The sequence below is a fragment of the Aptenodytes patagonicus genome, chromosome 5 (assembly GCF_965638725.1).
Source record: "Aptenodytes patagonicus chromosome 5, bAptPat1.pri.cur, whole genome shotgun sequence".
Classification (NCBI taxonomy): domain Eukaryota; kingdom Metazoa; phylum Chordata; class Aves; order Sphenisciformes; family Spheniscidae; genus Aptenodytes; species Aptenodytes patagonicus.
The window spans coordinates 28,359,501-28,495,000 of NC_134953.1; the positions used below are offsets into that span (position 1 = coordinate 28,359,501).

At 40.1% G+C, this 135,500-nt stretch overlaps 7 protein-coding genes and 1 long non-coding RNA gene across 9 annotated transcripts; 5 read left to right on the forward strand and 3 right to left on the reverse strand.

The window, feature by feature from the left end:
* Nucleotides 1-16,979: 16,979 nt before the first annotated feature.
* LOC143160289 (scavenger receptor cysteine-rich domain-containing protein DMBT1-like) lies at nt 16,980-35,247 on the forward strand (the record flags this gene model as incomplete). The annotated part of the gene is made up of 14 exons (XM_076338016.1): nt 16,980-17,107; nt 18,175-18,348; nt 20,327-20,431; nt 20,990-21,114; nt 21,590-21,619; nt 23,505-23,582; nt 24,091-24,180; nt 25,354-25,449; nt 26,450-26,560; nt 30,388-30,725; nt 32,267-32,576; nt 34,181-34,213; nt 34,703-34,735; nt 35,219-35,247. Coding segments are annotated over exons 1-14 (1,680 nt in total), but the record flags the coding sequence as incomplete, so codon positions are not given.
* Nucleotides 35,248-44,374: 9,127 nt separating this feature from the next.
* CUZD1 (CUB and zona pellucida like domains 1) lies at nt 44,375-54,178 on the forward strand. The gene is made up of 9 exons (XM_076339183.1): nt 44,375-44,456; nt 46,384-46,519; nt 46,687-46,901; nt 48,024-48,174; nt 49,582-49,805; nt 50,663-50,835; nt 51,505-51,890; nt 52,230-52,498; nt 54,003-54,178. Exons 1-9 carry the CDS (start codon nt 44,375-44,377, stop codon nt 54,176-54,178), a joined length of 1,812 nt encoding a protein of 603 aa, XP_076195298.1.
* A 1,274-nt stretch (nt 54,179-55,452) lies between these two features.
* C5H10orf88 (chromosome 5 C10orf88 homolog) lies at nt 55,453-60,884 on the reverse strand. The gene is made up of 6 exons (XM_076339184.1): nt 60,683-60,884; nt 60,312-60,515; nt 59,240-59,312; nt 58,441-58,647; nt 57,199-57,668; nt 55,453-56,086 (listed from the first exon to the last, which is right to left on the reverse strand). Exons 1-6 carry the CDS (start codon nt 60,838-60,840, stop codon nt 55,858-55,860), a joined length of 1,341 nt encoding a protein of 446 aa, XP_076195299.1. The 5' UTR covers nt 60,841-60,884; the 3' UTR covers nt 55,453-55,857.
* A 1,705-nt stretch (nt 60,885-62,589) lies between these two features.
* LOC143160881 (disintegrin and metalloproteinase domain-containing protein 9-like) lies at nt 62,590-81,520 on the forward strand. The gene is made up of 22 exons (XM_076339186.1): nt 62,590-62,659; nt 66,160-66,257; nt 67,436-67,512; nt 68,159-68,237; nt 69,198-69,274; nt 70,806-71,025; nt 71,529-71,594; nt 71,676-71,747; nt 72,389-72,561; nt 73,060-73,144; nt 74,191-74,312; nt 75,204-75,375; nt 76,307-76,396; nt 76,927-77,122; nt 77,247-77,352; nt 77,543-77,717; nt 78,134-78,214; nt 78,821-78,926; nt 79,786-79,918; nt 80,355-80,418; nt 80,897-80,949; nt 81,321-81,520. Exons 1-22 carry the CDS (start codon nt 62,590-62,592, stop codon nt 81,397-81,399), a joined length of 2,394 nt encoding a protein of 797 aa, XP_076195301.1. The 3' UTR covers nt 81,400-81,520.
* Nucleotides 72,872-82,856, reverse strand: LOC143160882 (uncharacterized). The gene is made up of 3 exons (XR_012995450.1): nt 82,803-82,856; nt 77,512-77,701; nt 72,872-73,142 (listed from the first exon to the last, which is right to left on the reverse strand). It is a non-coding gene; the product is annotated as an uncharacterized LOC143160882 (long non-coding RNA).
* Nucleotides 82,857-82,912: 56 nt separating this feature from the next.
* Nucleotides 82,913-85,880, forward strand: PSTK (phosphoseryl-tRNA kinase). The gene is made up of 6 exons (XM_076339185.1): nt 82,913-83,203; nt 83,461-83,752; nt 84,172-84,370; nt 84,823-84,898; nt 85,405-85,498; nt 85,675-85,880. Exons 1-6 carry the CDS (start codon nt 82,913-82,915, stop codon nt 85,878-85,880), a joined length of 1,158 nt encoding a protein of 385 aa, XP_076195300.1.
* Nucleotides 85,881-86,964: 1,084 nt separating this feature from the next.
* On the reverse strand, nt 86,965-100,805 carry IKZF5 (IKAROS family zinc finger 5). Of its 2 annotated transcripts, none has more exons than XM_076339188.1 (6): nt 100,756-100,805; nt 98,989-99,054; nt 98,022-98,116; nt 97,548-97,711; nt 97,072-97,254; nt 86,965-92,226 (listed from the first exon to the last, which is right to left on the reverse strand). In XM_076339188.1, exons 4-6 carry the CDS (start codon nt 97,678-97,680, stop codon nt 91,283-91,285), a joined length of 1,260 nt encoding a protein of 419 aa, XP_076195303.1. In that variant the 5' UTR covers nt 97,681-97,711; nt 98,022-98,116; nt 98,989-99,054; nt 100,756-100,805; the 3' UTR covers nt 86,965-91,282. The 2 variants fall into 2 exon arrangements, with proteins under 2 accessions (XP_076195303.1, XP_076195304.1); XM_076339189.1 differs by lacking the exon at nt 100,756-100,805 and adding an exon at nt 100,122-100,439.
* A 130-nt stretch (nt 100,806-100,935) lies between these two features.
* ACADSB (acyl-CoA dehydrogenase short/branched chain) lies at nt 100,936-120,810 on the forward strand. Its single transcript, XM_076339190.1, has 11 exons — nt 100,936-100,993; nt 105,802-105,961; nt 106,909-107,009; nt 107,814-108,020; nt 108,525-108,695; nt 111,109-111,234; nt 111,637-111,729; nt 114,316-114,405; nt 115,900-116,037; nt 116,735-116,834; nt 117,512-120,810. Exons 1-11 carry the CDS (start codon nt 100,955-100,957, stop codon nt 117,580-117,582), a joined length of 1,296 nt encoding a protein of 431 aa, XP_076195305.1. The 5' UTR covers nt 100,936-100,954; the 3' UTR covers nt 117,583-120,810.
* Nucleotides 120,811-135,500: the final 14,690 nt, after the last annotated feature.

The following is a 135,500-nucleotide window of genomic DNA, read 5'->3' on the forward strand; positions in this document are numbered from 1 at the left end:
GTTTGCAACATCATGCTAAAACCCCTTGCAAGTGTCAACCTATGCAGCGTGAGTTGTGTTGGGAGAGGATAATGACTGAATTACACCACATATATCCAGACCATGTAGCTGCATATGTTCATAACTCCGACAAAATTGCACATCCCTGAACAACTCCCCTGAAGTGGCACTTGAGAAGGTTTCTTCATGGAAAGAGAATGGATCCATAGCAATTTGGTTTCAAATACATACACGTTTTTTGGTAAAAAGATTGTACAAACTCTGTGGGTTCCTGCCATTATGCTGTTCCCAGTGTTATCATGCAACCTATTTGGCCAGCGCTGGGGTTAAAGCAAAGCTCAGAAACAAAGTTCTTGTTTGCTTGTTTGTATGCTGAATTTCCTGTGCTTTGGTGTCCTATTTATCTTTCTATTCTAATTTTGGAGTATGAAGCAGATAATTCAACTCTGTAATCCTCCTTCCCAGGAACATACTATAAATATATTTATAATTGGGTATAAATAAACATTGTTTTGTTTCTGGATCCCATAGCTCGCAGCTAGACTCTTTTTCCAGTTGTTAATAACAAATCCACATGTTTCGTAGATTGAGGCTGAAAAAATAGCTAATTTGGGTTTGCAGGGTATAGGTAAGAAACACAATTTTTCTTGTTTTTATTACTTTCTCCCCATGCCTTGCCATAGAACCCCACAGATATTCATTGACATCAAGCGGAACTAAGCAGCGAAACATAACCTTCTGCTCACAGTTCTGACTTAGGTGTCTTTTAATGCCTGAGACTGAATGCTTCCACCAAATTCCAATTAAATAACTAAATGAATATACTCTGGAGATCACTTTCACTTGACTGATAATTTCATTTTTTTTAATAACTCCATCAGACTCACCAACCATGGGCAAGCTTTTTTAACAGGATTGCTCTAGGATCTACCTTGAACGGGAAATCAGGCAGACAGCCACTGCAGCTGGGTTGCTGAATTGTCCACCACGCTTAATAAACTCAGGGGAAACAGCAAAGGCATTTCTTGAGACTGACCCACCACTGCCCTTTGTTTGTGACAAGTTCAAGATAAAAAGAATTGCAGTCCTTTGCTGTCCATCATCCCTGAATCCAAGCACAATTTTTCACACAATTTCTGTTAAATGCCTTATGTTACAAGAAGAGATTTTCCTTTTTTTTTTTTTCTTCTTTATTTTGGTAGTTTGCTTTTATTTTCATGGTGGGGGGGTATTTAATTTTTATTTGTTTTGGCAGTTTATATCTAGCTGGGAAAAACTAAGGAGATATTAAAACTCTCACAGCAGCTTGTGTATTTTAGGACATTTTCTATCTCAGGCTCAAGAACTATGACACAAAAAACATATTTTAACGAAATCATGCCTAGATGAGGAAACTCGTCAGTGACCCAGGTGGGTCACTGGGAGTGAGATTGTTTTCATTTCCTAGAATAACACTTGGATCACCTCTTTTGCCCTGAATCACCTGGTACCCATCCAAGAAGATTTTTCCTTCTTCTTGCTGAAATAAGTGAATTAGTCACAGGCAGTAATGTAGAAATTAATTGGACTGCTGCTGTTCTAAAAAGCCTGTCAAGTTTGAACAACTGTCATCATCTTTTTTTTTTTTTGGGGGGGGGGTCAGTTTTCAGAAACTATAGTTTCAGAGAGATGGCCTCTCTCTTCCCTCCTTTTTCTGTATGAAGACTATGAGGGCTGTATTTTGTCCCCAGACATAGTAATGCAAACCTGTTGAGTCTAAGGAAGTTTTCTGTGTGTGTGTGAGTGTCTAAATAGAATAGATAAAATGTGGGGTTTGAACAGTTGCAGTCAGATGACTGTTGTCTAATAGCCTTGGAGGCTGAAATCCATCTACTAGGTTGGGGACGAAAGTCCAGTAGAAACCCATCTACTGGTGATGGGGACGAAGTGTGTTATGTTTTTATATGACTTTTTCCTTTCTTGCTTCTTTTTCCTCCCCTCTCATCCCTGCTCCTACCATGCAGATAACTTCCCAGTGCACGTCAAGATCTTGTTACTCCTTGCCTTATCTCCCTCATCCCTTCTGCTTATTGTTTAATTTAGGCACTGAATAAAATTAGGCACTCAGTACAAAGACTGAATTTTCTTCTGTGCCTGACCAGTTGCTAGCACAAAAGGACCCTGACTTGAGGGCTCCTCATTTGCTGAAGTTATCTGGTTATAAAAGGTTTATACACAGGTTCAGCTGGGGATGTTGAGGTGTTTCTGAAGCATTTGGCATTAGTTACCACCATCTTCCATTGCTAAGCCTGGATTCAAGCACAGCTTTTTTGCATGAGGTATGATGAAAATTGAGTTATGTTGATGTGAAGGCTCTGTTGTCCCATGCAAAGAGGTGGCAGGGCTCATGACTTAATATTAATGTAGTGAAGCCAGGCCTTCTTTCCAAAATGCAGGATCCTTCCGTCCCTAGTTGCAGGCTCAGAAAGCCAACTGTGAAGCTCCAGTTACAGGAGGGTGGCCAAAACCTGTTGCTTCAGTTTCTTTTCGAGATCCTGGGCAGCTTGGGCAGCGTGCATTTGAAAGCTGCACACTGTGCATGTAAAGTAAACACTTGATCTGAACCTTGCCAGTGCGAAACAGTCCTTCTTTGTTTCATAAAAGTTCACTGTATTTCTCTAAGGAATGCATTGTTGAGGAAGACGAGTGGACTACTCTCTGCCAACACTGCAAGGATTAATCCAGGCATCAAATGAGATGCTTCCCAAAGGCTGTGAAGTACGACAGCTGGGATGACACTTACAGATCAAGCCAAAAATTAACTGTTTGAAACACAGACTAGAATTTGTACAGTCTTGAGGGGTTTCTGGCATTGCATTTTGAAAAAAAGCATTTTGTTTCCTAGCAGATAAGGCAGTCCATTGCCCCGGTAATGCTTACAGCTGCAGGTGCTCTGGTGCCCAGGGCCTGGCTGTGTGAGCCATGGGAGCATACGGCTAAGACCTCAGCTGGCTCGTGGTACCTCTGCCCTGACAGGTTCCCCAGACAGGGCTTTCCTTGCTGGGGCTTGCTCTGTCTGGGCTCCTGGACAGCACAAGTGGGCCAGGACAGGAGGTGCTGCAAATTCTTGCAACCCTCTCAGGCCACAGAGCCACCCTGATGGACCCCAGGCAGAGCCACCACTGCCGGACATGGGCTAGGGGGGCCTGGTCTGCGAGGGGGCGGGGGAGCACAACCACCCCCAGCTCCACTTCAGGACAGTGAAGAAACTGAGAGGTGGAAAAAGTCTGCCATCATTTTTTGCTTGACATCACTAATTTTCTCCCTGGCTGCATGCAGCTGGTTCCTCTTGGGCCAATGGCTGCCATTGGATATGCCAAGGGGAGGGTTTAACCACTGGTCCCATAGAAGAGAAGGCCTGCAAACAATAAGTAAGGTAACTGAAAAATCAAGGTATTATAAACAAACCCTTGCCAAAAAAATTAAGAGAATGTTTTTAAAAGTTAAAATTATCTCCTTTGTATGACATTACTAACTAAAAAAAAAAAAAAGGCTGGTCAAACTGCAGAGCACACCCCTTTAAATCCACATGCTTATAAATTCTGAAATGTTTTATCAGTGTTCTAGGGAACCCAGTTAACATGAGGCCCATGCTGACCGCTGTTTGGATGCTACTGCTGCACAGAGGATGTCTGCAGGGGTCAGGTACTGTGCATTATGCTATTCAGTGCTATCTCCCTCTCTCTTGTGCTTTCCTCTAAAATAAATATTAGCAAATTTTGTAACCTGTATCAAAGCCCACTCAAACCAGTAGCCGTCATGGGTGTTTAGCGGGTTTGAGGACTGAAGATGCCACTAAATATTTTAATTCTTTCTTTTAATGTAATGTAGAAAACACATATATTGTATTGTATTTTAATGCATTGTAGGAAAAAATACATAATGATAAGTAATTAATTTTCTTTAGTGCACTGGAGGGGCTTAGACAAAAATATAATGACACACTGAAAGGGGATCCCAGCAAGCAGGTAAGAGCATATGGTAAAAGCATGATGAGCTGCATATGTGTAGCAGGTTAGTGATAGCCTAGAGGTTAGACACAGCCTAGGTCTGAACTACTGCTTTGGAAACACCAGTGTCAGCAGATCTGTTCCTTATAGCGAGGTTTGTCTGTGAGAGTTTCTGTGACAGTTTCTGTGAGCTTTGGGAATAATATTAATTAATGCAGGTAATAATCTGGAAGTAGTTCAGAGCCAAGGGGTAACACAGTGGTCTTCACTGTGCAGATCTTCAGCTGGAAGCCGCGCAGCATATGTGCCTCCAGTGCAAAAGTAATGCCTAAGGGGCCACATGCATTCAATCTTTACCTCAGTAAGTGAAACACTGGAGGCAGTGACCTTCTGCTGTGCTATTCTGGGCACCGGCTTCCTTGTTTAGTCCATTGCTGGCCAGATAAAACACAGTATGACGTGCTGGAGTCCCCATTAGATGATGATGGCATTGTGTCAGTGTAACTCTAACTTTATGCAACTGCCATAAGGACACTCAGATGCCTCACCCTTGGAAGACACTTTAAAATCAGGCCCCAAACCACAGGAACTCAAGTCTGGTGAGCAGCGCAGGTTAGAGCACACTTTCCCTGCTGATGGGCTCCTTAGAAAGCTGTTGTAAAGCTTTTCCACCGATAGCCTGAGACTGCGGGAGTCATTGAAAACACATCAGTCACTCTAATAGTTGATCTAATTTCCTTTTGTCTTCCAAAGAATCATCCCTGAGGCCAGTGAATGGGCAGAACAAATGTTCTGCACCTCTGGGAGAAGCTCGTTTTGGTGATGGCACAGGAGAAATCCTCCTGGATGAAGTGCAGTGCCGAAGGGGTGAAGCTCTCCTCTGGCAGTACTCCCATAACATGTGGTTTGCCAATCACTGTTTTCGTCAGGAAGATGCCGGTGTCATCTGTGCGGATAATTTCTGATTTATTGACATCAGCGATCAATAGCATGCTGTACACATCTGCTGGACTGAGATTCTGGTGCTCAGTGAAAGGGAACTAAACTACCAAAATCATTGCCGAGCTCTTCAGGACATCCCCAAACTATTCTCCTGCATTTCAGCAAATCTTCTTAAGAGAGAACTATAACCCACATGTTAGCCTCCACAGTCAAAATCTTTAAATAGTAAACTCTAAGGACCAGGACAGTTACATTTCCCTTTTTTTGGTAGAGTATAATGCCATTCAGAGGCTTACCCATCTTCCCATTCCCATTGCTTCCTAACTAAAGAATGAATTCAACTGATTGTTAAAAAGAATCACAGAGAAACTAACTAGCTATTTCCTTATGTGATGTTGAAAAACATCCTTCATGAGACATATTACTAATTTGCAAAATACAGGCTACTATGCATTTAAAAACATAAATAACCTTATAAAGACAAAATTTCAATGTACTGAGAGTTGGTTTGTGGGGGGTTTTCTAGCAGTGTGAGTAAATAGATAATTTCTGTTCATTTTGTTTAGTGCAAGTTGTTAAAAATGTGAACTTTCTCATTCTTTCCTTTCTTTTTTTCGCAGCTTCTTTGATGTCTGAAGTTCCCTGTATTTTTCATCTCCTATATATCTTTATTGATTTTACTTATGAAATAAATTTTCCCTAATATAGTCATTTAGTACCAACATACAGTTTATGAAGAGGAATATTTGTAAATCCTTTTGTCACGATGAGATAATACACCAGTGTAGCCCAGGTATTAAACAGATGACCAGCTTTTCTATTCTGTTACTGTTTAACAGAGAATAAAGTCAAGAACTTCCCCAAATTACATCCATCTAAATGTTAAGTCTGGATAAATTAGGCTTGACTTTGTACATACAGAGTTACATTGAAGTTTGCATGTAACGTTTATTCAGAGCAGTACTGCTGTAGATCCTGTGCTGCAGAGCTTGGATTATTCAGGAATATCACTGTCTTCAGGTAGAGTAGGTATGTGCTTTAGGAGCATGGCTTTGCCCCAGGGACTCTGAAAAGAAGGAACATCTAAGCAGGCTGAAAACACTTGTTCATACCTACCTAATGAAATGAGAATGGCATAGAGGTCTATCTTATAACCTGCTTTGTACCACCTTAATTCCTCCTTCACAAAAAATATCCTTGACAGTAAATGTCAGCTAAGATTATGAAGTGCAGCAGTACAAGCGGAGAGCCAGCTGGGTAGATGACAGCATTGCAGGAAAGGATCTGGGGTTCCTAGTGGACAAGTTGACCGTGAGCCAACAATGTGCCCTTTGAGTGTTGCCAGCGGGTCAAAAGAGGTGATCGTTCCCCTCTACTCAGCTCTGGTGAGACAGATCTGTAGCACCATGTCCAGTACAAGAGTGTGGCTTCCCCATACAAGAGAGGCAAGGGCATCCTGGAGCAAGTCCAGCAAAGGGTCATCAAGACGTTCAGGGAGCTGGAGTACAAGATGTACAAGGAGATGCTGATGGACTTGGGCTTGGTCAGTCTTAAGAGTGTGAACGGGAGATTTTATTGCCATCTACAGTCACCCACTGGGAGGGTGCAGAGAAGATGGAGCCAGTGTCTTCTCAGAGGTGCCCAGCAATAGGACAAGAGGCAACAGGCACAAGTCAGAACTTGGGAAATTCCACCTCAATATAAAGAAAAATAATATTTTTACCATGAGGTGGTCAAACACCAGAACAGAGACCCAGAGAAGCTATGGGATCTCCGTCCTTGGAGGTATTCAATGCTTTCATAGACATGACCCAGAACAACCTGCTCTGGACCTGCTTCAAGCAGGGGCTGGACCAGAGACCTCTGGAGGTCCCTTCCAACCTGCATAAGTTTCTGATTTTGTCTTTCCATGAAGTGCCCAGGTTTGGGGAAATTCTCTTTTTTTCTTTCAAAGAAATGTCAGTGAGGTTGGTGAACGGGTGGAACCAATGTGAAGGACATGTTGAAATATTTTACAATATGGGTCCTGGGGGACCATTTGTGATGATTTCTGGGATATAAGTGATGCAGAAGTTGCCTGTAACCAGCAGGTTTGTGGACATGCTGTATCATCTTCAGATGTCACCTTTACTCACAGCCCAAGAAATATTGTCAAGGATGATGTGCAATGCAGAGGGAATGAGAACCACCTGTGGGAAGTTCTTACAGGGGGTGGTATAGAGAGAATTGTGATGGCCACCATGATGCCAGTGTCATTTGCTTGTGTACACGCTAATATCTGCTTTATCAAGAAGAGCCACAGTTAATTTTTAATTTTGTCAAATTGAAAAGTGCTCCCATGAACTAGAAAAACCTTTTCTCAACAACATTATGGCTCTTGTGCCAGTAATAAGGCTCTATCCTACGCAGAGAATTTCCCTCTTTTTTTTAATCAATATTTGTCATTGCAAACTTCCATCCAGCTAAGATTCAAAAACTTTTAGAGCATTTTAATCAGTGTCACTCCAATACTTTTATACTACCATCACATTATTTTAATAATCTGTAATCTGTATTAACCAATTCTATTTGCCTATTACCAAGACGAGGGAGGAGCACCAAAAAGCAATCCCGAGGCACGTTCTGCCCTTACAGAACCAACAAGCTTTCACACAGGAGACTTTTCATGAGCTTAAGCTCCTAATCCCACATGCCTCACCTTGACAAAGCTCCTATTGAATGCCTGCAGACTATTTATTTGTGTGAGATAATCAGGATAAAACAAATCCAAATGTTTAGAGTCATGACTCTTTTGCAGTCCAGGGGCAGGGAGCAACAAGAAGGAAGCAGGGCTTTGTCAGATCCCTCTGAAGAAGGGCATGCCATGCTCAGACTTCTGGCAGTTCTAGTTCCTTACCCAAATTTAACCCTGGCAACTTTTTGTTAATATCTGTCAGATGGTAAAAAAAATTACAAAATTTTATCCCATTCTCCATTGCTTTTCAAGTTGCTAGCAATGAAAGTCAGCTCATAATCTCATGTCTCAACATTTTTGTCATCTTCAGAACACATGTATTACAAAGAGCTTAATTAACCAGTTGTTGAACACTGTCTGAAAGAAAAACAGGTTTTGCAAAGAAGGGTGAAATATTATCATGGAATCATACAATAAATCTTGAGTTGGAAGGGACCCATAAGGATCATCGAGTCCAACGCCCTGATTCTTGCAGGACTACCTAAAACTAAACCATATGACTAAGAGTGTCGTCCAGATGCTCCTTGGACTCTGACAGGCTTGGTGCCATGACCACTTCCCTGGGCAGCCTCTTCCAGTGACCGACCACCCTTTCAGTGAAGAACCTGTTCTAAAAATACAGTTAATTTTACAAAAACTGTGATTGCTACAATGTGTATTTTGTCTATTTCCTCCTCTCACAGCTTCTATGGAAACTGAAATACCTGGCAATTTCAACTTCATATTTATTCAACCATTTCTATCTTGAAATAATTTTCCTTAGCATAAGCAACTTCTTGTTTAAATTATTACCAATTTACATCTTATTTAGTTTCTTCAGTAGTTTATGCATGAGAAAGACTTCTTAAAATATAGTATATTTTGACAACAATGAAAGCAGTAATACTGATTTGCATAGTTTTCATGATGTTAACCATGGATTTTTAATATTTAAGGACAATTAATAATTGAAACTGAAATGTATATCTGGTTTGCCAGAGTACTGAAAGGATGGGACTTTTTGTGTGTGAAAAACTTCTTCACTGGACCAGGTTGCTAAAAGTCCAAAGTCTTAAAAAAGAAAAGGTGTTGCATAAACCAGTATTTTCCATTTTATCTGTTGGGTAGAGTTAACCTCACACACACACAAAAAAACCTAAGAGATTTTTCCACTTTCTAATGAAACTCAAAGGCCTTTAAGTGATATTAAAATGCAAGGAGAAAAGAGAATTTAGTTATAAGAAAGTCATGGTCACATTGTGATGCTTTGGCTTGATTAACCTCATCTCTTGGTCACCCTTGTCTTGATGAGTAAAACCTTGATTCTGCCTCTACTAATTTTAATACTTCATTGTTAATGTATCAATAGATAAATACCCACTAGCATTTATCTAACATAGGGCATTTCTTTCATTACTATTAATTTCATTACCAGTATTAGGCTGGGAATGGAAACCTGACTTAGGTAACTGTGAACATCTGCCTGGCCCAAGCAGGGGATCTTTGGTTCAAACAGTGACCCAGGAAACACCAAGTGATTGCAAATTGTCCCACAATGACACTAAATCTGCTGGCACTAATCAAATTGCTTTCTCCACCTCCCCTGCAGAGGAAAGACCAGGAGAGAATCCAATAGCCAGCATGACATACTGAATCAGCTCCAGAAATACTCCAGAATTTTAACTTAGCAGTTTTGGCAGCCTACAGAGTCTTATCTCCTTCTCTCTTCTCTTTCACAGAAGTGTCCATGAGGCTGATAAATGGTAGAAACAGATGTGAAGTTTGCAACAAAGTCTATTACAAAGGAAGCTGGGAGACAGTCTGTGATGACTTCTGGGACATAAACGATGTGCAGGTCATGTGCAGACAGCTGGGATGTGGAAAAGCTCTCTGCACTGGGAAATGCACATTTCATTCCAGGATCAAGGAACATTTTCCTGGATGATGTGCAGTGCAATGGAAATGAATCCTGCCTGTGGGAATGCTCTCATATAGGATGGTCAACACATAACTGTGGGCACAGAGAAGATGCCAGTGTGCTTTGCTCAGGTACATTTGGCATGATTGTATTTATGTAAAATGGTGAATTGTGTAAATTGCAAATCTAATTATCAGCCTGAGACAAGGCTTATAGCAATAAAGCCAGCAGAGCTGTCAGGGTGCGACACAAGAGAAGCACAGTGAAGGCAGAAGTGAATTGAGAGCCCGATTGCCTCTCTCTGTTCTCCTCCACATGTTGCAGAGGTGGTTACTGGGAGCAAGAGCTGGTGTTGCATGCTCAGGAAAGTCTGGGATGCTCAGAATGTGCTACTGGTGGTGAGTCAGTGGGAGTGTAGAAAGGAGATGCGTTATGTTTTGTGCAAGATACTGGAGGAGGAAGTGGCTTGGTAAACACTTCACACTTTGGGTTTCGCAGGGGTATTACTCCCATAAGAATTCTAAGGTAATCAGATACCACCAGCTATTGCACAGGTATCCAGATTTGTGTGTGTTCAAACTGAACCCTTCCCATGCCTCTCCAGAACATCATTTTTAACTGGGTTTTTTAGGTTTTGGTTTGTTTGGGTTTTTTTAACTTAGAAGCCATTCCTAAAGAATAAACTCTTGCTCTGGCTTTTCAACACAAGCTAAAATCTTTGTCTTGATTAAGGTAGTAAAGACAGGTTATAAAAAAGTAATTTAGTTTTAGAACAAATTAGACAATATAAGAGAGAGGCTCCTCACCACTTACAGAGAGCAGACTGAGGTACAAGGTTCTCACCAGTTGCCACCAGGTACCACAGAGGTCTGTTGTAGTGTTTGTTCTGCTGCTGGCAACTAATTAATTAATTTCTTCTGAAATACAACTGAAGCTGCTAAGATAACAATTTTCATGTTGTTCATATTTTCATTTTTCTAATCCACAGCTTCTAGAGGAGACAGGACATCTAGTGAGTCTTATCATTTCTTTAATTGATCATTCTAGGAATTGGGTATTTACTGGTAAATACATTCTGCTTTTGTTTGATGCAAAGCGAAAAAGATAACATTTATTCAAAGAGGATGGAAAAGTGCCATGCTGTAGTTCATCAAATGATGTAGATGATTATGGAGGACTCAAATGTTGGGAAACCACCTTGAAAAAGAGTGTAAGGTATGCAATTCAGAACTTATCACTGAATGAAAATCAGATTCCATTAGCCTATCCCACTGCTTAGCAAATCACATTGCAAGTAGATGAAAATCTTGGACACACTTTCAGAAATTCATCCCAGAAGAGCAAAGGGTCCCTCACATGTGCCTGCTTAGACTCTCTAGAAGTCGTTCTCAGGGAACACAGCCTTCCTTAAAGTGTCGTGCTACTCCAGACATTCACTGAACCTGCACAGAGTAAATGGCCACTTCCGTTCTTACAAAAATCCGGCCTCTGTATCTTATTGTTTAATTATGGTGCAAGTACAGCATAGCATCAGAGGGATATCTGCCTGCTCCAAGGACCATGTCAGGCTGCATGAATGGCCCTTTTCTACAGAATAGCTTTTTCTCAAGTCTTGTCCTTTTTGCAATGCAGACCTGGACCTGGCACAAGTGTAAGGTTAGAGTCAGGGCAGCGTGTAATTTACTTCTGCTCTGCCTTTGCTAGAAATATCTCTGTGGCTGGAGAATGGCAGAAATCAATGTGAGGGACATATTGAACTTTTTTACAAAGGACACTGGGGAACAGTCTGCCATGATTTCTGGGATATTAGTGATGCTCAAGTCATCTGCAGACCGCTTGGGTGTGGGCAGCCCACCTCAGCACAAGGAGCTGCCCAGTTTGGGGAAGGTTCTGGAGTTATTTTCCTGGATGATGTGCAGTGCTGAGGGTATGAAGCTTATGTGTGGCAATGCTCCCACAATGGATAGTCAAGACATAACTGTGGCCACAACAAAGATGCCAATGCTGTCTGTTCAGGTACTTGCTGCTTTATTTTTTTCATTTCAAGAATTTCCCATAAGATGCATTTCAAAGTATAGCCGAAAAATCATTAGGAGTTGAGCCCGTGATGCAAAATAATTTCTTGCTACACTTCTGTGGACTATTTGAGACCTAACAAATATGAATCTCATACCTATTTGCCAGCTCAACTCATCACTTTTCTCTTTGGTTTTTCTTACAGGGGCTGCAGAATAAAGAGAGGGGATGAAGATGTACATTATCTTTAAGCCTGGTAAATTGCTGAGGCATTTAAAGAAATCTCAGCAGGCACTTTCACGTTACAGATCCCCAGTCTCCATGAAAACTGGATTTCTTAGTGAGGAATGACAAGGAAAGCCTCTTTCCAATGAATTTTTTCTGTTGCAAACTCAAAGTCTCAGTGATTTCATCTGCTAATTACCTGAGATTAACAAGTTACCTGAGTATTTTGTGACTAATGTTCTTGACCTTTGGTTCAAGTAGCAGAATACAAACTGTTTCTATTCTCTTTGCTCTATTGAGTCCACTAGGATTGATGTACCCAGTAAGAAAACTGGGAGACAAACTTTGTTAACTTGATTGACACAGGATTCCACAATCTGGAATCAGAAAAGGGAAGCCAAGTGTCCTCCATTACATCCCTAACACTCTCCTCTCTTGGAGAGCACAGCTCCTCGGAGAAGTAGTGTTTGTGTTATTCTCCCATCACCCCATGCCTTTTTACCTTAGCTAAGAGTGCTGTTTGTTCATGTCAAAACACTCTTTAGAAAATAACATATTTATATAATCCATCTAACAATAAGTCTTTCCTGCAGTAATCTCACTTTTTATGCATTCTGTTGGTGCATAATTGTGCTTTAATTCTCTCCTCATGCTTGGAAACAATCAGGTATTCAAATAAACTGAAAATAAGCCTGATTACAAGCAGATTGATCCAGCAGAAACATTTTCATGACTAGAGATTCAGCACAATTCACGCTAATACACGGAGGTAGGGTAGTCAGAAATGTTTTCCATACATACCTAAGGCACATGTATTGACTGATGTGGCTATAAGATATCATAAATAAGTAATAAATGCTTCCATTGTGTAACATTGCTTACTACTCATCCTCCTTTTTTTCATACCAAGTCTCTGACTGCATTAGTTGCCAAAAATGTCACAGTTAAATAGGAAATCTGCTTTTTCACATAGTTCCTGTGGAGAGCACACTCATGCCTTGTCAACCTCTCACACCCATCGCCACCACCCAGTGCTGTTCCCTGGGGCAGACAGGCGCATGGGGCAGGAGAAGGTGCCACTCCAAGATGTTCCACTGAAGAACTCCTTGCTGGTCACTTAATAGCTCCCATACCTAGCGTACGTGTGTTTGCACAGCCTTGCATGTGCAACCTGCACTGTGGAAAATACCAGTGTACAGACAAAAAAGATCTACACATCTCTTTATGTGCACTCTTTTCCTCTTACATCTTACATCATTAAGACCACTGAGGACTCATGCAGGGAAGAAAGTTTTCCTAATTAATTGATGTAGTTAGACTGATTGTTCCTCATTGTTTATTTTCTCTACTAATTAATCTTCCCTTTTTTGTTAATTACTCTTTTCATCATCTTTCATTAGTAACTAATAAAACAAATCTAGGTCAGCATTAGTTCTATTTATCATTATTATTTCCAGTAAATATGTATCAAAATTTGATGCAGCTTTGCACCTACATCTAGTATATTCAGCTACCTTATGAATGAAGACCCAGAGCATTGCTATATTAATTTCCTGAGGAAAATCAAAGTGCTAGACCCATTCTCTTTGCTCTCTCGGAGGTGCCACTGAGGCTGATGGACAGCAGGAACCATGCAAGGGCCCTGCTGAAGTCTTCTACTAGAGCTCTAATATTGCGTAAAAAATCCTTGAGTTTTATGCAGGCACAACTCCCACTGTTTTCTCCAAGGAAGCATTTTTTAATTTCCCTAATCAATTTTTTTCCTTAATTGAACACTACTCATGAGAAGGAGTATCAGAAAGAGTCAATTAATCAAAATCAGTGGAAACATTGGCGCAGGGTACTCCTCCCTCCTCTTCTGTGATTTGAGCTTTGATGACTTTAATTTGGGAGTTGTTTGGCCATTTATGTGCTGGGTTTTGTATTGTCTCTGTGCATTTTTTAATCAGTAATGTATTGATTATTCTTATGTAGAGATGTTTCTGAATCAAAATCCTGAGAAATCGTTACGGTCTCCCCAAACTCTCAGGAGATAAAGCTCTAAATAGAAATGTAGCTTTCATAAATGGATTTTATTTCTTGAAGGAATCAGACTTTGACAGAGTTAGCATTTGGTTAGACTGTGCACTTCAATCCCTGTTTCTTATTGCATTGATTTTACTATCAAAATCTACTTAAAAGAAATTTAAAGGCAGTATTAGTCACACCTCACTCCCTGGCACCCCCAATGCACTAGAAGGCCGCTTCCATTTTTGTAATAACAAATGTTTAAAGGGTGCTGGAGACAGTCACCGGCACTGGTGGTACTCTGTGTGACCCTTACCCATGGTACCTGCTGAGATGGAAGGGATTTGCTAGAAGCTGAGAAAACCTCTTTATTAAGACTATACCATTGTCCACATGAACGTGAAAAGCAGGAAGAGCTGCAAGAATGCAGCACACGCCAAGATAAGCAACCTGTGTTGACACAAAGCCTTAGCTGGGTAACAGGATGAAATGACCTGTCCTACTGTGTGCAGAGCCAAGATCACCGATACCCATTTACATTGGCATAGCCTTCATCTCTGACAAAGATTTTCCCTCGCAGGATTCACAGGGGTGTTCTGGGGCTTCCAGAGGCTGGACGGTAACAATTCCAAGGCAATTCTCCTCTGGGACCCGGAAGCCGGACCCAGCACTGAACATTCAGTTTTGTCCACAGACGATGGCTTCATATGTAAGGTTTCTACTTTGCTTTATCAATAAATTCACCGTAAATGCAGGGAACTTGTTTGAAGGTTATGTTATCGGGGATGTGATTTACTTCACCTGGGGTTTGCCCTTTTTTCTATACATTCTTCAGTGTGCAAAAATACCTTTCACTTCAGAGCTTATCAGGATTGAATTTAGTGGAATGGCTGGCAGAGAGAAAACATGAAAAAAGAATACATTGAAAGAATATGCATTTTAATTATAATTGAGAATATGTCTGGTCAGGTAAGCAACAAGTATTAGGGCACTACACAGCTTCATATAGATGGCATGGGTAACAGCAGCAGTGAATATACAACATCATGGGCCTTAATAGGAGCAAGCAACCAGGTACATACCCAGGGTCTCCAAACCTCAACAGAATATTGCATTTCCAAATGCAAATCATACCACAAAGCTGTACAACAGCTATTCATCATCCTTTGCTGCACACACATTGCACCCAGCTCCCTGCTAACCTCAGGTGTGCAGAGATATGTGTGTACACAGGACAAGGACTGCTGTTATCAGATAATTCTGCTGCCCCTGAGGCAGCAGGGATTGGGACTGGGAAAAGTAGAAAAAAGGTAGTCTTTGGCTCCTCTGCTTACTCACTTTTCCTTGTGCGTCTTTTCTACCTTGCCGCTCTTTGGCAACATATTATTTCATTCCCATGTTTGTCTCCAGGTGTTTTTCAAAGTAGAAAAAATAAGGAAACTTCATTTACATGTACATTTTGAAGGCCTCGAAGTTCCTTTGAAGTTGGTCCTTCTCCGCTTTTAGAAACAAAAGGTAAAACTGATGAAACAAAGCATGACATTTCTTCTGAAATCGATGTTTTGGCTTGTCCTTATTATATTTAACTAAATCATTTTTCATTACACTTCAAAAGACGCGATTTTTTAAAGAGCTACGCAGGTCCTTACCAAAGGTGTTTCATGACCTGAGAGAAATATTTCCCTTGTCTCCCCAGGTCAGCCCTGAAGGGGCAGATGAGTTCACTTGTGTGGGGATCCAGGTTTTGGCATGCTGGTCCCTCAGCCCCACTAGCTGAGAACTGCCAGGGCTGTTTCTGTATGGCACTGCAAACCCCTCCACTATGGCAGGGCACTAGACATGGCCATTACCAGACTGTTGGGAACGTGACGGGTTCAGCAAAAAAACGGATTTGTTGCATAAGAAGTCTTCTCAAAAGTGCAGCAAGTATATTTAAAGAAATAACAAATACATTACTATAGCACAGAAAAAAGTGCACCATTTTGTGAGTTCACACACATCAGTGATTTCTTTTTTTCAGGGAAGAAGAAATACAAACAAGTATTTGTACAAGAAATACACATATAGGAGAAAGGCAGTCAGCCCTAGTTTATTCCTTCAAAGATACTTCAGTGAAATTCTTTACAAATATTAGATATGAGAGCTACAAGATGTCATGGTTTATAACCTCTTTAAGTGATAACGAGAGAAGAGCTGCAAGGGAAGATGAAATAGATGGATGCCTGAGGTGGGCCAGAGTTTCTCCTGATCTCCATTTGGGCAGAGACACATCCTCCGACCTTGGCAGGAGACAGGTGAGGAATGGAAACAACTGTCCTGCTGTTTGTAGCTGTCTCTTTTGCATATGTTTATTTTCACCTCTGCTTACTTTTAAAGGTAAATACCTAAAGTGGAGGCCTCTTTATGGGCCCTACAAAAGCACTGTGTTGTTAGACCACCTTATCCAGAAACATGCTCACTCCCTAAGGACAGTGCCTCGCTGCCCTCCAGTGGCAGGAGCCTCCAGAACAGCTTTGCATTTTCCCATCGCTTTTAGTCCCTTAAACTATGTTAGACCCAGATCCTTATGGAAATTATAACACTAATTTTCCATGAAAATTAGGTGTTTAAATGCCTTTGGTGAGCTTACTTTTGTTTGGAAATGCTGGAGAACTTGCCTGGTCAGAGCTGCAGAGCAAGATGACTTCATGGAGAACTTGCCCCTTAGCAGAAGGTGTCCGGTGGAGAGTATGTCACATACACAAACACACGTATCTCTGTCTGTGTGTGCACACACGTATCCCATACTTTATGTATGCTATTTCCTCAATATTCAGATGCTAGATTTCACAATACAAAATACACACTGAAATTCATATGTAGTTAGAAAAAGGAGTTCCAGGGAGGGGTAGTTTTGCCAGTGCAACAAAACTTCACTCCATGAAGAAAGATTAACACCCAACCTCCAGCATAAAACTATTTCACTACAGACAAACGTTGTTTGTTTTCTATGAGGGAATTTTGGTAGATTTCTTTAAGAAGATGTTCTGGGAAACAGCTTTGCTATTCCAAGACCATAAAGGTCAGCCCTACTGTCATCACTGCTGGTTCCTGCCACACGGGATTAGTCTGCTTGCTTAGCTTGGACTGAAGTCTTACCACCTCCTTTCTAATGGCACCTTCAATGTCCATGACGGAAGCTGCAATGTTTAATGTGGAGGCCGGTCATTCTTTGTCGCCTATCACTAGAGATCAGCTGTACAAACGTTCTGCCCCTGCTAGCATTTGCACCTACCACCATTACTTCTTAGATATGGTGTAAAATAGCCTAAGGTGAGATCCAGCCTCACTAGGCAAGAGCTGGGTAGTGGAGTTCACAGCCCTCCTCATGTTCGCTCGGACTAATGTGTTCTTTGGGACCTGTTTTATAAAAGAGACTGAGGGATGCTCAAAAAGCAAATCTTGACGCTTCTTCATATTCAAGATATTTGCATTCAGCCATGTTCCCCATATTTTCCTATCCCTACATCGAGGCTCCAAATAGAGGTGCATTGAAATGCTACTGATTAAGAGCTTAGTTTATAAATAGATTAGATGCCTACAACTCAGTAATGTGAATTATGTCCCCACTTTCCATAACATCCATGCTTCTGCTGCATGGGATTTCTTGGACAAGTAGCTTTACTGCTGAGCACACTGTTTGGCTGAGTCACCAGACCAACACATTAGCTATTTCTACAGGACTCTACACTTCCTAGAGAGAACATTATTGAAAGTCCAGCAACAGCCAAAGAAATACTTCCATTATAAGATGGATATGAAGTGCACTGAAATGGCACGTGCATATCAGACTTCTGTGCCTTCTACATGACATTGTTCAGATCCAAATCTTTACATTTAGAGCACTTAGATCTGGTCATGCCCCTCTGTTTTTACACAGATTCCTTGACTTCCACAGTTTTAGCTTAATTTAGCACCCTCTGGCCCTATCTTGCTCCATTTTCTTGGTTGCTGTAGTTTAGCCCTACTTATTTACCCCCAAAAACAGTTCTTCTTACCCAACCATGCATTGTCCGTATCTCTTACAGCCATTTTATTGCTCTGTAGGCTGCAAATGAGAGAGAGAGAGAACTGCAGATCTGAAACATGCTGGAGGGATTTAGTCCCAGGTTAAAGAGGAGTCAGAGAAATATGAAAAAAGCATAGAAACTGCTTCTTACAGGAGTAATCTGTAGCAGACAGAGAGAATTTGTTTGAGACTTTTCTGACATTTTTATGATGCTAATCTTCTTCTGGCAAAATTCTCACACCAATTTAATCCAGTTTAGTATGGTTGTAAGTTGGAAACCGACTTAACTGGTAGTATAAAAATCCTTATCAAACAGCCTAATTTCCAAAAGTAAATCACTGCTTCCTGGAACAACCACATCATCAACACACGGCCAAAAAGATGCCTGGGGAGTGTTTGGGAAGATCTCAGTAGCCAGTCCGGAACAGCGCTGTGATCTGGATCTACTTATCCGGATATCTGGATGTACCCTGCGAAATGAAAATACTCAGTAAATCACTTCTTTGGCATTGATCTGGAAGTTCAGGAAGAAAGATCAAATTGCACAGCAAATACCTTTGGTGTAGACCAGAACTCATTTAGTATAAATTCTGAAATTGCATTGGCTTAGAACAGACAACCACAATGAAAATGGACCTTCAAGTGAGTCTCACTTGGTTGCTCCTGTTAAGTGCTACTCTTCTACCTGAACCAGGTACTGTGTCTAAAATTTTTTCACTCTTGCAGGGAAATGTTACAGACAGAATTAATTACTGATACAGACTGGCTTGCTGGGAAGTGGTGGCAAAGACTCTCCTAGAATATTGCTGACAAACTTTGTACCATAAAATTGATGGTTTAATTTGTCTTCTAATTCAAAGATTCAGATCAAATCCATAGGTTATATTTCAAAATATAACCTATGAAGGTTGTAGGCTGAAGAAGGCTGAAGAATATTTTCTTTGTTTCTCTTCTGTGAGGGGAATAGTTTGGGGAAGTTGTTCTCTCAATGTTCTTCTTCTCATATTCTAGTTTTGAATATAAATTCTTCTATACTGTACATTTAAAAACTTAGAGAAAGAGAGAAGAAATACAGGGCAGCCTGCAAGACCTAGGTGAAAATATACTTTACTGCGTGCCATGTTCCTTCAAACTTCAAATAACAATAACCTCAAACCTTCCTTATAATCCTGCTAGTTTGAATGAGAGACTTTGATCTTTAATTATCAGTGTGGGCACCATGAATAAAGTTTTGTCAATCCCTTACAAAAAGAGATAATTTCATGGAGTGTAGATTAAGAGGTTGGCTATTTTGTATTTTTTATAAGACAAGAGCAAAGGCAGCCCAGAGGAACATTCAGCATCAAAGAGGACTAAGCTGCATTTCAAGAAGGTGGTCAAATCCCAGCACTTCAGCAACTCTTATTGAATAGGTTCTTATTCAATAGGTTCACTTTTGTCTTTGATATGACTTGATGTAGATTGGATTAACTTTGACTGGAAAAATCACTTAGGATCCTGTCTTGCAAACCCAAGACTTTAGTATCACTAAAGTAAAAGTCTGTGAAAGTGAGTGTCTGAAGATCGAATGCCAATTTGAAAAAAAGGAAAAAAAATGCCCAAATGAAATTTCTCCTGATTTTAATGATTGAATCAGGCACAGCTCTTCAGCACATGCTAATTCTGAAAAAGCAAGGATATTATTTTAAAAAGCTGCCATTTGAAAACATTGCTTTCACCCCTGGCAGCCTAAATCCTTTTCCTTTCAGTGACTATAAGTAGATTTTCAAAAGTATTTGTGTGACTAAAACTACAGATTATCAAAACCACACGATCAGACCACAGGTTTGTATCCTGTTTTGGAAGACCATTTCATCCCCTGGTATCTGAACTATGATGCCATAGTCTGGTTTAATCAAACATACATTTTTAAATACCTTAAGCAGTATATAGTATATTCATCACTGCAGAGTTAGACAAAGTTGGGCTTCCCATGCAGACCTGAGCAGGCATTTGCAAAGATTTAAGCTAACATGCTGGGCTGTCAGCCGAAACAACTGTCACGGTCTGCACAGACAAATGGTCCACAGCCTCCCCTGCTATTGTGGTAATCACATATGGCAAAGGTAAGTAACACTTTCAACCACCCCAGTGAAATTTGGCAAAGCTCAGCTCCCAGAAGCCTATGTCTTCACTGGATGTGAAGGATGTACACGAGGATTTCTGGGGTCAGATCCATTTGCTCTTTGTGCTGCCATGAAATAAGGTCCTCTACGGTCATCTTCCACTGAACTATGAGGAAATGAGCGTGTCCATCCAGACACAGGGAGGAACCACAGGATTGCTTTGAAAACACATCACATACCAACACTTAGTGTATCTAGCTCTGTATCAACACATATTGGGTACCATCTCACAGCAAAACATAAAATATACCTAGAATTGTGATACGTTACATCAATGCTAATATGTTTTCTTATCTGCCACAGCAAGTGGTATATGGTGGAACTCATCAGGAGGCTCAGCAACTGGAGGTCAAAACTCACTATGGAAGAAATTTTCAAAATGGATAAAAGGCATATTTGTACCCAAAGGTAAGAGGGTGAGACATGTTCCTGAATGTGAACATACCGGGCACACCTGTAGAGTTACATGAGCCAGCTCTGGGTGAGCTGGTTATCTCACCAGCACAGCCAACGACAACCTACCGTGATAGATCAGGTCCTGTACACGGCACAGCCATATAAACAGGGCTGAATTAACCGCACTGATTTGGGCTCCGCTGTTCAGCTCCCTGCTCTGTACTGCTTTGCGCACTGCAAGCGTTCCCCCGTAAGGCCTGGGTACTGGGGACACAGAAACACTGGGCAGCCCATCCCTGCACAGATGGGGATGCAAGCTTAGATATCCTGGGAATAAACAAATTGAGATGTTTACCTGTCAACTTTTGCTTTAGTTCCAGAAGTTCCACAACTGCGACTGGTATCTGGAGGGGACCGATGCTCCGGGAGGGTTGAAGTTTACCATGAAGGCAAATGGGGGACAGTCTGTGATGATCACTTCAGTATGAACAGTGGCAGTGTTGTATGCAGACAGCTTGGTTGTGGTCAAGTTGTTTCTGTCTTGGGATGGTCTTACTTTGGCCCTGGCAGAGAAGACATCCACCTGGATGATGTGCAGTGTAGAGGAACTGAATCTTACCTTTGGGACTGTCAGCATGCTGGCTGGAGCACGCATAACTGTGGACACCATGAGGATGTCAGTGTCATCTGTTCAGGTAAAAAAAAAAATTATGCGCTCTTAAAAATCTCTTCGGATTTTCCTGTTGACCATAAATGCAAGAAACATCAGAGTAGAGCTTGGAAATCAGACTAGAGCTGAACTATGTGCATGTGGAGGCTTCTTGTATTTAGGCTGGTCTGCGTGATCAAGGAACAAAAGGATGTCCTAGACAAAACACCAAGATTGGTAGCAGCAAGCACTGAGTATGAAAATGGTGAAAAGAAGGTAGTTCAGGACTACTTTAGTCAACATCTGTTTACAGGCCATTCCCAAGAAAGGCAACCAGTTGAGAGGAGGCAGAAGCCCATCCAGATGTAAACCAGGCATGTCTGAATTGAAAATAGAAATTAATACTCTTGTCATAAACATAACTGAGATCAAAGATTGCATAGCTAGAAGCAGCCTATTGTGAAGCAATATAAATAACTGCACAATAAAAGTAAATTTTTGCTTTTTTTCCATGTTCACAGGTGTGGCACGCTCCACGGTTGCACCGACAGGTAAGGCAGGGCTTTTGAGACATAAGTCCATTAGCTCTTCACAGTCTCCCCAAATGGTCAGAGACTAATTTTTAACTCAAAAATCGTGTGATTACAGCTCCTTGGCAGACAGTATTCTAGAAAGGTACTTGCTCTGAATTACTAGTTATTGCTCCAAATTACTGTTTATTCATCCACTGTAACATTATTTCTGTTCTTTGGATTGCTCATAGGAACTGAATTTGCCGCTCATCTGCTATTAATTAGAAAAACAGCTCTAAGTTTCTGACTTCTGTTTTTTTTACTGTTCCTGAAATAATCGTAACACCCTGGAAACCTTAAAGTATGGACGTTACTCACATTTCCTGGGGTTTTTACGTGTTGAGTTAATTACTAATGCTCTTCATAATACACAGCCACAGAGGAGTGGGCGCTAAAATGCAGGTTTTGATCATATGTAGCCCAGAATTGAAAGGGTGGTTCCCAAAATCATTTCTTCTCAAGGCTTGAACCCGCAAAAACACATTGTAGTAGTCCTGAACTGTTGCTGCATACTCTGCGCATCTATTTCTGCACTGATGGCACCACTGGCAATTATCTCTGAAGTTCATTTAGAACTGCCATTAATTGACAGAAATGTCACTCACACTACCAGAAGTTAAGGTCTGGTGCATTAACCCAGTGCTGCACAAAACCTGATGTTTAAATTATTTCACCAGTTCTCATGACCATTCTTACAGTTCTTAACAATTTATTTCCTCTAACTTCCAGCATCCTCAAAGAAGCACCAAACTTCCATTTCTGCATCAACATTTTCCACAGACAGCACTGTTGTGACATCTACCACAGAACCCCTGACTTCTGCTGGCAAAGGCAAGGGAAAAAACAAACTGCAAATGTCATGTGCGGAAATTTTGGGTAACATATGCAATTTGTTTAGAACAGGCAGGAGGAACACTGGGAATTCAGTAAAAATATTTAATAACTCTGCATGTAATTAGCCTTGGAAGAGCCAATGGCCAACACCATCTTCATTTTCATAGGAAAATGTGGTTGGAGGGAAAATGGGCATGTGATAAAGTCTACCTGCATATACAGTCATCAAGACTGCATGTATGTATGGTGAGATCTTTACAACTGGTTCATCTGAGGCACTCTTACCTGGGTATTTTCTTCACTTTCTATTATTTTAATAATCTTGCTTAATTTTTCCTGGTTCTTAAGTTAATGCAAAGGTATAATGGAAATAAGGTGTGTTTATACCCTGCTGAGAGGTGCACCAGTTGCATCAGTCTCCCAAGTTCACTTATAATTACTAGCGGGAAGATGTTCTTCTAAGCCACATTACCAAAAGTTAAAGTCCAAGGAGCTGACTTTCTTTTCCATGAAGCCTGAAGTATTAATGATTTCACAGATACTTGAAATGTCTTTTCTTTTACATGGTGGTGTTCCTGTTTAATAACATATTTCTCCATCCCCTGGCCACCTCCACAGATTCCTCCTCTGCACCCAGCTCAAGCCCAGCAGGGACTGAGACACCGTCTGCTCCAGAGACCTTGACAACCCTCAGGGAAGGTGAGGCACACTTGTGTGCTGAAAGTCACTTCCAAAGCACAAGACAAATCTTATTCTTTGTTTCCCCTAGCAATGGCCACTTTGCATCTTTCCAAATGACTATTGCATCTCTAGTAGTAAAAGAATGCAGTCAGAAATATCTACTATCTTTATTATTACATATTAAATGAAGGTGAAAGTCTTTTTTTCAGCAAAAATAAAGGGCTATGCCTTGACTCACTGTCCTGCAAAGCCCAAATCTACTTACTTTCATCAAGATTTCAGTTCACATGTTCACTCCCAATTGCTGCCAATCTCTCTTCTTCTTTCCTCAACTTTCTCTTGGCCTCAGTTACATATTCTGTGTACACTATTGTCACAGAAGAAAATGCCACATCAGCTCCCGAAATCCCAACCACAGTTTATAAAGGTAAGAACAGCCATTTTGCAAGTGCTATTTAAAACAAATATTCTGTCAACTTGGGTTTTTAAGATGGATTAAGATGTGACCATGTAAATCTGTAAAATATTCAGAGCAGACAACTACAAATGAAACATCTCTGTGAAGGAACAACCCCCTTACAATATCTTCACTTCAAAAATATCGGGCTGTCAGGACATATCAGGAATATATGCATTTAATGATTAATACCTCTGAGCTTCTACCTATAAATACTACACTTACAATTTTGTAAAGCAAAAGTGTCCAGAGCGTTGTGATTCTGTGTGTCCAAGACTCATAAAAACTCCAGAAACATTAAGGAGCACAGCCAGGCATTTGTGCTCATCTCCCTCGGTTGGACCTCTGCCTCTCCAGTTATTTAGCAGACTGATAACATAGTTTTTTATTCAGAGACTGAAAGCAAGTCACAAGCTCCTCAAATCACACTTGTGCTTTTAATTGCTACTTGCAACCATTTAATTTCTTATCCTCATAGCCTCCTTTGGTAGCAGAGGTGCCTCCCTTGCTTCCACTGCCATCACAGAGGAAAGCAGGACATCAGAAATCCTGACTATGCTGCAGACAGGTAAAGGGCATTTGCACAACATGCAGCATGTTAGAAAAACGTGGTTATAAGTTTTGGTTAGGAGGGGACATCAGTGGAGATGCCAAGAAACATTGCAAAATCACCATCTCTCAGTGCAGCTAATGCTTGTCTATGAAATTCATCTGCTTGGTTACCAACCTGCTGGCCTTCTGGCAGCATGGGCAGGCTATCACTAACGCTACTACCACTACTCCAATCAGGAGCTGCAAATGCTATATGCAATGCCTGCTTCAAGGGAAGCTGAATGGTGCGGAATTTGAACCACAGAATCTGAAGGAAATCATTATTTTTTGTTTTATTTTTATTTCTTTAAGAAGCATGACTCAGGAAAAAGCCACCCAGTCTGTGTTTCTCACCATTTGTAAACATTACCTATCTGGATTCTAAACAATTTATAAGCCTCCAGGCTTAGGCTTTCTTATCAAGCCAGTCCAGGATGAACAGCAGGTCCTATACTCCCTCTCGAGGATTTCTCAGCTCAGATTCAGCCCCTCCCAACCTGTGGCCCAGGATGTTGTGGGCTCAGCCCAGAGAGCTGGGGATGAGAGCTGGCTCTCCCTCCAGCCTCCCTCCCCTCTTTGACGCAGCTCCCACCTGCTAATGGTGATGCTCCATAGGACGAGGAAATCCGGCAGAGAATTGCAGGAAAAACAGATGCTGTATTTCAGTATCAGTCCTGATGGCCTCTCCCTCCTTTCTCCAATGACTACTATACCTCTGGGAGAAAGACTTCCAGTCAGATAAGCCAGGAATAGCTGTAATAAACATTTCCCTCTATACAGCCAGAATAGCCTTTGTTATTTCACTTTTTGAACTTCTTAATAAAGCTGACAAAGCATGCCCTGTTGCAGTGTTGGGAAACTATATACCAATAAATGTTACTGCCAAATTACAACACTCATTTCTATTTTTGCTCCTCACACTCCTTTTGCTTTTCTCACTTTGGGTGAGAGAAGTCTGAAACTTTTTTGATGCTTGTAATGCAAAGCATTAAGATGAAGATGTATTTCTGAGCCATCAGTGGATGTGGACAGACTCCCTTTTCCACAAAGCCTGAAGGCAATTAAATTCATCAAGAGCTCATTTCAGTCATTCAGGCTTACCTGAATGCTCTCTCCCTCTCATTTCTGTGGTTCTTCCTTCTTCTCGCAGCCTCTGAAAATACTGCAGAATCATCCATTTCACCCACCCCACTTACAGGAGATGGTGGTACCTCAGCTCCAGAAATCCCTTCCACAGCTGTTGAAGGTAAGAACAGACACTATGCCATAAAATCTAATAACAATAGTGTTTAAGTTTGTTTAAAATAGATTACATTGGTAGGATTACAATAACTGTATAAAGTTTAAGATTGGTCAACTGCTAATTAATCATCTCAGTGAAGAAAGAATCCAGCTTCTAAAACCTTCATTTCTGAAATATTGGGCTGTCAAAGTTTGGGAGGTATGTAATTATGAACAATTTGGGGCTTTAAGCTGCTTGTACTTTTTGCATAATTTAGGCATCAACAAAAGTGCCCAAATATCAGCGCTTTTTTCTGGGCAAAAGTGGATACTTTACAGTGGAGACCATCAACGATTAAATCAGATTGTGACACTTCCACCTTAAAGATTCAATAATCTTTGACAGTTCTTTCCCAATCCTAAAGATGGAGATGCCACCACCTGACACAGTGCAGAAGCTGGTTCTCTATACTTTCCCACTCATCCCTGTTGGACTCTCTCACCAAGGAGATTGATGTTTCTCTCCAATAATGTATTTCCTCAACTCTTTCACAGTCCCTTCAACACTCCTGTGTTCCTCCTTTGCATCCACTTCAATAAATGAAGAGACTGAGGCAGTATCTACACCAGGAATCCTAAGCACAGCTTACAAAGTCAAAGTTATAGTTGCAAAATCAATTTTGAGTCTAAATGAGCTAAGGGAAAGCCATACTGTATGGAAAATGTGTGCAATGAAGTTTTAGTAAAGAAGGCTAAGAACACATTGCTTCATTCTCCAGTAGCTAAGAAGCTTAAAAATCCAAATTTTAAATATTTATTTTTCATGGTATTATGCGGTGATAGAGACTCAGGTAGAAGTACAAGGGATAAGTCCATGTTTGTTCTCTGAAACAAAGCTTCCTGTATTTTCACACTTTTCTAGCAAAATGACAATTCCAGATCATTTTAACCAAAAATTTAATTCTGGTTCATATTCATGTTTGGTCATTATTGTTCATTGTTCCTATTGGTTTTTTTCCTCAAAGCTTCAACAGATTATTATGCCACAGAAACAGATGATTTGATCACATCTGCCCCAGTCACAGACAGTACTGAGCCATTAACAACTCGAGCATCACTATCTTTGCTGAACGAAGGTAGGAAACAGTCAGATACAACCTGTGTGCCTTGCATTGTTTAGGAGCAAAAATGTCACCGTCCTGCATCATCACACAAGGCTCCATTTGGGGCTCAGAAAGTCCCTGAGCTGCAGGTGGTGGCTAGGAGACGAACCTGAGCATACCTTCTATGCTTGTTCTGTTCATATACTCCTCCTCAGCACCTCTTAGTGGTCCCCACTGGGGAGGAGAAATTAACTTATACAGAGCTTTGGTCCAGCCCTTCTTCAGTGCTGATCGTGTTGCAGTGTGTGTGCATATGTCCCACCTTTTCTCCATTCTCTTTGCTGGGGCAACTCTTATTCTGGCATCTATTTTGCAGGACACTTTGCAAGTTTTTAATGAATGAGCTGTTTTAATGAATCTATGAAATAATTTCTTAGGTATTAAAAAATCTTAAAACCAGAATTTCACCAGACAGGGCCATTTTGCATCAGCCATCAGCTGATCTGGGACCTTCCTATCCACTACATGCTGTCCTACGTCCTCTTCTAATGAAGCAGAAATTGATAGCACCAGTAGGCTTTAAATTCCTATGCAAATCTCCACCAGGGGTGATGACTATGTGTACTTTGCCTCTGAACTTGACAGATATTTTCAAGACACACAAACAAATGCGTTGGACACTATCTTCAAAGTTCTTTTATTGATGAACATTTTCTGTAGTGCCTACAGGTGCTTTTTTAGCTCTCTGTAGACTCCAGGGAGCAGAGGAATTGGTGGCCATCCTCTTTAGAGCCCTCTTCAGAATAGTGAAAGATACTTCCCACATAAACTAAATTCAGCTTTTTAAACCTTTCCTCTGAGCTCATGATTTTCAAGCCTATTATATTCTTGTTTCATTCATCCGAACTCTCCCCATTATCTCTCTCTCTCTTAAACGTGCAATCACTGACTGAGCAGTTGAGGACTCTAGTGCCAAGGAGAATAAGTAGCTTCCGTGTATCACTCTGTGAGGAAGACTGAGACTGGACTGGCTCACTGTAGCATTAACATTACCACCTCCCAGTTTTTCCATGGTCCTTCTGTGCCAGCTGAAAGGATGATTTTGCCTTTGTGCATTGGTTTTCTCTTTCCAATGAGCAGCCCAGCCCACTTGTCTTTACTGAATTTCAGCTTGCTGATTTTTGACATTTATTCAGTTTATGAAGGTCATTTTGAATTCTCATCGTGTCCTCCAGAGAGCGCACAGAACTTGCCTTTCCTTCTGCCACTCTATCTGTACTGTTCCTGTTTCAGTGGCAAGGGCTGAGGATCTCATTACAGTAGGGTGGCCGTGGCTGGCTGTTTAACACCCATACCATCTGTTAGTCCAAGATGCTGCATAACATGATAAACAATTACCAAGGCAACTGATAACTCCTTTCTTTACAACCTAACACTGCTTGCCTTCTACAGCCTTATCTATGCTGTCAGAAGTTCAGAGCTGTGACTCAACGCCAGTGGTAGCAGCACTAGAAAGTGTAATACAGACTTGCTTACTGCTCCACCCATTAACCTAATTTCGAACAATATTTTCATGTTCAAGATCTAGGATCTATCCACCCTAATTTCTACAAATGTTGTCTTAGAAATGAACAGACAAATCTTCAGTACAATGAAGAAGAAATTTCAGTCAGTGTTTTTCTACCTTTTTCCTGCCAGTCATTTCACTTTCAAAAGGATAGAAATGAAAACATTCCTACTTTGAAGAATATTTTACAGAGCTTTGATCAGATTTTGTTTCTTGCCTTATTTATTCAGACTGCCCTCTATTCCAGCGGAATGAAAGAAGTTTGCACACACCAGTGAAACTGAGAAATGAATGTGGTCACTCAAGACTTACTTTTATTTGCTTGGCTTTCAGAAGTTGAACATGAATTTCTTAAATGAGTGATCTGTTGACTATTATGCAGGCTTAAGGAACCTGATACATGGTGTATATATGGTTTCCTAAGAATTACTATGGAACTATGTGCTTGCAATTATTAAGTGCTTTGCCTATGTCTACTCAACCAAGTATTTGAGCAAACAATTTCATCTTATTTATGCATACTGTGTGTAACAGGGATGCTGTTCAGTGGTTAAAGGGAAAAAAAGGCTCCTCTATAGCTCTAACTAATAATCTCATTACTTTCATTTGTATATACTGCAGGTAAACTGTTGTTTGTGTTAAAGTCTCAGGAAAACCAAGTGCTCACTGATTCCTTTGATGATATTCTACACTTAACTAAGCACAAAGCATTGACTTTGAAGAGATACAGATATCGATTGCTTTCTTTTATTGATTTGCTGAAAGTAAAAAGTTGCCTTTCAGCTGTCTGTAGACACCCCCACAAGAATACATTAAAGATTCTTGGGACTGTTACTTAGTTCTTTATTTTCTGAAAACGTGCCCCCAAAAATTTTAGATTGATGTTCATATTTCAGATTAATGAAATACTTCATTTACTTAGAAACTTTAATAGGAAAGATGTCTCCTTCCCAATAAAGCCATTTTTAATATCAGCTGAATCACAACAAATTTATTTCTGCCTGTGATATAAGTCAAGATCTGGATCTGGTTATAGAATTTTTAATCTGCCTCTTTCTCACTATTCCCACCTGGATTTAGATAGCTAATGTAGTCCGGTTCTTAAACTTTTTATTTAACACCTTTCACCACCGCTGGTGAATACTCAATGCCTGGATCAACGGGTTAATTATCTTTTGTCTCGATTATCTTTTTTTCTCCTTGAAATCATATTTGGTAGTCTTGCAGAAGTTTAGACCTAGATCTTGGGAAGTGAGCCAAGCACATTGCTGCTGGCATTTCTTTACAGCCAACTTACTTTTGCAGAAGTAAATGATAAGCATGGTACTCAGATGGAAGGAGCTTTGATCATGGTCAGCGAAAAGGAATTAAGGAGAAAGAGAGTCCTAGGAAACATGGCCCTCATTCTGAATGGATGTGCATTAGTTGGTTACAAATGGCTGCCAGGTGACAGCAAAATGTCCCAAAATGAAAACCTCGTAATTACTGACCCACCAAGGAGTAAGACAGGTGTGTATACTTGGTACAGTTTATGATAGCTACAAACTAGGAGGAACTCAATTACGTTGTCGGCGGTGTCTCTGATTTCTTTCTCTGAAAGAAAAATACACTCCAGGCCCATAAAACTAATTTAGAACTTCAGATCTCTAAAATACTTTCCCTTTGAAAGTGAGATAAATGTGTGGAGTATTCCGTAAGTACCCAGCTCTCAGAAATGAGCCTGGTCTGTAGAAATAGCTCTGCTACTATTCTGGGGAAATGATGCTGTGCCAACCATCTGTTATGCCAGAGGGTTAGCAAGGATGGGAAAAGAAGCTGAACCAGGCATTATTTAAAGGAAGAAAAAAAAACCCAAAACCATATCCCTTAGATTGCAAGGTATCCCAGGAAAAGATTGTCTCTGAGTATTTGTGTTTGTCCTTTAGACAGCACTACAGTATGGATGAGAATGATGGTAAAGAAAAGGTAGACAACCTTCCCTTTGTAGCACAAAGTGGGGAGAGGTGGCAGCTAGCTGCGTGGGTGAGGAACATTTTCCCCAGAGATCAGCACATTGTAGAAGAGGATTATGTCCATGCCCATTGGGTATTGCATGTAGAAAGACGGGTTCAAGCATTTACAATATCTATCCTACAACAGCACTGAAATTCAGGGGAGGATCCTTTGTCAGAGCAGACTACGGTGCAGGCTACCTGCTCCTGTCTTCACTGGGGTGGTACTTGGCCTGAAGACAGGCTGTGCCACTGCCTCAGATAAACACCACTGATGCACGACGCAGGCTCTTTCTCCACAGCAGATACCTCCGCTCTGTCCCTGCGACTGGCAGACGGTGACGGCAGGTGCTCGGGCCGTGTTGAACTCTATCACAACGGCAGCTGGGGAACGGTCTGCGACGACGCCTGGGAGCTGGCGGACGCCACGGTGGTGTGCAGGAGGCTGGGGTGTGGAGAAGCCCTGCTAGCTGTGTCTGAAGCCCAGTTCGGTCCAGGCTCTGGGAACATCCTCCTCGACGACGTGCAGTGCAGAGGGGATGAAGACAACCTGTGGCAGTGCTCCCACAGAGGGATCGCTGTCCATAACTGCCGACATAAAGAGGATGCCAGCGTCATTTGTGCAGGTACGCTAGCACATATCTCATAAACTATCGCTTCGTGAGCAATGCAAGCTTGCCTGCAGCTAAGATTTTGATGCACAACTTGTTTCCATTAGTGGAATTATTTCAGGCATGAAACCAAGACCTCTGAGAATTGCTGTGCTTTACCACATTTTTTCTTTTTGTTAACTCAGGCAGTTTATTCACACAGGTTTCTATTTTCATTTTTTATTTTAATTCTCAAATCCTTTGGCTACCTGGAATATCATTGTCAATCTTATCTGGTGCCATTTCCTACTCTATTACCTGACTGCTTTATGCATTACTATTTGAATCATAATTTTACATCATCACTGTTATATTTCAGTCCTCCTAGTCCTGATTTCCCATAAATTATGAACTATGACTAGGAAATCAAATTTCCTTTTCTTGTATTTAGTAGGAAAATATTTTTAGTAACTTCCTTTAGGATTTTTCCAAATCAATTGCCAGTTTTCCAGCAATTCTGTATTCTGACTGGAAACGTGTGTGCAGTTGGAGAGCCCGTGTCACTGCAGCTCCTGTGCAGCCGGTGCCATGGCAAGTGGTGGTCCATGGACAAAGCTCATCCACGTGGTGGGCACTCTACGAGCCTGAAATGACTGAGGTGAAATGTAACTGGCTGAAAGGGGTTGTGGATGAGATCTGGCACAAAGAATGCTGGTTTACAGCTTATCCTGGGGATACCTTTCCCTGGGGAAAAATCAAAGCAAATTTTTAACAGAGTTAGGTTTTTTAGCAAAGACCTCAAGTGGAGTTAAACACGTGACCCCAGCAGACATGTGTCTCTTTGGTGAGTATGTCCCACACCTAAAACTATTAAAGGTTACACCTGCAAGGTAACTGCAACCGTTAACACCTGACATTTTAAAAAAGGGTTTGCAGCCTTCTCCCTTTTGGTGATGAAGCTTCCAGAGATGAATGGGTTGCTCTATATCACTATTGCTTTCTTTTTTTTCCACATAGTAACTGAAGAATGTTATTAAGCATCCTCTGTAGTAAAACTAGAAATTCAGTTTTCTGTTTCCTTTCCTAGAGCCAGTTACTCCCCTGGTCACAACGGAGCCCATTCCAGCTGGTGAGTTCTCCCTAGATGGGTCTTGCAAAGTTTCACAGCTGATCTATTTTATATAGTAACTTAAGGACTGGTAGGAAGGCAAAAAAATTATATGTAAAAATTTCAAAGCAAGTAAATGTGAGTTTCTGAGATACTTGAGGCTTACCTAAGAGTTTTGCTGCTAAAGAATACTGGTATCAATTGGAATGGTTATGTTAGCTACGGACATATACATAGGAGCCTGAAAGAGAAAAAAAATCTTTATATTTACTCCCACATGTATATAGCACACTATGAGAGTAAGGATTTATGATAGCTGATGAACTGACACAATGTGGCTTGTAAAAGTAAGATTAATTTCCTGTTTTTGCCACTTTCTGTGCAACGCAACAAAGTTGGCTTTTGCTATTTGATAAATGCACCTGGAAAGCCCATTTCTGAGGCTGCTGAGTGCCCATGCATTTCCCCCTGCTTTTCCAAGACATGTCCCTGAGACTGGTGAACGGAGGGGATGCGTGCTCAGGACGCCTCGAAGTCTTTCACAACGGAAGCTGGGCAACTGTCTGCGATGATGGCTGGGACATGAAGGACGCCACGGTTGTGTGCAGGCAGCTGGGCTGTGGAGATGCTGTCTCAGCCAAAATTGATGCCTTTTTTGGGGAAGGCACAGGAGATATTCTCCTGGACAACGTGGCATGCAGAGGGGACGAGTCCTCCCTGGAGCAGTGTTCTCACAGGGGGCTGGGCACGCACGACTGCTACCACAAGGAAGACGCTGGTGTTATCTGTGAAGGTACTCACCTTTTCCATTTTATTTAATGTGAATTAAGTTTCCTAAGCCGTGTGTTCAAGCCGGTATGTGTGAAAGGAGCCTGGCGCAAGGCTGGAGCCACTATGGGAACAGGGACGCTTGGCAGTGGCTATGCAGGGAGACGGGAGGCCGATGAGAGCCAAGAAGGATGGCCAGGGGCACCCAGCCCCTGTGGGCTACATTCATCCTGGGGCTATCTTATCCTTCCAACAAGGGATTCCTCTACCTGGGTCTGGGGAAAGCAGAGAGGGAATAGCGGGGCTATAGGCATTTACTTCCACAGAGGACCACCAGTAGGTTTTGGCAGACCAACCTGGAATCTGCTTTTGGGACTGTCCTGGTTTCGGCTGGGATAGAGTTCATTTTCTTCCCAGTAGCTGGTAGACTATTTGCCTAAGAGCCTCAAAGTACTTGTGTCAGACTTGCAGTCTTATAAACCTATTTTTTTCTCTTTATGAACTTGTACTCATTTTCAAAGATCTGCATCATATTTACGTGAAGTTTATTGAGGAAAATGAAGAAAATTCCTGCCAGCTGAGGATGCAGAAGGAAATTGTTTTGATGGTAGTTCTGGCACTAGATGAATGTGATGTGTCTGATCCTAGACATCAGTGTAGGCTGGCAGGCCACTGCATCTTTGTGGACTCAGCTGTTTCTGTCCAAGAGAAAGTGAAAACCTATAGGGAAGTGATACTGATGCTGTGCTGTCATATTGTATTATAATGATATAATGAATAACAATAGCTGTGAGACTTACTTAGTCCTGAAAAAGTGAATAAGGCTTCTACTACCCCTCTGAAGAGGCCCATATTTTCACTTTGATTTTATTTTTGTTATTTCTTCTCCTCTCCCCTTTTTCTGGTACCATGCACTGATGGTTAGTTGATGGTTACTGACAAATTATAACAATGAATATTTGAGAAACAATTGCAATGAATCTTTGATGTGGTGTACATAAGCTGCAAGCCCCAGAAGAAGCATTTAAGGAGAAATCGTGTTCAGACTATCAGCCTGCATTCCTAATTCACTCAGTCCTGCTCAATCCACCATAGTCCGCACACTGCAAACCATTTCTCCTCCGATGTATCAAGAGGCTGTATTGCAGCACGAGCCATACTTGCTTAAACATTTTAGTAATTTACAGAACAAAATGTTTGTTTCCTAACTAACCTTCCCAAGCTGCACGTAATTTATTTAATTTAAAAAGGAGTTCTGGACAGCTCGTCTTCCAGGCTCTGGCAGATCTTACAGTGGTGGAGCTACTTCACTGCAAACAGCAATTCATACTGGATTCAGCCTGGGTGAGAAGGCAGGACAGAAATTATACCTGTCCCCAGCAGGTTTGCTTCTCTGCCCCACTGTCGACAGGTGTACTCATTGCATGGGGTGGCAGTGAAAATGGCATGGCAGAAACACCAATGGCTAGGCAGAAACACCTGCAGCCTTCTCCAAGGCTTCAGAAAGCATCACCTCAAGTCACGGTTTTGGGGAGAGCCCTGACACTGCTGCTGCTTGTCTCGCCTTATAACTGAAAGCATTGATCTGGCTTTCCTTCTTTTGACGGTTTTTATTTTCTCTCCTGACAGTCCCTCTGGAGCTTACCACACTGGAAGCAACAGGTATGGAGTACTTCAGCGTTCGTTTATTTATCTCAGGTTTAGTCAAATACAACTTATCCCGCAGCAGAGTGCTGATTCCCCTGGACTTCAGCAGCACTGAGCTGAAATTCATGCTCTCTCGGAGGTGAGAGCGCCCTTACCTCATCATTAGCCCCAAAGAATTCAAGGCACTCAGGTGAACACGAACTCCCAGTGGGATCTGTGGACAGAGGTGTCCTGCCACACTGAACTCTTCTGCCTCTGTGGAGATACACACAACCATACACATGGTTTCCATCCACCATCAAGGGCAGTGGAATTACCACAAGCTGGTTTACACAAATGCCAAATTACGGGGTAAACTGCTGTAATGTAGCTGGATTGGGGATCTTGTTATACCAGGCCTAATTACACCTAAATGATAACATTGCTTCGCTTTGTCAATCTATGCTTTGCTTGCTCAGTATTGGAAAAATTACTGAAGCCTGGTTTTTATTTTCTCTTTGACAGTCCCAACTGAGTCCACGACAGCTGAAACACCAGGTATTTATTTCTGGTCACTTACTGAACCGTGCTGAGCAGAGGTACTGTCAGACCATGAAGGACAGCAGGATCCCTGGCTCACACAGCACTCCCAGACTGAGTCGAGGAATTAACTGTCAGGCACTCACATTTTCAGTCTCAGTTCAGGATATAGTGGACTACCTGCCTTCCTGGCAAGGCAAAGCTGGCTGCCAGAGCCATGCCCTGTCCAGATGCATTATTTGTTTCCCTACCCAAGCTCAGGGTCTCGCTGTAGGGTTTTCCGGAGGTGACACACACCATCGTGCTGGCTGTGTCACCGCAGGGTGGTGCACGCTACGTTCAGCCACACAGCCTAGCGCTTCCCGGTTACTCACGTGGCTTCATGTGATATTACAAGCGGCCAAGGCTGCTGCTATGGGTCTTGGGGCAAAAATATAAATATAAAATTTAAATATATTTAAAATGCAGGCAATATTTAATTTCATCTTTTCTTTCTCACAGTAACAGTCTCTCCTACTCCTGAACCAGCAGACGTTACCACGTGTAAGTAATACAGTGTTACTCTGGTTTACATGCTTAGTTGCCTGCCCAAGTTGCTATCATGTATTGACTGGCTCCCTGTCTCCACTGTGTGTATAATCTCATGGATCTAACCATTAGCTTCAGGGATAATCCCAGTCACCTCTCCCTTGGCTTCCATACACAACAAAGGAGGGAACCGGGCTTGGTATCAGTACAGGAGAAATACCTGCACTGGTGAAAGCACTAGGGAAGGGGCAGCCCCTGGGGCAGACACACTACACCAATATAAATTCAGATTTGCACTCGATCATCCCACTCCAAGAAAGCCAGCCTTCCTGCACTTCCCAAAGCTACATCCCCATTGCTGCACAAACTGGGCTGTGCTTCCCACGGGAACGGGCAGGTTCAACGCCCGCTGAGGCAGCAGCATGGACCTCGCCACCATCGGTGCAGCGCATGGCGCTGCTATCGGCACCGCTCATTATAAACCATGGCTTTATCTCATTATCCCCCGGCATCCAAACTGTTGTTTAGCAAATGTCCCCCAGGTTTCCAGGGCCCTTCACACGGCAGGTCAGAAGCCTGTTGGAGGCCATGGCAGAGGCAGCCTGCATGGGGATGTGTTTTCCCATGTGAGGCTGCTCACACTCCGGGCAGACTTGGGGGCAGACTGGGCAGCGGCAGCACGTTCCAGGTGCTGTGGCTGCTCGCCACTCGAATGAGACCTGCAGGTCTCCTGTGGTTCGGGTACCTCACGCCTATCCAGTGCTGGGACAGCGGCTAACCTGCAGGTTTTTTTTTCTCTCCTGTCTCGGATCAGCCCCTGCAGAAAACACGACACCTGAAGCAGCAGGTATGTACGACTTTAGCTTTAGTAGAATTGGTCTAATGCTTGATCCTGGGAATAAACTACTGATTCCCTCCCCATTAACAGTCCTTACTTTGCTCACACAGTAATGGAACAGTTGCTGAAGTGTGGCTTTTACTTTCTCTTTGACAGTTCCGACTGAGCCCACAACGGCTGAAAAAACAGGTATTTATTTTTGGTCATTTATTGAACTGTGGTGAGCAGTTTGCTATATTTCATGTGAGTCATCAATGTATTTAAAGCATGGACAATGTTTAATTTAATATTTTCCCTTCTCACAGTAACAAACTCATCCGCTCTATCAGTCTCTCCAACTCCTGAAGCAGCAGCCATTACCACTGGTAAATAATGCAGCATTACTCTGGTTTAACTCCTTAGTTACCTATCAAAGTTGAGATCTGATTTTGTGTTGGCATGGCTCCCTGCCTCCACTGTGTGCATAATCTCATGGATCTAGCAATTAACTTCAGGGATAATTCCTTTGGCTTCCATGCAAATCAAGGGATGGAAAATGCTCTTGGTATCAATATGGAAGAAATACCTGCACTGACGAAAGCACTAGGAAAAGGGCAGCTGCTGGGGCAGACACACTACATCAATACAAATTCAGATTTGCTCTAGATCATCTCACTCCTAGAACATCAGCCTCCCTGAACTTCCCAAAGTTGCATCCCCGCTGGAATTTGAGTCTGTGGAAATCTTTCTGACATATTCAGTGGTATCTGGTTTGAACCTTGGATAAAGTTTTCTACAATGGGATTTCTCTTTTGAAAAATTTGAATTGCAAGTTCTGCTCATTAACTGAAAATATTCTGCCTCAGATGCTTAGATAGCAGATGAAGGTTTTCTTTTAAAGTCTGGCCCTATCAGCTACACGTTGGTAAAGGGCACTCAGCTGCATCAATAAAGCATACATACTTGTGTTGACAACATACAGGAAGCTGAACTTCAGATTGAAAGCATGCATTTGAGCATGGGACTACCTGCCTACACAAAGGAATAAACAGAATTAAATCTTGTTCCCGTTAATGCTAGTAATATGTCATCTTTAGTATTCAAGCCCGTACATTTTTCTTGATACGAGCCCTTTGCCCATGACAACTCTTTTCCTCAGAACTGTTGCTAACACTTCCTAGTCTTAATGCATTCAGCTGATTACAATGTATATTAATTGATTACATAAAAGCACACATTTTCCTCAGTCAGTCTCTCTTTTTTTTCCCCTCCATGAAAAGCCCATCCAAAAACAGACCCAGCACGTATAAGCCCAGGTAAGGTATTCTCATTCTTTCCTCTTTTTAATGACTTCTCCCAAGTGCAGTATACGTTGGGTAGGAGATGTGAGCTGGGAAAGCCTGGCGGTTCTATGGCAGAGGGTATCTGAGTGCAGAAGAAAGGGGGAAGCTGGAAAGGCCAAGAGCAGGCAGAGAGCTTGGGGATGCCACAGCTTACCCAGGGACCGCACACTGCTGATACAGTGGCTGGCAGCCAAACCATCCTCAGTGGTAAGCATTAAGGGGATGAGCTGGCCTATGTCTGCACCGTTTATGGAAAAAACACATTTAAAACATCAGCCTGTAGCCTGCCAGTCTGCTGGCCAGTCAGTGCCTGTGTGCTCTGGAGGGCTCGCAGGCAGAGAAACAGCTTGTCATCGCAGCAAGCTCACCCTCTTCCCACGAGAGAACGGACAGACAGTGCTAACTTGTGTAACCTCGGGGCTGGTTGTAGGAGGGAGTAACAAGCTTTTAATGGTACACCATCAAAGAAAGAGAAATTCATTTCCTCTCCACTCAGCTGCTATTTCCAGGTATGGCAGCAAGGCCCACATTTGCATTTGCAAAGCATACTAGTATTTAATACATGCTGCATTTTACTCTATGCTTACATATGTTTTATTAACATCAAATTTCTTCTTCTCCAGCAAACCTTACTTATCTGCCTAAATACATGCAGCTGATGTTACTAAGATTCTTAACTGGCCTGTGCCGACTGAGGAGGCCTGGGATGCAAAGTATAAATTTACAAGGGTAAATATTCATGCGCACGAGGTGTCCCAGCCAAACTGGGGCACGCCCAACATGATTTTACACTGGGTTCTTACACCCTTCAAACGTTCAGGTACAACACAATTTGACTAATCGCTCACACCCACGCTACCGATTACTAATCATAGTAAAACTTTGCAAAACAACTCTATTTCTGCAGCATTCTTGCTGCCTGTCTATTGATCCAGATGTCCCTGGAGTCAGTCTTGCTGGAGTTACCGATCTATGACACCAGATGATGCTGGTAGGGTTTCAAAGACGTGTCAGAGGGGCTGGGATGCTGGTGTTAGCTTGGCTGTCCAGGGGAATCCTTCATGGACAGCTCTAAGCTTCCACAAAGCAAAGTCCTTCATTCCAGGGTCAGACTGTCCTTTAATCGGTTTTAATTAAGCATGAACAATACCGGAGCCTCCAGTAAAATTCCACTACCTCATTACATTACAGTTTATAATGTGAACTAATATATATTAACAAAGTTAATACACTTTCATCCTCTAAAGACTGATTGATTTAGAGTTAGGGAAGGGAATTTTCATAACAGTGACCACCAGGAGACCCTACACCAATGCCAGAGGCTACTGTGCAGGGAACAGATACCTGAGCAACCCCTGAAACAGGCCTGGGATTGACTCCCACGCCATGTTTCACGTGCCATACAAAGGCTGTGGCAGAAGGCGGCTGGTAGGAACGTATGGGTTTGAAATTATCACATGCCAAGACATTATCAAAATTATTTATGAAAAAAAAATCAAAAATATTTTTAAAGCTTCTTAGCGAATGATGCCACTCCACGGCTTTGTGAATGCCAAGACTCGGGAAGTTGACATGGAACATCCATAGCATAGACGAAAGTTATACTAACACCACAACAAAATTATGTTTCTAAAAGTTCATTATTCTAAATTATACAATATTATCAACCTTCCCCATTTCACACGCTTCCCCGCCCTGCTTCCTTTTCATAACCCTCCCTCGTTAGGTCAATTTGTGCACAGCTAAATGTGCCCGAAACAAAGAGACTCTGCAAGTGGGTTATGTAGAGCTGCGATGTATAAAGTGATGGTGTATTCACTCCGACATACAATGGAGAGCAGGATTTAATGAGCTGGGCGTTAGCGTGCTCACCACACCAAGGAGACTCCCAACGAGCCTTTGCTGGCCAGGCGACAGTCAGGTGGGGAAAGGTCAATCTTCCTCCATGGCTCCTTGAAACAGACCCTCCACTGTGCTCAGCTGCCATTCTCCATGGGTTTTTTCCCTTTAAGACTTTCTACCTCTCCATGTTGGTGTTTTCCCTCTTGAGTCCTTGAGCTACTAACTGAACCCAAATCAACAGTAATTGATTCATCAGTAATTTCACCTCTCTTATCTCACAAGGCTCTGCAGACTTTCTCACAACTCAGCAATGTCCTCAGCTGGGACCTGTAGTTGGGCCACCTCCGGTGGCCTGGGATCCTCCCAGCACGGACAGCTGAGTCCCGTTACCCCTTAGCTAGCCTGACTTTCTAGTGACATTCAGGAAAAGGTTTCATCCGTACTTTGCAGCTCTCAACTCACAGCCCGTCAAGCCATGACCTATTCCAACACAGTGGAAGGATCCATTTCTGGCAACTTCTACAGCAGAAATACGCATTCTCTTGCCAAACCACGACTGCAAAACACGCAGGAACACTGATGCCCAAACAATACCCAGTGTTATAGAACCTCCATACCAGGAAACTCCATCTAGATGATTTATTGTCAAGTTTGCCTTTTATGATCCACCATCTTTTTTCAAATTCGGTGAGGGCTTCACCATACTGTGTTCAGCCAAACCACGATTTGTTTGTTCATGCTACCCTCTACAGCACAGAGCCAAATCTGATGCTATTTACAGACACGTGTGGTCTCTCCAAATCCTCGTGACTTTACGACTGTGGCATCTGATTTAGTCAGAAGAGGGTAAGGAAAATATCTCAACAACCATTTCAAAATAATTCCTCACGTGATTGACTTCATATGGTCAACAAAAAAATACATACACCAAAGATACACAGTCCTGAAATACATTTGAGTTACCTGCTTGCAAGAAGCAGCAGGATTTTAAATGAACTAGCTATTAGGACAAAAACACACAGTTTTGTTAGTTGGCTTTTTATGTTTAATTCACCATAATATTCTGCTAGGGAAGAATAATTGGTATAAATTCTCAGAAGGTATTTCACAAATTATATAAAAAGTTTAGGGAAGGATGAAGCATCTGATTAAAGGGGTTTTGGTTGATTTGGGATATGGAATTGTTTCTTCATAGCTCTTCAGAAATTCTAAGGTTGAAATAAAAAATAACTTTGGAAAGATAACAGGCCTACACAGTAACTCTTTCTCACATATTTAAAATTCCATCAGGTGCTTTACTTTTATACATTCACATACATGTGTGATATTTACATATGTTGTGTTACATATTATACCAACATACATACTTAAATTCCATATAGTTGCATGTGTTCAGTTCTGTGCTGTGAATTGTGATAACATCACAGTTAGAAATTCCTGAAGGAAAATTTCTTGTAACCAATGAAAGAAATGAGCTTAGTGACCATGTCACAATTTTTGTATGACAATTATATGTGGTTTTTTTCCTTTTTCTTTTCCCAGGTGTGTAAGGGACCCAACCTGTAGGAACTACTATTCACCAGGCAAGAGGATTGTCCAGTTCAAGTTCAGAGGTCTCACATACCCAAGAGTTTGCCTACAGTGCAAAATATTAGCATGCAACAGATACAATTATCCTTCCCAACGCTACCAGGGCTATATGATGAGAGGCAAAAGAAGCACAAGTGATGATGTCATTATTATCATCCGCAAATAGTCCCAATAATGCTTCTTCTAACCATAACATTATGTTGATCACTCATATACATGATCAGTGTGTTGCACATCTGCTACTATTTTCTAAAAATACATTGTACTAGGGGGTGTAAATCTAAAGGTATTTTAATCTTAACTGTATTTCTGTTCCTTAATTTCAAACCTTTTGGATCTGTATTCCAGATTTGTAAAAGCTTAAACTTCAGTAAATACTCTCAGTGACAAAGAGTAATTGGATCAGCTGGCTGATTTTTCTCATCAAGACTTTGTTTCCCTCTCGCAGTTCTTCCAGTTCTCTCCATTGTACCAAATAGCTCAAATACCAAATAGCATTTAAGGAAGATTAACCCGCCTTACAGATGCACATGTCACAGTGCTGCTTTCTGAGCTCAAGAAGAGACATAAATCAAAGGATAATCATCCCTTGTAACCAATAATGTCTGAGCAATTATAGGAACTCAAAAATATTTGGAAAAAATATTGTACGTGTACTGAGATATAATCCTGCAATACCTATAAACTATTATAATCTTTCCATATGTTAGTTTTTATTACCAGAGATTAAAACTATAAAAAATTTTACATCTAAATTTACTTCATTAAAGCATTTGCTTCATCCTTTTTCTTAAAATGTCTGTTCAAATTATATCACTGTTAGCCAAGAAAGTGTTTCTGCACTTTAATGTTAAATTGTCCTATTTGGAATGACTTAGTGAAAAAAATAGAAATTAATAATTTTCAGTTCATAATAGAGAAAAATACCTTGTCGACTGCAGAATTGTACAGGAGTACAGCAGTCATCTCAGGGAAAGAGATGGATTAAATTTTGATAATCTGGTGAACTTGGCCTGAGTGTGAAAAGCATCTTTAAGGCCAATACTCTGTTTCCACATGGCGAGTATGTGCAGATTACTCAAACTCATAACAAGATGCTCTGTTTTGAATAAGGATGCCTAGCATCTAGAGTCTGTGCCACACAAGACAAAAAATCCACTTTTTTCAGCAACTTTTCCTTTTATGCTTCATCCCTTCAAAAAAGGCATTAGAGTCATTCTGAAACTCAGCTTCTCCATGAATAACTTAGCCAGCTCTCAAATGCCAAAATCACGCAGATCTGCTGTGAAGGCTCCAGATCAAATCGCTTATCTGGTGGTTAAGCCTTGGCATGGGCTGAGCAGGCTCACAGCCAAAGTCCCCATCCTGCAGGACCGTAATGGCCGTCCTGAACCAGAGTATTTCCTGATCATACTTAGTTCAGACAAAACTCCATCACACTCGTAACCCTGCTGCTCTGCTTCTCACAGGTAATGATTTAAAGTGCTTGAAATCACATTTTCCCTGCTATTGCACTCAGCTGCAGGCAGTGAGAGAAAGTGCCTGTAAATAAGTGTCACAACAGCTGAATCCTTGCTCCTTTGTACTAAAATGCACACTAATTTGTCCTGAGGATCTGCTATTTTAAAACACCTTTCCTACAGTCATTCTCATCCTAAAAGGACTTTCACGAAGACTTGTTGGACGTTTTCTTTTGAGGTAGGAGAGGGAATTCAAAGCGGGCCATTAATATTTCGGCATCACCCAATATCTGAACACATCACACTATCTGAGCATGGGCTTAACACACAAGATCTGAAAACAGTTTGAACACTCAGATTTGTAGCGCGAGTATGTGGAGCAGCAACACAGCTGCTCAGAGACTCGTCTGTGCAGGTGTAGCTGCCAGCCAGCACTGGCTCAGCCCTTCAGAAACACTGGGCCACTACTTAGGGGTCCAGTCCCTTAATATCAACTCCAGCGCAAGAAAATTTCCTAACCGTTTATATACAAGTAATTCCAAACAGTTTGACTACCAACCTGTAACTACCAGAGTAAATTACCAGGCTATCATAGCCACAGGCATTTTTTTCTTGGTTCTGATGGACACAGCATTGATTGGCAGGGCTCCACACACCAGTTCACACATTAAATGCATGCAAAATGAATGTTAGCATTTTAAAATTCCTTGCAAGTATGTGTGTGGGTTTAAAAAATGAAAAGGCTATACAGAGTAAATGCAAATTTAGCATTTCCAGAAGTAAAAGGAATTCAAATGCCATGCAACATCTTTATACGTGTATTCAATGCCTCCGTGTTTAAAGGCAGTATAAGTACATTGTCATGATGAAGAGAGGGTTGCATTCCAAGTCCTTAAAGTGAGTTAAAAATCAGAGAGAATTGTTTTAAAGGAGGCATAGGTCTGAGATTGGAAATACAGGATCATTACAGATGCATCATATTTCAGTTTGTTTATAAAAGAAAAAAAACAGGTTTGTACAAAAAAAATTGGTTTTATGCAAGAAAAGTACCTGGATGTATTTCAAGAAGGTCTGTGTTGCAATTTGACTTTTCTAGTAACCTTGAAAGAACACCTGTTTGCACAGCTGTGGGATACCGGCTCTCTGTATTGGAAAGAATCACACAGCCAGGCTCCTGCATGAACCCTGGCTGTTCGCACACCACGCAGGTACCGCACCTAACCAAGGTCAGGGTAATAGCACATCTGTGGCACTGGCACTATCACAACCTCTAGAAGCTTTAAAGATTGGGTATCTGCTGCTGCAGTAGGAAATACCCTGGATTTCAAGAGCTTTGGTCCTTATGCAAAGACAGACAAAGTCACATAAACATATTGGAACAGATACTCATTAGACTCATGCTAGAAGGAATTGAGGCTTTTGGGACTGTGCTTGTCTCCTTACCTCGGGAAGGAAAGGCTGATTATTTTTGTAGTTTCTACTGTGGGACTAAGAAAGTTTTATCTGCGAAGTGGTTGCAGTGCAAACCTTCTTTTAAATCTGTGACTAACATGAATCTGGCCTTGTTCATCCATGAATGTTTCAGCAAGAGGAAATTATTACTCATGACAACTCTATTATGATAGTCGCACTTTACAACCTGAGGAATCCTCAGCAAGGACAGGGAATGATTTGCCCAGTGTAACCTAAAGGGACAGGTGCCAAAATGAAGGCAGGAAAACCAAGCTCCTGCTGACCAGTGCTAAGAGCAAACTGTTGAATGTATCTCCCAAGGAAGTCTGTCAGTCCCTTCCAGAATATTCCTGCTCATGTCAACACACCCAAACAGACGCTCAACGAAATCAACTGAAAAACGTGCTCTGAACCCATGAGAGCTGACAAAAGCACAGTTAAACTTACTCCATGCGGTACATGTTAAAAAAATGGGCACACCTGTTACTTTCTCATTTATATCTGTTAAAAAGAAATAGTAACTGAGAGATTAAGCCCTCCCTCCATGATACCATGTAATACAAGATTATGAAACAGCAGGAGATATAAAAGTTAGAAAAGCCTAACCTCCCCAGCTGCCATCAAAATGCAGGTGCTCAGACAGTTCCTCCTCCTGCCTCTCATAGCAGCTCTAGCTTTTGCTGAAGACAAGTCAATAGAATCCACAGGTATGGAAAACTAGTCTTTTTTTCATTTGTGAAATTTTAGTAATTTTTGCACAATAGGTATTTTACAGGCAACTGAAGGGAAGAATGTTAAATATATCTTTAAAAGTGCATTTCATTTTAATGTACTGCTGCACAATAGCAACACCCGAGTGTGCCAGCAAGTGTTAAAAATGGTAAATAACAAAAAAAAAATGCAATGTATGACTCCCTATAGCAAATTTTTAACTTAAGAACTTGATTCTGAAGATATTTTACACTGGAATGGAAATTTGCATTTAAAAATTAATACTGCATTGGAGTAACAGGAATAAAGTGACTTAATTGGGAAACGGTTGCTTTTTAAGAGAGATTTGCTCATTTGTCCTTTTTTCAATCAGAAGCAATAGACAGTCATTTGTGCTCAAATCAGCAATTTACCTGATTAATGGTGGGTAGCTACCGTAGGATAATGAAGGATTGCTGCAGAGCTGCTCTAGTGGTGCCTGGCTACAGGAACAGCCCAGAGGGATGCAGAGGGAGGGTAGGGCAAAGCTGACCCTGTAATGCTCTTACGATTGGGAAGTTTCATATGTGACAAGAAAGGTCTCTCCTAAACCTTTCTTTTCCCTCTGGAGTTCATCAGAAAGCCTGACCTTTTTATCTGGGACTGCATACACTATATAGGAAATTCTTCCTGCTGTTTTAGACCATTATTTTTAGATTAATACTAAAGTAGTAAGAAGATCTTATGCTCAGACTGGATTGTAAACTTTTTCTAAAGTTTCCTATACAATAGCCATTACCGCAACTACTTCATAACTTATTAACGTTCATTAAGTGATGTTAGTGATGTCACCATGGTTGGTTTGTGTTTTTTCAAAAGAGAGCTGAGTCAAAGTCCAGCTAGCCCCGCATCCTAAACCCTAAAACTGTGTACTGTTACTAACAGTAAACAGAGGATGCTCAGGCAAGAATACTTCCCCAGAATACTCTCCCAGTCACCAACAAACGTGGTTCAGGATTTCTGAAACAGAGAGGAAGTGCTACCTTTGTGTTTAATAGTTACCAAAGGCTTTTTGTTTCATGGACTTGACCTGTTTTATGTTTTACTTTTACCATCCACATCACCCTGCAGCAAAGATCCACGTGCAAAGAGCCAGTTCCTTTTGTTTGTTTCAAAACCACAACTTACGGGTTTCCTTCCAGGCCACCGAGTTACTGTATTGGAATATCTCATATTAACCCTCTTCATGAATTTACAGACCTCTAGCACCTCCTTTCCCCCCTAGTTATCTTTTCTGACCTGAAATGCTTCAGTCTATTTACTTATTCCTTGTCTGGAAGCTATTCTAAACTTTTGATCATCGTTGCCATTCTCTGAAGCTTTTCCTGTTTAGCTTTTTTTTTTTTCTCCCTTTTAGAGATGGAGGATCAGAATTGTACGCAGCAGTAAATATACAGTAATCCCACACATAGTCCTTTAGAAGCTCAAATCTGAAAAGCCTTTTTGATGCCCTGACTGTAGGTTCCCAAATGCTTTTACGTCAAGGGCTGAACCTCAGAACTGGATTCAATGATCTTGAACTCAGTGTAGGGGGAAGACAGGAGGCTTGAGGTGCTTGCGGTGACTAACCTTGCAGAAGGGAGCGGCTGAGGCATCCTATATCACTTCGCAGTTCCAGTTTTGCCATTGGCCTCACCTAACTCCCCTTTTCTCTGCTACTAGGAAAACGAGGATAAATGGTATTTTCTAATACTCTCTTACTATTTGACTCTTTCATAAACTGCAGTAATATTAATCAAAATAAAAAAGTACAACATTTTGCCTGTCTGTTCCATGATGGACTGTCCCAGAGTTTTTGCATACTGGAGGATGAAACATTATTGCAAGAGAAAATTTGAGAGATATCCTTGAAAGCTGGTTTTTGTTCTTGCTGTTCTTCAGTAGGCGTACCTCGTTGTGGCGCTTCACTTCATGAGCTCAACAAAGCATTAAGGATTGAACTAAATGCAAATGCAAACTGTGTCTGGCAAATTCAGAGGAATGCAAATCAAACAATTAGGCTCATTTTCTCCTATTTTAAGTAAGTATTGCCTCCAGATGCTTTTGTACTGTTTCATTCCCTTAGAATATAGCACAGAAAAATATTGCCTCCGAATATTTCTCTGTACTGAATCTGTGTTGTGGACTCCAAAGAGCCTGTATATCTATCAGTGAGCTTAGGTAGTTCTCACTGTGTTTTTTCAATAGATTTGCTCCTTCTTCAAGCTGTAAAACAGAAAGTATTACAATATATGATGGTCCCTCAACTAATTCGCCTGTTCTTGGACAAGTATGTAATGACACTGATGCAGTTCCAGTACTTCAATCATCATCAGACAGTTTAACTTTTCTCATAACAACAAACTCCGTGGCTTTCACACGAAACTTCTTTGTCTTCTACTACTTCTTTTCACCAGAAACAAGTAAGTCAGAACTTAATGCAGCCATTAAATACCATTTGAATTGCACCATTAAAAGAAACTTTCCCATTAAGGGAAAGTTTAGGACAGCAATTAGAAACTATTAACAGAATCTTTAATTAGTCTCACTCAGTTCTTCTGCCCTTAGAGAATGGTGTGGGGGAAAATCAGTGGAAGGAAGGAGGCAGCAAAACAATAGTGCACTTGCTGGAAAGCCTAAAAAGTGCAATTTTACTCAGAAAAACGATTGCAAAGGAGGCATTATGGGACTCTACTTTTACTTACAGGCTTCTACTGAATTTGCTGAGTCTGCAAATATTATAGCATTTACCCTGAAAGAGAACATGACCATCTAGTCCTGCCGAGTACAGGTCACTGAAGTCAGTAAGGGTTTTTATTCAACAAGCTCCTTACTTTTTTTTTTTTTTTTGGTTAAAATGTAAGAATAGCTTGGACAAAATCAGTCTTGGCTTGTGACTAGTCCCTTTGCTTCTGCTGATCAGAGTGGCATGGTATTAAGCTCTTAAAAGCTTCAATTTTACAGAGTAGTTACCACATCCTAGTTATGCTGCTCCAGTGTTTAACTTTGCTGCTGAAAAATTGTGCCCTATTTCTACTCTACATTTGTCTTTCTGAGGTTTCCACTGACAATTTTATTTTGCCCTTGTCTATCAAGTAAAATATCTCTTAAACTTGAAGATTCCACACTTCCATATAGATCATGACCAAGGCCTCATAGATTTCTCTAATGTATAGTCTCTCGGGGCTTCTTTTGGCTGGCATAGCATCTTCATTACCAGTTTTTCAAGACGGCACCTAATTTACCTGAAATGTAGATATAACTAAATTGCTCACAGTATCAAAGCTAACTCATCTACAGCCATCTCAGATGCCATTACACTGTACCTTGCAGATATACCATAGTGACAATAAGCTTCATTTTGTAACATCCACCTGACCTGAAATTCTCTATAGAAGTTCTATCTTTAGTACCTTTAATAATTTCCAAAAGAATGAAATCCTAAAGAAACAATCCTGCGTTACATAACTTTAGATCTTTAATTTATTTTTTATGGCTCATTATAGATACTATTATGTTCCCAATATATCTACTTTTCTTTTCAGAAGTTGAAAATTGTGGGGGACAATTAACTGGTCCCAATGGGACATTTACCAGCCCCAACTACCCAAAACCTTACCCTGAATTTACATACTGCGTCTGGCACATACAAACAGCAAAAAACTCGAAGATAAACTTACAGTACCAGGATTTTTTGTGAGTAAATGCCCTAATGCTCTATTACTCTTTTTTCATTCAGTTTAAAGGCATTACTTCAAACACAGGAAGCAGAAGTGCTTTCAAACTTTTAGAACATCTATACACTTTTAAAACAAATGTGTTTTGCTGACTCCTGTAATAAATTCCAATGCATTCCACATCACTGCACATTACCCTATAGCTACTGCAGTGCCAGTCAGTGAAACGCAGAAAGCATTTCAGGTGACTAGCCATGAGGTGTAGGTCCATTTTAAGCTAACCTGAATGATCTGAATTTAAATCCATCAGTATAAATAAAGTTTTCGCTACATAATGAACTTACTTAAAACCATCATGTACAGTGCAACTGCAATTTAGAACTGAGGGCCAAAAGAAGAATAAAGCAAATATTGCCCAAAGTACACCTTCCTCAGTATTGCTGGCCATTGGACAAAGAAGATAGCGTAGCACTGGCTTAAATACATCCAAGTATAAACGCTAATGGATGCATCGGCATAAGGAAACCACACTGGCTGGCATGGACTTTCCTGACTCATACTGCTCTTTATCAGGTTGGCCTCCCATATGTAGTGGGCTGGTAGCCTTTTTGGCTTTCCCTACATCAGTTGACACTGTGCACGGAGGAAAGTCTCAAGGCCAAGGGAATTCAAAGAGCAGTATCTTCAAGAACATTTCTTGAGATACTCAGACTGCAGAATGCTGTATAAGAATTCAGTATGGAATGTATAGGATTCTACAGTAAATCGTTACCTTGATCACTGTCCTCTGAGACGAGCTCTGCACAGTGTGGTGTATGTTCTCACCAGTGAGAACCAGTGCTGGCCAGAGTCCATCTGCTGATTCAGGAACAGAGATGTTGCTCTGGAGGTATCCACCCACCACAGTACAGCTTTTCATCAAGGGTGGCAAGCACCCAGATAAGCTCTCATGCAGATTGATAAAAAGTGCAAGAGCCTTCCTCTGGTGACACAAAAGAGGTTTCAGAGACCCGCATAAGTCAGCCCTACACTTTAAAAGCTCTTTATTTTAAGATACAGGATTATTTTTTTTTATATATATATATATTAAAAAAATATGTATTTGAAGGTGTAGTTATTTTTAGTAAATAAGTAGCAATCAGTATGTACAGTATCAGAGCTATAAAAACAGCTGATCCAGCTTCTGTTGAGAGCTATAGCAAAGCATTTGTTATTTCAATGGGAGCAGAATCATGCTCTTATTAAGCATTTCTTGCCTTTTGTTTGGTTTTAATAATGTCTATTTACGTGTTCTTTTATTCTCCATTCTTTTATTTCAGTCGACTGGAATTCATCAGATGCTTTGCTCATACTGGATAGAGGATCCAGTGCAGATAACGTTCTCTATACTCAGATTTCCCTGTAATTATTTTTTCTCTGTCTACAGCCTGGAACTAGACCAAAACTGCCAATTTGACTTCACAGCAGTCTATGATGGCCCCACCACTAACACTGGCTTAATAGGAAAAGTATGTGGTCGTGCTCAGCCCACGTTTGAATCTTCTTCAAATGTTATGACAGTGGTGTTGTCTACAGACTATGCCAACTCCTACAGAGGATTTTCTGCTCAGTATACCAGTGTTCCGCTGCCAGGTCCTGTGGAGCCCAACAGTAAGTACACTTGCTAGATGAATAAGATGCCATTTCTTATTCTTACATATGATTCTTCCCTTCCCTTATAAATATCGAAAAGAACTGATGGTTAATACTGAGGAGTTAAGCCTTTTTATTGGTAGTCATTAACCCTCCTTACATACAAAAATCCCACATTAGTCTCACCTATAGAGCCTGTTATTACCTGACCCATCTGCGAAAGAAAGCCTGTTTTTTCACTTTTTGGTCCTTTTTCTGGCCAGCACCACTGAACATCTGGATTTTTCCTTCTTTGGACAAAGCAGGCATTGTTACCATCCTAGAGATGTAAAGATAAAACTTTTTTTGACTGGTTAGTTTAAATGTTTTTGTTCCCTGAGATACCAGTGCAGACCATTTTCCTGAGTCAGTCAAACAGGGTTTAGGTGTGTTGCAATTTCCTTTCCCCCAGAGCTGGACCATTTTCCTTATTGGTTCCACACATTTGCATGCCCATCTTCTCATTAACTGAGGAAAAGGAGCCTCTACAGCCTCAATGTCTGACATAAATCAATTTCCTCACCCACTATTCTACACTAGCAGTTCGATTCTTTTTCCCTTTTATAAACGCTGCAATTCATTCTGTGTTACTGGGTTTAAAATTAAACTTTCAGCATGAGTTTTACATGGTATTGCTTATCTAACATTTAAGTCGAGCATGAAATTTTGTTCTGGCTTCTGCATGACCTCAAATGCACATGAGCCGTTTCAGACTGACAAATCAAGAACCATGCAACAGGTTCAAGGATCTAGACCAACCAAGAAGTGACCGCAGCAGTTTGTGCTAACGTTTCTTGTTCTGTGTTTTTTTTTTTTAATTTCTCATTCAATGGCAGCATTCCTTACATGCTCTTCAGATAGCATGAAAATTGTTCTCAGCAAGTCGTATCTGGCCTCCCTTGGTTATAATGAAACTCACCTACAGCTGAATGAACCATCTTGCCATCCAGTTGTAACAGACTCAGTGATCTTTTCCTTCCCATTAGCCAGCTGTGGAACAACTAAAAAGGTAAAGGGGGGGAAAATTTATGTGAAGCTAACAATAGCTTATGAATGACAAGAGCTTGTAAAAGCAGCTTATGAATAGCATGTGAACAAGCTAACAGCAGATTTACTTTCACTTAGCTCATCTAATTGCATGTTTCCAGTCTTGAAGCAGAAAGAACATTTTTCCTCTTTCAGAACCTGATGATCAATGAGCCTTTCAAAGGAAGTCCAGGAGAATCCACACAAATTAACCCCAAATGTTTCATTCTCTCTCCAACCCAGGTTTATCAGAAGTAGCACGTTAGGTATGTAACTTAAACATTCTCTGCAAGCGATACAGCTAGCACTTATCCTGGAGTCACAAGGAAAAGGGAAAAACCCTACAATGTGAAGATTCCCAAGAGCTAGTTCATAGCATTATGTTGATAAGGGTGACTGAAGCATAGCTTTGGTACTTTCCACGCTCCATGTGGTATTCCTTAACCTTTTTGCTGCATGGGTTGGTTCAGTGTTTTGAAAAAACAGGAGGAGCGTTGATAATGGTTTTTTGGTTGCAACCTATTCCACATTTCAAAGGTATCTTGAGCCTCTGATAAGCATAGCTCGGCAGCTTTGTAACTTTAGTACCATTGTTTTCAACCGCACTGCTCATTTAATCACAACTGAGCCCTTCACATGATTCTTTTTACAGGACGAAGGTCAGAGCATCACTTACACCAACATCATCTCTCTCTCTGCAACTGGCGGCATTATCACTCGTCAAAAGAGCATACAGATTATTGCAAAATGCAAAATGGAAAACAATTCAACCGTAGAAGCCATTTACATAACGAAAAATAATATAATCCAAAACACAACCAGTGTGGGAAGATACAATGTTAGCATATCATTCTATGATTCAGATTCATTCTCCAAGCCTGTACTTCAGTCCCCATATTACGTAGACTTGAACCAAACTCTTTTTGCTCAAGTCAGTCTTCATTCCAGCGACCCAAATCTTTTGGTCTTTGTTGATACCTGTATAGCATCTCCACAACCTGATTTTGGATCGCTAACATACGACTTAATCAGAAGTGGGTAAGACCCTAAATTATTTTATGAGTGTCTCCTAATATGTGAGGAAATATAACCTAAATGTCAACCATAGTTCTTTTATTTTTGTCTCTCTTCCATTTATCTTCTTTAGTAGACGGTGGTATGGAAGCGTAAGTTTCACAGAAATTTAAAGGCATTACATGAACAGAGCTAGGAAAAACAAGCAATACACTGCACTGGGAAGAGGAAAAAAAAGCACATCATTGTACACCCACGTGTAAAAATAATGCCCTAGTTAAACACTGTGGTTAGTTAACAGTAGTTAGCAAGAATGATTATTTTATATGGACTACTTTAACAGATCTGTAAATTCTGTTGCAGCTGCAATAAAGATGACACTGTGGTAACCTACCCACCACTTGAACACTATGGAAGATTCAAATTTAATGCCTTCAGGTTCCTGCAAAGCTTTCCATCGGTTTATCTCCAGTGTGATATTTTAATTTGTGACAGCAACAACGCAAACTCTCGCTGTACCGAAGGCTGTATCTCCAGGCAAAAAAGAGCTATTTCTTCATACATGTGGAAAACTAATACCGTAGTAGGTCCCATCCGCCTGAAAAGAGATCTCAGGTCTGCTGATCACTCAGGTAAGAGGAATACATAAATTAAGCACCTGATTAAGCTCCTCCTTGGTGTAAATCCATTACCTTTGTTCCACTAACGAAATAAGTGAATTACACTAGTTCAGAACTAACATGGCATCAGAGCAACAGGTTCAACAGAAGTTTGTGTTTTGTGAGATCACAGATATATTTTTCAAACGGACAGACTGATGGCCTTTTGTATTAAGGTGTGTTCTTTGAAGTAGAAAAAGGAGCACTCACTCCTAGTTACAGAAGTAGTGTATGCAGGATCTGACTATGTATTTAGAAAAAGTTATGAAAGGCAAGAGATTTCAGATTTTCAAATGTGACATTTTTTGATGAAGCATACCAGGGCTCGTTTCTCAAAGCCACAGACTACTTAAAAAGCACATTGTAAATCATAGTCAAGCTTTGTTATAACCTGTGTATCTTCTAACAGTCCACTCAGTTTCACTCAGTTTTATTTGTTGGTACTACAGAAAAGCTATGCCAGATGATAAACATAGATGACTTACTCCATGCTAGGTTAAATCCTCACACTGTATGTATTGCCTATTAGAACAAAAATATGAAAAGGACAGCCACTGGAGCAGAAATCAAAAGCACCATTCTTTTAACTTAGAGCTGCAAAGCTGTTTTTAAGACAACTAAGCTTTAGTGCCCCAATCTGACACACTCTTTAGCACAATTTGCAGTCTGCTCTCCAGTGGTCTAGATGAGTACTGAGCACTAACGTAGAACAGACTGCAAAATACGGAAAAGCAATTTTAAAGGGCTTGTATTGTAACGCCCACTATACCCATTGTTCTAACTTTTATTGAGCACAAAGCTTCACCTGAGAAAAGCACATTGTGCCACATGCTTCCAGGTGTCAGATCTAAGTAGTATTTAGCATTAATCATGCTCTTAATAGTGATAAACATTTTCTTCCTTTTTTAAATAATTGTTAACCTCTGAACTCTAGCAGCATTTTAAACATGTTCCCATTTATTTCAATAGTGAAAGATTTTTGCATCCATATGCTAGAAACTGGACACATCTGTAATGTGAAAAGGATTCAAGTGCAAATAGATCACACTCAAAGTATTATAAAACATAGATTAATTCTCATAGTATCTTTCACGATTTACAGAAAAAGAGTTTTACCAAGGACCAGCTAGTAAACTATTAGAAGGGACAGGGTTAGAACGACGAGTTTCTTTTTTGCCCAGCTTTGCTTCAGCGATACGTCTCCTATCTATCTGGTTCTAAAGGTAATGACAGCACTGCTTGGCAGAAACTTGGCCGCAGCAATACCAAAGAATTCATTAACATTGCGATGCTCTTCTGCACAATTGTTTTTATCACAAATTTTTACAACTCTTCGGCACTATAGATTCAGAATTTGCAATCGGTATGGGTCAACTCCTCAGAACCAAAATATCTGAAAAAATGCTTATTTAATTTTAACTGAAATGATGTGGTATTCAAAACTTTAAACATCCCACTTTCTTTTTTCTCTATACAGAATCCCTTGCTAAAGCAGATGCTGAAGAAACCCCAAGCCTGCAACAACACAGCTTCTACACTCTTTCGTTTCTGGTTTTGATTTCAAATATTATCATTGTGGTAGCTGTGATACTAAAATATCACATCAAATGCCAAGCAGGATATGGCTACCAAAAAATCCAGAGCTCACATTAACTACTTCAGGATATTTTGAATTTGTGTCAACCTATTCAGATTTGTCACCCAAAGAGGGGAGAGGGAAAACACCCAAACCAGCCAGAAATCAATAAACTAAACAGCCTTGGAATACAACAATGCTTGGAAACATATTTCAACTTTTTCTGTAATTAAAAAAAATCTCTCAACCTAGCACTGTATCTTAAATCACTGAGTTGAAAAACAATATAAGTGTCTACCTCAGGGTTTTTCTTAGAAAGCATTAAAAAAACCCTAACTTTACAGGTGTAAAGTGACTTGTAAAGTACAAGATAGTTTAGGTCCTTTTTTCCTCTTCTTAAAAAAAAAAAATCTCTTTTTATCTTTTCAAATCATTTTGAAACTGCACCTGGCATGAGTTAAGCTGAGGGACAACTGCAAGATGTCTGTTCAAAGCAAATTACCTTCTCTTCAAAATCTACTCCTGTGGGTTGCTACCATCAAGATCTGACAGTCTTCAAAAGACATCAGTTTTCCTGGAGAAGAAGAAAATACTAGGTAGACTAAATAAAGATCCTGGATTGTACTTGCCTATGCTGCTTGTTCAGTCAACGCTTGCTTCCCCATCAATAGCTTTTGCTCAACGCATTTTAAGACACCGAATACAACCAATGTCTGCGCATCATCTTAGGAGTTTACCATTAAGTCCCTATACAGTCCAAGTTAAAAGGTACACCCCAGAATTCAAAGAGCAATAAACAGAATGAAGTATGAAGCTTGACCTTCCACAAAAGAGGGACTTCGAGTCACATTTCTACCTCCCCAAATGACAGCAGAACTGATCCCAACAGGTTAAAGTAAATATGATGCAATAAGGCTACTTCTCTGGCCTAAGGTCGGTGAAATGCAGCAGATCCTACCCCAGCACTTTCTACCTGGCAACGAGGTTCCCCTTGAGAAGAACCACGAATGAAGTACTTACATTTCTTAGGATAATGAAACATGGCTAAATACAAGTCTGCTAAGTATACATTCATTTCAGTTGTTCCTGTATGGCTCAATTAATTTAGGAGGGGAAAGTATAATGACAGTCTTGTTTTAGATATCACTTAAGGAGCCTAGATTCCTCACTTAGGTGCCTGTACAACCAAAGAACGCAGGCTGGGGTTCAAGTTAGCCTGTCTCTCTAAACCTGACTGCTTAAACAGTTTAAGTTAAGCAATGCCAGTACTATCCTTCCTCTTACAGATGGAGTAATAAACATCTTCAACAGGAGTGCCATTAAAATAAACCAAAAGCACAAAGAAACCACATTCTGTTCTACTGGTAACACGTGACATCAAAAAAAATTAAGACAACAAAGAAGTGAGCTGATTACATGTAGGTAAAAAGATAAGCTGTAACTCAGTTTATTTAGAGTATTTCTCCGTTGTTCAAACTGAAACTGGGAAACTGTTTCATATGGCTTTTAGCAATGCTCTTTAAATAAATAAGCCACAAAGGGCATCCTAAATATAAGAATTTTGTAAAAAACACACATTCTTAAGATCTTTCATAAAACCAGTAACTGTCTACAACAGTGGATAGAATTACAGTAACAAAATGTAAGTCAGCAACACTGAGGTTCTTTACAGTTACAACTCCATAAATAATACTAAGCTTTGCAAAGTATAATTGCCCTTGAAGTACTTACATTGAAGTCCTTTATCTATGCACATCTATCTCTCTCCATTAGAGAACCCCTCGTTAGAATCATAGCGCGCTTGTGAAATTTTGTTTGGCTTTGAGTTCTGAACCAAGTCCATTAAGAGAACCATTTTATTATCTATGTGTGTCTGAAGAGCCTGAATTTGGTGATCAATATAGTCCATTAGTTTTTTCTCCATCAGATCCATTTTTTTTGAAATCATCTTTTCCAAATAGGAGCAAATAGGCTGTTGTTCTACTCTGTGGAAAGAGCAAATATAATAATAAGTATAACCTATTTCTTAGTGACAGGGACATGACAAAGATCTGGGCACTTGAACTTCTTTTAAATGTAAAATCTCATTTATTAGACAATAAACTTTGGATGGTATTAGGTTTTTAGCACGAGTCAAATACCTTGCCTGCCTGCCACATTTTAAATCTCATGCTAGGGTATATAGTCATCTTCCTTCAACCTTATTTTTTCAAAGGCTCAATTATGCATTGAACAGCTCGGTTACGTATAACAAAATCCACACAACACAACAGCATACACAGAGGTCAAAATCTGTCAGTATAGCAGGCTTTATTCATAGAATCATTAAGGTTGGAAAAGACCTCTAAAGATCATCGAGTCCAACCGTCAACCCAACACCACCATGCCCACTAAACCACTATTCTTCTCAGCTAAAGTGTTTCAAGAGTTATACAAACGATGCAATTCTTTATTTTTGCATCTGCGTTCTTTAAAAATACTGCACCTTCCCAGGAGCTGGAGATATTCAGGCTCTATTAGAACTCTGACTCCTACACTACATTCCTACATCTCACCATTTCCACTGTTGTTCCTTTGGTATCAGACTAGGTGCACTACTACTACTACTGTGAAGTTTGCACTGTAAATGCCAACAAATGAGGAGGGACAGGAAAGATAGGTGGGATGAGATACACTAAGCACAGCAGAAAGACCATGGCACATAGTGTGAAAAAATTAAGAGATAAGAATTTAGGAGGCAGAAGTAGTCAAAATGAAAACGTAGTAACAGATGAGAAAAACAAACTAGATGTGTATGAAATTGCAGGACCACACTTTCTTTTGAAATCATAAAAGGTGAAACGGAGGCAAAAGACACAATTTAGTAACAACAAATGATGTTGTGATTTCTTCTGAAAAAATCCGATATTCAAGCTGCTCATCTGAAAAATGAGTTGTAATCATGTTCATCGCCATGCAGCCTTCAAAACCACATATTTTAAGACTCACTATTGCTGTTAATGACAATAAAATGCTTACATTATGTATTTCATTTTTTAAACTTGTCAATAAATACAGTCAAATTACTAGTTTAATAAGAGTACCAAACTTAACTTACCCAACGCACTGAATGCCTTCCTCTTTAGTCACTGCATTTTTACCAAAATGCCTATTGCCATCCTTTAGCCGAAGATGATTTACCTGACTACATAAGTTTTGAAGAAAAGGAAGAAGCACCTGCGGATTAGCTACATTTGGGGTTTCGCTCACTTGTTCCTGCATATGCAAAGATCCTATGACTTTAAAATCATTTCTGAGGTCAACTGTATTTTGCTGGGTAGTAAGTCTTTCAGAATCAGGAGAATTCCCTTTTTCAGGTACCTGTGTGTTCAGATCACAACTTAAAAATAAGTCTTCATACACTGTTTCACTCATTAAATGATTTTTAACAGGCAAAGGTTCACTGGCTGATTGATCTAGTGATGTCTGAATAGCTGCACTGCACAATCCATCTATTGCATGGTCACCTCCAAAGTCCGAATTTTTCCCAAAGATCCAATTAAGTTTGTCTCCAAGAGGTAAACTGTTCTGATGGAAAGAAAAACAATATGATTAATATTTAAGTATTAAAATATACTCAAAATTATACAATAATAACAATAGATACTTTATAACTCAGCATTCTACTAGTGTGATGTAAAGATTTTAAAAGTAGTTCTGAATTATACTCTTAGGGAAAAGCACAGGAAGAGATCTCTCCTGTACATATCTGTTAATTATATTGTCAGTCTCTAAGTAACAAAACAGTTTTACTGACTTAATTTTTACCATGCTATGTCCCCAAGACTGAACATTATTCACATCAGGTGGATTCAGGATTCTGCTGAAATAGCCTACTTTGCAGGATTAGGATCTATATCAAATAAATGCTCTGTAAGAGCACATTCCCTTTAGTTGAAGCTGACATGCTTTTAGTAACAATAAAGGAAACAAACCAGCCCATCTACCTACACCCCAAACATTACAGGGAACATGCCCACCATCCTTGACAAGCAGTGACAACAGAAACTAACAGAAGGAGAGGAGGGTTGCAGTGAAGTTCAAAATGATGATGATACAGAGTTCTTAACTCTGGACTTGGTGCATGCACAGCGATTCCTTGAGTACACAATCTTGATTCATTGCACTCCTTATTTAAGCGTAGCAATAGCTAAACCAGGATTAAAATGGCAGAAAGTTTGGGTTAAAAAAAAATCAAAAATCTTTTTCACCAAATCAGTTTAGAACACGCTTAACTCTTACAGAAGGTAAGGTCACAGAGCAGTACTATTTATGTTTATGGAAAAGCACAATGACTTACTTTCTGCTGACATCGGACCATGTCCATGAGTTGCTGAGCACCTGGAGACAACTTAGATCCCATAGATTCCATTATAGTTTGCACTCTGTCTAGATCTATGCTTGAGCCTAGTGAAGGAAAATCAGTTGCTAGTTTTGCAGACACTGTTTTCACTTGTACAATTATTTTACTGATGAGTACTCTTTGTTTCTCACCAATGGAGAGCAGCTATTGCAAGAAGGAAAAAAAAATTTAGGTTAGGAAAAATAATAGTTTCATGCTTTCTTTGAATGCATGGGACAATGCATTATTCTTTGAGTCTTGGGAATAACAATGCTGAACTCTTTTCCAGGGAAATTAAGTCGATTTCTCCTTGCTATTACTCTTCGGAAAATTCTGACTGGAACAGAGGTGCCTGCATGACTCAAAGATAAATCAGGCCTTGATCTTCTAAGCGCTTAAGAGCAGCAGCCATACAGATTTTCATAAGGTTATTTAACCGCATCAGAGTTAACAGTTCTAATTACATAGCAACTGTTGATTATCGGCAGTTTATCTGGTTTATGAAGTGGGTTTTTTTTTTTCCTTTGAAGAGGTTATCTTCCTCATATAAATATTAAGTCTTCATAAAAAGAAAACGGTGATACAAATTTAAAAGAACTCTGCTATCAAGACAAAGTACCATGTAACAGGTTTTTAAGTGATTATATGAAGTGATGAAGTGTATAAAAACAATAATTTGACTAAAAGCAATGCAATTTAGTCAATTAAGTGATTAAAAAGACAAAGAAAAATAAAACAATTCTGTTCAACTCCCTACCTTAATTCTACAGGAGGCTGCAGGGCATTCAAACTTAAGGTACTTTTTGTATAAAGTAACCTTTTCAGTTTTGCTAGAAAAATAAAATAAACGAGCTGTGACATCACTATATAAAGTACTTTTTTCTTTAGTAGAAATACACTATATCGGTAAATATTTAGATAAGAAACAAGACTGACTGGAACATATTTCTAACGTGGTATAGCAGTTTTAATGCTTATATTCAACTAGTATTGAATCTTATCAGATACATATGTAAAAAAGGATTTGTATGTGTACGTACATTATCTACTAGAGAAGCTTTTGAGGTTCAGTACGTTATTCACACATCTTCCCTGAGGCTCTGAGTCGAATGTTTTTATTTAGCTAATTAAGCAGATATGCCATGTAATGACTTAAAAACAAAAGAGAAGACATTGCTTTAATTCCCCTGGCAAAGCACGGAAGGAAGTTTTGAAGGGGAAAACAAATCCTTTTTTAATTTTCTCTCCTGTTCTTAAAGGGTGAGATGACTGCGTATCAAAGAGACAAGAGATCTGCTGAAGAGACGAGCAGATCTGTTGTCCAGAAAGATTAAACAATACAGAAAAGTTGTACCTGTCCTAACTCCTTCTGTAGTCTTACACAACAGAACTTCAGAGTAGCACTTTATAACTCACCGAATTAAACATTTCACTAATTACAAAAGAACAAAAAGGTAACTAGCAGAACTGCAGCCTTCTATCTTTATCAAAGAGGCAGCATTTGTACAAGCCACCAGTAACTGTGAGGATTACACCAGGGTTATCCCCTGCGACTGCAGTGCCTATGCCCATTCACCAGTTTTGCACAGACCTTCAAGAAAGACCAAACTGGGTGGCTTTCGTGGTGCAGACATCAGGTCTTTACCAGTAGGAGCACCTTACAGATACACAGAGAACGACGTCGCCAGTAAGAGAGGGACCAGACGGCGTTAGGGACCCAGGAGCAACACCCCCCCCCCTCCCCCGACACCCGCCGCGGGACGACGTCCGCCTCCCGCTCCAGGCAACCCCCGTGCCCGCGAGAGCCGCGGCCAGAGGCCGCCACTCACCCTGGGGGCCGGGCAGCGCCCAGGCTCTCGCCCCGGCCGGTCCCGCAGTACTCCTCGCCGACGTACACCTCCATGTTCCTGGCCTCGCTGAGGATGCCGACGGAGACCATCTCCCCAGCGCCGGCAGGCCGGCACTCCAGGTGCAGCACGCAGGGCACCTCGTTCCCGCCGCCCGCCCGCCTCTCCAGGACGACGGCCTCAGCGCTGCGGAGGAAAGTGCCACGGCCCCGTTGCCCCGCCAGGCCCACTCCCGCCCAGGCCCAGCCCAGCACCCCCTCATGCCGCCCGCTTGGCCGCAGCCGCCTGAGGAGAGCCAGCGGGGCGGCGCGGCCCCCAGGGGCGGCGAAGAGTCCCTTCCGCCCCGCCCTCACCTGGCCTCGCCGCCGCCCGCGTCCCGCCGCAGGCAGAGTGCCCGGGCCAGGCCGTCCGGCGGCGCGCAGGGCCAGGAGCACCCCGCCGCCACACAGCACGGCTCCCGCGGGCCGCCGGACGGGTCGGCCGCCTCCTCCGCCGCGCAGCCGCTCGCCATCGCAACGCCGCAGGCGGAACCGAGCGGCGACAGCGGCTGAGACGGCACCACGGGCAGCCGCCAGGCGGAAGGCGCCTTCGCAGGGCGGCGGGGCGGGAGCTCTGCGCATGCGCGGTTGGTGCGGTGCGCCGTGGTGTGGCTGGAACCCGTCCTGAGGGAGCGCGCGCACCCCGGGCCCGCGGCGCGAACGGGTCGGAACGCTCTGGGGCCGCAAACGGGTGTTCCCCCCCTGCCCGGAGCCTGCCTTCCAGGAGCAGCGGGCTCTGCCCCACGTCGGCCCTCAGGGGTGGCGGCGGGTGCGGGCTGAGGAGATCCCCTCGCCCACCCCGCGACCCGCCTCCCGCCCTCCCACGGGGAGCGAAGGCTGGCACGGAGGGGAGCGGCCAGCCGTGGGCGGTCTCGTCGCTGCGCGCCACGCGTTTGAAATAACACCCGCAGTGTGGGCAAATGCCAGCATTAGTCCTTTTTCTAATAAAATAAAGCGCTCTCGGAGAGATGGAAAAGACTTAAAAGCATGTCAGTGCTACAGAACTTGATAAAATAGCAAAATTTGGAGCAACGGAATTCTCTCTTCCGAGTTGCCTGCTAATAGTGTACCACATAAGAGAGAGACTATAAATAAAAGATGGGGTTCATTTACTTTTCAGTAGGATCCCAGCTTCTAGAGTCAGGGAAAGCTGCTCCTGAGGCTGCGGTACAGACGTAAACCCAGGGACCGCGGATATCGAGTTCTTCCGCTTGGTGCTCGGCTGAGGAACGCTCATTGGCTCTGTGAAAATAGGAAGATGGACTTGAACAGGCTTTGTACAAGCTAATATTACAAACACAGTTGGCATCTCTGCTTTTTTTCACTTAAGCCATTGTTTTATGTGATTTACTAGCAATAGAAATAATGGATTTGCTCTGTTTTAATTAATGAATTGATTAAAATTAATTTGTGTAAATGTTTTAGCATAAAAACTGTTGTATCAGTCTCCTTTTTGAGTTTCTAAATGTGCTTGATGCTTCTGAAATGCACTGCAAATTCATCCAGTTTTAGAAATGTTTATTTTCTGCCTTTGGTGACAATGTGGTTGCATGATGCCTCGGGAGATTATTCTGATCCTGGAAGAGCGATGAGCTGCACAAAATTACAGACTTTTGGTGAGGAGAATTATCTTTAACACGGAAGGGACTTGGTAAAATCCCTGTTTGGGGGATTTCCATGTGTTTGGGGGATTCCCATGTGTTCATATGCATTGTATTTTTGATATTTTTAAAGTAAAGATGAAAAAATGGAAAACAAAGAACAAGCTGAAATTTCGAAGAGTAGATTGTTTTATACTAAGAGTTTTTTACTGAGCTGACAATAGCCAGTATAAACATCCTAAACATTGTATCCGTTGGTAGCAATAATAATTAGAAACATAAAATGTTTCTAATCTCATATGATGTCACTGTGGTATCAAAGTCCTTTAGAACAGACCAGTTTGATCCTGGTGTGGGTTGGTGCTCTTTCTCCAATCAGCATTTAAGAATGCGCTGCTTTTTATTTGCATTAAGCTGTCTAACCAGTTTTTTTGCAAGCCTAATGGATTAAATTTTATTTCCCGTTTCCTTAGCAGGGGTGAACTATCGGAGTGCTTTTTCTGTTGTTTACCTTCGGAGCAGACGGTTCTCATTCTTCTAGTTCTCCTGCGTAGAGCAGCTAACAGCCAGGTACACAGTGTCTGCTCGGATACTGTAGTAGTTTCTCCGGGAAATCTAGTCATGTTAAAACACAGCCTATTTTTGTTCACTTTTGGACTAACTTTAACTGGAAAACCTTTTTGGATAAAAGGTAAGCTTTCAGTTTTTGTTACGTATTCAGAAAGTTTCTCCAAGTCTTCTTGTACTCTCCGGTCCTGGTTGTAATGATGCACACCTTTCAAATCAAGTCACGGCTCTGCTCAGGTATTAGGCTATTAGCTGACCTGCTAATTGAGAAAATCTTGTTCAAGAAGAAAAATGTCTGGAAAAGATTACAGGTTGAAGCTTTTTATAGTTGAGCTCTTTGTGGTTTTTTTCTCCTGGATGTAGTAGGTATGTAAATACATCATCCTCTGTACAGGACACTGTTTGTGACAACTGCAGTTACTGTTGCTCTCATCAATAGTAAAGACTTTGCCTGTCGGAAAAGGACCTGGGGGTGTTGGTCGACAGCCGGCTGAACATGAGCCAGCAGTGTGCCCAGGCGGCCAAGAAGGCCAATGGCATCCTGACCTGTATCAGAAATAGTGTGGCCAGCAGGAGTAGGGAAGTGATCGTGCCCCTGTACTCGGCACCGGTGAGGCCACACCTCGAATACTGTGTTCAGTTTTGGGCCCCTCACTGCAAGAAGGACGTCGAGGTGCTGGAGTGTGTCCAGAGAAGGGCAACGAGGCTGGTGAGGGGTCTGGAGAACAAGTCTGATGAGGAGCGGCTGAGGGAACTGGGGTTGTTTAGCCTGGAGAAGAGGAGGCTGAGGGGAGACCTCATCGCTCTCTACAACTACCTGAAAGGAGGTTGTAGCGAGGTGGGTGTCGGTCTCTTCTCCCAAGTAACAAGCGATAGGACAAGAGGAAATGGCCTCAAGTTGCGCCAGGGGAGGTTTAGATTGGACGTGAGGAAAAACTTCTTTACTGAAAGAGTGGTTAAACATTGGAAGAGGCTGCCCAGGGAAGTGGTTGAGTCCCCATCCCTGGAAGTATTTAAAAGACGAGTAGATGAGGCGCTTAGGGACATGGTTTAGTGGGCCTGGTGGTGTTGGGTTGACGGTTGGACTCGATGATCTTAGAGGTCTTTTCCAACCTTAATGATTCTATGATTCTATGACTGTAGAAAGAGATTTCTTCTTCAGTAACGTGAGGGAAATGCCTACAGTTTTGTTTTAGTTCCTCATTAACTCATTTCCATTTATGATTTGGCTTCAGATTTTAGGTTTAAATGTAACACCTGAAATATTTATTAGAAATTTATATTTTTATGATGTGCATTAAAGATGGTTTCCTGCTTTCAGGTGTCAAAATTTAAATTGTTAGAACCACATTTCCACTGTTAGTTCAACATACTCTTAACTCATGAAACAGAATGTATTTTGTGATTTAGATAATAAAATTATTGAAGATTAAGAGCAAAGTCAGAAGTAAATATTGAGTGCCAATATTCTTTGCAGACCTGTTTGCTAACAGCAACTTCCACATTTTGATTGCAACGCCAGTCTTTAATGTTAAACATATGCTACCTGCACCTAGCTTTTAAAAATCCTGATGTTATCGAATAGGTAGAGATCATCATTACACTGAAGAATCCTCCTCCTTGCTTTGAATGGGTGATTCTGTGGCTTCTTTCCAATTATGAATTCCTTTCACAGAAACATGGGAGGCTGAGGGTGACTTTGTGCTACTATAAATGAGAAGAAATCTCTTTGTTTCCTTATGAAAGAACAATTTAAGAAGGAAGAAAACACTTTCATTGTTAAAACCCATGTTATTGTTGATTCTGTAACCTGTTTAAAAGCAATGGTTGTGTCTCTGTTGATCAAAGTCAACACTCAAACCAGATCAATGAGCAGACAAGAAAAAGGAAGATGAATTCAAGTTCACACAATTTTAAAAAAAGTCACTGGAGATTGTTTTCATCTTTATAAAACCGTTTACCTGAAACCAGATACTCAGCAGACTTCTTATCTTTAGCTTCCTGCATTAGCATGATGTTCTGGAGATAATTCTGATATAATGTAAAAGGCTACACACCTTTTGCAAAGGTTTGACTGTCGCTGGAACTAACAAAATGCAGCGTTAGGCAATGGCAGGAGGCAGCGTGGTGAGCCAAGATTATACACGCAGCAGGTGGCAGAATTATATCCAGAGGACAACTATAAGTATTCCTCATTCAGGGCAATGGGGAAAGGAGTAGGAGTAAAGGGATTTAAACGGAAGGAGAGGGCTGAAGGGGGGTTGATTTAATCAAGGAAAGGACAGAAGGAAGTAGAGACACGAGCAAGAAGGAGAAGACGAGCAAGTGCAGGACCTAACAGTAGCTAGAAGGCAAGACCATAGCAAATGGCTCTGTAACCAGTAAAAAACTGGTTACAGTTAAAAAACTGGTAACCAGTAAAAAACTGGTTACAGACTATTTAGGGACTGAATTTATTCTTCTGGAGATACAATATTCTCCAATTCTCTGTCTAGCAAGTTCTGAAACATCCTGGCAAAGTCAGATCCACCATTCAAAATAATTGTACTATACGTCCATCAGCCACTCCTAGAGAGCCCTGCTGTAGATTTACAGATCAGCACAGTCCTCCTGGCACTGATGAGGTGGTTTCACAAAGCTTGAAGGAACTTAATTCTATTTGAGAAGTTTGCATCTCTTGCACAGTTGATTTTAACTGGCCAGCTACTTCGAAAATTACTGTGAGGGGATAGATGGGTGGACACAGAAGGTAGCTGCGTAAATTTTCTGTGGTACATCAGGTTAAAAGTGTAGGTCATGGAAGAAAAAATGTTTCAAAAATGGTAGACACAGATACAAAGTTAATAATCCAGAATATGTGAGAATTAAGATTGTGTTTAAATCATTTGATAGATTTTCTTTGTGTGCTCCAGAAGGCCCCAGCTTTAAACTGAGGTTACTTTTTTTAGATCAGTTTGACCATTCCTAAACTATTTCTTCAAAGTATGCAGTGAATACAGGAAGGGATTTTTTTTTTTTCTTGTTCTTGGGATTCTCTGTTATGTTACTGTCATATTCATTGAGAGATTTACTTTTTTTCAAACAATAATTAATTTGGTTTGATATCGTCTATATGAAGGAATGAGAAAAATTTGAGCTATTATCCCAGTTTATAATGTAAGTAACTAAGACCAAGAGTTAAAGCCAAGACTGCCAGACAGTTTTGGACACCCTATTTCAGAAAACTTTTGCTCGAGTTTGCAGTTTTCAGCACTTTACATCAGTTGTGTTTGGGGTGGTGTAGTCATTAATGTTGAATACAGTCAAAACAGTATTTCTGCAGAGAATGAGGCCACATATATTTAGTTTAAACACTCAGAAATGAAGGGTAACTTGACCATGAATTAAAATGTTGATTTCTGCGACTTTCCCAGCATAACCCAAGAACTCTGTCAGAGACAGAACAGACCAAACTGAGCGTGGGCAGTCAGGTCCTGTACTGGTGAAATTACTTTCTCCATTTATGGCCTGATCAGAATGATTTTTCAGCAATCACCACTGTGCAGATGCCAACATGACGTCCTACCCTTTCTGATTCTTCAGAAATTTCAAACTATTTTCAGAAATTTCAAACTTTATTTTTAGGTGCATCTTCTGAACAGACATCCAGACTTTCTACATTAGAAGTAATTATTCCTCGAAGTCTGACAGACAGAGAGAAACATCACCCATTCTTTCATGAGGTTTGTTATTCTATCTGATTTTTTCTTCTGATGTTGCTGTTTTTCACAATATTGGCCTAATTACACACACACACACGATGTATAGTATATACAGATTATTTTTGTGAAGAAATCTGCACTATCTCTTCAGATTCTTAAGTGTTTTCAACTAGTTTAGAGTAAATTTGTTCCCACAAAGGTCTGTGGCTACACTCTAAGTTAACGCCTTTCAAACTTCTAGTCTCTGTTAACAGACAGAGTGGGAAGGAACAGGAAGACTATTTCCATTTCCTCTGAGCCAGATTAGATGTTGAACTCGAACTTGAACTAACGTCCATGCTGTATATGTTCTTCTGCTCATTGTATCTGGTCTTTGGATAACCAGAGGATTTCAACCATGTAGCACCTAAAGAGCTGATGCCTACTTTGTAGAAATGGTCCCACAGAGTCGCACAGGTTAAATGAACAAGTTAAAAGAGAAAGATCTGAGCCTTAATTCTTCAGTTCTGAGGTAGCTTACCTTTGTTCCAGATATCGAGTTCCATTACTGAAGTAACTGTTAATGAAATAGCATTAGTCATCTTTGTGCAAAACGATTAAGGAAGGAAGAATCCGTGAGTCGTTCATCCGGCTGCTGATGATTTATATAAGGAGTGTCACGAAACATCATGTGGTAGTTGGGCAAAGAGTGCATACACGGGCTGTGCCCTTCTTGGGGATCCGAGTCTGGCCACCTTCATCCAAGCTGTATCTACCTCCTCTCCACTAGCGTCTGAGGACCATCTGTTCCTGAGCCTATAGAACTATAGTGTGGTAGTCTAGGTTTAGCTTTACTAACACTTCTTTTTTGTTCTTTTAATACCACAAATTTTACATTTCCATTTTTCTGTAGACTTTATATCTTCTACATTCCCTCTACAAATTTCTAATGGCAGACATATTTAATTTCTTCTGTAGGTTGTGTGTTTTTTCATTCTGTCTTCTTAGCTTAGTAGAATTTAAACTTCCTATAGGAAAGAATGTAGAGTGTGCTGCTGAGACTTTGAAAGGCATGAGGGTTAGGAATGTGTGTTTTGTAAATGTGGTAAATACTTAAGACATATATAGTAGCTGAACTTCTCTTGTCAAAGAAAACATGGAACTGACACAACCAAGTAGAAAATCACCTAATTAAGTGATATATTTTGTTCTGTTTTCAGGAGCATTCAGATGACAATCTTTCTTACTCAATTAAAACCAGAAATGGAACATACCTCCTAAAACTGAAGAAAAATAAGTATGTGATAGTGTTCTAAGAAATCATTCCATCTTGGGATTTAGTTGCATATAGTATTCAGACTATCAAAATACAGACAAGTATTTTTATACTGAAAAAATTCAGAAGAAACCATTTAAATGGCAGATTGTAGTCATTACAAAATTACTGTTAAATAGTGTCTCTGTTATGGTACTAGCTTGCAAATAGAAGGGAATAATATTTTTTCTAGTTGTGCAGAAATTTATTTCGATTATTTATTAGCACCACACGATAGTAGATTTCAGAAAATCCTTACGGAAAATTAGAATTCAGCTCAACGTTAGCTCTTTAGTAGCGGGTAGGGGAGGGTTGTTAGCTGTGTTGTATTTGAAGAGATTTGTCTATTACTGTTGTTCCTCATTCCTGAGCCTGTAATAGTCCAGGCCCTGATATAACATAGTCTGCTCAGGTCCTACTCTATGGATATTTTAGCTAAAATATTTCAAAATAACTTATTTTCCAAATAATGCAGCTCATTTTGGAGACATTTTGTTTCATATCTGTGGATTTTAATAATAATTTAGGATGAGTGTGCTGCTAACAGAATGTAGTACTTACTAGGATTCTTCACTTATTTCTTGCTTTCTAGACTGTTAAAAGAGCAGTAGTTTATTTTTGTTTCCAGAAAGCTTGTTAGCGAAGATTTTATGCTATATACATATGCAGAAAATGGGAAACTGGAGGCAACACAATCAAAAACCAAGGTATCGTACATAATAAATTTCCCCTTTTGTTTAAGAGTTTCCTCAAACCAGGGAAGCCAAGCTTTATGAATTGAAGCCATACTAACAATTTGATATAACTGAGGATGACAACAAGGATGTGTATGTATCCAAATGTATTTTCAAAGCAAAAGTGAATGCACAACCATTCTTCAAATCTCTATAATAGAACAGTGAAAATTGTATACATTTTTGGCAGTGGAGGGGAAAATGCTAGTGATGCACATAAAGTATCTACAGCAGAAAAATATATTTGCTGGGAAAGAGGCTTTTGTGAGTTTTCACATTTGTAGCATTGCTCTTTAACAGTTACCACTGATACAAAACATAAGGTTCTATGTCTTATGAGTGAGTGGGCTGTTTATGGTGATACAGCATCACTGTTTTCCAAGGTGCGAAAGGAGATGCCAGGAGATTATGCCAAGAGTGAATCTGAGCTGCCTGATTAGGTCGCCTTTGGATAGTATGCAATTAAAGGTACAATGGCAGCATCAAAGCTCTGTAGTTTCTAGGTCCTGTATCAAATAAGCCTTATAGATACTTTTGCATTTAATTTCAACTTTCAACTGCATGTGAGCTCGGTGAGACTTAAGTGGGTGCTTTGTGCGTGGGAGATCTTCTCAGATCAGCCTTTGAGAGCAGTCTGTTTAAGAACAGGATGAGCAATGTAGATTAAAAGATTTTGCTAAAAGATGGTGATGGGTTAAACTAAAAAGCTGGTTGTTTTCTAGAACCAAGGGACCAAATGCTATTGTCAGTCCTCATGTCAAGTAATATTTTACTCCAAGAAGGTTGGGATTACTTTTAGAATAGGGAACTCTGTAAATTTGTGACAACCAGCCTTAATGTCATGCAAATAAAAAGGTTGGTTAGAAAATAAGTTTGCATTTGAAGGCAACAACCTTATTTTGTCATTAATTATGTGGTTTTGTTGCATTTCAGACACACTGTTATTATCATGGCACTGTTGAAGGAATTGCTGACTCAATGCTTGCTCTTAGCACATGCGATGGCCTTAGGTATTACCTCTTACTTTTTACTTCAGGATAATTCATTGTGCAGTACCAAAGTTAAACAGTAAAAAACCAGTTGCTATTCATCATACAGCTGGGGAGAAAACACCATCCTATCTTGCAATTTTTTTTATATTTTGCCTTTTGATGAAGCTGAAACTCTTTACAGGTTTTATATCTTCCCTCAACTACCACTTTTTTCCCCTTTTCCAAAATTCCTTCACAGAAAAAAATAACATGAGAGAGAGCATAATCCAAATATAGGCAGAACACAGGCATGAACTGAGTCCTCTATTACTTGATGCGAATGTCTTGACCAGAGGTACCTCTCTAGAAGAAACGCTGATGAAGCTTTTGCTAAACTTAACGCACTCCTGCGAACAATTCTGTTCACAATTTTTTGTGTTTCAAATACAAGAAAATTGCATTTATTTGAGAAACATAAAGGGTCCAGATTAATGTATAAAAGATGGTGGTGTTCTCCCCGCAGAATCAGTCCATGTGAGTTGGCAAAATGAGATGGCATGCACAGCAAATTGTGCAGATATTCAGAATGTGCTTAGAGGGTGTCCATATTCCCCTGCCTTCACTGAGCTTGGCTTTTCAGCTGGACTTTGGATATACTTGTCGGTTGTAGTAGCCTTGTTCAGTTTGATGTTTTTTCACAAGCAGTAAGAGGCAAATGGGATAAAGTTCACCCACATTTTTCATGTATAGTATCACAGTGAGGTGCCACTCACAATAAATAATGACATTTCCTGGCATTCCTTTAAATGAAGAACAAAATGGTCAAAATACTGGTATTCCAGGTAACGCTGGATCTCACTAAGCAGAACAGATACTTCATTTCGGCTGTTCTGCAAACTTACACAGACTCAAATCCTTTGGTTACCTTGTACTTATGTTTTTGAGGATCTTCTTTCGCAACATATTAACTACAGAATTCTTGTTCTAAATATAGTTTTGAGATCCTGGAGAACAAGATAATAGCTTCTGAAAGATTCTGGTACAGCAAATAGGCATGTACCAGGTGTTTCTGAACCATGGACAAATGCAAAATCTTTATACTTAGCTGCACTCAGCAGTGCAATACTGCTATTGCCCTCATAAACACCCTGGTGATTCCTTTTAGCCTATCTTTCTGTCTTAGAAGATATCTTTTTCTAAAGTGCTAGATTACTTTAGCTGCATGAGGCTAGGAGTGAGGCTAGAGATAAGGACTAAAGGAAACCCTTTGCATCAGCTCTGTACCCACAATCCAGACTCATTTAGTAACAACTTGGCTTTCCCACTAACTGATTCAAGGAGCCCAAACGTGTACAATTGAGTATTTTAAATACGTTCTGTTTTGTCTTTTGAGATCCTGTTGGGCATTTGAACCTACCCCCTACATTAAGATAATTTAAGATAATAATTTATTTCAACATAGTGCTATGAACAGTTCTAGTTTTTAAGTATCTGTCTGTCATTCACTCACCTAGTCATAGCCATGAGGGAAAAATTGTGGAATAATTTTTCATTCTTTTATGGTTATTAGAGGAATTCTCTACATTGGTGGCAAATGGTATGGAATGGAGCCGCTCAACACATCCAGCACATTTGAACACGTGTTTTACCAGTTAGAAGATATGCAGGATATCCCCTTCCAATGTAGTGTGCTGAACGGCAGCCTTCACCACGAGAAGATGTTTGTGAAGCAGTCTGTGAAATATGCGTTTTTATCAAACAGTACCTCTAGCAGGGAAAAGCTTTTGAGGGTAAATACCTTTCTGTTTCTCTCTTGAGTCCAAGCCTTCTCCACAGTCTGTTCCAGCAGCCAAGGGTCTCCAGAGCTCTTGCTTTGGCATGGTATCATTGCAGGTGGGTTTGGCCTGGCAAGCCACTTCCTTGTTGCCTTCATTTTCACAGACCCCAAACTGGTGAGAGTACTGCTAAGGAAATCCTGAAACGGAAGAACAGCACAATGGGAATTTAACATAGCTTGAAGCATTCTTTTAGCAGAACAGCAGAGCTCTGCCCAAGACAGTTGTGGTTATGATGTGAAAGGCATGAAGCTGCCATTCAGCTCATGCATCCCAGTGTCTGAGCAGAAGTGAATTACTGACATACAGATATTTATATGGAAATCTAAGGCAAATTGATAGGCCACATTAAAAAATTGCTTTATAAATCCATGAAATTAAAATAATGAGAAAGATAAGTAAAAAAAACTTAAACTCATTAGTCATTATGTTAACTTATTGTGCTTTCTAATTTGCAGAAGAAGCGAGCTGTCCTGCCACAGAAAAGCTATGTGGAATTATTTGTGGTTGTGGATAACAACAGGGTAATGATTTCATCCAATGCTACATACATCTTATTAAACCATTAAAATTTTTCTCTGATAATCTCATACGGTATTTTACAGTTTTTGCTGAAGAAATCTGATCCTGCTGCGGTGCAGAAGGAAACAGTTGAGCTGATTAATTACGTTGATGGGGTAGGTCAGATAAGTTGCTGAAATTCAGTAGTTTCTACTTTATCATAGTTTTCAAAAGAACAGCTAATGCAGTAAATCTGAACAATTATGTTCTGAAACTGTATTTGGAAGTTATATAGCAACTTGTAACACATTTAAGGCACCTCATGAATCTATGCACAAGTCTTACAGAGGTGTAGACAGAGGGAGAGATGCAAGATGTTTTTAAACCACTTCTCTGTGCTCCCAGACTTTGGCTGCTCCAGGAACGTAAGGTCTCCAGTGGGTTTTACATTTCCAGGAAGAGTATTTCTCATGTATGTAGTTCTTTTTTATTCAGCAAACTGTCAGTGCTGTGAACAATTCCATAAGCTCTCTGATCATCTGTTCCCAATTTCTCCTCAAGACAATTAGCTAAGGAAATGAATGAACACGGTCTTTCCAACTTCTCCAACTGAAAGATATGTTTAGGTACCTTCGTGAAGTAGATTGCCTTCAGTCATATATTCTTTCCTCACATCAAACTGTTAATTATTCAAAGAAACTAAAGTTATGTCTCAGTCATTATGTTCAGCTTAATGTTTACAGTAGTAGCGACGTAACCTTTCATAATTCAGTTGAAACAGACTGATGGACAGCAATTATCATTCTATTTTTTTCAGATGTATAGAGCATTAAACATCCAGATTGTTTTGGTTGGATTAGAGATCTGGACAGATACAAACCACATATCTGTAATGGATGGTTCAGCTGGAGATGTACTGAGTAGATTCGTTTCTTGGAGACAGAAAGATCTTCTTAAACGATCACGAAATGATGTTAGCCATCTCATAATGTAAGTGTTCATTCAGTGGAAAAACTAGCCATGCTGCCAGTGTTGTTAATGTATATGATTCTGGGTTTGTGTATGAATGAAAATATAACTAGAGTAAAATTCACTCAACTTTCAAACTGTTTTAACCTGGAAAAATGTCAAGAAAGTGTAATGAATTCTTTATAGATAATCAACTCCAGGTGGCTCTGCTTGAGCAGGGGGGTTGGACCAGATGACCTCCAGAGGTCCTTTCCAACCTCAACCATTCTGTGATTCTGTGAACTCTGAAGCACCGACACAGCAAATTTAGGTGATTGGTCATTATTTTCAAGCTCTGTTATTCAGATGTTCATTATTTACTACAGTGAAACCCTGATATGATGATAAATTTCTTCTTGACTTCAAGAAGACCAAATCTTGACTTGCAGTATTTGTTTCAGACTCATCAGTGTCTTTTAGTAGAAATCGTGAACTTTCAGCCCCTCTTTCAACAACATCTTCAAACTGCTTTTGTTGCAGAGGGAGAAGCTCTTATGGTGGATCCATTGGAATGGCTTTTGTGGGTACTGTCTGCTCGCAAGTCCAGGGAGGGTCAATCAGCACTGTAAGTACATAATGTTGTGGTTAATGGAAGAAACTAGCACAGGAGCTGCTAAACTATCATAGATGTGCTGCTAGTGAGACCGAGAGGTACCTGAACAGTTGAAGGCTTTCCCCTGCGCATTTACATAACCCAGAGCTGTAGATGCTGCTATTGCCAGACATTGCTTCCACAGAGGTACCTTCCAGAACATCCTAATAAATAATGTGCACTTTGCTGACCTATTTGGTCAAGTCACTCAGGTCTTAGAGTGGTACGGTTTCTTTCATGGGGTTTCTGATGTAAAAACTTGTGCATATTTTTATACTTATATTAAAAAAAAAAAAAAAAAAGCTTTTTCCAATTTCTCTCTTAGTCATGTTCCAGTCCATCTGGCTGATTTAGTCCTGAAATAAATTTTTTATCTCCTTTTTGTAATTCAGCTAGCTCAGGTTGTATAAGAAAAGCCCATTCTTGTACCATTAATGTTCATAACCATGGTGGTTTTGGGATGGGAATGCAGCTACAAAATAATGTGTATTTTTGATTCTTTACATGGATAGACAGTGAACATAGTGCACTCTATTCTCAGATGTCTGGAATTCTCCACAATGGGGCTGTAAATGGGCAAGAATTTTAAATTTGGCAAAACTAGCCGGAAACTAGTTTTTTCTCCTTCACCCTTGGGGCAGCACCAGTATCTCCAGAGGTTCCTGTCCTTACAATATGGATGCCACAACATCATGGACAATCTTAGAGGGAGATTCTGTTCTTTAACAGTCTTTGTCTTTTTGTCATTGAAGACTCCATCAAAATCGGTGTCATGACTGATTAACTGTGTTATTATTCAGAATATGATCCTAATGGAAGGAATAGAAAGAGTGGCAGAATCTGGCCCTACTGAAAAAACAGTGACAAATTGTCTGTTCTTGGTGCTTTCGCTTTGCAATACAATTTAGTATTCTGTCTTCATAGCCTCTGAGAGTTTTGTGGCTTGAATAAATCAGTAGGTAGAAACACAGTATTTTCTTTAGTTTCATAATTTTTTTAACACTGATTCTCTTTATTAGCTGAACCATAACAATGTGTTACATCATGCTACAGTAGTTGCACATGAATTGGGGCATAATCTCGGAATGAAACATGATGATAAAAGGTGTCCTGCATCCTATATTATGCACAGCATAGATAAGTAAGATTTCCAGTTATTTTATTTTAATACTTGTTATTTATCTGCAGTGACTGTGCCTTATAAGCTGTGAAAGTCCCATGAATCTTGAAGAATTTTTGTGAATGGGGAGTTGTTTGAAAAGTTTAATCACAAAAGTGAATTCACTGACTTAGGTCTTGACATCATTTTAATTTATTTGAAATGTTATCGGTTTTCCTATCCAGTCATTCTTAATTTGTAGCATTCCTAAAAACCTATTGGGATTTTCTTCATTTTTTTTTTTTTTAATGATAGTGTGTGTTGCTGGTTTTTTTACCCTGCTGAGAATGCTTTAAATATATTCACTGGGTTTGTGCAAACATGCATCCTTCGCACAGATTTTCTTAACGGTTAATTTAAACAAAACCTCTCGGCCTATGTTTCTTTCACTTCATTTGTTCTTTGGCTTCCCCTTAAGAGAAAAAGATCATATTATTTTATCTATCCACATTTGTATTAATAAAACAGGGTAATTGAACACTGGACAAAACTACTATAAGAAGATGCATTCCTGAGTTCTTAGGGACTCCAAGTTAAGGTGAATGTCTTTCTGGAAAGTATTTTTTAATCAAGCATTTTTAGACTCAGTACAGATAAGGAATTTCTAAGGCCTGTTTTATGTAGGACACCAGAATGGATAATCTGATGGCCTCTTTGGCTTCTGAAAGTACTTGCGTTTATGTTATACATAGCATTTTTAACTTCTAGTACTGTACTCTGATGCAAAATAAAGTAAAAATGAAGTATCTCATGATCTCCTAATGTTATGAAACACAATATTTATTATAGATTGACAATATTTTAAGGGCTTGAGTTGTATTTTTTCCTGTAAGCAAAATATTTATAATAAAAAAACAATATTATGCTTTCCAGTGGATCCCGGAATTTCAGCACCTGCAGTGCTGATGATTTTGAGAACCTTATTCTAAATGGAGGAGGAAACTGCCTTAGAAATCCTCCCAAAACAAGTAATATTTACAAAGAACCTGTCTGTGGTAATAATGTGGTCGATAACAATGAAGAATGTGACTGTGGGAAACCGCAGGTAATGAATGAAATTCAACTGGATACTTGTTGTATATTATATTATATTGTATTTGTTGTATAATACTGGCCTTTTGGTATACCTGATTTGCATTAATATCTGAGGAGTTTTCCTTGTAAATTTACATTTTTGCAAGCAATATGAAGATAAATTTTAGAAAAAGCCTAAAATCATACTTTGACTTTGGTATGAGCTCAGTTAAGGGCTACAGGACTTCACAGAACTTTGAGCCAATGCCCAAGAAGTGCATTTCAGTGCAGAGTATGTGGAAACGCCATTGGTTTTTGTGCTGGTTTTAGCAACATGGATATTTCTGTTACATAATAGAGACTACTCATCTATAGAGCACTTACAGGTTTCCTAACTGTAACCCTTAAGCTTAGCCCACAACAAAATTACTTTTGTTGGTCATATTTGCATTGTCAAAATGTCCCCCAAAGAATGGGATATATTGACTCGTTCTTTAGAAAATAAAAGCATCTCAAAAAGACACCAATAAATCAAATGGCTGCCAGCAAACCCTGGTTCCATTGTATAGGCCTTCTTCTAAGTCATGGAAAGATACCAACATTTCTCTACATCAAACTGCTAGTGTAGTGGAAAAATAAGATGGGGGAAGGGGTGATAAGAAATGTTATTTAAAAGCCAAAGTGTTCTGCTTCTTTTAGTGTCCATTTAAAGTGTAAACCTATCCTATACCCCTGTGCCACAACACATCAAAACAGATGTTTTTCTGATGACTTCTGGTAAAAAATACAGCCAAACTGTATGCTGGTTTCTGTTAGAGCAGAAGGCTGTCAACCTCAGAACATGCAAGAGAGACGGTGTATTTAAAGTTTGGTTTGTCTGTGCACTTGGTTTGATGATATACTTTCCTACCTATATAGCGAGGTAAAAACATTGTGTCCCCTTGTCCATGGTTGTTCTTCAGGAATGTACTAACCCTTGCTGTGATGCTGCAACCTGCAAACTCACACCTGGATCGCAATGCGCTCAAGGACTGTGCTGCAAAAATTGCAAGGTAGGCTATGTTTTATTAAGCTGAACTGATACTATTTACTAGTATTTTTTAATGTTTGAAAAGAGGTATCATAGTACTCTTGACATATTTTCACATCATCAAACTTCATTCACGGGTAGAGAGCGTGTAAGCAGAGAATTTGTGTCTAACAACTCTTGGCCAGTAGCTTAGAAATGGTATGTCATCACTATGTCATCCCTCGTAGGAGGCAGGAGCAATCAGGGAACTCAGTAGTAATCTCCATTACGCAACACCAAGCTTCTCCAAAGTCTATGATAGTTGGCCGCTTTTTAATTTGTACTTGTGTATGCATTTGTACAATCTGCCCAAGTCCTCTGCAGGCTCAGCTCATAAACTTTATAGCTACACCGTATGAAACTGAGGGAAGTTTTGGATATTCGTTAGATATTGATCTGAAAAACTATTTCGTCTTCCTTAAAATCACAAAAGGTTCCCAGTTGTCATTGTTTCATGTTAGAGCTTCCGCTGTTGCAAAATAAAAGTAGGGTGGCATTCCTCTCTGGTTCTAGTTTAAAGTGGCAGGAGCAGAGTGCAGATCGAAAATGGATTTCTGTGATCTACCTGAATACTGCAATGGAAGCAATGCCTACTGTCCAGATGACGTTTATATCATGGATGGTTACCCATGCGACAACATGAAGGCATATTGCTACTATGGAGTATGCCAGAGTTTTGATTCACAATGTGAATCTATATATGGAAAAGGTATGTTTATAATTTAATGTAAAAGGCTTGTAGTCTCCTAATAGACATTTCTGATTTTTCTTTTTCTTTCTCGTATTTTTGAGACAGTGTAGTGGCTTACTAATATTCACTATTTTTTGTACAGGAGCACGAAAAGCACCTAATATGTGCTTTGAAAAAGCAAATATTAAAGGAGATAGGTTTGGAAACTGTGGAATGAGAGGTGGAGTGTACAAGAAATGTCCTGTTCAGTAAGTAACCAGCAAATAAAAGCTAACCCTAAAATCTTCAATGTAAAAAATATATTCTGTTACAAACTCTTAGAGCATGAGATTTAAAAGAATATTGAAATGCAAGCTAAAAGTTTGACTGGATGGTGTATTTGCACTGATACTATTTTTTTTGTTCACCTTGTCTCTGAATGTCATTCATTCAATACAGGCATAGTCTGTGCGGCAAGCTCCAGTGCACATCTGTTAGTCTTCAAAATCTTCCTGCTTGGAGTGTTGTCAATAACGCATCTGGAGTTTTATGCTGGTCTTCTGACTTTGACTTAGGATCAGATGTCCCTGATCCTGCTCAAGTTCATGATGGAACAGCCTGTGGAGAAAAGAAGGTAAGATGAATCACAGCGGCATTACAGAATATATTCCACCAACTGGAAAGTTTTTAACTTTCAAAAGCATTACATAGCTCTCCTATTTGTATGACATAATGTAATAAAAAATCTGCTTTTTGAGATATACACATACAAACAATTAATCAGCTCTTCAAAAACTGGGATGCTACAGATCAGTGTACTGCATTATCAGTTATTCAAATTACTCCATCAAGATGCATCCACAGACTTAAGAAAAACTGAGACAAATACAGCTATAAAATTATGAAGTACTGAATGTTCTATCAGCCCTTTTTCTTGACATTTAAGTAAAAGCTGTAGAGTTGTAAACGTATACATTTATGTAGTATATTTATAAAAGGAAAGGATTTTTTTAAGTTTTGTGTTGGAAAGACGCTAATTACTTTTTCCAGGCCTGTGTAAATTTTGAATGTGTTGATGCAAGTCATCTGGGCTACAGCTGTGATGTAAAGCAGAAGTGTAACGATAATGGGGTGAGTAGATGATGTTTTCATGCCCTGTTTCTAGAAGACAGAGATAGCTGCAAAATCCCTGCATAAAAGCAATAACCAGCCAGATGGCTTTGTTTTTTTTCTGATCTGTATTAAAAGTTAAGCCCACTTTTTAATCTGTAATTCATGTTGCCAGTATACTGTAAACCTCTTAGCACTAACGTTGAAAGACATTTTTTCTGAATTTCCCTAGGGAATTTTCTAATGTTACTGAGCTGTTGAATTGTAAAAGGAAAATATTCCTTTGAGGAGGACAGTCTAGTGATTCCTGATTTATATATGTCTCCATGAAAAATCAAAATGGAGTCCAAAGGTTGTAAAACTGAGTTCTTTGGACTGTAATCCATTGCAGGCAAATAACAAAACAAAGATTAACTTCTGTAGAGGATTAACTTCTGGTATCAGTATCACTCAGTGTTTTGGGATGTTGTGGAGGGGGAGAGCTTATTCCCAAGCAATACTATGGAATGTTTCTTGTTGCCACGTGCAATTCTTAATGTGTAACTCCAAATATATACTGGAGGTTTAAAGTGGCCGCTTCCAGAAAGGCATTGTTCGCTTGATTAATCCCTGTTGTATTGACTGTAGGTGTGTAACAACAACAGGAACTGCCACTGCAATTCTGGATGGGCGCCTCCGTTCTGTAACCAGTCAGGCTACGGCGGCAGTGTTGACAGTGGTCCAGCTCACATAGGTAGGATAGTGAAACTGGCCTTCATTCTGCCCCCAGTGTCTGATAAAATAATCTAGTAATAACAGGTTTTTTTCAGTCTCTTTTCAACTGTTTTTTTTCTACCGCATGGGACATTTAATCATGGACTGACTTGAAGAACAAACATTATCTGATGTGTAGGTTTGCAGATATCAAGGAAGTTGGTCCAAGGGAGAATTTGACCTCTGTTTTGTCTGAGATAAAAAGCAATACATTAGTTGCTTAGAAATACTGTTACACTTTTTAAATAGTTAGATATTTACTTAGGTATTTAAAACAGAGTTCTGATAAAATGGATGTAATAGAGGAAGACTATAGCTTGAGAATGAAACCGGCAGCCTTTATATATGGAAGGGGTCTCAGAAATGAGAGGGGCTAAGGAGGTGCATGCAGCAGTTGACTCGTGTAAGAGCCATGAAATTCTGCAAAGGGAAAATGGAGTAGATTTTGCTGTCCTTCACACTGAGAGACCATGCAAATGTTTTGTATTTAGTAATAGCTTAGGAAGACAAAGAAGACGTGCCGATCAGTTGTGGGTAAGCAAATACAAAATTAATTTGTCTGCGTTAGAATTCTTGAAAAAAGCTATGGGAAAGGAAAAAGTTTGTATATCATACAAGATGGGGTGGGTAAGGCAGAAAGAACTTGTGATAACATAAGGCCAAATCCTACTTTTCTGATCATAGTGGTTTATAAATTTCAGTGGTGTTACTAGTTTTAATGTATAATAATTTGAGGATTGTAGTTTTTACAACAGAAAGGTGGTTTTAGCAGAAAAAATGCTTTAATATGAGGTTGAATGAGATTACTATCTTACATGATTTCAATTCTTTTTCTCTAGATACATCACTTCGGGACGGTCTGCTTATTTTTTTCTTCCTTGTGTTGCCAATAGTAATCGTTACTGTATTAGCAGTAATTAAGCGTGATGCAATAAAAAGAAAGTTTTGCAGGAAAAGTAGAAGACAACACAGGTATTTCACTTACTACAAATACGTATTTCAACACTTGAGAGCATGCTCCAGACTAATTTAGCAAGCCAGTTAGACGCTTTATCTATACAAAGAATTCCATACCTCCTAAAAGACAAGACTTCCCTGCTATTAGTAGTAGCAGGTAGTTTAATAGCCAGTACCCTGCTATTGGGTAGTTTAATCCAGATAGTCCAATTGTCAGTTCTCAAGCATTTTTTCCCAAAATGCATTGCACTTTCCGAATTGTTATTGAGAATTGTATTGCATGGACACAGGGGCATAGCATACTGAAATTATTTGCCAAGGCCAGAGAGGGGTGGAGTCAGGAACAGAATCAAGATCTCTGAGCTGTAGCCTTGTGCCTTGAAAAACACCGCATCCCTGAAGGTAGTTAAACCAAATGGGGATTTGCCTGATGACATGGTTTTTATTTCAGGGATAACAATGTGCAGCAACCAAAGCAAAATAACAGACCAAGTACTAACACAAGAAATGATCAGGTAAGATAGATGCATACTTCTATTATTTTGTGTTGAGTAATCCAAACTATACAGTGCCTTTTCTCTGGCATAGTTACTGGTGACTTTGTGGCTTTTTGATACATTGAAACCATCTGAATTTCCAAGTATTTAAAATAACTTATAATGTGTTAGATGGCATTTCTGTTTGCATAAGTATGAGCTTTATTGCCTACCCTGTCAAAACAGGCTGTGAGTAGTATGGGATGAAACAGGCTGCTACTTAGCAGAGCAGCCAAAGATTGAACTCTGAATTCTGCGGCCAAATACCACAGAAGGTGCTTAGCCCGTCTGTGGATCTAGTTCTGGTAAAACAAAATAAAAATTATGAAAAATGTTGCAAGAGAATATGAAGGAAATGAAAATTAGTTCTAAAATACCACTAGGTTAATACTGAATAATTAGCCACATCGAAATCTGTTTTTTTTTCTAACTTGATTTTCTGTGACATCTTTTCCAGCCTGCCACATCAAGTCCTGATTTTTTTACCATATCACATTTCCCTGGTCCAAGGTTTGTAGTATTTAAAACCTCCTTTACTTCATGTTTGCTACGTTTACATTGCTGTATCATTGCAAGTGAAGTTCCTAATGTCTCATGTCCTGCTTAGGAGGATTTTTCATGCAGCATCATGCTGCATTTTATCATAAATTAATTTTATCATAAAATAAACGCTTGAAGGAGAAATGCTGTTTTACTGCTTGTATGGAAAACAGCATAATGGGACATGTACATGCTACTAGGGAGAGGGAGGGGCAGACAGAGTTAAATATATGTGTAAATGCTAGCAACTGTTTCATTTTTAAACAGTGAAGAACCAGTTTAGAAATACCAGTTGTCTCAAGTCATGAAATACTTTACAAAATGTGTTTTCCACACTTCAGGCAGCCAGTACAAACCCAGTTTCCTCCAGTTCCTTCAGGACCTCAACAACCTGCAGTCCCACCGAGACCAGCTGTCTGAAAACCTTCTTGCGAACACTCAACCAATTCTGACAAGTAACTGGTCTGAAAAAAATTAAAGATTGCAGTTCTCCACTCCTCTCCTTGTGCAGCCAAAACGCCTTCTGAAAGCACGTACCTCTGGAAAAGACTTGATGCTAAGAGGCACTGAACACAGATTTTGTAGCATCCATTATTTTGCTAATTGCTGCTGGCTGTATTTGTGCCTCTTGTACCTCACCTCTTGGGTTTTTTTAAATCAAAAGCCTGAAGTTCAGCTCTTGTTAGATTAGATCTAGAACAGCATCAGAGAACAGGACTCTTCTGAAGTGTAGCCTTACTTGCAGGCCAAAGAGAAGCGAGTTCAGTTATTTACACACATAACTTATTCACCTCTACTCATACGCTGCTGCGAAAATGAGAACGGGTTGATCTCTTGGGAAGCCCGGAGTCTGTCTACCTCCTGGACCGTCCTCTCAGCAGTATGCTGCCAGGGACCGCCGTGGCGCCTGCTGAACGCAGCCCTACCCCGCACGGCAGGCTTGCAGACAGTTCCTATGCCTTGCTCTAAGCCTTGTCTTCGGTGTAACCGTATCAAAGCTGGAATGCAGATCCCACCTCTCGTTACCTACCAGCTGCGTTACTTTCCAGTTTTAATGTTTACAGCTTGAGGTTTTTGCTAGAAACTGATTCCACTACAAAAGCAACAGATAACTTCCGTCATTCTAAATGCGACAATTAGAAAACGGTACCGACTTAAAAGAAAGTGTATGAAGTTACGTAGTTTGTCAAAATGGCAACTAATGGAAAAGAAGCTGCTACGGTGAGAAAAGCTCACAGGCAAGAACAAAGCTGCGGCTACTGGTCAAGCTGTACTTTGGAGAGTAAATCACACACTGGCCACGTTCATGTGCAAACTTTGGGAATATGAGCTAGCAAAAAGAGTGGCTAAATTATGCAATCACCCCGCCAAGAAAATATTTCTAATCCCTTAGATGGTCATTTCACTGAAGAGCTGGATGAAAGAACCCAAAATGTACTGCAGGCAAAAATCTGCACAGGCAAGGAGTGTCTTCCAAAGAAGTGTCATCGTCCTTAATTCCTCAGAATCTTAAATTATTAAATATTATTAAAATTATTAGAAGTTAATATTTAATACTAGTATTTAGTAAATTACTAAAATTATTAAAAATTATTAAATAATATTAAATATTCCTATCCTTTAGACCGTATTAACAAGCATAATATTACATTGATATAATTTAAAACAAGCCATCGGGGTCAGCACACTTAGTAGTATCTTGATTTTATGATCCTAACAAAAACCACCGCTGGGCACACCCGGGATCACTCAGCCGTCTGACGCTCCTGGGTTCACTGAAATGTATTACTGAATTTATTATCAAAATAAAATTGAGTAAAAACCGGCTGTTTCACGCGCTCCGACAGACTGGTCCCTGCGGCTCCCGGCGCCCACGCCTCGAAAGCTCCGCGCCCCGCCCGCCAGGGGGCCCGCCGCGGCGAGGGCCCCGCGCATGCGCGCAGCAGCGGCCGACCGCGGGCGGGCCGCCCCAACGGCGGCTGGGCTTCTGGCGGCGCTGGCGGCGGCGGAGCAGCAGGCCGGCGCCGGGCGCGCCCGGGTGGGGCTGTGCGTGCTGTGCGGGCTGCCGGCGGCCGGCAAGTCCACCCTGGCCCGCGCCCTGCGCCGCCGCCTGCCGCAGCACCCGGACTGGGCCTGCGCCCTCCTCGCCTACGACGAGCTCATCCCGCCGGAGGCCTTCCGCCCGCGCGAGCCGGAGGCGGGGCCGGCGGCGCCGTCCCCATTGGTCAGTGCGACTCCCCTCCTTCCCGCTGCGCGCTCTCTGCTCTCATTGGCCGGCCGAGGCGCGTGGCTCAGCAGCGCCACCGGCCCCGCGGCGCGTCCCTCACGCGGGGCCTCCCCGCCCCGCTGCCGCTGCCGGTGCCGCTGCCGGTGCCGCTGCCGGTGCCCCCGCGGCGGGGCCGGGCCGAGCGGCGGTGCGGGAGCTGGGGCGGGGCGACGTGGGTGCGCGGGCCTTCACCCCTCCGCTGCCTTCCTCCCCAGCTGCCCCGCTGGAAGCGGAGCCGGCGCGAGCTGCTGCAGTGCCTGGAGCGCTTCCTGCGGGCGCTGGTCACCGGGGGCCCGCTGTCAGCGCCCGCCACCGCCACCCAGCCGGCCTGGGAGCGCTTCCTGGCCTGCTGCCGCGGGCAGGGGCTGCTCTCCTCAGCGGAAAGTCACGCCGGCGCTGGCCCGTACTGGACACACGCAGCCGCCTCTAGGCCGCTCTACCTCATCTTGGATGACAATTTTTATTATCAGAGCATGAGATATGAGGTGTACCAGCTGGCTCGCAAATGTAATTACTCTTTGTTCCTATGCATAAGAACGTTTTCAGCTTTGTAGGAATTTCAGTTTTCTTTAACTGCCTTTCTTTTAAGTACTCTTGCAGAACGTTTGTTATTCTTAATTGCTAGATTACTGCAGTATAGTGAGCATCAGCTTAACTTTATTACTGTATTCTTAGAAATAGCTGGGTCACTTAAAGCCTTTCTTATGTATGTTGATCTCAGAAGATAGTACTTGAGCAGCCTTGAAGGTAAAATGGTTTGTATTCTTTTTTTAGGTTTGTATTCTTCTCAGGCTCAGAACTAGCGTAGAAGTTACTCATTCATGTAAAGTCTTTCTCGTGCGTGTTGCTCTCAGCAATTTTTACTTGAAGGTAAAATTGAAGGTACTTTTACTTAAAGGTAAAATTGTCTGTTTATGTTCTTTTAGATTCCTTGAGCTTCTGCCAGTTATTTTTAGAGTGTCCACTTGAATGCTGCTTGCAGAGAAATCGTTTAAGAAGTCATCCGTTACCTGACCAGACAATATATTTAATGGCAAGAAAAATAGAAATGCCAGATCTCAAGAAAAACGCTTGGGAACAGAACAGCCTCGTTCTGAAAAGTTTTGATTGCACTTCAGAGGATAAGTATGCTACTGGATTGATGCTAGGGTTTTCACTAAGTGCTGTTTTCATAAACAGGCGGGTAGAAGCTTTTTACTGTGTCTAAACAGAATGTAAAAAATATTCTATGTGGTGATTTTTGGAAGCCAGTCAGTTACACACAATACATGCCAATGTTGGGAACTGACAGCCATCATTCTTTGCAGAGTTAACATCAAACCTAACTGCACTTCTAAACTGTTGTTGAAAATTTATGTGAATCGTCTGAAACATGGACTGGAAATAATTTGCTGTAGTTTCAGTTGTAATTGTTTTTCATCTAACTTGCTGTAGAAAGATTATTTCATTGATTGCCTCATAAATTTAACTGAAAACTTGCTTTTTTTTGTGTGGTGAGGTGTCATTACAAAATGAAAGAAAAATCTTCAGTGAAACTGTTTGATTAATGTGTTTGACTCTTTTATTTGTTTTCTTAGCGAGCAGATAATTAGTTTGCTGGCCACTGCTTTGGAAAATCCAGTGAAGCAAAATGAGGAAAACACTGAGCAAAAGGTAGCACTGCTTGTCTTCACGGTCACGGCTCTTTCAGATGATGGTGAATGAGGGAGTTAGTTATTCCTGAACTGGATTCAGAACACCTGTGATGACAGAAATTGAGAAATAGCTAGTGCATTTCTTGATTGCAAAAGCATACACAGAGAAGTTAATCCTATTTGAAATGGGTACTTCTGTCACCTTACTAAGTTAAACCACTGAACTACCTTTAAGAATGCTGTCCTATGTTCTACAGTAGTAAAAAGAATGCCTTTTGGAGCTCTAGCATCACACCGTGGAAAATAACATTCACTTCCTAATGTCACGCGTGTCTGTCTCTGGCAGGCACCCAGGTATACATACCTGCCTCCGCATTCAAAGGAGCAGGTGCGCACTGTGCCAGTCATAGAGTTGCTGCTAACGTGTTACTTCTTTGCAAAGAGTACTTCAAAAGTTGATGACAGTCTAAATCAAATTTAATGTGTTTGCATGTATTCTTCCTTTCTGTTGGTCACCCTGGATAGGAAGCAGATCGAGCAACCTGTGCAGCTAGTACCGTCCATCAGGCTGATCAGACATGCAGACGCATCATCTCTCAGACAATGAAGGATGCAAAAGGTACGCGTAGCATATTCTAGGTGCTAGCCTGCAACGTAAGACTAAACCAGTTATACTCCCTCAGGGTAAATTGTTAAGGAATGCCAACCCTGCAGGCGTAACTGAGGCAATCTCCGAAGTCTGTAAATTTTGTCTTTAAACATGAAATTAAAAGTTCAGCTTTAATTTTCTTCTAGATAAAAATGTGCTCCCAGGTGAGATGAAGAGCCTGTCAGAAGAACTCAACAAACTCAAAGCAGAGTTTTTGGAAGACTTGCGGCAAGGAAATAATTTGAAAAACCAAATTTGCATACAAAGTCAGTATTTTGACCCTGCTACAAGTGTAATTTCTTCATTCCAACATAAGGCAACTAATGTAGTTAATAAATATATTTTAAAATAATGACATAGAGAATGCTGGTGTTTTTTAAGAGTCCAGAGTATTTAAAATGCAATACTGTTTCAGCAGCACTGCTGAAAACATCCAAGAGAGACAGCTTCCTTCTCTGGAGACTTGTGCCATTTCTACCTCCTGTCCCCATGTTATGGGACAGAAATATGGTCTACTGCACTGTATTTGACTTTGAAGATCAAGCCAACAACAAACCATCCTTAGATTTTAAATTTCACAGAACCGTAGGAAAAGTTAGCCTAGGAGGAACACCTGGAAGTCATCTAGTCCTGTTTGCTGCTTACAGCAGAATTAACGTCAAGCTGGATCAGCTTTCTCGGAGCCTCCTCCAGCTGAGGTTTTGAAGAGCACCTTGGATGGTGACATGCTCTGCTCGGAGCATTTCCCAAGAATACGTGCCTGGGAAGGTATAAAAACAAGATGCGAGATGGAGTTTAGCACTAAGCATGAAGTGGGTTGACAATGAACTACAGTATCCAAAGTCAGAATGTCAGCACCTAAGTTTAATCCAAGTCCTGCTTCGGTTTCTTAAGTCCCTTTTTTAGATCAGGCTCTTGGCTTCTCTGCTCGTTTCCCTGAGAGAAACTTTGCAAAGAACAAGAAATTTGAGATGTCGTTAAATTAAGGCTCTTGAGAGTTGCATGCACGTATGCACACATGTAGGATTAACTCCAGTGTCCAAAGGAACTTAACATTTGGTGCTGCTTTCAAAGTTGCTAACAACATACACGAAGTTCCATGTGCAGTGACAACCACCCTACCATGATAAAGACTCTGATTTCAGACATACAAGCACTCATGATAAGGAAATAGGAGTATGAGGAAACAAAGAATTTGGAAGATAACCAAATGTGCAAGATTAACAGTGGAAAGAAGTAAGAGAGTGTCCTGGTTCAGCACTAAAATTAAGCATTTTCAACTTAAGCAGACTGAAACATAAATACATTGTTCCTTGCTTACCCAAAAGGTAAGCTGACCTTCCATACCATATCTAGACCATAGCTAGTCATGAGCAGTTCACCAGTTCAAAGCTGTCAAAGCATATGTAATTAAGAAGAATTAACATGAGACTTAATTAGAAAGTGTTATTTTATTCATATCTTACAAAAGCAAAGCGTCACAACATGAACTACACTAGATATAGTCGAGTTATTTCAGAATTAACCTTGTAATCTGAAAACATTCACTACACAATAAAATTTATTTCACAACTCTAACAGGTTTCATTTTTGCATACAAAATATGCTCTTTACACTGAAATACATATTATTAACAAAGCAGGTACTTAGAAGCACATACACAAAGATTGCTCAATGAAAAACGTTTCAGCAGGGAATAGATTTCCTGCAGCAGAACATCCATTTGCTGTAGATTTCCAAAGAAGCTTAAAATTAATAGAAAACTTGCCAGTGAAGACTTCTAAATTACATTCCCTTCGTCAAAAAGAAACAAAAAGCAAACAACCAAACCCCCCAAACGTTCTGGAACAAAACAAAGAGCAACAGATCATTTTGCTAGGAAACACTGTTGGAACGTGTCTTCCAGTACTGATTTTTATGTTAAAATGCCAGTCAACATTTCATGTCAAAATCCTCTTCATCTAAACACTGTATCTGTGAAAAAAACAACTATTTTTCCCCATTAGCTGCTTCACAGTTGGTTTAAGTATTGAGATAATCTACCAAGATCTTCAGTCTAGTATTTGCATGTTCATTGGAATATTCAGTCTCAAAATAATAAGTCTGTATTAAGAGTACTATAAATAGTGCATGTTGAAAATGTCAACAAATCTATAAAATAATCTATTACAATAAAAACAAAAAACCCACAAAGTTAATGTTTTGCAATTACAGAACTTAACAGAGTCAAGCTACGGAAAAATTTCAGCGCATTCCCAAACTTCCCTGTTAATACAAGTTAAAATGCTAATCACCACCTTATAATATAAGGATTTGGTTTTCAAAAAAAAAAAAAAAGTCAGTGCAGTGTAGCACATGGAGAACTCAATATGAAAACTCCTAACCGAGGACTCGATCCCACAATTCCTGACAAGTATCCCTCACTGACTCTGAGAAAGGCCTGCTTGTGCAAGGGAATCGTCAGGATCATACTCTAAAACAATTTTCCAGTACTAACTCTGGTCTTTAAATTATAGTAAATAGTATGTACAAAATTATGAAAAACTAATACGAAAATACACCTTCCAAACCTACTCAATAGACAGAAGGAAACAGATACAGTCAGGGTACCGTTTGGCACAACTGAACACACAGTATTATGTTAAAGAATTAAGAATCCTAGTCCAGAGGGTGACCCTCTGTGAAGGCCTAGGACGTCAGCATGGACCCACCCCACAGATCCCGTTGCAGAATCAAGGGGTGAACACCAAAGCCTGCTGTCACCTAAGAATCCCCCCTGCAAACAGAAGCTTGCACAAGGAAAGAAGGAAAAGTGTTTTTATCATTGTTCAACGGTTCATAGATGTTCAAGCTAATTTCCTTAGGTACTTCGAAACAGAAACAATGATATTAAGTCAGCAGTATTAAAATACTTCTGAACAACAATTTGCAAAGTTTGGGGTTAGATTTTTTTTCATACCGAGTTCTATTATTAAGAACATACGTTCCCCTGCACAGAGGATCCCCTCCTAAATGAGGGCCCCTTTTCAGCAAGATCATGCAGGCTTCTTCTTGCTACCAGCTACCTCTATTAGTGACCTAAATATTCTCCTATCTAAAATTTCATTCGGGGACATCATGGTTCAGAAGTAATTTTTCTACATCGCCAAATCATGAGCCTACACAAACAGAAAAGTCTATAATGTTTACAGGCACTGCCAATGAAAGTCCTAATGGATCAGAAACCACGTAAATGGAATGGAAGGATGAAATCTCAAACATCTGTGCACATTGGAGTTCATCTCCCAAGAGGGAGAAAGGCTGGAGCCACAAACCAAGGAGAACTTGGCTGTTGTGATCTGCATCATTCAGTATTGGAATGTGCTCCTTGGAGCACCACTATTTCAGAAGTTTCCTTGGAGTTGCAAGAGCCTAGGAACTTACATCAGCTATCAAAAGGCAAGGAAAACGACCTCTGTAAGTTACTAATTGTAATGGTCTTTAACAGTAACGTTTGTAGTTCTAATACCGTATTTTAGCCGCATTTAGATTTTAGAACATGTCAATATGTGATCAAAAGAGAGCTATAATTTCTACGTTATTCTTTGACTGGAAGCGTCATGTTACAAGACCTGTACAGGAACAGTAACTTCCAACTGGATTCTAGTTCATTCAACTTTTAGTCCTTAAAATAAAGGACTCTGTATGTTTATGCATAGGGAGTTGCTGTTTTGCTTACAAAAAAGAGATATTTTGGAATTACAAAGAGTGTCATTATGAAAAATGAAAATTACATTCTGTTTTACAAACCCACCGAAATGGATTTTGAACCAGGCCTGAAACCAAAAACATTTTTAGGAATGATAGTGTGTTATCATTCATCTTCATTACATTGGAAATACTTCAATGTCGTATTTTTGACCTCATTACTACAAGACTATGTGCAGCCAGTTCCTTCAACTGGTTACTTAGGCACGGAAAATTCAACAGTAGGTAAGTTAGGTAGTGTGAAACATATTTGGTTCCCGGATTGCTAATTCATTAAAGTCAAAATTACTTCTTAAGCTACAGTTCTCAGAAGGCTGGTTTCTCCTGCGTTGATCTTACACTGCAGTCATTGTAAGTTTTTCCATTGGCTTCAGGAAGCTTTAGCTCCCGTAACAACATAAATTTGAATAAGCCAAACATTTGCTATTCAGATTCCAACCTCTGACTTGCAGAACATTAAAAGCAGGAAGATTTTATTAACAAAACATATTTGCTGCCATATTTTGCTGATAATAAAAGGGGAATATATAAGGGAAGCTTTAATTTGTCTCAAGTAAGACAAACTAAGGTAAAAGTGCATGTCTAAATATGGGAAAAGTAACAGTTCTTCGCTTTTTTGAAACAGTACAAATTCCTGTGTAGCACATTAAGAGCTTTTATCAATTTTGCTAGGATGTTTTATTTAGGTTTATATTAAAGTGCCTGTCTGTTAGCCTAGGTGCTTCTAAAGTAAGATGTACAATATAAAAAAAATAAACATGTGCAATGGACTTCATGTACATCTTTAGTTACCATTTGCCACCTACAATATTAACCACAATGACTTCAAATGTTGTCAGCCAGTATTCCTTTGCCTACTACATGAACAGTTCAGAAAACCCAGAAGCCCTTCCCCCTATTTCTAGCACACCAAAAGGACAACAAATCTGGGGGAGAGGACAAGACAAACTGACTTCCAAGTTAGCTGAAGTTTACAATAAACTAGATTACACAACTTTCAAACATACAGGCAACCTATCAGTTGTAGCTTGGCCCAAGATAAAACTGAACAAATGATTTTTAATTTGTAAACCTCTTGTTTGTTTCTATTAGAACTTCTATCAGCAAGACAGAAGTCTAATTGTGCAAATTTTAAATATCTGTACAAATTAGTTTAAGGCAGTTAAAAATCTCACGGAATATATATTAGTTCTACAAGCTCCTTATTATGACTGTTTAAAAATTACCTCCTTTTAAAAAGGATGACATGTAAAATTTGGTAAGTGTAGTTTAAAATAAGGTGTCAGGTTTCATTTTTCCTTTGTATAACTAGTGAATGACAAGCTTTTAACTCTCCTTTTTTCTACCAGAGTTTCATTCACAATAACCTGTTATCTTCTAGTTTTGTGACGAGTTTTAAAAATAATAGTTAAATTAGTGTTTGAGCCCGAGCATGAAGAGTTTAGACTATACTAAGCAAAAACTTATTATTAACCTTCATCAGAGTAAAGCAAGTTTTACATCAAATTGAATTTGTACATGAAAGTTGCTTCTGTTTGTTTTCCCAGTTTCGAGTAGCTACATCTTTAAGGGTATGTCTGTCTCCAAAGTAACCGTATGTATCATTGCATTAACCTTTCGTATTTTATGGTTAATATATTTTGTCTTGCCTAGTAAATAGTATGATAATTGCATCCTATGTTTCAGGACACACGCTCTGCTTCTACATTTGTAGACTGTTTATTGGGATTAAGTGCAAGCAACTTAAATTTAGCAACCAAAACATGTAAACGCATTCCAATTCTTATAGCACTCGCTCAGCTTTTTTGAAAGGCTACATATAAAATATCAACCACATCTTATACAAAATTTCCCTGGCAAGTTTTACGACAACAAAGAAATAAATTTGCCTCCTTTGTCGAATTGATTAACGTGAAGATTCCTTACGGGAATGTGCAAGCTTTCCTTCAGCAAGTATGAAAAATATACTGTAATATGTTAAAAAACTAAATGAAAGCATGTTCTCAGTCAATGTTGACTATGTTGGCCTCTTGCAAAATGGCAAGCAAAGTCATACTTATTTTTACACTTACACCCACATATGTTGCACTGAAAAGGATTTTCAAATCCATGACATCCCATGTGAATAGTATAAAGGATATTGTCTGCAAAGTACATGTCACAGTGTTGGCAGTGATGCAGAAGCTGAGGGTCCTGAACCGGAAGGGTTGGAGCTGGAGTACTTGGTTGACTGTTGCTTATGCTGGGAGTACTGGTGTGGGCACTGCGATCGCTGCTGGGACCTGCTACGGGACTATAGTTCCTTTGATTGTGTGTAGGCCGAGGATCTGGGCTGGTTGGAGATGAACTCTGAGGAATATTTGCTGACACAGCCGAAACTACTGCAGGTGCAGCAGGCTGCTGTATCATGAAAGGCTTTTCATCTTGACAGGAAACAACGTCAGGAGAGGCTGGATTTTGGTTTTCGGGTGGCAAGCTAGATAACTGTCCAGCTAACGTAGAGAGCTGGTTTAAAGGATTATCTACCATGAGGTCTTGTGGATCTCTTGGCAACCCACTGCTCTGGGTTGTTTTTGTCATGGTCTCATACGCTTCAGTCTGGATATTTGGGATTTCATGAGTGAAATCATTAAGGTAGTCTGGTTTCTGAACCACCATGGAAGGTGGACTCAAATTAATTAATGCTCTTCTGCTGTACCCCAAATTGCTGGTCTTCTTCTGCAAAACCCCCCACATTTTCTTGCTGCTTAGGGAAGACCTTGTACCCTTGATAGGCACCATTTTATGTTTGCGCCTGCGGTGGTGAGATAAGTTGCTTCTGTCACTGCAGCGAAAGGAACACAATTCACATTTGTATGGTTTTTCACCAGTATGCGATCGCATGTGAGCTTCCAGATGACGTTCGTAAGCTGATGCAAAGGGACACAAATGGCATCTGTGCGGCTTCTCACCTGGAAAATTAAAATAGATTACACTATAGCATCTCAGAGTGCTTGAAAAAGGCTTTCCATGGAACAGACAGTAGCTAACTCGGAGCTGCTAATCAAACGGTTCAGCTTCAGAGTCACTGCTAGTCTTGAGTTTAGCTGGGTATTTGGTGGAAGAGTGGAGTGAATTTAGACATCTCTGCCTCACCCAAGTGACAGTAAGCGTTAAGAAAAAAAATGTGACCACAATTAGCGTTAACAGATAACCTGACTAGGAATTGCAGCAACGATGCCAAGGACTGAATGCAATGATGTTTGTGTGGTGCTCGTAACTGGATCCAAACTCTACCCCACCTATAAAAGCACATAAAAGTTGGCTACAGGAATGTCTGTACCACCAAAATGTAATCATTCTTAATGATAACTGTGTTTAAACATTGAGGGAGGGTATCCTTTCGATATCTTCCAAACATTCCTACTTTTAAACATCCTGGAACTATTGTCTAAATAACCCATGTACATGTGCATCCAACTCAAGAACTGAATTTTGAAAAAGGATCCTGTGGCTAGAGTTATTAAAGAAAACAAAAGCTAGCTAATCCCTGGACAGCTGTGTGCTCTCTCAGACATGACAGTACCAGATACTCTCCTTTCTGATAGGTAGAACTTTGCTCTTCTATTAAATGATATTTAGAGATATTCACATTAACAATTTTAAAAGTACTTAGAAAACTTTCAAACATAATTACGGGCCAACACATTTGTAACATAGTACTTTGGGACTTTTGATTTTCCTTTCAAAGACTGATCTTTTAGGAGTTTTTAGATCCAGGTCTGCAATGTTAGAAATGCCTAAAGGATTTGATGCATGTTCAGGTCCTGAAATGAAACATCATCTTATTTTCCTATCTAGAAAGCCAGGTCAATTTCTAAATGACTGTTGTGCAACTGGTTCTCTTGCCACACAGCACAACAAACTCCAAAAAAACGTGAGCGAGCTCCTTCTCTTCAGCCTTTATGGTTTTTTTTGAAGCATTTTCTACTATTTTAAATACAGGGCAATACATCTGTTTTGTGGCTTTCAAAATCCATCTAGAACAACTGTAAAAGCCAGAGATCTGAATGCAGCAAGGGCCACTATTACACTGCAAGCACTGTACAGGCCCCGTAAGATAGCATGTGACTGACACAGAAAGCCCCTCCCATGTTGAGCATCCCACAGTTTGGAATCACAACTGGGATACTGAATAGAAGATTTTTTTTTTCCTACATCACTGGCTCTTCAAGAGGAAAGAAAGCAATTTTTCTGCTACCTCTAAGTACTTTATTTGCACCAAATGAAACCATGATTTCTCCATAAGCACATATATGTATTCATATATATATATATATGTGTAAAGATCTGGAGATTTGGTACAAACACAGCGATGTAAGAAGACTGACAAACTCCCTGCATTCACAAAGAATTGACAATCTGAATGGTCTTATTTCATTCTAAACTGGTTAGACAGAGATAAAGATTTGCATCCCATGTTGCACGCCCTTAATACAACACAGCTGGTGAACTACTAATTATACTGCTGTCAGACTCAGCATGAAGTTAATTCTGCAGTAAGTTGCACTTAATAATGGTTGCGTGATCATGCCTGGGTCATAATTACTTTGGCAGATACATTGCTGCACTTACATGTTATCCAGGATGCATTATCTGTTTACTCACATTGCTCTGAGGCTACTAGTCACTATCACTTCCCTATTTTAACGCTGATTCAGTCACTCTGAGCCTTCATAGTCCATGCAATCCATCTCTTGGCCCTTTGCCACACTTCCCCACCATGCCTCTGAGCAAAACTACACTCAGGTCTTGGATCTCCTTGCCCTCAAGTGAAAAAAAACAAGAAAACCAAACCAAACTAAAAAAACCCTTCTTTGTTCTGCAGTCCCCTGTCTCTGTACAAAGAAACAAGACGGGGCTTTCTGAAGAGCCATTAAGGTAATGGCAAAATGGTGTTGCCATCAGGACACCATGCAGTGCTGTATTAAAATTAAGGATATGAAATGTATTGTGAAAAGGCAAAGGGGAAACTGAGAGTTAGTATATAATATAATATAATATATATATATAATATATAATCTGGCAGCCTGAGATTCTTGTCTATATTATAAAACTGAACAGATTGGTATAGGGAAATGAACTGTTACCATTGCACGGTTACTGGTATTTCATTAGGCATCAGACATGTTTGAACCAGTAACCTGGCTATAAAGCATTCACTGTGTGAAGGTGTGTCCAAATTGCTGAAGTTCTTTGATACACAGTAGGCTGACATCTCCTGTATCCCTCTCGCACTGCTAGCTAGCTTTCTGAAACGGAAATAATTCAGACTGCACAATTTTGCAGTAGAGTGATGTATGCCTTCGGTTTGGCTACCTTTTCCTAGCACCTTTGTGAAAGTTTCTTTGATCAAATGAGTCATACATATACCCTCTGATAATGGGAATACCTGCAGCAGCACTGAGACAATAGCCATCCCACATGTAAAGCTCCGTTCTTCTGGTATAATGCTAACAATATCATATACTACAACCATAAGAAACAACTCAAAATGTTAGTCAAGGCACAAACCCGAAGTATTATGCTTTGCCCTAAAACCCAAATTTGTGTAGCTCATGGAATGTTTGCTTCTGAATAACGACCACAGCGTCAGAGATTTTTGAGGACATTTCCCAGCATCCCAATTTTTGGTTGGAATCTTTCTTGCTTTTGTATATATTATGCTACAACCATGCCGAAATGCTCATAATCTGCAGCTGGTATTGTTCTGCTACCTCTAGTCACTTAGTGATCTCTACTCCCTAAAGTAGCAGCAGAGTAAGAAAGCATTCTGAAAACACAAAAGAACTGTTAACCTAAGATCTGAGAGCATACAAAAGGTAGACAACCTCCTAGAGTAAGAGAAGAAATGCTGACACTATACCAATACCCACATATTGATACTTAAAGAAGGAAGATTTGATTTTTTGCTCTCTAGTATGTCTAAAATTTATGACATTTATATTAAGTAACAACACATTATTTCAGTCATTCTGTTTGAGGAACTCCATGCACACCAAAGCCATCAAAAACATCTCAAGAATCAGCAAACACACAATACCAACATCTTCTAGTAGCAATTTATGTTTCCCGTCACAGTTCTAGCAATCCATCTGCTCATGTTGACAACTGGCCAGTAGTAACCGTGGACTTGGGGATGCAAGTTTTTAGATAGCAATAGCTATATACTACTGAAAAGACATGAAATTTTAAAGTTGATGTTACTTCTACATCTTTAAGTACCATTTAAAAGTCATCCTAAAGTGCTACAGTGAACCGCGTAAGTCTGCAGTACAGTTTCTCCCACTACATGACCCTCATTTCACAAGCTCAGAAATAGAAGTGCACAGCGTAAAGCTGTTAAAAGAAAAACATCTCTCGTTGTCCACATACCATATAAGGCAAAGGGTAGGTGAAGCTGTAACTGCTTTATGAAAAACTAGACAAATAAAATGCTCCATGCACACTGCTGCTTTACGGATCTGCAGCCAGCCATAGCATTAACGCTGTGTCAAATGCAGGCAACACAAGCCACAGGATTTTATCCACTATTGGAACTACACAAAATTTCCACTGGGAATCTGAAAACAGCAACAGCTACACACAGAGGTAGCTCACGGTAGCACAAGAGAAGAACTTACAAGATATTCAGAGTCTGAACCTCAGAACTCTGATTCCTAGTTGGTTGCCATTTTCTATCCCATTACACCTTGTCGAAACAAGCCAACACTGCAGGGCCAGTGCAAGGAGCACCGACTTTCCCAAAATACATCCTGGGAGTTACCGTGTAGAAGCAATAGCTCACAGCAAAGTGAGAATCTGACTAACAATAACTACCTAAAGAAAGCTACAATTACATCCAAGTTACAACAATGCGTTTCCTTCAAAGTGAGTCCCAGAACGCCACCTACCCAAGATGACTGAAATGATACACTTAGAAGTTTTGGGACAGTCCATACCAAACTGGAAACCTGTAAAAAAAATCCATTTTTTGCAGAATACAATTTTTTTTTATTATTACTCTAGTTAACAGCCATAAAGTCTTCTGTGTCGGTGTAACGGCAGGCACCAAAGTCAGACTTCACAAGGACCTTTCGTTTGTTTTCTCTCATTTGCCAAGAAGTCAGAGCTGACTTCATGAACAGTTTAGGACATTTTAACTTTTATTGCGAGTTTTGCTTTTCAGTTTTATAAACCCAGCAGTGGCAAATGCTCTTAAGCAAGCCACAGTAAGTATTTTTTCTTTTCATTACTGTTATTAATCATTTATTTGATGATATGCCCTCATATTTGAATATTCTACCAAGAAGAAAACTTTATTCTTACTACTGTTTTGTACTTCCACATCAAAAATGTTGTACAAATGAGGAGTATTTTCATAGCTAAACAACAGAGGAAGAAAAGCCCCTATAAATCTTCATGTGGCAGCACGTACATTTTTCACTTTTCTAATTAGCAAGGAAAAACTAGAAGTTACGTTTAGGGCCCTTCAATTTACACTGATGCTTTCATGCTAAACTTTACTCCCATATATAGTTATTTCAAATTCAGCAGTCTGCAATAATAAATGTAAGTAGGAATTTGCACAATTTAAATAGGTAAACGGCACACCTTTAAAAAAAGTCTCTTAAAAAAACCCCAAAAATCAGCTCTAATTGTTGAGTAACTCTAAGAACTATCACACTGCTTGAAGATGCTAACCCCTCATACGCAAATCATAACATTGAGTTAACACCACAACGCCTCACAGCAAAGTACTGCAGAATATTTCATACCTGTATGAATTCTGATATGCTCTATGAGCCGTGCTGTTCCTTTGCTGGCATAGTTGCAGTATCGACACTTTAACTTTCCATCAAATGTCCTTTCAAACCCATCCACTAACATTCCTGAGTTTTCATCCAGTGAAACTTCAACAGAAGGATGATCCAGACCATTCTGATCACCTTCTGTCCCAGCTGTGAATAATGCAACAGAGATTTCAGAAGTCGAGAATCAGTGGGATACTCTCTATTGTGCTGTGAGAATATGCCAAATATCTTTTGCTCCTGTACGCCCTTGGTCTTTAAATATACAGAACTATAAGAACAAAACCTGATTAAAACAAAGGTACGTACACATCTTTTGTGATGTGGAAACGACTATCAGAAATGTTTCCATACAATTGTAGTAGTCTGCATAATTATCTGGAATGTAAACAGTGCAGTCATTCTCAAAAAAAAAAAATTTTACAGCACTGAAATTAGCTTACCTCCCTGAAGAGTCTCTGCTTCCTTGTCTCCACTAACTGATCCAGAAATCATATTTACATGGTGAGTCTGCTGTGTAAGATATTCCTGAAAATCTTTTACAAAGTCCAAAGGTTCTGGCTTCTTTTCACCCATATTCACTCTTTACGTTTACAACCTCTTGTGCCTAGAAGGAAAAATATTTTCATAACACAAGTGTCATTGAATTTGAATGCATTCATAAAAACAAGTTTGGTTTTTAGAGGTTCTTTAAGTGAACGATTACTTTTATCATACAGCATGACTCAATGCACAAATTGACAACCATAAGGATATTGTTTTTAGAATTTTTAACTCATTAAAGATCACCAAATACATATTACTGGGGAAACCGTTTTCAGCAACAGTAACATAAGAACAACATCAAATTGGATAAAATGACACAATAATCAAAATCAACTTGTCTTTTTTTTTTTTTTTTTTTAAATGGATCGTACCTGAATTTCAGTTCCCTGCTAAGTAGCAAACATGCTCCAAAATGTACTCCCAACAGGTCAGACAGAAAGCACAGAGCACAGCTTCTCCACTTTCCCTGGAAGGAAAAAAAGGAAATGTAGGTCCATTATTCTTCCCAACCCCCATGAGTTGTAAGAAAGAAACTTGAAGAAATATATATGTTTTGAAAGACAGGTTCTAACACTCTACTGCTATAAGTTTTATTAAAACAATTACACTTCCAGCAAAAACTTTTCAAAGACTGCATCCACTCCACGTATCTCACTGAAAGGCATTTCTATCTCACTGATCATTTGAATAGTTTCTCTGGTGAACCTGTGGCTCCAAAAAATCCCAGAGTTGGGTAAGTCAGTTATGGCAACTGTAATGTTGGGGAAACCAACCGAATGTCGCTGACTAGCGAAGATGGAAAGAAGCCTTATAGAAAGCAGTATTTCATAGTTCTCCCAAAATTTTAGTTTCCTGTCCTGCATAAAAGTCTTAATCCATTTCATTATTTTGCATTGAAATAATAAAAATATTCACTAGAAGTCATTGGTCATGCTCTTTTCTGGAACTGTAAATGACAAACCTCTAGAGTCTCAATTTGCAATGAATTTGTGAAGACAAAACTTAGGATTCAGTTGGAAAGAGGGCAATGAGTAAGTCACATTATTATTCCTACAGATTATAATCAGAAATAATTTATAATGCTACATTTTCAGTAAGAATATCTTTTTTGTTTTCCAATAGCTACTAAACAAAGCATTAGGTGACCTACAAAAACTCAAGTCCTTAGTTCAAGACCACATTTAAACACATTCTCCTGTATTTTCAAAGCGTTAGTTCATTTCTGGCATCCAGATGAGTATGTTCTTTCACATCATGCCTAAGTGTGCTCAACTACTATCATTATTATCACCATTAAGTCAGTTTTGAACACATCTTTACGTTATCAATTTTGCCTACCCTCTTTCAGGTGTCACCAGCCTCGTGTAGGCTTAAGTTAGTTTGTGTTCCATTTGTTGGTGTCTCCTGCAATAAAACAAAGGTATCAGGATATGAATTAAAGATATGGAAGAGAGAAACAGGACAATGTAATGTAGAGCCCTGACCAGGCCAACTTTCACCAAATTATAATAAGAAGAAATAACAATTTAAAATTAAGCCATTCTAAATGTTGAATAGTTCAACATGAAACAACATTAAAGGTCCATATTTTCACAGAAGAATCTGTGTATCCCTTTGTGTAAGGCAGAAAAACTTATTTGACCAATTACTTTTATAATGACACTTAATTTTTAAAGAAAATTACACAAAATTTTAAAAAGCTGATTGGAGAAAAGACATTATCGTGGTGATCAACTGCATAAAACTTCCTTTCTCTACCTCATAAATTTAATTTGAAAAGAGTCATCCTTTTTTTTATGTCAATGTAGGTAAATTGCCACAATTTAAGTACCCCCTCAAACCTTTACATTTGTATGCACAAAAGAACCTTTTGTGATTTTATGTGGTATTTTTTATAGCTATACAACCAGCAGTTCTCTTTTCAGGGAATAACGATACAGATCAGATGCTTGCTATGTCGCTACTGCAAACTAGGAAATGCAATTCTAATTATGAGAAACCTGAGCAGACCAGCTCGTGTTTCATGCACTTGAATGGGCTGATCACACTAGATCTTCCTGAAGTTCTACTTATACAGAACATTTTCTGCATAGACAACTACATCTTCTCCAGCTTTATACGCTGACAGGTAGAATACTGGTTATTCATCTTCTACACAGGCGCAACTGCTGGATTTAACACTAGTTACAGTGCTGATGTGTACTAAGTTTACTGTCTAAGACGCGCCATAGGATGTGCTAGGATGAGAGGTGTTATAAATATTTTGCTAAAGAAAATAATTCAGACATGGTAAAACCAGTACTTTAACATACAGTAAGAACTCATACTGCAGTAATTATAAGAGAATAAAATAATATGACTATGACCACATGTATGCATCCCGTTTTCTTTTAAGGAATTAAGAGGGGGGGGGAAAGGGCAATGTCTCTGCCCCAGTCTCATCTTTTCCAGTGCAAATGACTTAAAATTACCATAACGAAGGAGAAAGGATCCCAAACTCTACCCAAGCCCTTCCTGCTCCTTCTCAAGGAGTTTTGCGCGTGGGAAGGGGAAGAGGAATCGCAGCGTTGGCGGTTGCCGGGCCCAGCCCCACGACCTGTCATCAGCCACGGAAAATCGCCGGTTGCTCCGCCGCCCCCTTTCCACGCCAGACGGTGTACACACGCCCCCGCGTTTCCTCCACCCTTCTCCGACGCACGCCGCCTTCACGCGTGGGCGGGAAGCGACAGGGCCACGGGAGACCTCCGCGTAAACTTGTGTCCCCCTCGGCTTCAAAACAAGGGATAAGCCGAGGGGCTGCGCCGGCCGACCCGGCCCCCGCTCCCGCGGGGCAGCGCGGCTCCCTCGTCCCGCTGCCTTTCCCCCGCCGCTGACCCACCCACTCCGCGCGGGGAGCCGACAGCAGCCTCCCCCGGCGAGGCGCCTCCGCCGCCCGGCCCCCCTCACGTCAAAGGGAGGCCCCAGCGGGGACCCCGCGGCCGCCGGGCAGGCGTGTCACGGCGGCTACTGCGGCTGCTGCCGCTGCTGCCACCCCAGGGGGTGCGGGCCGCGCTGCCGCCGTACCCCCTCACGGCGGGGGAGCGGCGAGGAGAGGGCGCCACTCACCGCCGCCGCCCCGCGCCGCGGCCGCCGCCCGCCACCGCCGCCGCCGCCATGTTTGTTGTGCCTCCCGCGGCCCGGCTCAGCCCACCGCAGCCTCGCGAGAGGGAGCTGCGCGCGCACCGGCGGGCGGGGCGGGAGGGGCGGTGGCCCTCGCGTCACGGGGGCGGGACGGGGGCCGGGACGGGCGGCGGCGGGCGCCAACATGGCGGCGGCAGGCGGTTGGTTGAGGAGCTGCGCTAAGGTGAAGCGGGGCGCCTGAGCGCGGGAGAAGGGTGGGCCCCCTCTCCTACCGGGGCGCCGGCGTCCCCCGGAGCTTCCGAGCCTGTGGGTGGGGTCGTGCCTGTTGCCAGGGTGACGCCGGGGCCGCCGGGCACCTGAGGGAGCGACGGGCCGGGGGTTCCGGGGGCGGGGGGATGCCGCCTTGTCTCTCAGCTCCTCTCATCTCAAACCGCCAGTTAAGGCTGCTGAGGAGCCGCCGAGCGCCGCGGTGGGGGCCGTGTGTGCGCCGCGCTGCCGGGGAGGCCCCCGCCTGTCCGTCACGCGGCTCTCCGGTCCCGCCTGTGGGAAGGGGGTGCCACGTACCGCCCGTGTTTGCCACGGGCTGCGGCCTGCCGGGGACGAAGGCGTCTCCGGGGGCGCCGCCGCAGCGGCCCCCGGGGAGCCGCTCACTGGGCTCGGAGCTGGCCGGGTGCGGGGTCTGCTCGGTTCAAGTGTAGCTCTGCAGGGAGTGAGGGTGGGTTTGTAAAGCCCTCTTCTCCTTCTGTCTTGAGTTTTTTGTATGGAGGGGTGGTATTAGGTAACTTCTTGCTAGGAAAAGTTCTTGAAAGTCTTGTGAAATGGCTTGTAGTTGGAGCAGCCCGTGGCTGATACGCCTATGAGAAGACAGCACAGTTCTAGCAGCAGAGGTGCTTTGATGTCTCCTTTACTTACCTGAACAGACAAAAGACTTATGGCATTGTAGGGGTAATGAAAAGACAAAGGAAACAAGCAGAAAACCTGGGTTTGTGCCACACACATGCTTCTACTGTGCAGAGTGAGAAGACATGCTGGCCTGGGACCTTCTCATGGCAGCTTCAATTGTTGTGACAATTGAAATGAAGAAAACCAACGCCATAAATGAGGGCAAGCAAGCTTCCTGCAATGGAGCTTCTCTGCTGAGAAATAAGAGCTGTCTGGAAGCCAGCTAGGACAGATACAGGAGTGGAAGTCATCAAGGAAAGCACAGTGAGCTTAGGAAAATATATTGCTTTGGCCTTTTTTTATTTATATCTTAATGCTGCTGCCAGGTCCACCAGCATTAAAATCTCATTTTAGATTGTAAAGCAAACAGAAGGAAACCAAAAGAACTGATCTTTAAAGAGTTGAAGTGGAGGTAAAAATTGAGATAAACAGAAAAATCAATGTTATCAGCAACCCAGAAACGAATTTTCAAATACATGTGTTTAGTAGGGCAAGCAGTCTGAATCTTGTAGCAGCGTAAATCATTACCTCACCTACAGAAAAAGAGGGGGAGAAAAAAGCAGGGAAGCAGTATCAAAGCATTTGAGTAACGTACATGCACTTTAAATAACTATCTGAAAGTTAGTAATACTATATGACTGCATGACTTCTAAGAATAAAAATTTAAACAATAACGTAGTGACTTGATTTTTTTTTTTTTTTATCTAAATGTTGAAATAAAAAAATCATTTCTACACTGTGCTATTACTCTGGCATACCTGTGGGTTGCTGCTCTGTGTGTGGGTGTTGCCAATGTAGGTCCTGTCCCTTGGGGTCATCCTACTGGTTTTAAGACTTTTCAAGGTAACCTTGTTATGAATATTCCTTTTGTCCTCTAGCGCCATCTCAATCAGGTATCAAACAAGCGTTTATCAAACCGTGTCTGCATACATACGCTAAGGGCTGCCTTTGTTTCTCCTGCCGCGGTAGGACACCTTTCTCTGCCACTCTGAAGTGAGTTGATTGCAGTGGAAGAGCCTCCAAGTGAAAGCTCTGGGCAGGGGGGAAAGCCTGGGGTGGTTTCCACTAGAGGGTACTGGAGGGAAATGAGCTAAGGGACAGTTACTGTGAGAGCTGACTTTCTCAAAACCTTTGGCATTGTTGCCAAGAGTGGGCCTGCTGTGATGGCTGTAACCTGTAACAAACACTGAGCCGTTTACTGTGTTTGAAAGCTTCTACTTGCTAGCCAGGCTATTGGCAGGTCACCTCAGCCAGTGCAGCCCTGTGCACTTGTGCTTGACCTTGCGGAGCTGCTTTTAATCAAGTTTGTCCAGCTTCCCATTTTCATGAAAGCATATGAGAAAAATCTGTGTATTTTTTGTGGTCTACAAAATCTGTACTTCCCGCTTTGGACGGGGCAGTCTCCTCTGCATGCATTTAGTGATGCGTTCCCCTGTGTGGTCAATAATTCTACATCCAAGTATCAGGTGCCATCAAATGAAAGTAGAGGTAATCCCAACAGTACTGGCTTATTGCCTACTGAGCATACCTACTTGCAGCTTTTCAAAAAGTTTTGTATTCTTAAAAAGGCACCGTGCATTCTTCCTGACAGCTCTTGGTCAGTACTGGTGAAATATTCTCAGTGATTCGTCTTTGGTTATGCCACCATGAAAGAAAAATGCTCTTTTCTTTGTACTTGGAAATAAAGTAGTGTAAGAAGCAGGAAGTATGTGTGATTTGTAATCCTATAACTGCTCAGGAAGCATACTGTGTTAAATATATATATGTGTGTGTGTGTGTATATACTTAGGTTTTTCCTTCTCAGACCTTGCTAAGAATATGGACTTACGCAGGTGGATGTTTAATAGTCTTACATGTCTGGGTGTTGAGTGACTCTGTCATAGCTGGATGTTCTGCGAATAATCCATTCCTGACTGACAGCTTCCAGAACATGGTTGCCTTGGATTTTATCTCTATTAAAGCAACTCTTTCTTTTTTTTTCTGTGAAGACCTACGGTGACTCCAGTAACTTAGTCTTCATTTGAAAGTGTTGCAGCTATTGCTGATCATCCAAACTTTGTATTCGTGAATCAGCCCCACTGGTCAGTATTTGTTTTACGTGACCGGGGTGTTGAATGTGAATGAACATTGAATGTTCACAGCAATATTTGTTTTCTGTATTACCACTTCTTTCTTTTTTTTTTTTGTCATGCATGACTGGTTGTGCTAAAGTCGGAGTTTCCTTACCGTAATAGACTTGTGCATCTTGTCTCTAAGACAAAAGGAGTCCGTAGATCTGTTTTACATCAGTTCTTTGGCCAGGGAGATGACAGGTGTTGAAAGCCAACATGAAAGAGAGTGAATTATTAGAAGGATCAAAGGAATTTTTACTTCCTGACCCCAAAGTTTCTGCCATTTTTTGAGGAATGCTGCTATCAGTGTGCATTGCAAAATTGTCCTGCATTCTGTGAGCTAAATAGCAGTCTGGTTATAGCACAGTCAGTCGGTCTGCTTGCTGTGGGGTTAAGAGTGCATACTGGCAAAAATGTATGTTGGCAGGCAAATGCTCATATATACATTATTTTTATGGCACTGCTGTGTCTCTGCTGGGGGTTTCTGTCAGCAGTTGTCTTGGTAAGACATTAATATCTCCACACTTTAGACTGACGTAGCAATAGTGACGGATATCTGTAGCAAAGATCTGATCTGTAGACATTAGCCACAAAATAAGTTGGGTTTTGGGAGCTATGAGAGCAAAGTGATTTTTCTGTCTTGCCTCTTTTGAGATCAGTCAGTCGAACTGTGCTTCTTTTTTTGAATACTGCTTTTCAGGAATACATTTTGCAGCAGTTTAGCTACTGTTAGTCTGTTACTTTTTGAGCCAGATCATACTCACGATGCTAACTTTTTTTAAAATCCTAAGAAGTTATTCTGTGGTTAGACAGTATATTAACTTTCAAACCAAATGTGTTCCTTTCTAAAGCCTGCTGTTACCTACTTGAGTAAGTCTTTGAACACTAAGTAGTTCATAGTTCTCCAAGGTACAAAACTAATTACCTGTCACAGTATCTATGTCCACCCACCTGACAATCACTATGCGTAGCTTGCTCCCAAAAGCCACTGTCTGTTCTGTTCATTTTTGTGACTTGTCAGATTTTGCCACATATGCTTAGCGCCATTCCCCCTAGAGTAAAACACTCTGTAATACCTCTTCTCTCTTGGTTGGGTAACCAGTGCTTCTTGATATCATTTGAGATTGTTGTATTTCGTGGACGAATGGGGAGAGGTTGAGCATAAATTACTCAATTTCAGTTCCTTCCTGTACTTTTTTAATAAATCAACCAAATAAGACATTAATTATTTGTTACACAGTACTATCAACATACTAACTATAGAATTTAAACTAACTGTATAGAAATTAACTACACAGAAACACTCAAAAGCCAGGGCTTTGTCTATGAAATGTGTGCTCACTCTGAAAATCATGAAGTGGTGGATAAGAACTCAGCTTGAATACAAAAATCCACAGTGCTGTTGAAGTTATGCCCTTTCACAGTAAAACACCAGTAATCCAGATGAAGTGCTATCAGATTGCTTTAGAAGTGAGAGTTGCTGGCCCCTAGATAACCAGGGAGAAAGCTAAGTCTATCATTAAAGTTGACAGGTCTTCTGTAAAAAACATTCGTATGTCTATTTCACATTTACTCTTATCATATTTGTTAGTGAAGATATTAATTCTATCAAAATACACACTTACTACTATGAATATTGCAGCAGACTTGCAAAATCATCTATAAAATTTCAGCAGGGTTTATTTGCTGTAAACACTAAAATTGACTAAAATTAATGTTTGTGAATACTTTATAGAATAACATTGTGTTCGCAAACTTCCAGAAAGAAAATTGTTTGGGGTTAAAAGAAGAGTAATTCAAGGACATTTTCTTTTAGGATACTGGGGGGGGGGGTAGTATCTTCTCAAAAACATTCAAACAAGACATTGAACATAAGTTATATTTCCTATTTTGTTACTGGATAAAATTGTGTATTGCTGTCTGTCTACAAATAGAAATTCTATTAACTGTTCTGATGTTCTGTATTTATTGTCAACAGCTGAAAAGAAATATGCCAGCATACTTGGCTTCTTGGAGGGCTTCTCCATGTGTCTTTAGATCCTCCAAATCAGAACTCATGCCAAATCTAGCCAGTGATGGAGTTGTCTGTGCTCCGCTTCAAACATTCACCGAAGAGGAGACAATGCTGAAAAATATGGGTACCTATTATCTGTGTGGTTAGAATTCAGAAATATCTAACTAGAAGGGAAATTTTAGCTTAAAAATTTATTTTCATTGTTTAATTATAGTTAAATGTTGAGATTGTTGGGGAGGGGTTACTTAATGTTAAAACTGCTTTAGTTCAGAAGAGAAGAATGTAATGTTCTTTTTCCACGTTACCATAGCACTGTTCCACATACCACAGTGCAGTTTACTCTGCATAAATAAGTATTAACTGTTTAAAACTGTTGCTGTCACAGAAGTGAAGTTGCCTGGCATTGACTCGTGCCCTTTCTAAAGTGTTTAGTTCAGCTACAGTTAACTGCTCCGTCTGGTTTTCAGAGATTTCAAGTATACCCAGAATGGTGACAGATGTGATGTGAGTGTCTGCAGTGCAGCCAGGCCTGCACGAAGAAGGCAGTGTTTCAGAAGGGATCCTCAGAGCAAAGGTGAAAGAGTGAGGACCTGCACATCTGGGAGAGAGCTTATAAAAGGCTCTGGTTAAACAGGAACAGTCTCACAGGATTTTGTGCGCTCAAAATAACATGCGTTAAAGCCTGAGACCATCTTCCTAAATTGCAGGTTTAATTTATAAAGAAGTACGATACAGCTAACCAAATAAGGGATGTATTTGAAATATTTCTATAATTTTTTTGGTCAACCAGTGTTACGTAAGTGTTTCTGAGATGCTTTCAAAGTTTCTTAATTTATAGGAATTATTTGTTTCAGTTTAGAGAATTGTAGCTGAGTTCAGAAAGCAATTATAATTGAGCCTTGCAGCACATTACCTCATTTCATTTGGGCAACTTTTTGTCCTTTTATTAACTTGTCTGGGAGAGTCAGGGGATACATGCATTACCTGTCAGAAGTACCATATTACTGTTATATTGGTCTTCAAGTAGGGTGTTAGAATATTTACACACTTTCTTTCCTCTCTTCATTACAGTGACAAAATTTGCTCAGGAACGAGTTGCACCTTTGGTACAAAAAATGGATGAGAATTCGAAAATGGAAGACTCTGTAATACAAGGATTGTTTGAACAAGGGGTCTGCACACTTTTACTTAATCTTTTATTCAGAAAGTGACATCATTTTATGAATTTCTAGCTGTGCACTTTTGGGATTTTTAGATTAAAAGATTGAGGGATATAATTCAAATGAACGAATGAATCATTACAAATTTTGGATTTATCATCAGCAGGGCAACTTTCTCTTTTTTTTTACTGCATTATCACTCTCCATCTTTTCCTGTAATATTCTTTCCATCTCTCCCACTCCCATACCACATTCTTTGTCTTATCTTTGAGTTCCTCATCTCCCCCCCGCCTTTTTTTTTTTTAATTGGATAAGCATAATTGCACAGAATGCTAGAATCGCCATGACTCTGATAAGTGTTGCTGGAAAAGGGTATCAGGAGTCCCCTGTGTCCTTACTGGGCAACCACAAGGACTTGTGTTGCAGATATCCTGTTGATCATTCCTGGATTCAATTTTAGCCTTTCCTGCTATCAAACCTAAAGCTTGTTTGTGTTTAGAATGTCATTTTATACAATGACAACTCTAAATATTAGACTTCCGTTGAGATTGCAATTGTTCTGGAAAATGTAATCAAATTAGGGTGATGATTGGCCTGTATACTGCACGTTAGTTATTTCTTGCATGAATTGACTCTCAACTTCTGTGAAGAACTGTTAGTTTGTTAAGGGTATTGAAGGAACACAGGTCTTTGGGGAAGGATCTGGAAATATTTAGATTCTGTGGTTTTTATTTTAATCTCTTAAGAATCAGCTTGGACTAACAAGTTGTCGACAAGAACGAACAGACTGATATATTTGCATCTTTTACGTTTCAGCTGATGGGTATTGAGCTTGGGGAAGAATATGGAGGAACTGGAGCTTCATTTTTTTCAATCATATTGGTGGTAGAAGAATTGGCCAAAGTTGATCCAGCTGTAGCTCTTCTGTGTGAACTCCAGAATACACTAACAAATAAGTTGTTTACCACATATGGAACAGAAGAGCAAAAGAGAACTTACTTGCCCAGAGTCGCTAAAGATACAGTGAGTCAAAGTCTCACTTTACTAAACTGTAATATAATTTTTAGTAGTTAAGTAATGTTAGTGATTTTTTCAGTAACCAAATGGATGACTGCAGCATTGGAAAATATGTGTGAACTTTGAAACACTGGTTAGAGCTGAGATCTGTGGTGATATAGGTACATCCTGTCATCAGTAGCTGAGAGGTAAAAGTGGAAAGGCGCTTATTAGTTTCATTAAAATTTAATTTACTGTGGAAAAGAACTTTAAAGCAGTTGACTTTGAGAGACATGTAATTACATAGTGTTTCTATTCTTAATCTCCATATCTGAAACTTAGTTACTTTGATGCAATAGTTTAAAATGTTTGAATTTAAGAGACTTGTGCTTGTTTATAACTATTTTGCAGAATTGTTATATGTTTGTATTGTAATTGTAATATTTGTTATATGTTATATGTAATATTTGTTATATGTTGTGCCTATATGTTCCGTAAAAAATAAAATTAATTTTTCCCTTCAATTGACAGATAGGCAGTTTCTGTCTTTCGGAGGCTGGATCTGGCAGCGATGCTTTTTCTTTGAAGACTCGGGCTGAAAAGAAGGGAGACTACTATATTATCAATGGCTCAAAGATGTGGATTAGCTTAGCAGAACACGCAGGAGTTTTCTTTGTGATGGCAAATACAGATCCGTCCTTAGTAAGTTGCTAAACAATAGTTGCATTTCAGTGACAGCCGATTATATATGAAACTGGATTTTATATTAATAATCTGATGTTAAAGGTTAATATTCTTTGAACCTTTTCCTAGCTGACAGTTAAAATATTTAAAAATATTACCTTTAAAAATATTTTCCAACAAAAATTGAGAACTTGGTGAGCAATTTAATAAATTCCTCCCACCAGGGAAAATAAAAATGTCAGAATCATAATTGCTTAGATGAAGAGCACAGCATGCATTGGTATTATTCTGAGTAATGGAAGAACAGATAGTCTAAGTCTTTCCAACCCTTTTGACTTAACTGACAAGTTGCTGTTGTTAGAAGGCAAAATAGAGCTTAGGCTACATGCACTGAAAACTAACAAGAATACAACAGCAAAGCTTGTTCAGGTAAAAAAAAATACTTAGCTGAATATGCATGTTTCAAGTTTTGTCACCAATTTGGATATAGGTAGTAGATTCAGAAAAGTCAACTGCAGGCTTTAAAATGTACTATACCAGTATGGTAGAGAGATAATCAAATACAAAACTTAATTGTTTAAAACTTTTATTTATTTTTTAAATTTCTTCCAGTATCTCTTTCTTAAAAATTTAACTTGAACATATTTATTTTTTAAATTAAAATTTCAGGTTTTGACTAAATAAGAAGAGGGATTTTTCTTTCATTGTATCGAACAGTTGAGTATCGTGTCACTTTCTGAGTTTTTATTGATTTCTTCACAAGCTGGTGGGCGATTTGAGTACTGCATACAATGAAAATGTATTTGATAAGCCAGTTTCTATATTTGTTAACTGCTGTGCATTGTCTTATAATCTGGAGTTGTTTCTGTATTAGTGTAACATTTTAAAAATATATAATGCATTGTCTTCTTAGAGTTAGAAATTTGCTTTTAAATATTCAAGAAGGAGATTAAAAGTCAGTGCTGCTCAAAGATTAAATAACAGTTGACATCAGTATAAATGAGAGAACAGACCAATGTAGAATTGTGTACTGAAATGTACACTCTGCACTAGCAGCTCCCATTTGGTGAGATGGGCTGTCATTGAGGTGAGATTGAAACAGCAGCCTTCTCTTTAATAAGAGGCAAACCCTTCCAGAAGAACCACGGGACTTTTCCTGCCTCTCGGTGTCACCCTCTTAGTGAGAGGAGGTGCTGTGGATGTTAGGGACAGGAAGAGCTGGAAACGTGGCCAGGAACACCTCACATTTCTGTCTCATAGACCTTGTAGTATGTTGCGTAAGAGAGACTGCTGTGGTTCTGGCTGGGGGAAATGCTGAGGGAGCGAGAATGAGTGGTGGAGAGGAGAGAGAATTGGGAGTAAGAATTACACAGAGGGAAAAAGAGAAAGCGACAGCTATCAGGAATCACCATTCTCTACTTCAAGAATCTAGTTTAAGGCTTTAAAGATGTGAAGATTGTAAGCCTGTATGTAGGAGATGCCAGAATTTAGATTGGCTATACAATCTGTGTGTTGTCACATGCATTATTTAGTGTCCTGTCCAAATCGTTATGTGAATACCAAATCAGCTCTTTGAGATTTTTGATAACAACCATCATAATGATTTCAGACTACTTTATTAATTATATTCCCACTACCTCTCTGAAGTGAAGAGACAGTGATATCAATGTTCTGCAAACTGGAATCACAAGGAGAATGTGTGCACCAATTCTGGGTGTTAGCTTAGGTCTGTTATTACACTGAGCGAGCGGCTGTGTGGTACTCGGTTGCCGACTGAGGTTAAACCATGAGAAACGCTTACCGTTATACTGCACTTTGAATATTCAAGCACAGTTCCCAGTGACTCCAGTCTCATCAGTCAGTGCTCTTACTTGGACAACCTTAAAAGGAAGAGTATACACGCAGCCTTCCATGAGAAGAGTAGCTGAAGTAATTGGGCTTAAGTAAAATCTTGCATCCTATAGAATCATCTGACATGGGTTTAGAGCCGTTATTCATTTGACCACTTTAGTCTAAAGATACCCTATGTCTTCTTGCATTCCACTGTTTGACTGTGACATATGTTCCAACAGCAAGCAGTAACTTCACTGCACAGCAATAACTGGCTTTCCCAGTGATTTCCAGTACAGACAGGCACTACAGTCCTGTCTGTTTCATTTACATAATATCAGTCCCCTGCCTTATCAAAAGAACTTTTAAGGTTGTTCTGATGATGTTTTCCACATGGAGTATTTTAATAGGAAGGTATCTCTGGCCTTTGTTAAACCATAATTAGCAGACTTAGAGGGAACAGATGACTGTGCAGGTATTTTATTTCGTAATACAGTATTAAGCAGGTGTAAAATTTCGGTACTGGAATGAGATATTTAGACCACCATTTGTTGATTTTAGTATAAAAAACAGTTCTTGATTAATTTTTAATTCATCCTAGGGGTACAGGGGAATTACATGCTTCATAGTAGATCGCAACACAGAGGGACTACATGTAGGGAAGAAGGAGGACAAGCTTGGAATCAGAGCGTCTTCTACCTGCCCAGTAACATTTGAAAACGTTAAGGTAGTGTAAGTTGTTTAGCTATTGAAGCATAATTTGTGTATAATTGGAGCTTGACCACGTATAAGGAAAGAATGTTAACTAAATTCCCAATATTTTTTTTTCCTTAGACATGCTGATTGTTTGGCATATTTTAACTTTTTCCTCCCTGTTCTTTCACAGAAGTCTTGAGGGGGGTTGGGTTTCTTAAATTTTGGTACAGTTTTTCTCAATCATCAGTTTATAATCACATGTATCAGGAAATGTTCTAATCGGATATTCTAGGAATCAAATGTCTGGTTTATGTTTTATGCCGTCACTTACGAAGAACATTAAATAAAACATGTACAGTGATTCACCTGTGAATTGTACTAGCAGTTGCAAAGCAGAATAGAAGAGGAATAATTGAGTGGTTTTATTCTTTAGGTTCCTGAGACCAATATCCTGGGACAGGTTGGAAAAGGCTATAAGTATGCAATTGGAATGCTAAATACCGGCAGAATAGGTATCGCTGCACAGGTGGGTAATTTTGTTTAATACTGAATACAACCAGTATATAACTTTGAATTTGGATTGACATTTACAAAATATTTAAAGCTAATAAGAATAAACTATTTAGAAAATACTTTATTAAAAACTAAATTGCCACTAGATGTCACTATTCTTGTATCTAAGTTACGGTAAAATACTGAAACAACTGTAAATGGTAAAATTCTCCTTTGGTGACATAAGCAATAGATTTAGAAAACATTACATGGCAATTAGTTTGTCTTTGGTGGTTAACTTGTTGCTGCTGAAATATGTCAACATTTTTATCTTCCATTATGCAAATTTATTTTGCAAAGAAAATTAGCTTTGCAAAATATAACACACTGAAATGTATGATATTAATGCTTCCAACTGTGATTGTATGGGATTGCCAAATGTGACCTTATGCTAACTGATGTTTTCCCAACAACTTATTTTTAAAAGTCAGCTTATTTTTAAAATAAATATGACTTTTTCTAGCAGAAGGGTCCTAGTTCATTGTTGTGTTTGAAAATTGCACCTTATGGCATCTTAGGGGAAAATATTTGCTGACCTTGGAGTTATTTCAAAATGTTGTATTTTTTTGTAAATTCAGTTTGGATCTCAGATTCCTGCTGATTTCAGTGGAAATCAGGTTCAGCCCTATAATAAAATGACTTGTGACAAGTTTTTATATTTTTAGTTTACTTTTGAAAGTAATCTTTTCTTGGTTTCTACTTTGTTGTGCATGTAGTTGTGCTGTGTAATATGTCTGTACTACCAATCTCTGTTACCTCTTGCCCTAGTTTGCAAACAGACCAGAAGTAATAGTCCTTACGAAATTTAGACTTTCCACATGGCAGTATACTATGCTGCTAAATGGGTTGGCTTTTCCATCATTCCTAAAGATTGTCTGTGATTAAACTTTGTCTGATATGGCATTTAAAAACTAGGGCTGTGGGTCCTGTTGTTCCCGGAGATATAAATAATGTAGAGACTCTGACAGTAAAATACATGGTCTGGATTTTACTCTTAATTACTCCAAGTTACGCTTATAACCTAATTAAAAGTTAAGGTCAGGTACTTGTTATATCTTAGTTACTACTTTCTTGGCACCTTCAAATGAAGAGAAATGTACTTGAATGTATAAGAACAGCAGTTCTAAAGCCCTGTAGTATTGAATTTAGTTTTGCAGTAGTAATAGTTTTAAAATATAATGAACACCTTATAAAATGTAATTGTGGCTATGAAAACAGTTTCAGATAGTTTTAGTGCAAGGTAGCTGCATATATTGTTACAGTTGCTGAAGTTGATATACTTGGTTCATCTGTAAGAGTTTACATAAGAAGGCAACAAATCTGATTAGCAGCAGACTATTATTTTCTTATATTCTTTTCCCACATACTCATTTTCCTGTGTATTGTGGGTTTTTTTTCTAGAATCTTAAACAATTAAGGAGTAGATGTCTGAACCCAGTCAGAGTCATGTTTTTATATTCTTGGGACCCTTGGCTTTCAGCTTAATACATGGGTCTATCCAAAAATACCCATACAATATTGTACATCATTAAAAGTAGTTTGACTAAGCTGCTTGATGTGACAGCTGACTGCCACATTATAGAATCCCGTCTTGACTTAGAAAAGTTTTCTGAGATTCCAATTTTACCATATACTGTTACCATACTTTTTGGTAGTTCTTCATGCCACTCATTTCCCTTTTTTTATTTTTTCTTGTTTGATGCTTCCCCTAATCTAATTTCCTATCTTTGTTTTTCCTAGGAAAGAAACTAGGTAGAATGAATGCATTCAGATGGATGGTAGTTATATAATGAAACCAACTGATCTTATTTACTAATAGCTATATATTCCAAGATATATGAAAGGCAGGGTCCTTTCTTTACTATCTTGTTTGGAATGGAATACACTTCTCAAAATTTGGTAGTTAAAAAACCGTGAAACTAGTTTACTTTCCATATTTCTTAATGTTTCTTTAGGCTAACAAATCAGACACTAGGGTAGATGCAAATTACTTCTTTATAAATGTTCATGTGTCGTTTTCCCAGACATTATCCTCCAAGATAACAATTGTGTTTTGCTGTCTTTGCTGCTGAGTGAAGAGAGTGTATGAAAAGACAATGGGTCTTCTAAAATTGTTCTTTTGAGTTAGTTTTTTTCTAGAAAATGCTGGAACAAATGTTATGTCTCCTTCTACTATACTAATTTTCTAACTTCTGAAATAAATTGCTAATACGGATAGTCTGGTGTCTTCTATAAAATGAGAAATTATTTTCATTATGAAAATAGCTTTGAATAATCATTGAAATTATTTTTCCTTTAATAGTGTAATGTAGATCTATAGATCTTTAGTTTACAGTAATTTTCCCATGTAATTAAGAATGTTGCCAGAAACACTTAATATTTGTGCAACCACATTTGACCCATAACTTTTGTTCAAAAATTAGTGATAGTGTTTTCACAAATATTTTGCCTGTAGTAAGAAAGTTTCTTTCAAGAATAGAATAGTATGGAATAGGCTTATTCCTCAAAGTTTGGGGTTTTTTTTGCTCTAACTCATCTCAATATGTCTTATTTCTTACAGATGTTAGGACTGGCACAGGGGTGTTTTGACCACACGATTCCCTATACAAAGGAGAGAGTCCAGTTTGGGAAAAGCGTATTCGATTTCCAGGTACTTGTTAATGAACACATGGGAAGTTTCCTCCAAGAGAGTAGTAGTTACCACAGTAGATGAAGTCAGTAAAATGAGTAATCTGATTTGCATAATTTGTGCTCCACCTTGTGTCATGTCTCTACTTCTCAATATTTGAGAAGAATTTTTCAAAAGAATTTCAGATAAGCGTTCATCGGCCATGTAAAATATATAAATTCAGTGCTATGTGCCTTTACAAGTACTGTATAAATCATTTAAAATTTCAAAACATTATTAACATAACTCCTTTTCCTTGATACTGTATTCACTGCCTTTGAAAATAATACACATGGAACTCCTTTCTCTTCTGCTTTTAATATCACAGTATGTTGAATGTGTTCCAGTTTTTATACCCTTTCATGAGGTGTAGGGGAAGGCCTTTTTCTGGAGACACTAGAAATTATAAAAAGATGAGGAAAGCTGATTGAATTATTAGATTTCCTGTGTTATACAAAGACATTTAGTTTTCGTGATAATATCTGTATCTTAAAACGAAAAAGACTCTTTGTTGCAAAAATTATATATAGTTTAATAAAGAAGATATATAATTGTAATTACTGTAGTAATTTTCTTGTTAAAAGAAAACTACATCTCAGATGAAGGGAAGGAACATTAGTACTACTCATAATTTATACAAATTTTAGGAAGCACCCACAGATATCTAGGAAATTATTGGAACTGCATCTTTTGAATGGGAAATGGAATTTATAATTGCCGAATCGTTTTGTTATTTTGACCTGCATATATATTTTTGCAAATTTTAGGGAGCAGTGTTAATGTTATAATAAGATGAAAGATTCCATTGTGTTTTAGGAGCAAGTTAGACAACTAAATGTTCATTTTCAATCATCATGTTTGGGTCTCCTTAAATAAACCTATTCTTCTGTAATACCTACCATTTAGAGGTGAGCTCCATCACCTTCTTCCTTCCCTTTGAATCCATTCTTCAGACACATTTTCTAGACTTTTATGCTGCTCCTAACTCTTGTCTCATGGTTATGGGACATGAGAAGAAGTGGTTGTCACCTTGGTATTTCTCCACTTTATTTAATAGGTACTTTTTTCAAGTTTTTCTCAGTTAAGCTCACAGCTTTGACCTACCCATGTCTCTGTAGTGCTGAGGAGAACGTTAAGATTTGGCTGAAATTTTCCTTGATATTCATGGGTGCAAATAGGTTCATGTTGAACCCTCCTGTCCAGCCAGTCAGGCAAGAAGTTCCCTAGTACTCCTGAATCCAAGAAGAGGGAAGGAGGAAATGGGAGTGCAGTTCCTAAAAAGACTTTGGTGGCCCAGAGGTTTTCCAACATCCATGTCATAGATGCAGAGATGTGCAGACTTACTAGTCCATCTAGATTTTGTATTTTTATTTTAGAGTGTAGGTATGTTCCTTGGTGAAAAGAACGGTTTTTGCTAGAAATTGCAGTTGAGTACTAGATACTGGTTCTGTCTGACTTGTGGCGTGCTTATTGCAGGGGATGCAACATCAGATAGCTCAGGTAGCCACACAGCTGGAGGCAGCGAGGTTGCTGACCTACAACGCAGCCCGTCTTGCGGAAACAGGAAGGCCATTCATAAAGGAGGCCAGCATGGCCAAATACTATGCTGCTGAGGTAACTTGCAGTTTCTTTATTCAGTGGATTTATTTCACTGCTGTTTAAACGTTTCTTCTGTTACTGAATGTATAACTTTTAATTCACGTTTTGCTGTGAGATCTGTGGATGTACTTTTACCTTGTTTCTCATTCTCAGTCCATGTACGGAATGTAAAGTAGGCCACCAAAGAATGAACTGCTCACGCCCCTAAATAAAATTTTGAAAAACAAGCAACAGCGTTAAAAGAGAAAGTAAATTAGTATTTTCACTCATCTAGAGAGATTTCATTCTCTCAGAATTCTCTTTTTGTGGCTGGAGAATATGGCATGGTGAGACTTCATTTGTGAACACTTCAACTCTGCTGGTCACAACTGTGAGTCTTAACATGATTCAAAACTGGATTGCTTCTGCCTCTTTGTAATTGCTGTCGTGTATACCGCTGCTAGTCTTTTTCATAGTGCAGCACGTGAACTATTGCAGTAATGGATAGTGAATTATTGATGTCCTCTGATTTAGAAAAATGTCATTTTTATTCTAAAATAACTTGCATAAATAAGATGAATACAAAAATATCAGTCCTTCCTCTTCCCGCTTGTTCTAGTTACTGCTTTAATTACTGTTTTGTTTTTGCTTTAAATAGCTACAAAGAATAAAATTTACTACCACCTGCATGAAGTTGAATCCTGAAATTGTAACTCTGAAGCTATTTTCATAGGTTGCAACACTGACAACTAGTAAATGTATTGAATGGATGGGTGGCGTTGGATTCACAAAAAATTATCCGATAGAAAAGTACTATCGTGACTGCAAGATAGGTGAGTGATAGTTTCTTAACAAGTATTTCTTGTAGCATTAGTAGTATTGAAGTTTGAGGATGAATGACTGGCTATTTTTTTTAAGATGTTTTTTCCCTGAGACTGTAATCAACACTGATTCAATGGCTCAGATATGGGAAGGTAAAACTTTAGTTATAAATATCCGTGTATGTAAGGCTAGTTAAAATGTTTAATTAGATACCAGTAAAATACAAACACGCACGTTGTGTCCCATTCTATTAAGAAAATTCCAGTTCAAAAAAATTGAAAATACTTTCTTTGGCTTTAAGGTCTGAATCTCTGTGGAGTTTTATTTTCAAGACTTCCTTGTTTACCATTACAATCCTTGGACCTAACAGTTTGACATTTCTAACAATATTACCCTTTGACTTTTATTGCTGATAGCATTTGTAAATATTTAAATTTTGTTGGTTATTTATGAATTGCTTTTCAGGAAAATGTCTTGTCATTATGTTGTACCTGCAGAAAAGTATTTTAATTGTTGCAGATAATAAAATATGAACATTTATGTAAATAATAATTCTCTAACTTGATCAGTAAAGCTTCACTTCATAATTGTAAATGTTCTAACTGGACTGTTAGAACAAGATCTTCGTCTCTCTTCATATACTCACTGTAGGTTTATAGTCTTCTAATTTATTTTCTTCTGATTTCAGGTACAATATATGAAGGAACTTCAAATATCCAGTTGAGCACCATTGCAAAAAGCTTAGCACAGGAGTACTGAAACCATAAGGACTTCTTGACTGTTAACAGAAATTATTTTGCTAAACGTTCATTGTGAATTACACATTTATTTGTAATGATAAAAACCATAAAGAAGAATACATCATCACAGACAAAATCATAAGGAAAACCATGAATTCCCCATTTCAGGACAGTGAGTGTGTAATTCATGCAAAATTGTGAATTCCACATTCAAATCGAAATCATGGGTTAAAAGTATTTCTTTCTGCCTGAGACCCTTCTAAGCTGACACATTGGCTGAAAGTATTTTATTGCTTTAGGTTATACAAACAGTGTATCTCCACTTTGAGATTTCGAAGTGAAAAGAAGCCAAATCTTTGGCTTGCCTGGTGTGAAAGGTTCTGTTAAGCCACCTGGGAGAAAGGACTCTACACGTGCTGCAGAACTGTTGCATGGCGTGAAGCTGCTGTTTGTTCGTGATGCCCTTTATTAGCATGGGGTACAGGTGAGGTATGTGGAAAGAGTGATGGTTTCCTCTCTCCCAGGTGGAGCGATGTCTGTGGAGCTGCTGTAACTGGAGTAATTTTTATAGCAGCCCTTAGTGTGTTCTTAAGTATATCTTGGTAATTAAGCTCTTCCAGCCCCAATTTGTAGTACTGAAAGGTGGATAATATCTGCCTCCCTTTCCAGCCTTCTCAGCTGTTAAGGGTTTTAATCTAAGAGGCTATTTATAGTTCTCCTTTCATAAAAGGTTGAGTTGAAATCTTTGTGAAATGGCGTTAAAAAAGCTCTAGTAGTTGCGCAAAAGACAGAGATATAAGCTAGGTGATAGGAATGCTGTGATACTACCTCACAGTGGCCTTTCCACGTTCAATGCATTTTACAAACTTTAATCCTCAGAGCCTTCCTGGGAGTTAGGGAGGGACTGTTAATTTGCAGCCTAGAAAACTCACTCATGGAAGTTAGTGGTTCTCTAGCAAAGTTTTTCTCCTTTTGAAAGAGAGAGAAGGGGGGGGGGTGAGAAGTACTTGCTTTTTTATCCCTCTCTGTTTACTTTAAAATTAGACATTTTATTTATGGCAGAAACCTCTTCAGTGCTGGAGAACTAATTAACTAAGAATCAAAGAGACGGAAAGCTTAATATATGAAAAATCATTATAATTGCTGTAATTGACAATTTGTTTTGAGTGGTTTTGGGAGGGAAGCATTGGTTTTCTGGTTTTGGCTGACTTAGAAGAATCTCATTTTTAAAGCTCGCTAGTCACTGATTCACTTTGAGTGGAGCTTAGAATGTTACAGGCTGAGACTCCCAAAGGATTTTCTAGCAAAACTAGGGTAAATGACACTTAACAAGTAAGAATTTGTAAAAAAAGCAGGCTGCAGTGCCTTATACAAAGAAACAAGCAAGGAGGAAAAGCTCTATTAAAAAGTTTTCTGACTTTCTGTCAGCTTCAAAGGGAAGTAACTACTTTAGTGAATTACTCCCCCTACATACACGCTTTGCCTGTTGATAGGCGAAGAATTAATGTGGTAATGATCCTTATGCCAATAAAAAAAGCCCCTCCCATATCAGTTTGATCAACAGCTTTGAGATTTTCAAAAATACAAGAGCAGGAGGGTAGACTAGATGATTTCTGAAGTTTTCTTCTAGCATTATTATTATTATTATCATCATCATTATCATTATTAATGCATTTCAGGTTGTTTGCAGGCTTTCTTTCAGCTCAATTGAAACGGCTGGGGAGATGTTAGACTAGAATTAAGACTACAGACACCGCAACAGTTAACTACAGTTATTCTGCTCAACACAGTCTGTCTGCGAGTCTAAAATTATCATAACCATACTACAAAATGCTTGAGTCAGCGTTGATTACTGTGATGAGTTGCGCTAATGTGAGGCAGTCCTTAGCTGCTGTGGTTTAGCCTGCTTTGCTAACATGAGTGTCAGCAGAGATCAGGTTTTGATTCATACTGTTTAATAGGTCCCCTAGTTTGAGATACTATCTTAGCTTGGCTTCTGCAGTTTTGCATGAGGCTAGGAAGCGAGTGGCAATACTTAACTGACTTAATATAGTGCTAAAAGCAAACCCTTCATGAAGGAAGGTGCAGAGCTCTTCGAAGGACAGACTGTTAAAGGCTGGATATCCAGGATTATGTAAAAGGACTATCTCTTTTTGTAGAACTGCATCAGGTATCCATTTGAAAAAATAATGAGGAAAAAAATCAAAATCATGTGATTTCCTACAGTCTGAACTCAGATGCCATAGTCCAGGAAACAACCTGAACAACCTCATCAGCTACTCAACAGTTCTTCTCAGAAAAGCAAGGCCAAGTCTTTAACTAATGTTACAGCTGTAAATATTTCACGTGTCTCAGTTCTATATGCTGTATTCTGTACACAGTAACTTTTGAAAGAAATGTATGTATTGTATTTGACTTTTGACTACGAAATTCTGTGGAGGGATATGCATACAAATTAATTATAACCACTGAGTTTCTTTTATCATTGTTTTAAAAGGGCACGTACCACTGTGGAGAGCATTGGCTATTCTGTCGCCGACTCCGGCAAGAATTAACTTGTTTCATCCCCTTAAGTCTGATTCCATTGCTGCACTAACACAGACGTTGGTTTAGTAATAAGATGGGCTGTGCTGTTGTCCAGGAGCTGTTAAGAGCTGCCTGTGCTCCCCACCCCCTGTTCAGTTTGGGACAGGCATTTATGGATTGTCATAAATTGCATTTCTGCATTTGGCATTGTGAGCACAGGGCTGTTGACGGTGGCTGGCTGCACCAGTAGGTGTAGGGCTGCAGAGCTGGCGTCGTGAACACTATGAGGCTTTCTGTGCTAATGACAGGATTCAAAGTTGCTTTATACACCATATGCATTTATATTAGTGAGTTTTCCCTTTATATGCCCTTAGTGAGCCCAGTCAATCTAGTCTATTGCCCTGGAACAGCATTTTCAGTATCAAATGGGCTCCCACAGTTAGCAGAAAAGACCTGTACTGAGAATGTAATAAAAGTGCCTGAATTTTATATTTGACGATACAGTGCTAATCCTGTACATCAGGTGATGGTTGTCTAATAATCTGTCATTTTAAATTGTGTCCCAGATCTTGCAATTTTTGTACTGGGAGAGAATGAATGTATCTTTTATCAGGTTTCTTTAGTATTATTGTGGTTTGTGATAAAGGTCTGAGGCAGGTTTCCACAGAAAGGTTTAATTGCTACATGGGAAATACTCAAATACAACATTTTATATAATGTTTTCTGTGTTGTTGTTTTTTCTTTCATATTTTCTTTTCCCCATATAAAGATTGTGTTAGAAAAGGCTTATGTGAAATATAAAGTAATTGTTCACTGGGAGCCTTTCACTATGTAAAGAATTTTCTAATTAACATGTTATTGCATTTCCATTTAGAAATCTTTTGGTGAGAGACACATTTCAAGTTCTACCTACCAAGCTAAGCTCGATTTGAAACACAGGCTGGTTCGAAAGCAGCTGTCTGACTTTCCTGAGCTTGCTTATTGAATACATGAAAGCTGAAGAAACGTTTTTTCTCAACCCCAGAATGTATTCAGTGTACCACTGTGATAGATCTTCTCCTAAGAGAATTACATGAAAGTGGTTAACAGCTACCAGAAATACTTCATAAATATTTACCCGTTCTGTTATCACGGTGCAAACTGTTGGTGGAGGCACAAATCAAGTGAGCTGACGAGCAGATGAACATGTATTGTATGATTCCCAAAGAATTTTCACGTGATTTGTCATTTTATGTTGTATTGAAATACAGTCATTGCAGAGCGTTTTGCTAAGAGTTGTCTTCTCCTCTGAAGTGTAACTCTTTGGTCTAGGTCCAGGTGAGAGAGCATGGCTGGAAGTCTTACTCTTCTGGATTTGACTGTCCAGAGTTACATAGCGTGGTTGATTGTACACACAGATGAGAGGATACCAGAGGTCTTTCTGAGCCCACACCAGAGACGGTCAAACATCAATGCATAGTGAATCCAGAGTTCCACGCTAACAAATAGGAATTACAGTAATTATTTCGGTTAAATATGCCAGTTGTAAGATCAGTCGCCATAATTAACAAAGTCCAGCTTAGCAGCATTGAGGGAATTTCTCATTATCTGATACTAGAGACATTATTAAGCTGCTTTGAAATCTTGGCGTTTATTATCCTCTAAAAATATTCTGTTCATGTGCAATAACTGTCTAATACATTAGGTGACTAGAACTAACCACTGTGATTCCTAATAGCTTGTTTCGTAGGTCAGAGCATTCAAATGTTGATTTGTATTGGTATATTAATGTTGAAAAGAACATGCAATGTATAATGTAACATTTTTTCTGATAAAATGCTTTGAAATACAAATCAAAAATATGTAAGGCAGCAATAGTAGCATTTTTATATATTCTTTCAAGTTCATTTACATCTTTCTGAAACTATTCTTCCTCTGTGTGTCTTACTAGCTGTAGAACTACTAATACTGGAAGACTATACATACAAAGAAATCTGAAGGTCACTTCTCTAAAGATCCTAAAGAAAAAGCACTCCCACCTGACAGAAAGCTGTGTCAATAGCCAAGTAACCAGCACTTGCAGAACTGGGTTTATTTAATATATACAATGAGAACTTCTGAACATGCAGAAACGTGTTCATCAAACATTTTGCAAGGATCTCTGAAGAAAGGAAAGCTATTACAAGCTGTAACCACTCTCTTACCAAAAAAAAAAAAAAAAAAAAAATCGAATAGCAACAGGAAAACCTAAAATACAGCAATAAATCCCCAACTTCCACAGTGCAAGCTTGTGTATTTGTGGGTCATCTAACCAGGAAATTAGCATATATGGTCTGAAAAGTAAATTCTGCTCTCTAACCAGCAGGTCTGGAGGTCTGCTGACAGTCTCTTTGAAGTGTTGCACAAACCATTGTCACAATTTGGGACAGTTTTAAAAACATCTGTTACAAATCACCAGATAAGGCAGGGCTGGACTGCTTTGGGTAGGTTTTACAGAGGAGAGAAACCAACTTGCAGACATTAGCAAGACTTAAAATGAGCTTCGCTTCATCTGTAACGATGGCTGGAGGGTCATGGTGGGAAAGTGCTCACCGGTGGGAAGAGCTGAAATGGAGTGTTACTGCTTGTTTGGTTTAGGGCCAAATGCAAGTTGGCAGATCAAGAAATGCCTTAATGTTTGCCAGCTATGAGACGACTTTCTTTCCTAGTGTAGAGAGAACGAAGGGAAGAGTGGAGCTGCAATATGATGGGTTCACGTTGAGTTTGTATCCCGTGCCTCTCTGGATCCTGTAAGTTTGATTGTTTCGGTCTTGAAAAGTTTCCATTTTGGAGCCTGCAGAAGGTCTCTGGTGGGGTCTCCACTTTGTAGGAAACAAGAAGCTCTGATACACACATCCAGAGCTGACGTCCTCCTGGTTGAGGGGTTGTTTCCTGCCTTCTCTTACGAACATTGAGCCAAGACTTAAACAATGACCCACCCATCAGATGAACAGAACAATTTTCTGATCATCCTTGTCATCTGGTTACTTTGCTGCAAGTTTCTTGGATATTTTTGGCCTGAATTATTTTCTAGGACATGCCGCAAGATTTTTGTATTCACTAATTTGCATCTTTAATATGCAAATTAAATGCAAATTTTTCAATATAACCAGAGCAGTCATCCAGTTTTAATTTGATACTGTGTCGCTGAGGTTTTCTGGCTTTGTTTAGATGGTACCTAAAGACATGATGATTACATTTTAGAAAGACACTAGCTTCTCTGGATATTTTTTTATCTGTAGGGATACAAAAAGCAGAGACTCTGAAAGGTTAAGAGTCCCAGAAGCTGCAAACGTTATTTATGCTAAAAAGCATTATCTGATATAACTTTGTTTATGGAGTTACTGTATCATGCACCCAACACCAGCTAAAGGACCAGCTGAAGCGAAAAAGCCAACTTTGAAGTGATACTAAGTTACAGGCACAACATTTTGCCTTTTTGGTTTTTTGTTTTTTTGCATTTTATCTGGTAGAGAACAGCTTTGTGTCAACTCTGCTAAACTGACCTAAAAATAATTGAGGAATAATTTGGAAATTAAGGTTCTGGAAATGTAGTTAAGTACTGAAAAGCTCTGTAGAACTTGTTTTGTTAATGGAGCTGTTGCAGATATAGCTGGTACAGAGCAAATGTGTTTTAGTGCAAAAGCTGATGCTGTTTGTTTTAGAAAGAAAATGTTAGACATTCTGTTGCTGAGATGGAGAATGTTTACACACCAAATGTAGCATTTGCTCCAATTGTTCCCGTAAGAATTGAGGCAAAGCACTTTTTTCAGCTCAGGCACTTTTTGAACTTTGAAAATGTTTTATGACTCCCTATTATGTACTAGAAGATGGTAATATGATATGAAGGCTGTATTTACGTTCATAGTCTTCCCCATGTTCAGAGAAAAATTCCTTGTGTTCCACTGTATGATTTTTATCAAACGCAAACTGTTATGCTGCCACCTTAAATTCCAGATTACTTTGGTCTTCTCAATGTCTGTCCAACCAAGCTTTAAAAAGAAAGTAATTTTCTCAGTTTAATTGCTGCAATGTCTACATTTGATTGATATGGCAGGTTTTTTTGATTGTTGCTTGAATAATAAAAGCTAGATTCAGAAAGCTATTTGTCATAAAATATATTTGACTGCCATGCAGGATTCACAGTTTCCAAGGCCCAAAGTAAGGTGCAGCAGTAGGTCTCCCATTTTATACTAGAAGTATTTTACCTCTACTGTGCTTTGACTTCAGTGATTCAATTTGCAGAGATAAACAATTCTCTGGAGGTAATAATAGCTTGTCATTATTTAATAATTATTTAAAATGTGCCTTGTTACCCTTGTGTAAGAATCTGGGCCGCAAGAGAGTTGTGGTTGTCTTCTAATTCTTCAGGGGGCTGACACAGCACTGGGTTAAAGCACCCGATGATGGTGTCTCAGACTTATAATTTAATAGCCAACTTTCTCTATACTGCTGCTTCTATTTAGAAGTGTCCAAAAATCTTTTTTTTTTTTTGAACTGTAAAAGCCTTCTGGCACTGAATTACATCTATTTCTTGACTGAAACATATCTGCTCTATGCTAACCTCATTATCCAGGAATGATTTCTAGAAGAGGAAGTGAAGAATAATTAAATCATTCCTAACTGAAGGAAATGCTTCGCAGAACTATGCAAATTCCAATTTGGCCAAGATGCTGTGGTTTCATATTCTATTTCTGGGAAGGACAGAGGGAGAGGCAGTTAGTTTTGGAGTTACGGATAGCCAAGGTTCTGGCTTCATTTTTCTCTCTTGCCTTGAGATGAGAGCGTGCTGGGACATCCCTGTTCAGGAGGGAGCACAGTACCTGTTATCGCCTGCTTCTCGGTACCTGTCCTGCTGTAAGTGCTTGTAAATTAGACTTGCTGCAATGTCATCTGCTTTGGTTGACACTTGCTGAGATCCCTAAATGGGGTGTTTTGCCTTCTTGCAGAATTAGGGCTCAGCCCTCATCTGAAGTAGCGACTTCTCTGCAGTGATGTGCTGCCCTGGCAGCCAGGTAGGAGGGGAAGGAGCCGCTTCCCCCTGCTTCTCAGCCTGCGATACAGTGCCTGGAAAAAAAGGAGGATTATATTTTGGAGTAAAAAAATGAGATTCCTGTGCGTGCGCTCAGCAGGAGTGCCTGAGGGAGCCCACGGGCTGGGCACAGCCTTCCCGGGGCTCCAGGGCTCATGTCTTTAGATTTTCACATTTTTCCATCTGCAAATCTCACTCTTACAAGGCTTAAGGCAAAAAGAGGGCGGGAAAACCAAAAACCCCTAGCTATTTTTACATGGGAATGTTTGCAAATACATTAGTGATGTGTAATTGAATTATTAACTGGGAAAAATAAAATTAGAGTGCTGGAAGAATGGCTTTTCAGTGCCCCACAACTTTTGTCTTTCAAGGAATCAAATCTCTAAAATGAGTTCTGCATTCAAGAAATCCGCTTAGAATTAACAACATATGTCCTACTTTTCCAGCTTTTTCTTTAAAAGTTACATATTATAATAATGAAGTGTAAATAGCAAACTTCAGTGATTTGCAAAAGGTACCAGCCTTGCGTCTTTTCTAAACTGGTTGATTTATGTGCTGTTTGCTGTTTTTGAGAACACAAAACAATTAATTTATGTGTGAAAAGAACAGTGAATTAATCCTAGAGAGCCCTGGAGCCTTTAAAGACCTGAATCATATGTTGAGCTCGTTTAAAACTTGCATAAGAAATTAATGTAGAATAAAGCCCTTTAATTTGAAAAGTGCATCTATAGTAGGTGTCCCTAGGATATCTTCTGGATCATTATTCAGAAAGGTTAAGGAGGACTTTATTTTTTTCTTTCTTTCTTTTTTTATATTCAGTATGTATTTTCCAGTTTGCAGCTCAACATGGTGCATTTCAACTTATAAAGAGACCGAGATTTTAAAAAGAAACGGGGAGCTTTTTATTCACCTTCCACTTAATTTCCTTGCTGCCTTGCCAGTCCCAGCTTAATGAATGTAATTGCTACCTTTGATGAAAATACTATTATCAAGATCACACATTACATTGGAAAACAGTTTTTCTTTAAACACAGCTACTGCAGTCTCTAATTATGCATGTAACAAGTGGCTCCTGAACAAAAGAGCATGTTGTCTACAATTGCTAGGAATTGGAGCAAGGCAAATTTGAACAAAGAACAGATTAGATTTGCTCCATGCTCCACAAAGCCCATTCCCCTGATTAATTTCCTGCAAAAACTAAAACAATTCTCTCTTAAAAGAAACTAACCCTCATCCCCAGAATGATGCATATGCCATTTTTGTCAATCTATATGATGATAATGGCTACAGATTTAAATTATTAACTATTAGATGTAGTAAAATGGGAAAGCTCTTTTATAAACTTACCTTTTCATATGTAAATAAGCAGTACAAGGACTTAAGGAACAAAAACCTGACTTTTCTGTGGAAACGAGGAGCAAGAAAGCACCCAGTAACTGAAAGTCTGAATTGTGCATGTTTCATCCAATTATTTTGTCAGTTTACTCTGCGCTCCATATTCTGCACAGGCACTGCAGCAGGAGTATCAGGTCTCCTAACGTCATGTTGGATTTTCCAAGAATGGCATATTTGAGGGCTGCTTCCCATTGTGCGCACCTTGAGGAGAGTTCTTCTGAAAAGGGCTTCATTTAATTCTTAAAACAAGCGATTTTGTCAACAGGATTTAATGAGTCAAAATCAGAACTGGAAATACATTTTGCTATTATTCCATGGAAAAGCAGGCAGACACTGGTAAAATTTTGAATTAGTACTTGGCCGCTGATAAAATCCTGTGATATGGATTGAATTGTTTTTTGTGTTACCAATACAAGGAATTAGTCACAGCAATTTAGAACATAGTGTTATTTTTCATTCTTATTTCTATTGATCTAGGATCCCTAGCTGTGGCCCATTGTACAAGATGCATAATAAACCCCAGTTATCTGGGTAAAAGCAAAAAAAAAAAAAGAGTTCTGCTTCAAAGCGTTTACAGGATTGGATGTGGACTAATGTAAACATGTGTCTAGACTATTTTTAAGAAAAATTGGTGAGCAGAAGCAGTGTACTGGTAAAAAAGCATACCTAGCCCTGGATCCTCTCGCTTGCTCTAGTGAAAACGCTTTGTTCCTCCGAGCAAAGTCAGATTAGTCACATAAGAACTGATCCTGCAGCTGTAGTGAATGGTGGTGTCTGCTCGGCACTGTTCTCTGCCAGGCTCAACCCAAAGTCCCTTTACGTGTATTACACACTGCAGGTCTTGGTTCGGTTAGTCTGGCCTTCAGCTTTTTGGAGGAAGGTGTTTTGAATGGTGTCCTCTCTGCCACCGTAAGCTCTGCCTGGCTAGGCCATAGACACTAGCATCTGTGAAGTCTTCCAGTGGCCAAAGCCTTCAGTGCAGTCAATGAACAATGAAGTCTATTCAGGGACTCACTGGTGCTGAAACAGTTAAAACTAAATGTATTCTCTGTCATAAGCCTATCAAAGACATAAGGTGTTGAGGCCTCTGTGTAGTTTTAAAACACAGTGAACTATATCTTAATAGGGTTGGTTTATACTCTTGAAATTTGGATTTCTAAGCAAGACACTGCTGAGAAATCTCCCAGGTTTCACAGCTATTGCCTGCACTCCCAGTCCCTTTACATAAAGCAACGTCTCTTCATCCACAATGTATTTTCATGACTGCATATCTATATGTCAGCTCCACCCCTGCACTGCTCTGTGATGTCTAGTTTAGGTCTCTCTTAGACTGATTAACTCTGGTCTGTAGTGTTATGCTTGAAATAGGCGATGCTTCCTATGCTGGGATGACAATATTATGCAGTGTAACGCAGGACCATAAGATGCAGCAGAAGAGAAATGATTCTAAAATTAATGATGTGCAATGGCCAATAATAGGTTCCTCACTGTGAAGCTATTTTGCAAGAGAATGGCAGGGAGGGAAAGGAAGAGAGATACCAATTCTATTTTTCAAATGAATATTAATTGTGAGGATTTTTCTGAGTACCCACAGCCCTTCCTCTTCCTTGGGACTCATCCTGCAAGGTCCTTCGGCCTCTTGTTCTCATATCGCTGGGGAATGAAGGCCATGTGGAAACTTCCAGGACCGAGTTACGAGTGCTTTCAGTAAGGGCAGACTTTGCCAGTGCTGGGGAATTCAGTGCTGTTGGAGCTGCATTGCAGCAAACTTGCATGGGCAGGTAGAAGCTACCTCCTGCAGCCCTGCATGGTTTCTCATACTTCTCTTTGCAGCTACGGACTCAGGAAAACAACTTACAAGCCTGTATGCTTAGGAAATTTAAATTCTACCTTTTTAGAATATCAGCTAAACGTCAAAAGGTGGTGTCAACTGGCCAAGGTCAAAGGATTAAGAGAGTCTTAAATAATTTTTTAAAACCTACAAAGGTCCCAGTCTTCCAGCCTGTCATTTCAAAAATGAGTTACGCTGCGTGGGATGTGCATCCGTCCCACTGGATGTTGCAGGGCTGGGGCTGCTGAGCCCCGATGTCTCATTCAACACGCAGCAAATCATAAGGAGCTTCTTTCTGAGAAGGAAAGATAATAACAGACATGTTGTGTTAGTGCCAGCTGTGGAGAAGTGAGGTGGCAGAGGTATGTGTATTAGCAGCCTACTGTTTTCTGCATAATAGCTTCCAGGGTCTTTGTATCCTCATAATGTCAATGCAGAGATCAGGAGGACAATCCTGCCCCTGTTATACCTGTCATTTATCCCTTCCCAGTCACTAAAGGTGCTTTGTTTGCAGACTGTCACAGTTCTTCCCAACTCGCATTACTTGCAGTTAATACAAAATCTTTAAAATGTACCCTGCAGATAAGAAAAAAAAAAACCAAAACACAACAAAAAAACCACCCTCATAATTTTCCATGTGGATAGAATTAATCAAGATGTAATTATGACACCAAATGAAATTACTTAGAACATCATAAAATCCTTGTTCATCTCAGTGTCAGTATCTTCAAGAAACTAAATGTAAGAAAATTTAAGTCCTTTCTGTGGAAATTAAAATCCTTTCTGTTTCCAGACTCTTTTTCTTGAGTGTTTCAGATACCATGGGTCTTCTGATGATGGGACCACTGCAGAGCCTGCACTGGTGGAAAAGAAACCTGAGGACAGCCCTATATTTTTAAGGCTTCTAGCTGCAAATGTCAGTGACAAAAAGGAACAGGATTATAATCACTGCCTGGGGAAGCTGGAGAACAAAATCAATATATTTAGAAAATCCATAATTACTTGTGGTTTAGTTCCTTGTCTTCCCCAAAACAAGTTGAAAGTAACCTCATGAGTTTGGGGAAACATATTTGTGTACTTTCTGAAGAAGTGTTAGGCTGTGAGTTTTTCTCCTTTTAGAAACTAATCCATTGTTCCCTGCAGTGGGTATTAGGTTCTTGTTTTACTGTAGTGTTTAATGCAGCACACTGTAAAAAGGCTGGCTGGAGAGAAGACGTGGCACTTGGACAGCATGAATATATATCCCCTCATCACACCATCCCCGCTTAGGTCTCGCATCAGCCAATTTCAGAAGTTTAGCACAATTACTAGCGTAACCCCCAGATCCGTAAGCGTTCTTCCAGGTGTAATGTGGCACCTAATAATGCATTTTTTTAGCATAGACGTCGTCTGGAATAAGCATTAATTCACAGGTGCCTTCATAGCCCCTAGTGCGGTAGTTGTCTGGGGATGCAGGAGAGATTTCTCTTGGGCTATGATGCACGTGCTGATTGCTACGGAGGAGCTCAAGCCTTGTACCTGTCAGCATCGGTTGTTTTGTATAGGCAGATCAAAGCAGGAACTTGCAAACTCAAGTCCCGAAGCCTGCACCCGGTGCTACAGTGACTGGAAAGCCACCAGCCCCATTCCCTGGGCAACCTCCTGTTTCTGTACGAAGTCCTCCTCGGTCAAAGGGTAGCTCTGCTCCCTCCCTTTGCAGAGCCACACGTGGTAGCAGGACGTCTGTGGTGACCACAAACTGGGATCTAACTATTATACAGCCAGTGGTGGGGCAGGGTGGGAGACTCGGGACGTCCCTTCGAGGGAGAGGGACTTGCAAACAGTGGACCAAAGAGGATTGTACAGAAGTGACAAGGAGAAGGCATCTAGTGAGCTTGTATCCAGCTCAGCCTCCTTCCCTTCTCCATCAAGTTCTTAAAATAGAGGAGGGGACAGATCTTGCACCTGCTTTTAAATAATCTCAGTGCAAATAATGTCTTTGCTTTTAAATAATCTCAGTGCAAATGCAAAAGGGAAAGAGTATTCGGTGCAAGAGGCCGCAGAGCTATGGAGATCACTTGCCTCTGCCGGATTGATGGAGCTGAGAACGGGCCAGCTCAGTGCACCTTGGCTTACACGCACTGGTCGTTTGTTTCACGCTCTTCTCTATCTAGATGTATGATCCAGAAAGAAGGAAAAAGTAGTTGAGGTTTAAACTCTTATCACTAAAGTGAGTCTCCCTCTACATTAAAAAACTATCCAGACATTGTAACAGGAATGGGTTCAGTTCTTATGTCATAAATTTGTGTGTGTAGAAAAAAGACTTATTGGTGAATTTAGCAGTATTTTTCGTTGAACTGGCAGTTGCTAACCATTACACCAGTATTTATTTGATTCTTAAAGAGCACAAAAGCATGGACTACAAATAAAGAAGATGGAGTAATAGCTTTGGACTGGACCACTAGCTTTAAACTTGAAATGAAGTGTCCAGTTTTGAGTTACTGTGTCCAAATGCCATTTGTACAGTTTGAAAAGTGGGGGCATTTTTCCAGCTTGTCACTGTTAGCTGTAGTTCATTCCAGTGAATGATATCACTGAAGGAGCAGTTGTTCTGCTATAAGTACCTCACTCATGACTGGAATGTATTAAATGTATTAATCTGTGCCTCGGAGTGTAATTTAGGGAAGCCCTACATTTGACACATTCTTGTACATCCTTATTTTATTGCCTTATCCTGCAGGTAACAATGTCTCAAAAGCAAGAGACTGGATGAAGTTAAAATTACATGTCACCAAATATTATATGCACTTTTTGTTGCTCATTTCGCTGTCAGAATTACAGATTTTCAACAACATTAGTTTAAATATGTTTATGACTTGATTTACACCTCCGATGTCAAAATAAAATCCCAGGCAGGAATCCAAGGCTTCTAATGAGCCAGGAGATGAGATGAAGCCATGAGGGGAATGTCCCCAGCCTCACAGCTACATCTTTCACGGCAAAACTCTGGCGCAAACAGCACCTAGGCCAACCAAAGATAAAACGTGAGGGTTGAGTTATCCTGGAGAGTATTCGTCAAACCTGCTTTAAGTCAGCAGAATAAAAATGTATTTTTGGGGCAAGGTTAGACCTTATGTCAACTAAGTGAACTCGTAAAGCATTTACAGCCATCTCATGACTATTACCTATCATAAATTTGAAACACACTTAATCTATAGGTGTACAATTTTGAGGTACTTCGAGATACTCTTACCACCTTCTATTTTCAATGTAACAATCATACATATTGCTGTTGGCAATTAAATAAGGACTTGATCAGTAGTAATAAATATCATTTTCTGAACTGCATTATGAGTTATGCACCTGCGAAAAGAAATACATTTATTGTTGCCCAAACCAGGTGTAGGTATCGAAGCCCTGGCTGTTGCAGGCAAATATAGAGGCATATGCAACGTTGTGGTTATCAGCCCCGGATTCCTGGCAAGTAAGGCAGGTTAAGTAGTTGGATTGAAAGTGCAGCGCTAGTGACTATGTGCTGAAAACTAACTCACCTCTCATTCCTTCATGTGATGTGGAAAGCATTTAATGACCGGTGCATCCCTTATTTATGTTTAATCAGAATTTCCCTGGAAGAGCTGGAACCCACGGTGCCAGCGCTGCGCTAGGAGCCAGCGATATTTACTCTAAACACACTGGGCTGCTTTTCTTGTATTGACATCCATGTCTTCCCTTGTATACATTTCAAAATAAATATCCCAAGCTACCCACAGCTTTTCCTACGGGGCAGAAAAGCCTTCGCTATGGAGCGAGGCAATTCATAAACGTAGCCAAGTGCCCCCGCTCCACCTGCAGGCATTGTCAGCTGGCAGTGATGGGGATGATAGAGGAGATGGGACCAGTGACTGAACTCCGACCTTATCGATCCAGCCACCTCCACCCAGCTGAGTTGCTGCGGTCCAGTCAGCTGAAAAGGAATTTAAAGGGCAGTCATCTTCCCTGCTCAGCCCTCCTGTCATTAATAACGTTTTCATCCATGACAGTGATAAACACACGGTACTTGAGGAGAGTTTATTAAGGTCAGTCTATAAATAAAAATTAAAATTTAAAAAAATGGGTTTACACAGATGAACAGATGGATGAATAAAGTGATTGGTAAAACAATAAATATGAAAATAGACAGATGGATGAAGTATCTGGCAGCGATCTTCTAAAAGCCCAATGCCTCAAATACTGGCAATGTTATACTAGACCCTTCTCTCCCCTCTGATAAAAACCAGATTTAATGAAGCTGCTGCAGAACTTACAGGTTTCGTGGATCTATGGCCTGACTAATATTTTGTCATTTAATGCCTATTCTCCAGCCTGATAAAAAGGATTGCAGCCATTTCTCTATGTCAGGTATATAACTGAGTGCTACTAAAATTTAAATGTCTCATCTGTCCTTGGATTTAAATACAGATGGCCTTAAACCTCCGAGTTTTTCTTAATGCAAGATGGTATACAATACCCTGCCTGACTTCTTTTATCATTCTCAAAGAGACAGAGAGTTGTATCTCTAGTGGAATTCAGGCTGCTGGCAAGCAAATATTCTTCTTCACTTCCAAAATCTGAATATCGTGCAGAAAAATAAAACCAAAAAGCCCAATAACATTTCAGCCCCCATCAGCTGAGGAATGCTGGCAGGTCTTTCTGCTTTATAAAATGCAAGTCCACTTGATCCAAACTTTCCTTGGGAATCATTTAATGGCTTGCTATCATGAGAGTTAAATTATAAATTTAATCCTTAGTTTAGCATTGTTTAAAAGTGACGAGATGCTAGCAAAGGAGAAAAGTTCATTGCAATTTCGCGTGATTTTTGAAGCGTTTGTTTCTGTGCTGGCTCTGCAGGTAGCTGAGCTTGAGCGAGGGGAGGCATCATTTAGGGAAGCTCATACAATCATTAAGGGTAAACACTTGACTCAGATTCAAGACCGTAGGCTTTAAGTTTGCAACATCTAAAAGAACCTTAATTGTTGCCTCTGGTTAAATATTTCAAAACCGTTACTTAGATCATTGTGATTATTGATCCTTTATTATGCCTTTGTTCCTTGATGGTCATGCAGACATTAACTCGCATTAAGCGGCGTCACGTGCATCATTGTTTGCTGCAAATGAAGATTTTGAATGCAGAATCTGAACGGCAGCTCAGGACTCGTCCAGCGCGAGCCTGCCATCAATTTCCATTGAAAGTGGCTGCCTAAGTGAAATGGATGAGAAGAGAGGGTGCCCGGCACCTCGCAGAAACTGCGAGACTCTGCATGATTTGGTCCTTAGGAAGCAATTCAGTCTAATAATGAAGAGGTGATGGGGCACATAACTACTGTTAGTTAAATCCAGGTTTAAATGGAATAAACCAAGAGTATTGCAGGTCCCTAATGAACAATCAAAAAGGTGGTTAGGATTGTGCAGAGCAGCTGTATTACTTAAAAATAAGCAACAGTTAGGGGAATAATGGCTTTCAGCCAGTTGTCAAGTAGATCTGAATGGCAGATTGGAGAGGAGGCAGAGATCCTTCCGTCAGCTGTCCCCATCCAGCCCGGGACTGAGCTGGCCATAACCTGTGACACGGGATCACAGCGCGGTGGCTCTGTACCCCACGGCCTCACCAGGCCACCGGCATGGCTCCTTCTGCTTAGAGGGAGCAGAAGGCAGCCTGGGGTCCCAGCCACCAAACCCGGGAGCTGGAGGGTCTCTGCAGGCAGCAAGCCTCCAAATTTGCTGTCAGCTAGGAGAGGGTGAGCTCCCTTCCCGGCAGCAGAGAACAAGTCAGGATGCAATTTAACCACCCCTGTGGTTTTAAAACATTTTTTAAACAGGAGGTTGCATTATTTTGATGATGGGATTATGTTCAGCAAAGCTGGAGTTGAGGCTATAAGAATTATAATGGGTGAAAAAAAAAAGGATGCTTTTGAGGCTCTCATCGCATGTCTTCAGTTCCCTTTAAGACTCCTGGAATATTTTAGGAAAACTACTCCAAAACTGTGACTGCACCTGAGGACTTTCAGAAGATTTGCTGGGTGCTGCCGCTGCCTTGGTGAACCTGGTACAGAATGGGTGAGTATGAGCAGCGGGAAGGGCACAGTATCAGGCCTTCAGTGTTTTTGGTTTCTTTTTGAAAGTTAACATAGTAACCAAGGTTTCTATGTCAGGAATGTTATCTTGCTGTGCAATGCCCTGGAAAATGCCCTTTCTTCAATTTTTGCCTTTCTACTTTATCACTTAGTCTCAAGGTGTCATACCCAGATGGGATTCAAGGCAGAAGCTGTGGCTGTGACCTTTTAGGCATGAGGCTGGCGGTGGTGTGAGCTGGGTCTTCCTCTGAAAACAGGACTGGGACCCCATGTCCCAGTAGCACTTCCATCCTATTATCTGAGTAATTCTGATCCTCTGCAATCAGCTCCTGCACGCTCCTCGCTGCCTTCCTCTCCCTGGATCTGTCTGAGGATGACTATTGATAGCATTTGGTAACTATTTGCTGCTGACCGATGCAGGCACGTCAGTCACTCCAGTAACTGAGCGTTCTTGGGTGAAAGAAGAAATTCACAGATGTTTCCTTTGAAGGAGTTTCATGAATAACCCCATGAATGGACAACATGCTCTCACCTTTACTTCTCACTCAGGCAAAACTCTTGCTGTAGGAAGGAGCCTGTTTGGTGTATCAGTCAATAATCTCTTTTACAAGTCTGGAAAAGCCAAACAGCAGCAACTGGCTTTTCAACCAGGGGTACGAGAAATAAAGCCATTTGGAGAATGATCTGAAATTGCAAAGTGACCTCTCTCTAGAAACAGGGGAGAGGAACAGGGAGGACAAGGAGAGGAAGAGAGATATAAAGAATTTTTATTTGTTTGCTAATACAAATGTTTGAAATTGCATGGCCTCCTTCGAGATACCGAGGCTTTCTAATTGGCGAGTGATTTTATAGCACAGGTAGAAATGTGCAGTACAGGAAAAAAGGAACAGGGAGGAAAAAGAAGTCACTGACGCAGCAGAAGGAGCAAATTCACTCATCAAGATTTGTGTTTAAATTATTTGAAAATATACTGCATCTGTTTAATGTTTAAAGCAAAAGAAAGTGGAAAAGTAACTGAGCATGAGATAGCTTTCAATAAATAATCA

Coding starts and splice junctions, on each gene's coding strand:
- CUZD1 (XM_076339183.1), top strand. CDS start 44,375: ATGCAGGTGCTCAGACAGTTCCTCCTCCTGCCTCTCATAGCAGCTCTA. Junction 44,457..46,383: donor CAAGTCAATAGAATCCACAG/GTATGGAAAACT, acceptor GTTCTTCAGTAG/GCGTACCTCGTTGTGGCGCT. Junction 52,499..54,002: donor CAGGTCTGCTGATCACTCAG/GTAAGAGGAATA, acceptor TTCTCTATACAG/AATCCCTTGCTAAAGCAGAT.
- C5H10orf88 (XM_076339184.1), bottom strand. CDS start 60,840: ATGGCGAGCGGCTGCGCGGCGGAGGAGGCGGCCGACCCGTCCGGCGGC. Junction 60,516..60,682: donor GCGGGCGGCGGCGAGGCCAG/GTGAGGGCGGGG, acceptor TTTCCTCCGCAG/CGCTGAGGCCGTCGTCCTGG. Junction 56,087..57,198: donor GAAGGCATTCAGTGCGTTGG/GTAAGTTAAGTT, acceptor CTCTTTCCACAG/AGTAGAACAACAGCCTATTT.
- LOC143160881 (XM_076339186.1), top strand. CDS start 62,590: ATGTTAAAACACAGCCTATTTTTGTTCACTTTTGGACTAACTTTAACT. Junction 74,313..75,203: donor ATTATGCACAGCATAGATAA/GTAAGATTTCCA, acceptor TATGCTTTCCAG/TGGATCCCGGAATTTCAGCA. Junction 80,419..80,896: donor CTAACACAAGAAATGATCAG/GTAAGATAGATG, acceptor CATCTTTTCCAG/CCTGCCACATCAAGTCCTGA.
- PSTK (XM_076339185.1), top strand. CDS start 82,913: ATGCGCGCAGCAGCGGCCGACCGCGGGCGGGCCGCCCCAACGGCGGCT. Junction 83,204..83,460: donor CGGCGGCGCCGTCCCCATTG/GTCAGTGCGACT, acceptor CTTCCTCCCCAG/CTGCCCCGCTGGAAGCGGAG. Junction 84,371..84,822: donor GATTGCACTTCAGAGGATAA/GTATGCTACTGG, acceptor TTGTTTTCTTAG/CGAGCAGATAATTAGTTTGC.
- IKZF5 (XM_076339188.1), bottom strand. CDS start 97,680: ATGGGTGAAAAGAAGCCAGAACCTTTGGACTTTGTAAAAGATTTTCAG. Junction 97,255..97,547: donor AGCAGAGACTCTTCAGGGAG/GTAAGCTAATTT, acceptor CATTATTCACAG/CTGGGACAGAAGGTGATCAG. Junction 92,227..97,071: donor GCATATCAGAATTCATACAG/GTATGAAATATT, acceptor TTAATTTTCCAG/GTGAGAAGCCGCACAGATGC.
- ACADSB (XM_076339190.1), top strand. CDS start 100,955: ATGGCGGCGGCAGGCGGTTGGTTGAGGAGCTGCGCTAAG. Junction 107,010..107,813: donor AAGGATTGTTTGAACAAGGG/GTCTGCACACTT, acceptor TTTACGTTTCAG/CTGATGGGTATTGAGCTTGG. Junction 116,038..116,734: donor CCAAATACTATGCTGCTGAG/GTAACTTGCAGT, acceptor CTATTTTCATAG/GTTGCAACACTGACAACTAG.